Genomic DNA, 144179 nt, shown 5'->3' on the forward strand with positions numbered 1-144179 from the left:
TTTCCACTTAGTAAAATTCTCATGTGCCTGGAAATTAAAGGTAGATCTTGGCCTCTTAGAGAAACAACCCTACTAATAGAAGCTAGATACTAATTCCTAACAGCTTTTAGGACAAATACCTGCTGTGGGAGGGGCAGATGGGTGTCTTATAGGCGCTGTTGAGAGCTCATTGGCTGAATCATTGGCCCAACCCCCTGACTGGGCGGAGCCATGCAACCCCTTTAACTTATTTGGACATAGCAGGGAAGTCATCGATGGAGCAATGATTTCTGAAGCTTCGGATTTCAATAAGTAAAAGTTGCATGTGGGTTTCTGCCATTGTCAGATGTCGAGGAAGAAGGAAGAGCAGTTCAAAGGCTATACCTGACAAATGACAAGAAACTCAGAACAAATTATGGGCAGCACAGTGGCTTAGTGGTTAGCACTTCTGCCTTATAGCACTGGGGTCATGAGTTTGATTCCCAACCATGGCCTTATCTGTGTGGCGCTTGTATGTTCTCTTTTGTGCGTCCTCCCAGCCCAAATGAAATCACAAACTTATTTCTGCATGTCTGGGAGGGGTAGGAAGAGGAATAAGAATTTTAGTAGGGTGTTCATCTTGATCAAACTAATCCTTCCCAGAAGCCTTAAGAACGTCATGTCCTATATTAGGAGCGGAACTTGGGGATTAGTGGAATAAAATTCACCATAAACAAGTTTGAGCCTGCCCTGTTTTTTTTATCTTGAATTTTCTTCAATCCACTGAATTGACCCAGATTTCTGACAAACTGAAGTAAAATCATTACTGTCACCCACTGATTTCAAATCAGTGCCACTGAACCCGGGTGATTTTACTAGATTTCTCCTGATTTCAGTGAATTAAGGAAAATTACAGATAAAAACAGGACTGGCTTTAAAAAGTCCCGTTTTGATGGAATTACACAAATGTACCTCTGCACACCTTCCTTTCCTTATGTCTGATATCCATTGTTCACAAATAATTGGGTTTTTGCATTCAATCAAATAAGACTGGAAGTATGAGCCAAAACCCCGTCCTGGTATTTTTCTTCAAATTTCTTCAATTCCCTGAAATCAGGGAAAATCAGCTGAAATCACCCAGATTCAGTGAGATTGATTTCAAATCACTGCAATCACCCCTTGAGTTCAAATCAGTCCCACTGGATCTGGGTGATTTCACTGGATTTCAGTGAATTCTTGAAAATAGCCAGAAAAAAACAGAACTGGGGTTTTCTGTGTTGTTTTTCCAAGCCAGGCTTCATTCTGGTGGGAACCGAGAGCAATAAAATACCCACTGCTTCTTTGTGTCTCCTCTCTGATATTCATTGTCCACAAATAACAATAAAATACCCACTGCTTCTTTGTGTCTCTTCTCTGATATTCATTGTTCACAAATAATAAAGAATTTTAGCAATTCATCCAAACTCGGGCACTCGCTGTGGGCGGTCTTTAGACCCGAGGCAACGCTACAACACAGCGCACTGCGGAGACTTTGAGCCATAGCTACACGCTGCGACATCGGGCCATTGACCGGCGTAAGAGAAAAAGATGTGCCCAGTTAATTGTTAATGGGGGAGAAAAAGTTTCTTTAGTACAGTAACTGTCATTGGCTATTTATACATCAAACACAGGGAGAGCATACTAACTCCACACAGATAAGGCCATGGGTGGGAATTGAACTCACAACCACAGTGTTGTAAGGCAGGAGTGCTAACCACTAGGCCACCATGATGTCTTTAATGTAAGAACCATGTATGTATCATTTATTGATCTAAAATCAATTCCAGTGAATCAGGAGGATTTTATGTATTTTCCACTTAGTAAAATTCTCATGTGCCTGGAATTTAAAAGTAGATCTTGGCCTCTTAGAGAAACAACTAGTAGAAGCTTGATACTAATTCCTAACAGCTTTTAGGACAAATATCTGTTGTGGGAGGGGCAGCTGGGTGTCTTATAGGCGCTGTTGAGAGCTCATTGGCTGAATCATTGGCCCAACCCCCTGACTGGGCAGAGCCATGCAAACCCTTTAACTTATTTGGACATAGCAGGGAAGTCATCGATGGAGCAATGATTTCTGAAGCTTCGGATTTTAATAAGTAAAAGTTGCATGTGGGTTTCTGCCGTTGTCAGATGTCGAGGAAGAAGGAAGAGCAGTTCCAAGGCTATACCTGACAAATGACAAGAAAATCAGAACAAACTATGGGCAGCACGGTGGCTCAGTGGTTAGCACTTCTGCCTTACAGCACTGGGTCATGAGTTTGATTCCCAGCCATGTCCTTATCTGTGTGGAGTTTGTATGTTCTCTTTTGTCTGTCCTCCCAGCCCAAATGAAATCACAAACTTATTTCTGCAAGTCTGGGAGGGGTAGGAAGAGGAATAAGACTTTTAGTAGGGTGTTCATCTTGATCAAACTAATCATTCCCAGAAGCTTTAGGAACGTCATGTCCTATATTAAGAGCATAACTTGGGGATTAGTGGAATATAATTCACCATAAACAAGTTTGAGCCTGTCCTGTTTTTTTTTATCTTGAATCTTCTTCAATCCACTGAATTGACCCAGATTTCTGACAAACTGAAGTAAAATCATTACTGTCACCCACTGATTTCAAATCAGTGCCACTGAACCCGGGTGATTTTACTAGATTTCTCCTGATTTCAGTGAATTAAGGAAAATTACAGATAAAAACAGGACTGGCTTTAAAAAGTCCTCCTTTGATGGAATTACACAAATGTACCTCTGCACACCTTCCTTTCCTTATGTCTGATATCCATTGTTCACAAATAATTGAGTTTTTGCATTCAATCAAATGAGACTGAAACTATGAGCCAAAAACCCGTCCTGGTTTTTTTCTTCAAATTTCTTCAATTCACTGAAATCAGGGAAAATCAGCTGAAATCACCCAAATTCAGTGAGATTGATTTCAAATCACTGCAATCACCCCTTGATTTCAAATCAGTCCCACTGGATCTGGGTGATTTCACTGGATTTCAGTGAATTCTTGAAAATAGCCAGAAAAAAACAGGACTGGAGTTTTTCTGTGTTGTTTTTCCAAGCCAGGCTTCTTTCTGGTGGGAACCGAGAGCAATAAAATACCCACTGCTTCTTTGTGTCTCCTCTCTGATATTCATTGTCCACAAATAATCAAGAATTTTAGCAATTCATCTGAACGCGTGCACTCGCTGTGGACGGTCTTTAGACCCGAGGCTGTGATATCAGTCAATTGGCCGGCTTAAGACAAAAGATGTGACCGGGTAATTTTTAATGGGAAAAAAAAGTTTTTCTAAATTACAGAAACTGTCATTATTTATATAGCAAACACAGGGAGAACATACAAACTCCTCACAGATAAGGACATGGTCAGGAATTGAACTAACAACCCCAGTGCTGTGAGGCAGAAGTTCTAACCGCTAAGCTACCGTGCCATTCTTAATGCAAGAGCCCTGTATGTATCATTTATTGATCTAAAATAAATTCCACTGAATCCGGATGATTTTATGTATTTTCCACTTAGTAAAATTCTCATGTGCCTGGGCATTAAAGGTAGATCTTGACCTCTTAGAGAAACAATCCTACTAGTAGAAACTAGATACTAACGCCTACCAGCTTTTAGGACAAATACCTGCTGTCAGAGGGGCAGATGGGTATCTTATAGGCGCTGTTGAGAGCTCATTGACTGAGTCATTGGCCCAACTCCCTGACTGGGCGGAGCCATGCAACCCCTTTGCCTTATTTGGAAATAGTAGGGCAGTCTTTTTAGACTATAAACGCCAAAAGGCTGAATCCACAACACACGTCCCACCTAAATGTTAAACTTGTTAGAATAATAACAACCTTAAATAATAACACTTAAAATAACCACACGGACACATAATTAAATTTTTGCCGAACTAAGGTCACAGTTTATTTAATGCAGTAGAAATTGAAGATGGCGGCAACGAAAGAGAGAGTGCAGGCAGCTACCAGTTAACACCAAAACCTTCCGAACAACCTTACAGGGGTGGCCAGCCGGTCCATAAATCCCAGCGCAACTTTACGGCGTTAGAAAGACTGCACCCCCCTCTGACCTTACGGTGATGCTTCCTAAAACGATACCCAGGGCACCTGCAGAGGTGACACCTTAAAGAAACAAGATCGAAGAGGAAAGATTCCTGCGGCCAAGCAAAACTTAAACAACTGCGCCCTGTATTAACCGCTGCCTGGACCACTTTCCCGCCAACAAAACCCGAACTAACACAAGGGCTGCCCCAATACAGATTGAACTTGTTTAACAGAAACCTTTAGCCAAATTTCTAAATATTGAAATAGAGTCTTTTTGGTTTTCAATATTGTCTGTAGGACGGTGAAAAATTAGGCGCATTGTAGGACCCATAGGCAAACCGAGGGGGGGGGGGGTTCCTAGTGCCTGGAAACCCCCCTCCAAGCCTGGGGCACTGTATAATTGAGGTGGTTGGACCCTGCCCCCGCTTCACACAGCTCTGCTTGAAAAGGGAGAGCTGTGTGCACCTAACAGTAGTACACGCAGCATTGCCCATATATATTATGGGGATAGGAAGAGTTGGAGAGCAGCCAAGCACTGTCTAAAATTATATCCATGCCCCATGCATGCTGGTCACACCCACTGGTGGCGTGGTGTGGAAACCCCCCTCTACCAATCCTGCGTTTGCCCCTGGGACCTTCTGTTTTCTCACGAGCGATAGGTACCCCGAATACTCTAATCAATGCCTTAACGTATCTTGGGAAACTGTAGTACTGCTACGCGGAACAGTTGCGTTGACACCACCCGTAATGGGCGTTGTAAAGTGGTGACCTTGAAGCGAACCAACATGTGATCCTGCTTGATGCTGCCAAAGATTCCCCGGAATAAAAGCGGTGTATAAATTGGGATTTACCAGCCGAGTGCATAGGGGCTGGAAATATATTTGGATTCCAAGGTGAAAAAGATTGAACATTCGCATAAGATCCTTGCGGAAGGGGAACATTCTGTGAAAACGCAGCTTGAGGAGAGGAACATTGCATCGAAGAGGTCACAGGTAAAGGATTAGGAAACCGACCATGCTGACTTATTGTGCCCATTTCCGATGTGGGATTAAAACTTGGCGGCCGGAGCGCAGGGGGGCGGTGCTAGCTCTGGCGGGAATGACGTCTGGAGCCGTTGTGCTGAGGTGACGAGGAGCAGGGGTGGAAGGTCTGCGACTTACCCTGCCTTGCCTGAAACTTCTCCCTAGCAATTGGGGGGGGCAAAAGGGATCCTGGAACCCCCCTTTCCCCGGGATACGCGGCTGACAGCGCGACCGCGCTGTCTCGCAGTTATCACAACCAACGGGGGGTGTAAGGGGGGGATAGAAGGAGAAGAGCGCTGGCGTAAGCAGCTGAGTCTGTCTCTGTGGACGACGCATCGCTGTGCAGAACACAGGGGGACAGAACGGTCAAGGAAGGGGGACAAAGAAAAATTTAACAGAATTAGGTAAAAGGAAATAGGAGGTAATAAATAAACGGGTAAAATGAAATACAGGGTAGAAGGATATGAGGGAAAAGAAAAACGAGGGGGCAAAATAAGGAAATGTATAACAAACAGAAGAATAAAAGTAAATTCATTAACACAAATATAATGATCTGACAACAATGCTGTGCGGTGTCTCTCTGTCTCCACCAAGAAAGCAACAGACAGTTCGCTGTGTGACTACATCCATACCCCCTATTGGTCAATGTAAAGCTCTACAATTTAACCCCTCAGGTTCCTAACCGTGTAGCTCTTACAGCCGGTCGTTTAATTTCCCTCATCCCCATTCAGGTCTTTGCTCCAAAGAAGCTCCGAAGGGGCAGGGACTGAGTTCTGCAAAATTAGTGGCGCTATGGAAATAGCTGATGATTAGGCCGCACCCACCAACCCTTTTTGGATTAAGTTAAAACCTTTTCCCCCAATCAGAACCCTTTAGGGCACTATAAATAGGGACTGTCCTGAAGAAAAAGAGGGATATTCTTTTTTTGCGAGTGAGATCCGGGCTGTATTTTTAAGGTGCGTTCCTTGTCGTGCAGGGAGGGGGGGGGGCTGACCGTCATTTTCACTCTCCAAAGGGACTTGAATTTTGCATTATCTTGGAGCTGGTGGTCTTGGGGTCCTCTGCCTTTAATAGGAAGCCTTTTGCAGTTTCCCAGTTGATTGTCACATTACCACTGTACTCCGAGCCTTGTAGTGAAACATACAGACACACAACGGAGCCACGGGTAGTGGTCCCAATGGTTTAAACCTCAATATAGTCCAGGCTGGAATTTAAAGAGTTAACAGGGAATAGATTTAAGCCAGGAAAAAAAGCGGAATGTAAAACAGGTCAGGCTGGTTTCTGTAAATAGAAGACATAAGTTAGAACAATAGATAACAAATTCCTATTATCATCTATATGATGTGTGATTTAAGGATGATTTGGAATGTTGTGATTCCCAAAATGATGTCGCAAAGGTTTATATACAGGATAGGCTGGAACGTAAAGAGTTACCAGCAAATAATTAAACCGAGAAGAGATGAATCATGGGAAAACAAGTCCGGCCAGTTTTCTGGAAATAGAAAGTAGAATGTTTAACTTTCGGTTCCTGCTTTCCAGCAATGGCGTCTTCTGATATGAGAGAGGAGCTGACCTGCTCCATCTGTCTGAGTGTTTACTCTGATCCTGTAGCTCTGACCTGTGGACATAATTACTGCTGGGTCTGTATTGGAAAAGTGCTGAATTCACAGGGTCAATATGGACATTACTCCTGTCCAGATTGCAGAGTCGTGTTTCCGAAGCGGCCTCAGCTTAAGAAGAACATGAAGCTACATAATATAGTAAAACATTTCAACTCTACTTGGACACAGCAAGAGGACACCTTGGTCTTCTGCACTTACTGTATCCAGTCCTCTGTACCTGCTGTTAAAGCCTGCGGGCTGTGTGAGGCTTCTCTGTGTGATTATCACTTGAGATTACACAGCAAGTCGGTAGAACACGTCTTTTCAGATCCCACCACTTCCTTCAGGAACAGAAAGTGCCCCAAGCATAAGAAGGTCCTGACGTGTTACTGCCTTCAGGACAAAGCTTGCATCTGCGCTAACTGCACTTCTGAGGCAGAGCATTGGAGACACCAAACGTTGACGCTCAACGAGGCGTCTGGTAAAAAGAAGCAGAAACTGAAATTTATTTTGGAGAAGTTGACGACACAAAGGGAGAGAGTGTCCGATCAAATCCTCCAGCTGGAATCTGCGAAGACCGAGCTGGCCCGGAAGAGGAGTCACGTTGATTTGCTGTGTAAGACAGACGATCCGATAAGAGTCTTACAAGAAACGGAATCGGACAGAGGCGACTTTTGTAATTTTCCTGACATGTATTATATAAGGAGAAGGAAAGTCATTGCATGGATAATTATTGTAGTATGTACAGCTGCAGTCGTGTTCATATATGGTCTCGTAGTTGGTGTCTACCTAGTTAAGCATCAATAAATTCCATGTTTTGACTGCTTAATCTGTTATACAGTTATAAAAGTTTTTATAGTAATCAAATTTATAATCACCAGGTGTGGGCATATAATCAGGCAAACCAAGGCAGCTGTCTCAGGATCCAACTTTTTAGGGGCAGCAAATTATTAAGGACATTAATTGTTTGTGCAACTTTGGTGAGGGTCCATCTCATACAACCAAAAGGATTTCTGAGTAACAGTCTTACTCCAAGTTTAGGAGTACCATCACTTTTATAACCTATATTATTACATACGGGGTAATGCAACTCATTTGTGAAATATGAGTATGAACAAGATCAAGCACCAAGGAGCTTTGTGACTATATTAACCTATGAGGTTGCAGCCCAAGTGCTGCATGTCCTGTGTGACTTCTAATATTTGGTATTATATGAAAAGGTAAATATCATTTAAAGAAATATGTTTTAGACCATAGGGATTGTTTAAATCTATCTTGTAAATAGGTCAGGGGCGTATCTAGACTATTGATATACCCGGGGCGATTTTAGGGGGGGGGGGATTTTATTTCTAAGGCTGCCGGTGGCTGCACACTATGTGCAGGTCCGCTCGGCAGTGGCAGTGTGCTGTCCCGCTGCTCTGATTGTGTTTAAAACACAATCAGAGCAACCGGGCAGCACACTGTCACTGCTGAACGGACCGATCCCACCCCCCCCCCCCTGGATCCGCCACTGAAATAGGTGAGTCAAACTTTTTTAGGCCAATATCAATGGACATTATATTCGGAATCTACAACTATATATGTATATACTACAGTTGAGGAATCCGTTATTATATCTTATTATTATTATATAATATATATATTGTGACAAAGAGGCTGATTTATTTATCACATCTCTCCTGCAATGGGATAGGTAAAACCCCAAGGAGTCTGCAGGAACAAACTGCAGACAGGGTTAAATCCCCTCTGGGATTCTCTTGCAGCACACAAACACACAAGTGCATCTCAGGGGTGTAATTCGCGTGTTTTTTTTCTGTGATTAAAGTGTTAAAACCAATCTGGATGACTTTTACTTGAATCAAAGTCCACAGTGCTTTCTGGGATATGTGCAATCAAACAATAAAACAAATCCTACATGACTAAGCTCTAACAGCGTGTATCATAACTATCCATTGTCACAAAACACAATCACAGGTCAGGTCACCAATCCTTACTGACCAGTTCCACAGACCCACCCTTCTTATAAGAAACCGGCCACCAGGAGACCTCTACTATAATAAACCGATTTTAGAACACATAAAACAATGGCACTACTATGCAATAACTTCAGTATTACTTTTCCTGCTCTGTGTTCTACAGAAAAACAAACATTTTACATATTACAAAAGATTTGCTTCTGCCCTGAATCCCATGGGACTGTATAATTCTACCTTGCGCAGCCAAAAATCTGGGCAGACATAGTCCGAAGGCCGAAACCGAGCAACATGTGTCATCTATGGACCAATCTCACTTTTTAACATAGATCTCAAATTGTTGGCCAAGAGTCTAGTTTATCTCGGTCACTAGTCTAGTTGACCTTGGTCATTAGTTAGTTGATCTTGGTCATTAGTCTAGTTGACCTCAGGTATTAGTCTAGTTGACCTTGGTCATTAGTCTAGTTGACATCGGTCATTAGTCTAGTTGACCTCGGTCATTAGCTCTAGTTGACCTTGGTCATTAGTCTAGTTGACCTCAGGTATTAGTCTAGTTGACATCGGTCATTAGTCTAGTTGACCTCGGTCATTAGCTCTAGCTGACCTTGGTCATTAGTCTAGTTGACCTCGGTCATTAGCTCTAGTTAACCTCGGTCATAAGTCTAGGTGACCTCGGTCATTAGTCTAGGTGACCTCGGTCATTAGCTCTAGTTGACCTCCGTCATTAGTCTAGTTGACTTTGGTCATTAGTCTAGTTGACCTTGGACATTAGTCTAGTTGACTTTGGTCATTAGTCTAGATGACCTCGGTCATTAGTCTAGTTGACCTTGGTCATTAACGCTCTTGTACACCCAGATCAGGTTGTTTTTTTCCCAAGTTGCAGGCAGCAGACAAGGCGAATAGCCTGATCTACACAGTCAATAAATTGACAACCCCTGCTCTGGCTGTGGCCCCTGGACACAGAAAAAGCCTTCGATAGTGTTGCATGGACTTTCATGAGGCACACGCTCCAAGCCACTATATTCGAGAAGTGGCAGCACTGTATTATAATCCATCGGCCTCTGTCTTTAACGCAATGTGATCCTGCTCTTTCTCAACCAAGAATAGTACTGGAAAAGGATGTTCCCAAACGTACTCGCTCTTTGCTCTGACAATGGAACCGTTGGCACTCAGGATTCGAGAGATTCCACATATCGTTCTGGTCTCGCTCTAAGCTGACGATATCCTTTTGATGATCACAGGACCACATATTCCCTTGACTTCAGACAAAACAGAAACCCCACCCACCAAATTTTTGACTGAAAATGAAATTCAACTTAAGAAATTGAATTGCTGAAATTCTGCGGGTGCTTAAAACAGGGCAATTAACCATTCAGAAAAATAACAGGTCAAAGTCAATTTATTTACATAACTTAAATACAATTAACTTTTTTTTTTGCAATATCGTCCCCCTCTTGCCACCGATCTCACTTTTTACGAGAGATATCTTGAGCAATGAACAGATATAGGAGGGTTTAAGTTGTACCTGACACTCACTAACAATGGAGGCAGCCATTTTGTGGACTGAGAGGACAAGAACGCAGCCTATCAAATCCTTAGGAACCAGTCATATTACTAAGGCTTAAAGTATCTCCTGGCTCCGTGATGTCACCAGTTTCTGGGGAATAGGCCAGTTTCCCATGAGGCTTGGTTCGGCTCACAAAATGGCTGCCTCCGATGTGTGTAGGTGACGTGTTCATGTTAAGACAGCAATTTTCAGCGTTACCAGAGAAGTTCTTTTACTAAGGGGGACATGGAGAAAAGATGGGTGGAGAGGGCGGGACCACATACATTCCAGGACAAGAGCTAAGGTTTCCCGATATGATTTATAAGAGGATTGCACATTAATAAAGACATGATATACAAATGGTAGACAATGCACTTGAAGGAGCATTTCCTATGAACCGGGGCAAGTTGGGTCATAAGCGCCACCTAAGAGATCGCTGAGGCTGGATTTGAATCGAGTCTCGGGAGACACAAGATAGATTCCTTAAACTTTCTTCTTCTTGCGACCTGCCGGAAAAAAAGGAGACATATATAACTTGCTAAGAATTTAACCATCAAGAGGTCCCACTGTACATGGACCTTGACTGAGGAGAGAGGTTGTTATGTTGCCCCACCAAGTTCTAGAGTTGGGTCACGGAACATCTTAGACTTAAACAGCTATTGGGACAACATCGTTGGGAATATCTTAAACTAACCAATAGGGTTGTCAGGATTTATCTGTACAAATTTGAGAAATTCAAGGACAATAAGCTCTCAACCTGACCACATTCATCTACCATTCCTTAAAGAGAAGGACAATGCTGTAGTGACGTTATAGGGTCGTGAAACATAGATCTTCTGAAAACGTTGGACACTTACGAATCTCCAGATTTTTGGTGATGGCGGCTGATGCCCGGGCCCTTGGTCCCTGCTGCGTAAAGTGGTACCCAAAGCGTATTACAGAAGGACTGTTTTCCAGCATAGAGGCCATCTCCATCTCCACAGTGTCTCCGAGGTTTTGGTGCTGCAGGATATGAGAAATGACTTTGAGCTACTTAGGAACTTTACATTTATTTTACAATAATTGTTAACAATGATACCTTTCGTCTTTATCAAACTGTCTTTAGCATTAAGTACAGAAACCATCTCCCCTGAGACACGGAACGTAGAGTTGAATTAACCCTCATTGTCAGTAGATTCATTAAATCTGACATACAGTGAAATAAATTACTTTAAATTTATTGGATGGAGCAACAGCGCAGGGTGAATCGGACACATCCGGGGATGCTCTTGACATGGAGTAGTCTATGGGCTTCTCTTTGTCACAGCCGTCTGCCCTCCATCATTTCCAGGGGTCAACTCTAATAGAGAACTGGTGGCCCACGGGGGCAAATTAAGCCCCTTGTGCCTCAGAGCTCAAAGAACAGCCTGCGGTTTCTTTATTAATCCAGATGCTTTGGTATATTTCGGTGACAAGGGGGCGTGGGGTGATTTAAGTAGGCGTGCGAGAGAGTGTAAAGGCGCTGGTTTATCGCCACAGCTAACCGGACGCCGTGGAAACAATTGCCGAAATCATTTTAGATAGTCGTTGCTGAAACAATTGTTGCGTTACTGTGATACCATCTGTTTTAGCATCAGCTCTTTGGCGCAACCAGGCAGGATGGTTAGGTGGTTTACTAACAAGAATAAAAAGGGGACTAATGGTTAGCTAGCGAGCTGCCTTCCCAAACGGATGACCCAGGTTGGACCCTGGGCGCCATTAGCTCTTTATTTGTGCAAACATAAACAAATGGTCAGGCCTGGAATATAGTAACTTTTCCGCAAGCACAGCAGCAAGATACAGCAACGGTGGGAAGGTTTTGTTTGCAAGAGCTCCAAGAGAGATCGAATGCCCGAAAGGCAATTGAAACTGAGCTGCAAGTAGTAAGGGATCAGGTCAATCTCTTAAAAGAGTGTTTAAGAATTTCTTCCATAAATCATGTGAAATTGAAAGAGAAGAGCATGAATTATTCAGTGCCTGCCTTGGCAGAACGGGATAATTCAGCGATGGAGGTAGAGAGAGGTACAGAGAAATAGTCACCAGATTATATACCACCTCCTGACAAACCTGTGAATCTAAAGAAATGCTGCATCCCTGGAGCACGCAAAGAGATACCAGAGACGGTTCACTTGCATAGCCCCAACCTATGTTCTGGACTAGTGCAGAAGATTAGGATACATTTCCGGAATGTTGGATGATGGTGCGGAAAGACGGTGAAATTCCCAAGTATGTTGTGCTCTGGCCTGACAAAGGTTATACCACAACCTGTTATTAATATTATTATTAATTTATAAGGCGCCACAAAGGGTTCGCAGCTCCGTACATGACATACAAAAAACAGAACCAAGACACAACATGATACAGAAAAAAACAAAAAATGAACAAATATATATACACACATACACACACACACACACACACACACACACGCACACGTAACATGGTAATGCAAATCAAATTATTACTGGGACAATGAGTGAAAGTGATGGTAGAAATCAGCGAGAAGTAGCCCGAAGTATAAGAAAACAGGGCTAGGGAAGCAGGTCAAGAGGTACAGAAGGTGATGGAATAGTAAAAGGAGCACACAAGGTAAGAGGGTCCTGTTCATGAGAGCTTACATACTAAAGAGAAGGGGGAGACACAAATCGGGTGGTACTAACTGGGGGAGAGAGTCGGGACATGGGAGTTAGGAGGACTGATAGACTTGAATAAAGAAATGAGTCTTAAGGGCACGCTTGAAGCCTTTGAGAGTAGATGCTAACCTGTTGGAACGTAGAAGATCGTTCCACAGCTGGGGAGCAGCCCGGGCAAAGTCCTGGAGACGGGAGTGAGAAGAGGTGATCAGTGAAGTAGTGAGGCGGCGGTCACAGGCAGAGCGGAGGGGGCGGCTAGAAGTGTAGGTAGAGATGAGATTGGATATGTAGGGAGAGGAGGATTGATTAAGAGTTTTAAAGGTGAGGGTGAGGAGTTTAAATGTAATTCTGTAGGCCATGGGGAGCCAATGTAGTGACTGTTTTAGGGAGTCAGCAGAGATAGAGCGGCGGGAGAGAAAAATGAGGCGAGCAGCAGCATTGAGGATAGGTTTAAGAGGGTCAAGGTGAGAATCAGGTAGGCCAGAGAGAAGGAGGTAGTCAAGGCGGGAGATTACAAGCGAGTGATCAAGGGTTTTCGTGGCTTCCGTGGAGAGAAAGGGGCGTATCTTGGATATATTCCGAAGGTGGAAGTAACAGGATTTTGAGAGGTACAGAATGTGAGGCTTGAATGAGAGGTAGGAATCAAGGATGACCCCAAGGCATCGGACTTGAGGGACAGAAACAAGGGTAGTGTTAATAACAGAAATAGAAAGGGGGGGAGGTGGGATAGTTCTGATATTAGAGACTCTTTTGCAGAACTTACTGCCCTTATGGGGAACAGCAAATTTTGGTGTTGTCACCATACACATAGATTTTCCGATCACTGCTTGGGTAAGGCAAGACGGATTGGAAGCCAGAATCTCTGTAGCACAGAAGAATCTACAGCATTACCATTAAGAGAAGTGTTTGTTTGGACTAAGGAACAGGAGCATGCATTGCAAGTAGCAAAGACTGATGTGGTCCAACACCACATATTGGGGGTCCGATTCATCTTCCAATGTGAACACAACTTGCACGCCTGTCCCCCGTGTTCAAGTACAAGAGGATCTCAAGAAACGTTTCCATTTCAGTCTGGGAATTGAATTCACTGGCATAAGGTCCGAATGGACTGGAAGCCAGAACTCACGTGACGCAGAAGAAGACTCTCCAAAAATGGAAATGGTACCTACAAAAAGGAGCACAAGCCATAGAAGCAGGTCAGGTGACTCTCACCCTGGCAGGTTTGGTCAACTTCAACGGAAATTACACCGGTGACTGAGCAAGGAGCTGGGATCAGATATTGGAAGAAGAAAAAGGCATTGCCTGGATCTCCAACAGTTCTGCTGCCTTCGAATCGGAAGGAAGATTATCGGTGGGATATCTGGAACCTTCTAGGGTCCCGAGGCTGGATAGAGAGTTACCTGGAGCTTTAAAAGGTCAAGTACAATGGTCAAGTGAAGAAAATGGACATAAAAGGTTTTTTCAAAAGAAATAAAAGGCTTTTTGTTCTCAAGATTTTAAATTTGTCCTTCTTTTGTTGTTACCTTCTGAGTATGAAGCTTTAGCGACATTTTACTAGGTGTGACACACTTACCATGCCAATTATTCTATTTATTGTATATATCTTTCTTCAAATTGCTATGTGCATTGTTAAGAAATGTGTGCCACGGGCAACAAATGCACAGAACTCTGGCGGAGTTACCAAAGCACCTTACAAGAAACAACGAAACTTACATAATCAAAACAGGGGTATGGTGAAAGGGACTCATCTTCATCTTAAGTTTCGTTTTCCCGTAAATGTCTCTTTTTTTTCTGCAAAATAGTAACCGAGGCGTGCCGAGTTTTAAGGAAACATAGATAAAACTTTGATTCCTGTAAACAGAATTTCACTTTATAAGGGACCGCCAGTGTCTGTGCCGACGGGTTTATCAGGATATCTGTGACCTGTTAACCACTTGATCATCCGAAGCTAAGTAAATGTTTATTCAACCTTCCTACTTTTTAATGAATAACCTTTTTAAATTTGTCATTTGTTGTTGTCACGCTATTATTTAACTGAAACTTAGCGAACTAAATCTTTTTTTGTATTCCTCCACGGAACACACTGGACAAGCTTCATGGACAACTGGACAAGCCGCACGGAAAACGGTAAAAGCCGCATCGACAACTGGAAAAGCTGCGTCGACATCTGGGCAAGCCGCGCTGACAAACTTGCCTGTGAGCTCTGTGGCAAAGATGACGAAGTGAGATACTTCTGAACCATGGACATTGCTGGCATGGGGGTTAGGGGCATTACCAAAGTTTACTGTCTAACAAACCTAGGCCCTACGTCTCAGATTGGCTTGAGATACAAGATTTCTGTACGGATGGGCGGAGCCAGTGATAAGGTCGGAGGGCCTTTCAACTCGGTGGCTTATTGCTACAGGCTCCTATAGGCTGATGCCAAGCTTTAAATGTCTTTTTAAATAGAAGGCAGCGAGTGTAATGAATAATGACCTACCTGGTTATCCACCTTCAGATCTGCCAGAGTAGAGTTATTTTTCATGGCCTTGATAACAGCCATCATCCCCGCACTAGAGATAAAGTTTGACTCGATGTTCAGGCTCTCTAGAGTGCTATTTCCTTTCAACATTTCAGCCACGGCCTGCGGATAGATAGGAGAGGTTACCTGACAGCAGGGGGCAGCAAAGTGCTTAGCGATACTAATGTGTACCCATCGTCTACTCACGGCGGAGGCGGACATGTTGTGGACTGTACCAATATTCATAAGAATGTTGTATTAGATGTGCAAATCTAACTTCATTTATTTGTTTTTACTTTTATTTTTTTAGGTGGAGTATATTAAGGGACACCTCAAAATGTTTGGAGGGGGTGGGAGACAGTGGAAAATCTTTTCATCATTTTGTTGTTTAGTTATTGTGACCTGAAAAGTTTAACTTTATACAATTTTTGTAGCAGTTCTCTAATTAGTTTACATCATTTCCCAATAATATAGTTATTAATCCAGTTATTAATTAATTTCCTTATTAATTTAATTTAATGAAGTTGTGACAATATTGCTATAGACAATTGCACAGTTCGGCGTCCCAGTTTCACAATGAGGGATGTGATGAATCCAGGAATAGTTAGCGAGATTTGGTTTAGGATTGAGAGCCCCAGTTTCATGCTGTTTTTAGGCAGAGGAGCTAGCGATCCCTTTAGAAGCAATAAGCGCAGAGGAAACAGCGTTATTTAGAACACTCCTGTTTCATTGTATTATGCAAATTAGCATCAACATTCCGTTCCTTTTTTTTGTTGTTAAATTGGTAGTTTATGGAATTCTAAACTACGAGTTCTGTGCGTCCTCCATCAAAGCGGATATTACGCTGATCAGATATAGCCGTAAAAATTTACACATTTTCTTCCCATTTACACAAAACGTGACCTGTAAAATCTATGGTATTATGTGTTATTTTTAGGTAAGGTTTCCTAGAAATATAATTATAAAAGTACATTAAGGTATATTTTGCCAAATGGCGGTGCTATGCTGACCTACATTGCTGCCACTCATTTTAGAGAATACTATTAGCAAAATTAAGTTTTTTAAGTGAGCGTTATTCGCTAATTTACAGATGTAATGCAACTAATGGTTCTAAAGTCATCCTCTAGCAAATGGCCTCCAGTTCAATTATTCTTTTATATCTAGAGAGGCGCATTTACTTAATGAATCATCATTACAGCTAGGTGATTTAATATCTAATGGATATGATATATAATATACATAGTCATTAGATGTCTAGGTCTGCTCTGCAATTCTTGTTATTGAACTGTAAGTTTCAACTTTCTGCTGCCATCTTGTGGCCTTGGTCAAGTATAGCAGGTTTTGCAAAGATGTACACATAGGGGCCTGATCCATTTAGGAAAGGTAAGTAAAAAAATTGAGTAAGTAGTCTCCTGGACAAAACCATGTTACAACGCAAGGGGTGCAAATTTGTTTTCTATTTTGCACATAAGTTAAATATTGACTGTTTTTTAATGTAGAACATAAATATCAACTTTAAATTTCAGTGTGCAAATAAGCTATCAAGTAGTTTTCAAGGACTTTTTTCGGGCTGCACCCACTCTATGGAATTCCCTCCCTCGCACAATAAGACTTTCCTCTGTTCTACAAACCTTCTAGCGTTCTCTGAAAACCCACCTCTTCGGGCAAGCTTATAATATTCCGCAACTTCCCTAAGTTACCCTATGACCACCCTTTACACAGTTCACACAAGACAACAACCCTGTGACCCCCTGACCAACATTGCCGTGTGACTGGATCATATAGCATACGAATACACCTTTTACCGTTGCGATCTGTCTGGACCGAAATGTAATATGTAGATTTAACCATATGTATCCAACTCCCATTGTCCCATAGATTGTAAGCTTGCAAACAGGGCCCTCTTACCTCTCTGTCTGTATGTATTACCCATTATTGTTTATTACTATGTTTGTCCCTAAATATAAAGCGCTACGGAATATGCTGGCGCTATATAAATAAATGTTGATGATGATCTATCTTACATCGATCTCATAATAATTAATCTCATGCTGCAAAACTTAGTGTTGTATGTGGGTGCGAAAATAGGAGCCCTCATAGGTCTAATCCACACTCGTCCCCCAATTCACCGAAATCCACCCAGACAGTAACATTTATTGCACCCCTGCAGATGCCACCAGCCTCTGCAGGGGTGTCTATTTAAGCTGGACTCCAGTTAGACACCGATGTAGGATGTCACCTCCACCTATGAGTCCAGGGCTACAGGGGAACTTACAGGATCGTTACTGCGCGTAGCTACTAAACTCAGTTTCTTTACACGAGTGTTACTCTTCATGGCATCACAAATCTCCTTTAGCGTCGGTATGGGAATGTCCTGCAACGAGATAGCAATAAACATTAAGTGGTTTTATACATACACGATAGATGTGATGTGGTACTGCTGGACAGTAGCTGCTACGTGACTGGCGCTTGAAGCGTTGGCTTTGTGTATATCGCAATATTTTATGGCTAATTCTACTGACCTGGCCGGATTAAAAACATCCATGTTTTTAAAAAACGTCTTTCCCTAGTTTTTTCTCCCCTTTCCACCTTCGTGTTGCGGTCATCTACCGTCACCCAGGCTCCACCTCTCACTTTCTCTGCAATTTTGCCGCCTGGCTCCCCCATTTCCTTTCCTCCCCCCTACCCACCCTCATCCTTGGGGAGTTCAAAATTCCCCATGCCCCCAATGTTAATTCTACCTGCAAACGCCTCTCCATCAGCTCTGCCCATGGTCACACCCAGTGGACCTCTTCTCCGACACACCATGATGGGCATTCCTTTAACCTCGTATCCATATCTGCAACCCTAGATAAAGCCACCCCTGCCACCACACTTCACCTCCGATGTTCTAAGTCCTGTTCTGCTGACCACCTCTGAAGAAACTCCTGCTCTGAAGCAGACTTTACCCATTTTGAATTCATCCTATCGTTCTATTACGCTGCCCTCTCTCCTGCCAAACAGTTCTACTTAAAACCCCTTATCTCCTCCCAGTCCAACAACCCTTGTCGCCTCTTTTCCATCATCAACTCTCTTCACTGCCCCCCACCGCTACCCCATCAGCACACCATCGCCGCCCATGACTTTGCTTCTTACTTCAAGTGGAAAATCAACTCCATCCGCCATGAAATCTCCTCATTACAGCTCTCCCGTCCCTCACCCCAGTCCATTTTAAAGCCCCCTGCCGCTCTGCCCACCTTCCCTCCTGTCACGGACACTGAGGTCCTCTCACTCCTCATCCTCCTCAACCTATTCTCTGGACCCTGCTTTGCCCTGCCTCCTCCACTATCTCTCTTCTAACACTCACAGTCACCTTGCTCACCTTTTCAACCTATCTCTCTCTACAGGCATCTTTTCTTCTGCCTACGAACAAGCACTCATCACACCCATTGTCAAGAAACCATCTCTGAACCCTGCCTTACTCTCCAACTACCGCCCCATATCCCTACTTCTATTCCTTTCCCAAACTTCTTGAAGGACTAGCCTACAACCGTTAACACCTTCTCACCATTCAGTCCCTCCTTGATTCCTTACACGCTTCTGCCCTCTGTGCTGATGACACTCTAATTTGTCTCCCGCCTTGATTATAATCAATAATCAATTGCAATAATTACTGCAATCTTCTCCTCTCTGGCTTGACTGATAAATGGCTGTCACATGTTTTATATATCATTATGCTACAGACACTCTTTGCATCCTCTGGATGTCAAATACAATAAAACAGAAACTCCTACAATATATAATCACACAACGCAGTACACAAACCTGTGTACTGAAAGTCCAGCCCAACTGTCACGATCTTCAAACAAAACAAGCATGAAATCCAATACATTTGCATCAATAGTCTTAGAGACTCGCTCTGTACTTACTGTTGATTCCTTCCTTGTTAATGATGATCCCAGTAGTAATAGCATCATAATACTGCTTATTACTCATCAGCGTATACATCCCCAAGATGGCTGGAATATAAGAACACATGACGTCAATGATACTTCCAAAGCACACGGGACATCACATGACCGTACATTGTATTTCAGAGATCTGTCGCGCATGGAATTGGCGCCCTCTCGATTGCTCCATAATGAGTTTTAAAAGACGATAGCTTGGATTTGGTTGTAAGGATGAGGTCAAAATTCAGTAATATAAAACTTATTACTGTGTTTTGGTATTGGTGAAAATCTGCCAGCATCTGTATTGTATAAGGCCCTGATGCATTAAGGAGCGTAAATGGCAATTTGAGTATTTTGAGCGCAATTACTACGATTTCAGGGGCGGAACGAGGAGGGGGCTGGACGTATGCACGTAGTCAATGTACAGTAAGGGCGCGCCAAGCTCGAGCGCACACAGCAGCGTCCCATTCAAGCTTCAGACATCTCAATGGTACCTGGTTTTCAGCCGTATCACCTGCACCAGCTACAGGTCCGGTGTAAATGCCCATTACTAGTGATGACGGATGTGTGTACAGCTAGAACATGTGTTTGCACGCTAGAACATGTGTTTGCCATCAGAAGCAACTGTAAAAATGCATTTTATGTACAGTAGACATTTATAACATCCTAATAAATGTATTTTGTGGGTGGGGAAAAAAAACACTTTCATTTTACTATTTTGGTATTAATGACTATGGGCCTGACTCATTAAGGAAAGTTAAGCGAAAAATTGAGTACGTTTTCTTACTCTAGTATTCTGGACAAAACCATGTTGCAATGCAAGGGGTGCAAATGAGTTTATTATTTTGCACATATGGAAAATACTGGCTGTTGCTTTCATGTAGCACACAAATACTTGATAGCTTGTTTGTACACTGAAATATAAAGTTGATCTAGAACAGTGTTGGCTAACCTGTGACACTCCAGGTGTTGTGAAACTACAAGTCCCAGTATACCCTTCCAGCAATAAGCTGCAATATATTGGCAAAGCATGCTGGGACTTGTAGTTTCACAACACCTGGAGTTGTCACAGGTAAGCCAACGCTGATCTAGGACATGTCCTACCCTAACTATAAATCTGCCATCAAATTTTAAATTTACCTCCCCCTCCAATGCAACATGGTTTTGCCCCACTTACTTTTGCTTAACTTTCCTTAATGAATCAGGTCCTATATTATTAACAGGTCACATTACTTAAATACTTTTTTTTCTGTGCGTTCATTTGGGACTTTATATTCCACATATGTATTCTGCAGTGTATTGTTTGTTAGAAAAGAGTGTACCCAGACCCATATTCAACAAGAGACCTTTCTTCTGATCTGCTCCTTGTGGAATACGGACATGCTTTAAAAAAAACTCAGCAAAGACCCTGTATGTTCAAAATGGACATTTTATTTATCTTTTCAGTACTGCCATAGACCTTTTTTCCCCCTCACACAAGAATGCCTCATCTTACACACATATACCCAGGGGCACACGCAGGGGGGGGGTTTCTGGTTCTCCAGAAACCCCTCCGCGAAGAACAGCGTCCTTACATAGCGGCACTGTACTATACAGCAGCCTCAGCGCTGTCAAAGAAGTGTCCGCGGCGGTGCTGTGTTGTATTGTTTATTTGGGGGGGGAACCCCCCCTTAAAAATCCTGCGTGCGCCACTGATACCTATCATGGGCGTGCAGAAGTATTCTTTTTAAAAATTCAATTCACACCAACGGGAAGCTGTTTAGTAGCGTATTTGCATCACTGTCTGTTTTAAAAACAGTCCTTCTGGATGCAGGGCCGCTGCTAGCATGTCTGATGCTCCTCTGTAAAAAAAAAAATGGAGCCCTCTTTTATAAATTATTTGTTCATTCGATAACGCTTTTCTTCATTTAATACAAATCATATTATAAACTTTCATAAAGAGAGTAATACAAGTACATTGAACAGCGCACATTTATTGTTCTATGAATAATTTAAATGAAGAAAATGTATTCTTTGCAATGACATTTTTAGCAAATTGATTTGGTGAGAAGTATATATATCCTTCATCAACCCACTGTGCCCTCCTTCATCACCCCCCCCCACTGTGCCCTCCTCCATAATCCCACTGTGCCCTCCAGCTCCACCTCTCCTCACTGTTTCAACCCTGCAGCATCACCCTCCCCACACACTGTTTCACCCCTGCAGCATCACCCTCCCCACACACTGTTTCACCCCTGCAGCATCACCCTCCCCACACACTGTTTCACCCCTGCAGCATCACCCTCCCCACACACTGTTTCACCCCTGCAGCATCACCCTCCCCACACACTGTTTCACCCCTGCAGCATCACCCTCCCCACACACTGTTTCACCCCTGCAGCATCATCGCCCACACACTGTTTCACCCGTGCAGCATCACCCCCTCTCACTATTTTACCCCTGCAGCATCATCGCCCACACACTGTTTTAATCCTGCAGCATCAGCCCCCCACCACTTTTTCACCCCTTCAGCATCACCCCCCCCCCCCCCCCACACACTATTTCACCCCTGCATCATCGCCCCTGTAGCGCCTGCGGGGAACAAGACAGATGAACTTACCTTACAAACTATGGTCACCTCCTGTCCGCTTCCGATGCACCCCAGCTGCTGTCCTATCCCAGCAGACCAGCAACCAAAACCTCTGTCTCCTCCAACCACTTCCTTCTGAGGAAGAAACAAGAATTAAGGCCGTGCCTACCAGGAAAGGGCTGTCCGAGACCACTGCAATGAGCAAAGACACTCTAGTCAAGCTTGCTTGCCGCCACCTCGTTTTTCTCTTGCCAAGGCGCGGGACTACAGGCGCTTGAGACCAGGAACAGTCCCGCCTCAAGCACCTCGCTCACCTCTCGGGGAGGGCCCAACCGAAAGAGGGAATAGAGCTCTATACTCACCGGGTACTCCAACTTCCGGTCCCTGCTTTCCTGCTCCTCCCGGACACCTGTGGGCGACAGATAACACACATCCTCCCTCTACTCTTCCAGTGAGGCCAAGATGTACACCCACAAAACTACTTACTACAACAGGCGACCCGACCCTAACAACTACTAATGGCCGGCAACGCAACTTAACTATATAACAACAACTGTAACTGGGTGGTGTACTATCGGGACCAACTCACTGTAATCTACGGGGAACACCAGCCGGTGTTCACGGGCTATTCCGGAGGGCAGTTCCTAGCACCCTCACCCATGTCGTACCAAGTAGACTGTCTTCTTGCTATGGGGTCACCCACGGAATCCTAAGGACCGGCTCCACAAGGCCCGAAAGAGGCTCACTGGAACAGCACACCTACCAGAGTGTCGACTACCGCACGGAACCACTGATCGTCACCACCGGAAACCGCAACGACTACCTCCACTCAGGCGGAACACGTTTCCCACTCCGGAACCGCCAGAGAACCTGCACGGAACTGAGGACTGGGACAATCGACCGGAACCATGGGCTGCCCCTGGAACTCAATTGAACTGTGCCGCACTGTCAGTGAGATACTCAATCACCACCTCTGGAAACCAACGTAACCCCAGGGACCTATGGGACGGGAAAATTACGGTGTATTCTTCCCTGGCTATGTGTAAGCTGGTAACTACACTTGTCCCCACAGTACATGTTAATGCAGGAAAACAATCAGGAAACAAGAGCCTACCTTTAATGGGGGCCTGAAGTCTTGCACCTGAAAACAAATATACAGCACACCAAAATACAATATACAAGACAATATTCACCGCACAGATGGAATAAAACTCTGTTACAGTATCTGGCAAGCTAATCACACGAGTACACAGCTGCTAGCTAACCAGCCGGTTACTACAGCACTAACAGGAGCCTTCTGCTTTACTGTTACCTTCCTCCTCTTAGTGTACTCACCTCACACACACGGGACCGTGTCCTACTCTGCTCAGGGCTCTCACGCCGCTGACTACACTAGGGCCTTGTGCCCTGCACCATCAGCCTCTCTGCCCAGCTGACTTCAGAGCCTTGTGCTCTGCCTATGGGCCTTAGCCCCCTCTCTACCTTGGGCTCTGAGCCCACTAACTAGGGCCTTGTGCCCTTCTACTTCTGGCCTCTAGGCCTCTAACTAGGGCCTTGTGCCCTGTCACCTAGGGGCACTAGCCCCTACCTCACTAGGCCTTGTCTCCTTCTCTGGGCACTAGCCCACTGCCTAACTACAAGGGCCTTGTGCCCTATTTGCACTATGGGCTTATAGCCCCTCCCTAACTGACAAGGGCCTTGTGCCCTTTATGCACCTTTTGGACTTTAAGCCTGCTACCTATAGTTAAGGGCCTTGTGCCCAGTTCCCTGGGCCTTATGGCCCTAACGTGTGGCCACGAGCCTAGCGCCCGACTGTGCCCACGGGCCTTGTACCCGACCTAAAGCAGAGTATATTTACCTGCTCTGCGTAGGATACTCTGCATGGTCTCACCGTCTTCTTTTCCGGGTTTTCCAGACCCTCAAGCAAGCGGCGCCTCTTCTCTGCTTCGGCGCACTGTCTCCCGCAGCTCTCTGGGCGGGGGCGCTCTCAGGCCTTACAAGGGCTCCCCACCGGCGTCTCTGGCGCTGTTCTCTTCTCTTCTGGTTGGGGGCACTCCTAGCCCTGATAAGGGCTCCCCGCCGACGTCTCCGCTGGTGAGTGACAGTGGCAGGGTAGCTCCTTGCCCTGACAAAGGCACCCTGCCACTTCCGGCGTATTCTTTTGCTTGATCCGCGGCTCCGGACGTCCCACGACGTCCTCTTCTCACTGCGCCAACGAACTTCTGGCAAGATGACGCCGGCCGGTGGCTTATATACCCACCGGTGCGACGTCATCACTGGCCGCCTCCGCGAGTGCTCATTGGCTCGCCGCGGCGCCAATCTTTTGAACGGCCGGAGGTGAGCCGTGATTGGCTCACCTATCCAGCCACTGATTGGCCAGCGGGGGAAGGTGAGCCCTGATTGGCTCATCCTTCCTCCGCTGCCAAGACCTGCGGAAAGGAAGGAATACTCACCGCTGGAATGCTGGATCGGTGAGTAGCTCCTCTTCTGTTCTTTCTTCGCCCTCTTCATTGGCACAGCAGCCAGAGCCATCTTCGGTCCCTCCACGGTCACAGCGGCAGCCTCCGGATCCATGTTCGCCCTCTTCACGGGCACCGGATCCTGAGCTCTTGGACAGGTCTCTAGGCCCCCCCCCCACTGTTTCACCTCTGCTGCATCACCCCTCCCCCGACTTTCACCCCTGCAGCATCTCCCCTCTGCATTTTCACACTGTCCTCACTGTTTTTCTTACCTTTATGGTCTTTTCCTCTTCTCTTCCTCTTCTGTCTTCTTATTTTTGGCGCTCTCCTCGGTGAAGCTCCTCACTGACAGTGTTAAGGCGTTATGACGTCACTCCGGACATTGTCAGTGAGCAGGGAGCACATAGGAGGGTGCCGGGCGCCACAGCAAATGGTTTTTTTTTTTTTTGTAGCAGGGTCGTTGGACAGCGCGGAAGGCAGGCGGGGGAAGCGCCCCCCTACTTGCTTACCCTGCTTACCGCATTATGCCGGCCCTGTCTGGATGTACCCTAAACTGTCCACGTTCAGGGAACTAATGACTGTACCAATTTATGTTATTATTCAGCCAATCCTCTTGTGGGAGCCACACGCACACAAACGTCATATCACATTTATGAATTAGACTTTTGTTTCAAAATGATGGAGATTTAGAAGGACTTCCTTTATTTTAAAGTGACTAAATAAATCTTTAAAACAATAGCGGCAGGAATTATTTCCAGGATCATGTTTTGATATTTTTCTAAATACAATAGAACAGTCGACTGAAGTTACTTTTACTTAGAATAAGATAAACAATGACACATATGCAAGTGATGGGCACGAGGGCACAAAATAATATAAACAATGACACACTCTGGGCAATTGATGGGCACATGACGATGCTGAGAATAAAATGAAACTTCACCTCATTTCATGTTTCTCCTCATACATCCACATCTAGTGGGACTGACTCAGGAAATACCGAGAGGAATTTTTAATGTACTCTGAATTTTAGCATCTATTCCAGTTTTATGTAACAAGATTCTATCTCTACCTGCAATTTTACTGACCATAGCACACAGAAAATGATCTACAGTCATGGCCAAAAGTTTTGACAATGACACAAGTATTGGTTTTCACACAGTTTGCTGCTTCTGTGTTTTTAGACCTTTTTGTCAGATGTTGCTATGGTATACTGAAGTAACATTACAAGCATTTCACAAGAGTCAAAGGCTTTTAGGGACAATTACATTAAGTTTATGCAAAGAGTCAATATTTGCAGTGTTGAACCTTCTTTTTGAAGACCTCTGCACTTCTCCCTGGCATGCTGTCAATCATCTTCTGGGCCACATACTGACTGATGGCCGCCCATTCTTGCCTAATCAATGCTTGGAGTTAGTCAGAATTTGTGGGGTTTTGTTTGTCCACCCGCCTCTTGTGGATTGACCGCAAGTTCTCAATGGGAGTAAGGTCTGAGGAGTTTCCTGGCCATGGACCCAAAATTTTGATGTTTTGATCCCTGAGCCACTGAGTTATCACTTTAGCCTTATAGCCATCATGCTGGAAAAGGCATTGTTCATTGCCAAACTGTTCTTGGATGGTTGGGAGAAGTTGCTCTTGGAGGATGTTTTGGTACCAATCTATATTCATGGCTGTGTTCTTAGGCAAAATTGAATTGAATTCATAGACTGCATCCTCCAGAACAGCTATTATCCTGTTCAATCATTGGATAATCACTGCTCAGTACCCTTCTCTACTGAACTGTGATTGGCTGATGGAGTTCAGAGCAGAACGTGCTACCCATAGCAACCAACAAGATGGCTGCTTCCATTATTACCTTTATACTGTATCAAAGTGTATATGTTCAATCCTTTATTTTAAGGGGTTAGTGGTGCCTATATATATATATATATATATATATATATATATATATATATATATATATATATACATATATATATATATATACATATATATATATATATATATATACATACATATATGTACACATACATACATATATATACACACACACACATATATATATATATATATATATATATATATATACACACATATATATATATTTATATACACATATATATATATATATATATATATATATATATATATATTTATACACATATATATATATATATATATATATATATTTATTTGGTTAGTTAAATTTTTCTGGAGTAGAGTTCTTCAGTAGGACATGTGAGGTTAACTAGAGGGTTAATAGCCCAATCACTTTGCTGCAGCTGAAGGAGGAAAAGCAAAAATGATCTAGGGAGTATTTTGCAATAATACGTTGGCTTTGCATGCTGCTGTGTAAGTAAACTAAAATTACCCAGTTATACCTCTATATGGGCTGGCTTGTGGTGCGTTGCGATTGGCCCAGAAGATTTCAGGTTCCCGGAATGACTGGGGATACTGTCCTAGTTAAGGATTAACCCGAAGGGTGCGCTCAGGTTATAGACAAGGCGGAGTACACCGCCACCATACCAGTGCACGGATATTTCAATAAAGATGAGTTAATTGCCAACAAGTTGGTGTGGTGGCCTTTATTACATAACTGAGTATTTAGGTTAAGACTAAAGATCTATGGTTATGTTATCAACCGTTAAACATTTTAAAAACAATTAATTCATCTTTTTTAACCTCAGCCTGTCAGCGACCAGCGGACAGCTCCGGAATTTGTGATGTTCGGAGGGAAAACAACCAGGGAAGTAAGAAAATATGGACTTAGCTGAATCCCTCCCTCCTGCGTCCCATAGGCTGCAGGATATCACCAGACTTAACCCTTAAAGGTAAGTGCCTGACTCTTGACAAACAGATGCGTTTACGTGCGTTCAGCTTAAGGCCTCACTTGTCATTCTGTGCACTTGTCTGTGATCTGTGTACCTGTCTCTGATCTGTGTACCTATCTGTGATCTGTGTACCTGTCTGTGTTCTGTGTACCTGTCTGTGTTCTGTGTACCTGTCTGTGTTCTGTGTACCTGTCTGTGATCTGTGTACCTGTCTGTGATCTGTGTACCTGTCTCTGATCTGTGTACCTATCTGTGATCTGTGTACCTGTCTCTGATCTGTGTACCTATCTATGATCTGTGTATCTGTCTGTGTTCTATGTACCTGTCACTGTTCTGTGTTCTGTGTACCTGTCTGTGATCTCTGCACCTGTCTATGATCTGTGTACCTGTCTGTGATCTGTGTATCTGTCTGTGATCTGTGTACCTGTCTGTGATCTGTCTACCTGTCTGTGATCTGTGTACCTGTCTGTGATCTCTGCACCTGTCTATGATCTGTGTACCTGTCTGTGATCTGTGTACCTGTCTGTGATCTGTGTACCTGTCTGTGATCTGTGTACCTGTCTATGATCTGTGTACCTGTCTGTGATCTGTGTACCTGTCTGTGATCTGTGTACCTGTCTGTGATCTGTGTACCTGTCTGTGATCTGTGTACCTGTCACTGTTCTGTGTTCTGTGTACCTGTCTGTGATCTCTGCACCTGTCTATGATCTGTGTACCTGTCTGTGATCTCTGCACCTGTCTATGATCTGTGTACCTGTCACTGTTCTGTGTTCTGTGTACCTGTCTGTGATCTCTGCACCTGTCTATGATCTGTGTACCTGTCTGTGATCTGTGTATCTGTCTGTGTTCTGTGCAGGGCCGTCTTTCCCATTGGGCACAATTGGCAGGTGCCCGGGGGCCCTGCAGCCCAGGGGGGCCCGTCGGAGGCAGCACAAAAAAAATAAATCCTGAAAAAGAAGAAAATACTTACCTTGCGGTCAGCTGGCGATCCGGCTCCCTCCCTGGTCTCCTCCTCCGTGCGGCACTCGCAGTGCGTGTCGGGCGTGACATCATCGCGCCCGCCCGGCATCCATTGCGGAGCGCGACAGAGGAGGAGACCAGGGAGGGAGCCGGATCGCCAGCTGACCGCAAGGTAAGTATTTTCTTCTTTTTCAGGATTTATTTTTTTTGTGCTGCCTCCGACGGGCCCCCCATGGCTGCAGGGCTCATATATATAATCATTTATTTTTTTATATATATATATATGTATATATAGGGGCCCCGGTGCACTGCTTTGCCCGGGGGCCCAAAATGTTGCTAAGAGGGCCCTGGTTCTGTGTTCCTGTCACTGTTCTGTGTACCTGTCACTGTTCTGTGTACCTGTCACTGTTTTGTGCACCTGTCACTGTTTTGTGTTCTGTGTACCTGTCACTGTTCTGTGTACCTGTCACTGTTCTGTGTACATGTCACTGTTTTGTGTTCTGTGTACCTGTCACTGTTCTGTGTACCTGTCACTGTTCTGTGTACATGTCACTGTTTTGTGTTCTGTGTACCTGTCACTATTCTGTGTACTGTGTACCTGTCACTGTTTTGTGTTCTGTGTACCTGTCACTATTCTGTGTACTGTGTACCTGTAACTGTTCTGTGTACCTGTCACTGTTCTGTGTTCTGTGTACCTGTCACTGTTCTGTGTTCTGTGTACCTGTCACTGTTTTGTGTTCTGTGTATCTGTCACTATTCTGTGTTCTGTGTACATGTCACTGTTCTGTGTACCTGTCACTGTTCTGTGTACCTGCCACTGTTCTGTGTTCTGTGTACCTGTCACTGTTCTGTGTACCTGCCACTGTTCTGTGTACCTGTCACTGTTCTGTGTGCCTGCCACTGTTCTGTGTTCTGTGTACCTGTCACTGTTCTGTGTTCTGTGTACCTGTCACTGTTTTGTGTACCTGTCACTGTTCTGTGTTCTGTGTACCTGTCACTGTTCTGTGTACCTATCACTGTTCTGTGTACCTGTCTGTGTTCTGTGTACCTGTCACTGTTTTGTGTTCTGTGTACCTGTAACTGTTCTGTGTACCTGTAACTGTTCTGTGTTCTGTGTACCGGTCACTGTTCTGTGTACCTGTCACTGTTCTGTGTACCTGTCACTGTTCTGTGTACCTGTCAGTGTTCTGTGTACCTGTCACTGTTCTGTGTACCTGTAACTGTTCTGTGTACCTTTCACTGTTCTGTGTACCTTTCACTGTTCTGTGTTCTGTGAACCTGTCACTGTTCTGTGTTCTGTGTACCTGTCACTGTTCTGTGTTCTGTGTACCTGTCACTGTTCTGTGTACCTGTCAGTGTTCTGTGTACCTGTCAGTGTTCTGTGTTCCGTGTACCTGTAACTGTTCTGTGTACCTGTAACTGTTCTGTGTTCTGTGTACCGGTCACTGTTCTGTGTACCTGTCACTGTTCTGTGTACCTGTCACTGTTCTGTGTACCTGTCAGTGTTCTGTGTACCTGTCTGTGTTCTGTGTTCCGTGTACCTGTCACTGTTCTGTGTACCTGTAACTGTTCTGTGTACCTTTCACTGTTCTGTGTTCTGTGTACCTTTCACTGTTCTGTGTTCTGTGTACCTTTCACTGTTCTGTGTTCTGTGAACCTGTCACTGTTCTGTGTTCTGTGTACCTGACACTGTTCTGTGTTCTGTGTACCTGTCACTGTTCTGTGTACCTGTCACTGTTCTGTGTACCTGTCACTGTTCTGTGCTCTGTGTACTTGTCTGTGTTCTGTGTACCTGTCACTATTCGGTGTACCTGTCTGTGTTCTGTGTACCTGTCACTGTTCTGTGCTCTGTGTACCTGTCACTGTTCTGTGTACCTGTCACTATTCTGTGTACCTGTCTGTGTTCTGTGTACCTGTCAGTGTTCTGTGTACCTGTCTGTGTTCTGTGTACCTGTCACTGTTCTGTGTTCTGTGTACCTGTCTGTGTTCTGTGTATCTGTCTGTGTTCTGTGTACCTGTCTGTGTTCTGTGTACCTGTCACTGTTTTGTGTTCTGTGTACCTGTCACTGTTCTGTGTTCTGTGTACCTGTCACTGTTTTGTGTTCTGTGTAGCTGCCACTGTTCTGTGTACCTGTCACTGTTCTGTGTACCTGTCACTATTCTGTGTTCTGTGTACCTGACACTGTTCTGTGTACCTTTCACTGTTCTGTGTATCTGTCACTATTCTGTGTACCTGTCTGTGTTCTGTGTACCTGTCACTGTTCTGTGTACCTGTCACTATTCTGTGTACCTGTCTGTGTTCTGTGTACCTGTCACTGTTCTGTGCTCTGTGTACCTGTCTGTGTTATGTGTACCTGTCCCTATTCTGTGTACCTGTCAGTGTTCTGTGTACCTGTCACTGTTCTGTGTACCTGTCACTGTTCTGTGTACCTGTCTGTGTTCTGTGTTCCGTGTACCTGTCACTGTTCTGTGTTCTGTGTACCTGTCTGTGTTCTGTGTACCTGTAACTGTTCTGTGTACCTTTCACTGTTCTGTGTTCTGTGTACCTTTCACTGTTCTGTGTTCTGTGAACCTGTCACTGTTCTGTGTTCTGTGTACCTGTCACTGTTCTGTGTTCTGTGTACCTGTCACTGTTCTGTGTACCTGTCAGTGTTCTGTGTACCTGTCAGTGTTCTGTGTTCCGTGTACCTGTCACTGTTCTGTGTTCTGTGTACCTGTCTGTGTTCTGTGTACCTGTAACTGTTCTGTGTACCTTTCACTGTTCTGTGTTCTGTGTACCTTTCACTGTTCTGTGTTCTGTGAACCTGTCACTGTTCTGTGTTCTGTGTACCTGACACTGTTCTGTGTTCTGTGTACCTGTCACTGTTCTGTGTTCTGTGTACCTGTCACTGTTCTGTGTACCTGTCACTGTTCTGTGCTCTGTGTACTTGTCTGTGTTCTGTGTACCTGTCACTATTCGGTGTACCTGTCTGTGTTCTGTGTACCTGTCACTGTTCTGTGCTCTGTGTACCTGTCACTGTTCTGTGTACCTGTCACTATTCTGTGTACCTGTCTGTGTTCTGTGTATCTGTCTGTGTTCTGTGTACCTGTCTGTGTTCTGTGTACCTGTCACTGTTTTGTGTTCTGTGTACCTGTCACTGTTCTGTGTTCTGTGTACCTGTCACTGTTTTGTGTTCTGTGTAGCTGCCACTGTTCTGTGTACCTGTCACTGTTCTGTGTACCTGTCACTGTTCTGTGTACCTGTCACTATTCTGTGTTCTGTGTACCTGACACTGTTCTGTGTACCTTTCACTGTTCTGTGTATCTGTCACTATTCTGTGTACCTGTCTGTGTTCTGTGTACCTGTCACTGTTCTGTGTACCTGTCACTATTCTGTGTACCTGTCTGTGTTCTGTGTACCTGTCACTGTTCTGTGCTCTGTGTACCTGTCTGTGTTATGTGTACCTGTCCCTATTCTGTGTACCTGTCAGTGTTCTGTGTACCTGTCACTATTCTGTGTACCTGTCACTGTTCTGTGTACCTGTCTGTGTTCTGTGTTCTGTGTACCTGTCTGTGTTCTGTGTACCTGTCACTGTTCTGTGTTCTGTGTACCTGTCACTGTTCTGTGTACCTGTCACTGTTCTGTGTTCTGTGTACCTGTCTGTGTACCTGTCACTGTTTTGTGTTCTGTGTACCTGTCACTGTTCTGTGTACCTGTCATTGTTCTGTGTTCTGTGTACCTGTCACTATTCTGTGTACCTGTCTGTGTACCTGTCACTGTTTTGTGTTCTGTGTACCTGCCACTGTTCTGTGTACCTGTCACTGTTCTGTGTACCTGTCACTGTTCTGTGTTCTGTGTACCTACCACTGTTTTGTGTTCTGTGTACCTGTCACTGTTCTGTGTACCTGTCACTGTTCTGTGTTCTGTGTACCTGTGACTGTTCTGTGTTCTGTGCACCTGTCACTGTTCTGTGTACCTGTCACTGTTCTATGTACCTGTCACTATTCTGTGTTCTGTGTACCTGACACTGTTCTGTGTACCTGTCACTGTTCTGTGTACCTGTCACTATTCTGTGTACCTGTCTGTGTTCTGTGTACCTGTCACTGTTCTGTGTACCTGTCTGTGTTCTGTGTACCTGTCACTATTCTGTGTACCTGTCTATGTTCTGTGTACCTGTCACTGTTCTGTGCTCTGTGTACCTGTCTGTGTTATGTGTACATGTCCCTATTCTGTGTACCTGTCAGTGTTCTGTGTACCTGTCACTATTCTGTGTACCTGTCTGTGTTCTGTGTACCTGTCTGTGTTCTGTGTACCTGTCACTGTTCTGTGTTCTGTGTACCTGTCACTGTTCTGTGTTCTGTGTACCTGTCTGTGTACCTGTCACTGTTTCGTGTTCTGTGTACCTGTCACTGTTCTGTGTACCTGTCATTGTTCTGTGTTCTGTGTACCTGTCACTATTCTGTGTACCTGTCACTGTTTTGTGTGTGTGTACCTGCCACTGTTCTGTGTACCTGTCACTGTTCTGTGTACCTGTCACTGTTCTGTGTTCTGTGTACCTGCCACTGTTTTGTGTTCTGTGTACCTGTCACTGTTCTGTGTACCTGTCACTGTTCTGTGTACCTGTCACTGTTCTGTGTTCTGTGTACCTGTGACTGTTCTGTGTTCTGTGCACCTGTCACTGTTCTGTGTACCTGTCACTGTTCTGTGTACCTGTCACTGTTTTGTGTACCTGTCACTGTTCTGTGTTCTGTGTACCTGTCACTGTTCCATGTTCTGTGTACCTGTCACTGTTCTGTGTTCTGTGTACCTGTCACTGTTTTGTGTTCTGTGCACCTATCATTGTTCTGTGTACCTGTCACTGTTCTGTGTTCTGTGTACCTGTCACTGTTCCATGTTCTGTGTACCTGTCACTGTTCTGTGTTCTGTGTACCTGTCACTGTTCTGTGTTCTGTGCACCTATCATTGTTCTGTGTACCTATCATTGTTCTGTGTAGAGACAGCTCACAAAACGACGTCCTCTCATGGATAGGGGATGGGTCCACTTTAAGATCAGGGCATGGACTCAACATGGAGAGATAAACAATATTAAGTAATAGTTCACCCTGCAGAATGTTATAACTGACCGTTAGCAGCTGGAGTTGTCAGTTGGAGAAGAGACGTTAGTGAGAGGAGGAACTGGACAATACCAGGAGACATAACTATTACACAGAGGGACAACAGTACATTAACCCCATCCTGGCTAAGTATCCAAATAATCATTTCACAATGTTAATGGTTAGAAAAACAGGAAATAAATACAGATTAAATAATTAACCGATCCATAAAATGAATAGAAGCAGAAAGGAATTTTATTATGAATTTATTTATTTATTATGAAACAGAACGACATCCCAATAACTGTTTAACTCTAATCCTGTCGTATTTAATACTCTATTGTTAAGTGGATCTTTAAAAATGTGATACATTTTAATGTGCCAGAATCCACGCAGAACATTTATGTTGTATTTCAAGAATTGAGCTGGAAGTTTGTTAATTAAAAAGTGCTTTCCAACCTATAAGTCTACTAAGAATAATCTGCATTTTGCCTTTTAAAAACATTAAAAAAATAACGAACTCCATTGTTCATTGAAGAGTCTCAAAGTGGCGTTTTCAGTAGAGATAATTATATTCTCTGTTTGTGCTGACTACACTTTCACTTCTTTATAGACACAATAAGAAGATAACTTTTATCTATCTTTATCAGTGAAAGTTTTTTTGTTGATTAACTCGCTGAAGTTTTTGAGGTCATATTACACCAGCATTGTATGTTCAGAAAAGATTCTATGTCGCAACAAGTGTGATTTTGTGAACATTCTGTTGCTTAATCTGAATTCCGAATCAAACCTATGGGGCAACAGTTGAAGCAGCCCATTTCATTAAGAGTATTATTATTAATTGTGACAGTGAGGAGGTAGCACCAGGTACAGGTATTAGATGGTCAGGGGAGTGTCATAGGTGCACCAGCTAATAAGTGGCTCTAATAATTCTAAATTACACTAATGTCTAGAGGGATTACTCAGTTGTAAGGCTAAAACTAAATCTAGTTGGCCCTTTAAAAGTCTGTGTCACTGGTGAGTAGACATCACTTTGTACACTACATGCTGCTAGTTATGTAATAATGGAGGCTTAGTCCCAAGGGCTTAAAGCTCTGATGCAACAGTTAGCAGTTGACCTGAACCTTGGAGTGATGGAGCTGGAAGGGTTGGCTATTCTGCCTATTTTTTGGGTCTTTTGGACTTTGGGAGGTCTATTTTTGGCATACTTCTTGACTATAAACCAAGGACATGCTTCAACGCTTCTCGTGTACATCAGGTAAGAGCAACATGTTCCAATATTATATAATATATCTATGCAATAAGTGATATATCACACTAATCCTTTATACTACTCGGTAGTTAACACTGTGTTATTCGTATAATGTTTATCATTACCTTCGTTTCACAATTATTGAAATCCTAATCACGTAAGAAGAAGATGTTGATTACTATTGATTACAACACTATTAGTTAAAAGGAACTATAACAATATATGTTTTTTTCTTTGTATACTATAAATATTGAAATATGAATGTATAGAATATTAAGTAAGACTTTTCCTAGTTTCTGTTTTGGTGTTTGCAAGGATGCTCGCAGAGCTCCCCATTCAGTAGAGATTCCATTGTTTATCTTCTTTTCCCCAGAATTCTTTCAGTTCTACTGTCAATCAATACAATAGCTTGCAGGAGTGACCTTATGGCTAAATATATGTTGACATCATCTGGGGGTGGGGTATGACATCATAGGGGGGGGGGGGGGGGTGACCAGGGGCAAAAAGTACTGAGAATGTGATGAAGCAGGCAATGAGGTATTAGGCATGGCAACACCAGTATGTGCTATTTATCATTAGGCAAAATACCTGGTTTTGGTGTCGGTCCACAAAGCTTTCTATAGTTTATAATATACTGGAGAGCGATTTCATTTGAGGTATAGAGACACGATGCAAATATTACCGTACTGCGTGTGGATATTTATTTCAACAGCAAACTTTTAAACCAAATTTTACTTAAACAACCTAGATAACAATTTTCTGTTTAATAATAAAGTTACTGTTTTTTTATAGCTGAGTATTTCTGGACTTAGTTTAGAAAACACAGGATGTTTTGCAAAACAGGTTATCAAGATGAAATATTTTTATTAACAGTGACTTAACAAGCTCCTACAAATTACTAAGCACTTTACAAAGTATATTTAATCATTATTTAAGCCCCGCACCATACATAATCATACACCCCCGATCTTAGCCAAAAGGCGAGAAGCCAAAGACGAGGAGCTTACAATCTATATTACCTTAGCGCACAGATGGGTTCATTTTTTGACAAGCCATATGTCCCCAGCTCCACCTTCATGCCTACCGCTGAGCTTCAAAAACACAGGAAGGAGAGAGAGGAACAAGATGGTTCTTTATTGAAAATTATTACAAATCTTGACTCCTTTTTCTACCATTCTGTAATGTTGGTGGTGGGGACCCGGATTTTAAATTAAGGACAAGTTTGTTTTTGCCTACTGTGTATTAGCCTGTCGAGGGGGAGATACGAGCTTATTACTAGAGATGGTCACTGACCCCCGTGTTTTGGTTTTGGATTCGGTTTTGGATCTGGATTACCGTCGTGTTTTGGTTTTGGTTTTGCAAAACCGCCATTGCGTGTTTTGGTTTTGGTTTTGGTTTTGTTTGGTTTTGTTTTGCTATTTTTTGGGAAAATCCATGTTTTTGGGCCTAAATTAACCCAATTTAGTGCTCCAACTGTTTTAGAGACAAGTAATCTAATTGTTGAGGTAATAAATCATCCAAAAAAACAGTTTAATTCTTCGTTGGTAGGCCTATTCTACACACAAAACAGATTGTCTTCCTCTCCATCTATGCATATTGGCAATGCAGCCATCGTCTTTGAATGTATATTACACCCTACACTTATAGTTAAATATGTAAAGAAATGGAAAAAGCCAGTTTGGTTTCTGTCTCTCAAGGCCCCCCTCCACTTGTATAAAATACTAATAAATTCAGCCATTATAGACTGTACAATATTAATTGACATGGAGAAAGACAGTTTGGTTTCTGTCTCTCTAGGCCCCCCTCCACTTGTATAAAATACTAATAAATTCAGCCGTTATATACTGTACAATATAAATTGAAATGGACAAAGGCAGTTTGGTATCTGTCTGCATCAGATCCTCTCTCCACTAGGAGTAAAATAGAAAACTATTCAGCCGTTATATAATCTAGAATATAAATAGAAATTGAGAAAGGCAATTTGGTATCTGTCTGCATCATAATCATCAACATCATCATTAGCGCCCTCGTCGCCTACACAAATCTCCCCCTCATCCTCTTCTAATTCCAAAGTGGCATCCTCAATTTGGGTATCACCGGCTACACTCGGGCTATTAAGGCACACATCAGCAGAATGCTCACGATTAGACATCCCACTGTTGGATGGACTCTCCACAGGGATTGTTGTCATTTGTGAATCAGAGCAAATATTCTCCTGTAATGCCTCACTGTTATCTTGCAGCTCGGCTTTGACGCGTAACAGTAGTTGTGCACCAATTGTAGGCTGGGTAACTTTTTGGGATCTGCCACTAATAGCCAAAGGTGAAGGCCTCATTCTCTCTTTGCCACTGCGTGTGTAGAATGGCATGCTTGCAAAAAAATTTTTATCGTCACTTAACTTTTGCTCAGTTACACTTCTTTTTCGCTTCAATACAGTAAATTTTTTTTTGGTTTTTGTTTTTTGCACTAATTTGAAAACACTCTGTTGTTTGACATCGCCTTGGCCAGATGACGTACTGGGAACACTAACATCAGGACTGGTGACAGAACCTGGTTGCTCATTCAGATCATATGTGGACTGCTTTGAATCCATTCTGAGCGCAAACCACTGGGGAGTGCTAAAAATTATTTAGTAGATTCTGCTGACAGTTATGACTTTTGACAGCCAGAAATATTAATGCACAATTAGGGAGGACACCCCAAAAGCACTGAGGAGTGCTAAAAATTATTTAGTAGATTCTGCTGACAGTTATGACTTTTGACAGCCAGAAATATTAATGCACAATTAGGGAGGACACCCCAAAAGCACTGAGGAGTGCTAAAAATTATTTAGTAGATACTGCTGACAGATATGACTTTTGACAGCCAGAAATATTAATGCACAATTAGGGAGGACACCCCAAAAGCACTGAGGTGTGCTACAAATTATTTAGTAGATACTGCTGACAGATATGACTTTTGACAGCCAGAAATATTAATGCACAATTATGGGGGACACCCCAAAAGCGCTGGGGAGTGCCAAATATGAAGAAAAAATAATAAACCTCTATCCTCCTCTCTGCACTAGCGATTTTGGTTAGAGCAATTGCAAGAACAATATTGTATTCTCTGTCCCTGCTCTAATTAGCCTATGACTACACCCTGCTCTCTCCCTCTGTCAAATGGCGATGGATTGCTGTGGAGGCGTGTATTTATAAAGTTGAAGTATCGCGAGAACCGAGTCCCGAGATCCGACAACGTCACAATGACGTTCGGCCTCGATTTGGATTCGGAATGGGCGGGAGAGTACCGAGCTGCTCAGCTCGGTACTCGGATACCCAAAGTTCGGGTGGGTTCGGTTCTCGGAGAACCGGACCCGCCCATCTCTACTTATTACTCTAGGGCGGTCTGAACCCTTAATAATGCCGTGAATACGTTGATGTGAGTCTAAGCCTGTTGGATACTTGAGTCTTCTTAATTTTTCCAGACTGGTCAGAGGTGCTGGAAATCCAACTCCATCCCTACTTTAATAAAGGGACATATTTTGCACTATCCAGTATCATTTTATGGAACCGTCCAGTTCATGTTCATGATTATAAGCAGTATTGTAGTCGATCAATGCTAACGTTTAACTTAACGAAAGAAGAGGTTCTAAAGAGGGATTGGGTTGGTCTCTGATATGACATTTTTACTGTTCCCACCATGTGGGTTCCCCAGAGGACGTGGGCAGATGAGAGATGGCAGACAGAGACCGACTGGCACACTGTAGGAGACACAAGTCACAATCATAAAATGTGTGGAGCTAAAGGGAATAGTTATTAATGTTTTTGCTGGGCTGGACAATTGGGGATGGGAATTTGAAACATGTTACTGTGAACTGTCTGAAAATTTAAGGAAATACACTCAGGAAATGGTTTTACATGAAGAAATGTTGCCAACGACATCATATTAAATCCCAATGATTTGTTTTGTCTTACAGCGAAATGGGAAACTTTTATCCGGAGGCGATTGTGTTTGCAGCGGTCCTCACCGTGTCTGCTATTCTTGGTAAGTGGATTGCCGATGTATAACAGCGAAAAATCAGTGTTCCCCCTTACTAAATGTAGCCCCCTGTTGACCTGATGTATGGTGCAGATGTGCTCTCTCAACGATGGCTAACTTTGGAACACTCTTTGGCCGCCCAACACTCTACCCTATTAGCCCCATCAACTGGAATGTCATGAACGAATCACGAGGTCATGTGCATTATACAACATGAATATTTAAATTGATTTAATTAGCGCCAACACATTCTGCAGTGCTTTACGATTGAGAATATATTAAAACATTTATGCAAACACATACATTAAACATGAACATGGTGAGAACATTCTCAGAAACCTTTTACTCCAGCAAGGAAAACGTTTAGAGCAGGTCTCCAATTCGTGAGTCCTACGATGCTGCTTAGTCCAGAAATATTCCCCGTCTGTTGTGAGGAAGTGCACGGCTTTAAACGCTAAGACCCCAGCCACCAAGGTCTTGGTAAAGTTCCATTCACAGCAAGGTTCTAGAGCCTGGGCTCCAGAGTTCTCAACGATGAATTGGGTAAACTGCTAGCCTATTCCCGGGACAAGGAAACTGGTGGGTGATGGTGGGCTTCATAACTTAACATCTAAGAGAGGCAGATCTCCCGCAATGCTGGTAAATCAACAAGCAACTATTTGAATAAATGCCCCAATCTTATCATTAGGAAACAAACTCTCCAAAAGAACCGTGAAATTCTCTCAATAAACAACTTGAGTCTTTCATCATCATCATCATCATCATCATCATCATCATCTCACTCAATCTCTCTCCACTCTCTAAGGTTAATTTCTAACCAAACAAAAGTTCAAATCCAGAGTATAAATGTCCGCTAGTGACATCACACAACTAATTTCGCACAAATACATCCCGTTTAATGGGTAGACACATGGATTTGTTGACCAAGATGATGACACATGCAGGGACGCAAAATTTAACATCAACTGATGGGAGGAAAGGGGTGGATTGGTTGCGTTCCTTGTTGAATACCGATTAGGGGCACGATTGAGAGCACTTAAAGGCCGCATTTAAGTGGATTTCCCTGTTTGCTTGAGGGCGCACGTACTTTCATTAAGCTACATTTCGTGTCTTCTAGTACCATGTCTTCGGAAAACAGCATTTCCAGGGGAACATCATCCAACATAATAAAAATATTGAACCACACAAGAGTGCCATGTGTAATAAAACAGCCACGGTGTCCCCTGATTCTCATGATTAATTTAAGTAAAACCGGGCGCTAGTTTTGGGAAAAAAATGGAAATGTTTAAATTCGCAAAGTGGGGTGGTCTTAAGGCGTTAGTAAGTTGGACGTTGTAGTGACATTACATTGTATGTAATCATACCATGGGGAACCAGGAACAGGCATGATAAATGTATTTATTGGTTACTAGTTTATATCATTAAGCACTATGAATATAAACGACACATATGAAAGCTAAGGGCTAATAATTGTTTCTATTTCAGGAGCTGTTACAACGTACATTCTGTACAGATTCATGACCATTCAGGCTGCTAACAAGGAAATACACCATCCCCTATTGCAGAAAATACTGCTCGCCATTGGATGGATATCGAGTATTGGAACATTAGTAGTCGCTGCATTTCCGGTTGGTTGATCGTGTAAAATATTCAATATGAAATATATTTGTGTATCAAAAATTACAGGCCAGTCCCTTAACCCGATTTTGCTTTGGGGCGTTGCCATGAAACTCTAAATGTTAAGCAAGTGAAGTTTAATAATGTGGTTGTTGAATAATGGAAACAATGGAAAAGACAGTGGCAGTAGTCAGGCTCTAGTTAGGATTAAATGACTGAGTGGCTTATCAGGTAACGCATATACTGAGAGGAGCACTGTAATGACACAAAGTGAAGGGTGATAATCGTTTGTAATTATTACCCTTGATTTATGATACACCAGCATGTTTGAGGAACACACAAGAAATAAGGAAAAATTAAGTATGGGAGCCACAAGAGGGAATAATCATTGCGTAGGAGTATCGGTAGATTGGTCTCCTAAAGATCAGGGTTCGGGGTGTCTCTGAAGAGGGTGGACAGTGGGCCTTTATAGATTATGAATGTCTGATTGGATAAGATATCTGGAATGATGATATGATATCTTTGGCTAGATACAAAACTGGCCTAATTCTCTGAGCTTGCAGTCATCTCTGGCTTGACTTCCTGGTTAATTTAAACGGTGTATTCATGTGACCTCTCACATCATTTCCTGGTTTCAGTCATGTGATTCCTGTCACATGACAAACACACTTTAAGCTATTTAAACCCCACTTTGGGCAGTAATCACTGCCAGGTCTTACCTGTTCTAGCTTTCCCTGCTGTTTGCTGCAGTTTAATCATGTCTGTGAAATGACCTAGCTTGCCTCTCGATTGGAACCTGTGTCTGTGACCCCGACTTCGGCTTGTCTATCCCAAGCATGTTTAAATTGCTGTACTGTATTCGCCTCTAACACCTCTAATGGTGGTAGAGGCTAATATTCCACTTATCCACTACCGTTTCTGTGAAGTAGTTTTTCCTCACATTTAATCTGAAACTACTTCCCCCCAGTGTCGGTGCATGTCCTCGTGTTCTAATACTTCTCTTCCCCCCAGTGTCAGTGCATGTCCTCGTGTTCTAATACTTCTCTTCCTTTGTAGAATGTTTCCCTCCTGTACCTTGTTATAACCCTTGATATATTTGAAAGTTTCTATCATACCCCCCCATTCCCTTCTCTGCTTCAAACTATACATATCTTTTAGTTGGGTAAGTTTTGTGCTTCTAGACCATGCACCATTTTAGTTGCCATTCTTTGTACAGTCTCTTATGTATTTATATCCTTCTATTTCTTTAGTCAGCCAGTCAAAAAAGTCAATAAGATTTGTTTGACATGATCTCCCCCCAGTAGATCCATGCTGTTTGGGATCCTGTCAGTTACTGGATTTGAGATATTCTACAACTCTTTCTTTTAAGAGTGTTTCCATAAATTTCGCTACTACCGATGTAAGGATCACTGGTCTGTAGTTGCCTCTTCCTTGTTTCCACTTTTGTGCAGTGGGGCTACATTCACTCTTTTCTAGTCCTGTAGCTAGTGACTGATTGAATAATTCTGTTAACGGTGTTACCAGCACCCCTTTAAACTCTTTCAGAATCCTTGAATGTAGCCCATCTGGCCCCATTGATTTATCCACTTTCAGTTTTGAGAGATCTGTTAGGACCTTCTCCTCTGTAAATGTACTTCTATCAACCTCATTTTTATGAGTATACTTGAAAATTAACTGTGGCCCCCATCGTGTACATGGGTTTAATTTTGTTGATTGGTAATCGAATAGCCTACAAAACACTGCTAAGAGTATCATGTGGTTATTCATCATACTCCTGAGGAAGGGGGGGGGGGGAGGAATACCCCCGAAATGTTGTGTTATACTCACTTGTGTGAAAATTAGATGTATTGAAGAATAATGGGCAAGAGGAAGCTGACGATTTAGGAGCATCCCTGCGTTACACGTAAGGATTGAGAACGTAAATCAGTATTTTCAATTAAAGATGGTGTTATATATATATATATATATATATCATTACATTTTATATTGAAAATGTGCCTTTAGCATTTATTAACTGTCAGCACATTATTCTTGTGTATATAACATTTCATTACATAATTATTTAATAGTAAGTAGACACATTTGTACGCCTGATAAAAGTACTACATTTTTGAGCTGGGCACATTGTGAGAAATGTCTGACTCAGCAGACATTATTATTATTATTGTTGTAGATTTGTAAGGCGCCACAGTGCTCCACAGCGCCGTACAGTAGGGAAGACAAGGACATACATAAAACAGGACATACGTAAAACAACAACAGATAAGGCAGACAAAATGAATGGAGACATGAATACAAAGGGTATGAAGGACCCTGCTCATTAGAGAGCTTACATTCTAAAGGGAAGAGGGCACAGCTGAAAGAAGATTAGCGAGTGTGGCTCAGAGTGGAGATTGGGAAAGTTATGAGGGTCCATTAGTGTGAACAGTGTTATAGAGGATGAGGTCACCTCTTCTAAGCATTCTGATTGAGCGTGGTAGGGAATTCCATAAGTGGGAAACAGCACAGGAGAAGTCTTGTAGGCAGGAGAGAGAGGTGGTTACCAGAGACGTAACAAGGGGCAGGTCAGAGATAGATCTAAGAGGACAGGAGGGAGAGTATTTTGATATGAGATTTGAGATGTATGGAGGGGTAGTGTTGTTGAGGGCTTTGTAGGTAATGGTGAGTAATTTGAATTTGATTCTGGAGGACACAGGGAGCCAGTGTAGGGATTCGCAAAGTGATGCAGCAGATGTGGAGCATTGAGAGAGGAAGATCAGTCTTGCAGCAGCATTTAGGATGGATTGAAGTGTGGATATATGGGTGTTAGGAATGCCAGATAGCAGGAGGTTGCAATAGTCAAGACGGGAGAAGATGAGAGAATGGATAAGAGTTTTGGTAGCATATTGAGTAAGAAAAGGGCGTATTCTGGCAATGTTCTAAAGGTGGAGTCGACAGGACTGGGAGAGAGTCTGGATGTGAGGAATAAAGCAGAGGGTTGAGACAGGTGTGATACCAAGGCAGCGGGCTTGGGAGATTGCGGATATTGTGGTGTTATTGACAGTGAGGGAGATTTGAGGGCAGGTGGTGACTCTGGCAGAAGGGAAGATAATAATCTCTGTTTTGGAAATGTTAAGCTTTAGGTAGCGTTGGGACATCCATGTGGAGATAGCAGAAAGACAGTTGGTTACACAAAATAGTATAGGAGAGAGGTCAGGAGAAGAGAGATAGATTTGGGTGTCATCCACATAGAGGTGGTATTGGAGGCTGAATGAGTGAATTAGTGCCCCAAGAGAACAGGTGTACAATTAAAAAAGTAAAGGGCCAAGAGCACAGACTTGTGGGACCCCAACAGATAGGGGGACCGGAGGAGAGGATGTGCCAGAGGTAGAAACACTAAAGAAACGGACTGTGTCATGAAGGCCGACGGAGTGAAGGGTGTGTAGGAGAAGAGCGTGATCAACAGTATCAAAAGCAGCAGAGAGATCCAGGAGAATGAATATAAAGAAATTACCATTAGATTATGTAGAAAGTAGATCACTTTAGATCATTACCCACAGAAGTAAGCTTTTCTGGTGCACAACTTTTTCGTCATATGTTTGGAGCGCTGGGGGTGCTTCAAACTCAAAGTTTTGTTCCTTGCAAAAGCTGCTACAGGAAACGTCATTACCCCATGCAGACCCAGAGGCACCAAAGGTCATACACTGTATAATACCAGTCAGCAGCCAAGTGTTTCTATATGGTCAAGGAATTCCTGAGCTTGCAGTAGGGGGCGCCATGCTAACATCAAAACATGGCTAAGATAATAACACTATTAATGACAGTTGCTTATTTTAGAATTGGAAGCCCTTGTGTGTTATAATTATAATGAGCTATCTGATATTATGCAGCATAATTCTACACAGAAAGTCGTATTATATCCTAACAGAATTATGTTTATGTTGCAGTGGGAACCCCATCCATATATCCACAGGTCTGGAGCAGCAGTGGCGTTTGGATTTGGTGTATTATATAACATCTTCCAGTCCATCTACTTATATAAAATATCATTCAGCAGCCGGTATACATGCCACATACGGATGGTGTTATCTGCACTGATGGCCATGACTCTTCTTATCTGTATCCTTTACAAGTGATCAGCAAAGTAGCAAACTGAGATTCAGCTGTTTAATATAAGATTTTATTAACCCTCTCCTCCTGAGAGGTCTAATGTCAAATTATAACATCCTGCTCCTCTCCCCTCCTGAGAGGTGTAATATCAGATAGTAACAGCCCTCTCCTCTCCTGAGAGGTGTAATATCAGATAGTAACAGCCCTCTCCTCTCCTGAGAGGTGTAATATCAGATAGTAACAGCCCTCTCCTCTCCTGAGAGGTGTAATATCAGATAGTTACAGCCCTCTCCTCTCCTGAGAGGTGTAATATCAGATAGTAACAGCCCTCTCCTCTCCTGAGAGGTGTAATATCAGATAGTTACAGCCCTCTCCTCACTCCTCCTGAGAGGTGTAATATCAGATAGCAACAGCCCTCTCCTCGCTCCTCCTGAGAGGTGTAATATCAGATAGTAACAGCCCTCTCCTCTACTGAGAGGTGTAATATCAGATAGTAACAGCCCTCTCCTCTCCTGAGAGGTGTAATATCAGATAGTAACAGCCCTCTCCTCACTCCTCCTGAGAGGTGTAATATCAGATAGTAACAGCCCTCTCCTCTCCTGAGAGGTGTAATATCAAATAGTAACAGCCCTCTCCTCTCCTGAGAGGTGTAATATCAGATAGTTACAGCCCTCTCCTCTCCTGAGAGGTGTAATATCAGATAGTAACAGCCCTCTCCTCTCCTGAGAGGTGTAATATCAGATAGTTACAGCCCTCTCCTCACTCCTCCTGAGAGGTGTAATATCAGATAGCAACAGCCCCCTCCTCACTCCTCCTGAGAGGTGTAATATCAGATAGTAACAGCCCTCTCCTCTCCTGAGAGGTGTAATATCAGATAGTAACAGCCCTCTCCTCGCTCCTACTGAGAGGTGTAATATCAGATAGTAACATCCCCCTCCTCACTCCTCCTGAGAGGTGTAATATCAGATAGTAACAGCCCTCTCCTCGCTCCTCCTGAGAGGTGTAATATCAGATAGTAACAGCCCTCTCCTCGCTCCTCCTGAGAGGTGTAATATCAGATAGCAACATCCCCCTCCTCACTCCTCCTGAGAGGTGTAATATCAGATAGTAACAGCCCTCTCCTCGCTCCTCCTGAGAGGTGTAATATCAGATAGTTACAGCCCCCTCCTCACTCCTCCTGAGAGGTGTAATATCAGATAGTAACAGCCCTCTCCTCGCTCCTCCTGAGAGGTGTAATATCAGATAGTTACAGCCCCCTCCTCACTCCTCCTGAGAGGTGTAATATCAGATAGTAACAGCCCCCTCCTCGCTCTTCCTGAAAGGCGTAATATCAAATAGTTACAGCCCCTTCCTCGCTCCTCCTGAGAGGTGTAATATCAGATAGTAACAGCCCTCTCCTCGCTCCTCCTGAGAGGTGTAATATCAGATAGTTACAGCCCCCTCCTCACTCCTCCTGAGAGGTGTAATATCAGATAGTAACAGCCCCCTCCTCACTCCTCCTGAGAGGTGTAATATCAGATAGTAACAGCCCTCTCCTCACTCCTCCTGAGAGGTGTAATATCAGATAGTAACAGCCCTCTCCTCGCTCCTCCTGAGAGGTGTAATATCAGATAGTTACAGCCCCCTCCTCCTGAGAGGTGTAATATCAGATAGTAACAGCCCTCTCCTCACTCCTCCTGAGAGGTGTAATATCAGATAGTAACAGCCCTCTCCTCACTCCTCCTGAGAGGTGTAATATCAGATAGTAACAGCCCTCTCCTCGCTCCTCCTGAGAGGTGTAATATCAGATAGTTACAGCCCCCTCCTCACTCCTCCTGAGAGGTGTAATATCAGATAGTAACAGCCCTCTCCTCGCTCCTCCTGAGAGGTGTAATATCAGATAGTTACAGCCCCCTCCTCACTCCTCCTGAGAGGTGTAATATCAGATAGTAACAGCCCCCTCCTCACTCCTCCTGAGAGGTGTAATATCAGATAGTAACAGCCCTCTCCTCACTCCTCCTGAGAGGTGTAATATCAGATAGTAACAGCCCTCTCCTCGCTCCTCCTGAGAGGTGTAATATCAGATAGTTACAGCCCCCTCCTCCTGAGAGGTGTAATATCAGATAGTAACAGCCCTCTCCTCACTCCTCCTGAGAGGTGTAATATCAGATAGTAACAGCCCTCTCCTCACTCCTCCTGAGAGGTGTAATATCAGATAGTTACAGCACCCTCCTCGCTCCTCCTGAGAGGTGTAATATCAGATAGTTACAGCACCCTCCTCGCTCCTCCTGAGAGGTGTAATATCAGATAGTAACAGCCCTCTCCTCACTCCTCCTGAGAGGTGTAATATCAGATAGTAACAGCCCTCTCCTCACTCCTCCTGAGAGGTGTAATATCAGATAGTTACAGCACCCTCCTCGCTCCTCCTGAGAGGTGTAATATCAGATAGTTACAGCACCCTCCTCGCTCCTCCTGAGAGGTGTAATATCAGATAGTTACAGCACCCTCCTCACTCCTCCTGAGAGGTGTAATATTAGATAGTAACAGCCCTCTCCTCGCTCCTCCTGAGAGGTGTAATATCAGATAGTTACAGCCCTCTCCTCGCTCCTCCTGAGAGGTGTAATATCAGATAGTTACAGCCCCTTCCTCACTCCTCCTGAGAGGTGTAATATCAGATAGTTACAGCACCCTCCTCACTCCTCCTGAGAGGTGTAATATCATATAGTAACAGCCCTCTCCTCGCTCCTCCTGAGAGGTGTAATATCATATATTAACAGCCCCCTTCTTGCTTCTCCTGAGAGGTGTAATATCAGATAGTTACAGCCCCTTCCTCGCTCTTCCTAAGAAGTATATAATTTGATAGTAACATATTTTCTCCCTCTCCTTTTTATGCCAAATTATTTGTATCTTTCACATGTATTCAGTCAGTGTAATGGTGGAATTGGTTTTATTCTAAGGGGAGAATTCAGTTCTACTCAATGTGCAGCTAAACGTCATCCCAATGTTTGACTGATCACATATCCGGGTACTACGGTACCCAATCATTGCACATTTTCCTGCTCACCTCTACAGGGTTCGTAAAAAGAGAATTGAAGACTGTCTGGTCACAAAGGATAACATTTTCCTGTGTCTATCTAGCTGTAGTAGTAATCAGCATAGACCTGTTTACTTAATGTCCAGTCAGGAAATGATGGTATATACCGTATAACAATGTTATTTTCCTTTACCTATCTACCTATCAGTTTTAGTGTGTAAGATTCCACTTTTAATGGATCTGTGTCAAGGAAGCAAATTTGCTGAGGTAAGTTTATTTAACTATGCGTTCCAAGGAAGATATTGCATGACATATATGTTATCCAAATGCATCTTTACATCAGGCCATTCGCAGGAGATAGGAGGCGTTGCCTATAGCAACCAATCAGATTCCAGCTCTCATGTTCTAGAATGTACTAAATAAATAACAGCTAGAATCTGGTTGCTATGGGCAACATCTCCACTTTTCCTTTTTAAAAGCTTTAGTAAAAGGTTCAGATCTCAAGGTGGCTTTATCAAACCTTCTAAGAGGCGTATCTGGATATGCTGCTTAGCCTAACTAAGCTGCTAAGTTTCCATAAAAGAAAAAGTAGGAGTGTTGCCCATAGCAACCAATCAGATTCCAGCTCTCATGTTCTAGAATGTACTAAATAAATAACAGCTAAAATCTGGCTGCTATGGGCAACATCTCCACTTTTTTAGAAGGTTTGATAAAGCCACTGAGAGACCTGAACCTTTTACTAAAGCTTTGTAAAAGGAAAAGTGGAGGTGTTGCCCATAGCAACACCTCCACTATTTTCTGGTTCTGTTAATATATTCCACCAGGGAGAGGGCCTATTGGTCACCCACCTCATATATGCAGCAAGCGGGCACAAAGGGATTATTAATGCTTTCAGAGTACGTGCTGTAAAACCACTGCCACTGACCAGGGCACATGCGTGATGTCTTCTCTCATTTTCTGTTGTTAGATCTGTGATGTGTCAGCTGTAGTCGCGGAATGGATTACCATGGTTGGCTTCATGATGCACTATCTGACCTGTTATACAGATTTCCAGGTTAGTATACGGCCATCTGTGTACTCTCCATGTTACATTTAATTGTTAATTATTTATATCAATACACATCTATCAAACTATATCAACTATATAATGTACAGAAGAACAGAACATATATGGAGAATTCAATATTTTCCAGCATTTGAATACAATTCTCTATAGAGTATTTTAATGAAAAAACAAATACATTTAGTTTTAGGTAAAGAGATATTATACTTACCGCACAGGCACCATACACCTATGGCTATAATCAGCATATTACCACTCAGACAGCGCAAGTGGGTGTCAATGCCCCTCCATCATAAGCTTCCCATTTGCATGAAAAGGAAATTCATGGGGAGCGGCGTAGACACCCTCTGTCTAGTCATACGGTAAATGGTGACAAGATTTGGTAAGATTTGGCCATACAGTATGTGGTGATGCCACTAAGCAGCATTGTCTGAATGAGGGTTGAATTATCTCACTGTTTATCAAGCCAGAAAGCACCTGCCTTGCTAAGGAGTAACTTCCTGTCAGGTAGCTGCTCGTTCCCTGTGATTGACACCGAGACACACGCATGCACATGTAAAAACACAGACTCACACAGATCCATCCGGCTGCACCATACTTCTCCATTCCCCATCTCCTGTCTCCTCTTATGTTGTGCAGTCCGTGTCTGTTTGCATGTTGTTTTTAATGCTTTGCATCCAAAGACATATGAGTTGCACATGCTATATGACTGCACTGAAATTAGTTAATATACATGTCTGCACTCTTTGTTATGTAGGCATGCAGCATGCGGGAGAACTAATTGCAGTGCAGCATGGATCATTCATATGTTTCCATATTTACATGGCTGATCTGTAAACCAGAATCATGTCTCGTTCCTTCCAGCTTTAAAATATTTTGAATTGGGACACTGTGTCTGCACCCCCGCAGACACAGTTCCCACAGGGGAGGTGAATTCGCAGTGTGGATGAGGACGGGAAGCTGTGAAACGCGTCATTTGGCCCCCCGATGAAAAGATACAATTATGTCATTCTATTTGCGGCAAGTCACGTCACCGATGCCCCCATCCTGCGCTATAAAGAGGGCAGGATGCTGGAGTCTGCACTTCCGGGAGTCCAGGAGACCTACCCAGAGTTTGGCAGTCTCCCGGACATTCCAGGAGGGTGGGCAAATGTGACACAAAAGCAGTGTACAAGTACACAAATACACGCATGCCTACACACAAAAACAACAACATTTTTGTAAGCTCACAATCTACATATTGTAAAACATACAAAGCACATAACACGTAGGGCTAAGCCTCAATTTCTATTTTGCCCCCCCTAAATGTCCAGTTTTTGTTAGTTATGTTATATATTTTATTATATGACTAGCGGAAGTTACCCAGGTCTAAATCTTCAAGTTGTTATCAATGAGTTGAATGGAATCGTCAACCTTTTAAAACTAATTAGCAGCTTAGCAGCTCTTCCAACACTGTTGATTTTATATTAAGTATCATCCAAATCCGTCCAGTATAAGGTCCAGATCAGGCTCCCCGGGTCAAAGTTCTGCCCAGCATACACCAACGGGAGGTCCGACCGGGACCCTAACTCCCCTAAAAACCTGGCCACGATCCAAATGGACCACCTCGCATTGGTTTCATCCCAATCGGCGCCGGGGTGTCCGAATGCATAACCAGACAGACAAACAAATAGACCAATGATGTGTATATATAAGCTATTTATTTACATTTATTTGTGTGTACAGTTACTGTGCATGGACTTGGCTTAATAATGCGCTTTCATTTCTTCCTTTTCTTCAAACAGCATTTATGTATACAGGAATGTCGTAAAGGTCACATGATCTCCATGAGGGAGAAGATTTCTGAAGAGCAGACATACATGTAAGTTAGTCAGTGTATAAGAATGGGTAGCACGTTGTTTCATAAATCTATCATCATGACATACACCGAATGCATGTTCTGAGCTGCACTAACCATGGCAGGCTGAGATTGGGTTTGAATGTATCTCCAAACTGGGACATAATTAGAGATGGGCGGGTCCGGTTCTCCGAGAACCGAACCCACCCGAACTTTGGATATCCGAGTACCGAGCTGAGCAGCTCGGTACTCTCCCGCCCATTCCGAATCCAAATCGAGGCCGAACGTCATTGTGACGTCGTCGGATCTCGGGACTCGGTTCTCGCGATACTTCAACTTTATAAATACACGCCTCCACAGCAATCCATCGCCATTTGACAGAGGGAGAGAGCAGGGTGTAGTCATAGGCTAATTAGAGCAGGGACAGAGAATACCATATTGTTCTTGCAATTGCTCTAACCAAAATCGCTAGTGCAGAGAGGAGGATAGAGGTTTATTATTTTTTCTTCATATTTGGCACTCCCCAGCGCTTTTGGGGTGTCCCCCATAATTGTGCATTAATATTTCTGGCTGTCAAAAGTCATATCTGTCAGCAGTATCTACTCAATAATTTGTAGCACACCTCAGTGTTTTTGGGGTGTCCCCCATAATTGTGCATTAATATTTCTGGCTGTCAAAAGTCATATCTGTCAGCAGTATCTACTCAATAATTTTTAGCACTCCTCAGTGTTTTTGGGGTGTCCTCCCTAATTGTGCATTAATATTTCTGGCTGTCAAAAGTCATATCTGTCAGCAGTATCTACTCAATAATTTTTAGCACTCCTCAGTGTTTTTGGGGTGTCCTCCCTAATTGTGCATTAATATTTCTGGCTGTCAAAAGTCATATCTGTCAGCAGTATCTACTCAATAATTTTTAGCACTCCTCAGTGTTTTTGGGGTGTCCTCCCTAATTGTGCATTAATATTTCTGGCTGTCAAAAGTCATATCTGTCAGCAGTATCTACTCAATAATTTTTAGCACTCCTCAGTGTTTTTGGGGTGTCCTCCCTAATTGTGCATTAATATTTCTGGCTGTCAAAAGTCATATCTGTCAGCAGTATCTACTCAATAATTTTTAGCACTCCTCAGTGTTTTTGGGGTGTCCTCCCTAATTGTGCATTAATATTTCTGGCTGTCAAAAGTCATATCTGTCAGCAGTATCTACTCAATAATTTTTAGCACTCCTCAGTGTTTTTGGGGTGTCCTCCCTAATTGTGCATTAATATTTCTGGCTGTCAAAAGTCATATCTGTCAGCAGTATCTACTCAATAATTTTTAGCACTCCTCAGTGTTTTTGGGGTGTCCTCCCTAATTGTGCATTAATATTTCTGGCTGTCAAAAGTCATATCTGTCAGCAGTATCTACTCAATAATTTTTAGCACTCCTCAGTGTTTTTGGGGTGTCCTCCCTAATTGTGCATTAATATTTCCGGCTGTCAAAAGTCATATCTGTCAGCAGTATCTACTCAATAATTTTTAGCACTCCTCAGTGTTTTTGGGGTGTCCTCCCTAATTGTGCATTAATATTTCTGGCTGTCAAAAGTCATATCTGTCAGCAGTATCTACTCAATAATTTTTTAGCACTCCTCAGTGGTTTGCGCTCAGAATGGATTCAAAGCAGTCCACATATGATCTAAATGAGCAACCAGGTTCTGTCACCAGTCCTGATGTTAGTGTTCCCAGTACGTCATCTGGCCAAGGCGATGTCAAACAACAGAGTGTTTTCAAATTAGTGCAAAAAACAAAAACCAAAAAAAAATTTACTGTATTGAAGCGAAAAAGAAGTGTAACTGAGCAAAAGTTAAGTGACGATAAAAAAAAAATTGCAAGCATGCCATTCTACACACGCAGTGGCAAAGAGAGAATGAGGCCTTCACCTTTGGCTATTAGTGGCAGATCCCAAAAAGTTACCCAGGCTACAATTGGTGCACAACTACTGTTACGCGTCAAAGCTGAGCTGCAAGATACCAGTGAGGCATTACAGGAGAATATTTGCTCTGATTCACAAATGACAACAATCCCTGTGGAGAGTCCATCCAACAGTGGGATGTCTAATCGTGAGCATTCTGCTGATGTGTGCCTTAATAGCCCGAGTGTAGCCGGTGATACCCAAATTGAGGATGCCACTTTGGAATTAGAAGAGGATGAGGGGGAGATTTGTGTAGGCGACGAGGGCGCTAATGAGGATGTTGATGAGGATGAGGTTGTTTGTGTAAGTCCTGCACCAGTGGCAGCAGTTCTGGCACGTGACAAGAAAAAGGCCATTGTCATGCCTGGGCATAAAACAAAAAAATCCACTTCTTATGTGTGGAATTATTTCTACCCAAATCCAGACAACAATTGTATAGCCATTTGTAGTGTATGTGAAGCCACAGTCAGTCGAGGGAGGGACCTTAACCATCTTGGAACCTCGTCTATGTTACGCCATTTAACGAGAGTTCATGGCAAAGTGTTGGGAAAAGCTGAAAGTTCTTCCCAAAAGAATACAAGCACTCCCTCATCAGCTAAGACCCTCCGCTCACCGACATACCGACGGCTACAAAATACACCCACCACACCATCCTCATCAATATCCTCAGTAGCGTTCGGAGTTAGCCCGGCATCCCACTTAAGGCTGGATGACTCCGGCACTATTATTGATTCCTCTGAAGAAAGCGTTAGTCCTGCTGCTGCTGTTGCTGCTGCTGGGGGTGAATCGTCATCCCAGAGGCAGGTGAATAAAATGAGCAGTCCTACATTTCAGCAATTAACTGTGAAACAATCATTTGCGAGGGGAAGCAAATATGACAGCAGTCACCCAGTCGCCAAGCGAATCACAGACGCCATGGCTGCAATGTTAGTGTTAGATCTGCGTCCAATCTCCACAATAAACGCAGCTGGTTTTTCACAGTTAATTGAGGTTTTGTGTCCGCGTTACAGAATTCCATCGCGACACCATTTCTCCCGTAAAGCTATTCCACAACTATACCAAAAAGTGTGTAAAAATGTAGAGATTGCGCTGAAAAATGCCATTCTGCCCACTGTTCACTTAACCACAGATATGTGGACAAGTGGAAGTGGCCAAACCAAAGACTATATGACTGTGACAGCCCACTGGGTTGGTCATTCACCTTCACCAGCAGGAACAGCAGCAGCATGTACACCACTACGTAACATTTGTCACAGGCAGGCCACTCTTTGTATCACCGGCTTCACTAACAGGCATACGGCTGACAATTTGTTACGCAAACTGAGAGATGTGATTGATGCATGGCTGATACCACTCGTACTCTCCCCAGGGTATGTCATTTCTGATAACGCCAACAATATAGTGCGAGCATTACAGCTGGGTGATTTCCAACATATTCCCTGTTTTGCTCACACCATCAACTTGGTGGTGCAGAGCTTCCTACGAAATAACCGTGAGGTGCAGGAGATGCTTTCGGTGGCCCGTAAAATTTCAGGCCATTTCAGGCATTCAGCCACAGCATGTAGGAGATTACAGCAGCTCCAAGAGCAGTTTAACTTGCCCTGCCACCAACTTAAGCAAGAGGTGGTAACTCGGTGGAATTCCACCCTGTACATGCTTCAGAGGATGGAGGAACAGCGCAAAGCCATCCAAGCATATTGCACAAGTCATGACATTGGGAAAGGAGGGGGGATGTATTTCACTCTTGCACAGTGGGGAATCCTTTCAGTGCTGTGCAAGGTGCTGAAACCATTTGAAGTTGTGACATGTGAGGTCAGTGCAGACTCTGCTAGTTTGAGCCAAGTCATTCCTTTAATTAGACTATTGGAAAAGCAGCTTGAGAAAATGAAGGAGGAGCTGAAAGCAAGCAATTCAGCAAAGTATGTTGGCCTTGTCGATCAAGTACTTAATTCGCTTCACAATGATCCTCGAGTTATTAAGATCTTGAACTCGGATCAGTACGTTTTGGCCACTGTGCTTGATCCAAGGTTTAAAACCTACATTGAGTCTTTACTTGTAGCGAGATGTGAACTTTTGCAAGGAGCTATTGCTCAGCAAGTTGGCCGCTGAACTGGGCCTCGGCTTGACGACGTGTCCTCCTTCACTTTCTCAAGCTGTTGCTCGTAAAAAATTAAATTTCCAAAAAAGAAGCAGGGAAGACACAGGGGGCAGACGAGAACAATTTAACATCTGGGCTGGTTTGAAGGATTTTTCAAAAAAAAGTGTCACTTTGCCCATAAGTCCATCCAATATGAGTATAAACATGCAAAGGATGGTGGAGGATTACTTTCAAGAGGTAGTTGATATGGAAATGTCAGACAGTCCCTTTCCTTACTGGGAAGAAAAGCAGGCCATTTGGAAACCCATGTACAAACTTGCTTTGCAATACCTAAGCTGCCCACCCTCCAGTGTGTACTCTGAACGAGTGTTCAGCACAGCAGGGAACTTAGTCAGTGATCGCCGTAGAAGGTTACTTCCCAAAAATGTGGAGAAAATGATGTTTATCAAAATGAACTACATCTTCCACGAGGAAGGCCTTCACCATCCAAGACATCCAAGCACTGACTGTTCTCTAATGGCGGATTCAAGCGGCGATGAATTGATAGTCTGTGATGATGACGTACACACTGATGAGGGTGAGGATGAAGCTGAAGATGATGCCGATAACATCTTTTTAAAACTTTCTATGTAAGTGTAGGGTGCAATCTACCCCCAAAGAGGAAAGGGACTTGTGGCATTTCCATATCACATACCATCTTGAAAGGCTGCTGTTAGGGCAATTTATCCTTAAGGGTAGGGTGTCATAGACAGAGTGACCCTAAACTGGCTTTGTCCATTTTTCATAATATTGTACAGTCTATAATGGCTGAATTTTTTAGTATTTTATACAAGTGGAGGGGGGCCTAGAGAGACAGAAACCAAACTGGCTTTCTCCATGTCAATTAATATTGTACAGTCTATAATGGCTGAATTTTTTGGTATTTTATACAAGTGGAGGGGGGCCTAGAGAGACAGAGTGACCCCAAACTGTCTTTCTCCATGTCAATTAATATTGTACAGTCTATAATGGCTGAATTTTTTAGTATTTTATACAAGTGGAGGGGGGCCTAGAGAGACAGAAACCAAACTGGCTTTCTCCATGTCAATTAATATTGTACAGTCTATAATGGCTGAATTTTTTGGTATTTTATACAAGTGGAGGGGGGCCTAGAGAGACAGAGTGACCCCAAACTGTCTTTCTCCATGTCAATTAATATTGTACAGTCTATAATGGCTGAATTTTTTAGTATTTTATACAAGTGGAGGGGGGCCTAGAGAGACAGAAACCAAACTGGCTTTCTCCATGTCAATTAATATTGTACAGTCTATAATGGCTGAATTTTTTGGTATTTTATACAAGTGGAGGGGGGCCTAGAGAGACAGAGTGACCCCAAACTGTCTTTCTCCATGTCAATTAATATTGTACAGTCTATAATGGCTGAATTTTTTAGTATTTTATACAAGTGGAGGGGGGCCTAGAGAGACAGAAACCAAACTGGCTTTCTCCATGTCAATTAATATTGTACAGTCTATAATGGCTGAATTTTTTGGTATTTTATACAAGTGGAGGGGGGCCTTGAGAGACAGAAACCAAACTGGCTTTTTCCATTTCTTTACATATTTAACTATAAGTGTAGGGTGTAATATACATTCAAAGACGATGGCTGCATTGCCAATATGCATAGATGGAGAGGAAGACAATCTGTTTTGTGTGTAGAATAGGCCTACCAACGAAGAATTAAACTGTTTTTTTGGATGATTTATTACCTCAACAATTAGATTACTTGTCTCTAAAACAGTTGGAGCACTAAATTGGGTTAATTTAGGCCCAAAAACATGGATTTTCCCAAAAAATAGCAAAACAAAACCAAACAAAACCAAAACCAAAACCAAAACACGCAATGGCGGTTTTGCAAAACCAAAACCAAAACCAAAACACGACGGTAATCCAGATCCAAAACCGAATCCAAAACCAAAACACGGGGGTCAGTGACCATCTCTAGACATAATACTGTACGACACAACTGAACCACTCCTCTTTTACAGATGCTGTTGCTGCTAATCATCCAGACTGCAAGACCAGAACTAAAGTACGAGCAGCTCTTCTTAGCCAGCTGTCAAAAACGCGATTGTGACGGCCATATTTAAAATGGCAATTTATTAAAGACAAAACTCGACGGGTTTTGCCTTTAATAAAATTGCCGTTTTAAATATGGCCGTCACTATCGGGGAATATCGGCGATTTGACGGATCCGTGGCTTAATACGTTCACCCCCTTATGGACAGGCCCCACTTTCGACATGATGACTGTAAATATCCTGGAAAAAAAATTAGTAAACTAAGGTTTTTTCACAAGAGGATGTGTGAAGTTTGTTGGACCCTACATATGTGTACTTTTGTAAGGAGTTGATGAGATTATAAGAATATTGTTTTTTGTTTTTTTTAATGGTTTTACAGTTTATTTTTAAGTTTGGACTACCAGCCTCCTTTACTATAAAAGATATACAGTGTTACTTATGTAGAGTCGTATGCTATTTAAGCTAAAAACTACAGACGTAATTGGCATCAGAAAGAAGACGCACTTTGCGTTGTTGCCGTGCTGCGTCCAGCCCAGCATACCGAGATAAAAATACCCTTTTTTTTGAGAACGCAACTTATGTTTGCGTTTTAGATGCAATTGCGCCCAACTCTACATATGCGTCTGGTGCAGATTGCGGTTGTGTGTGGAAATGCTTTGCAAGGTGTAGATGGCATATTTCTCAAAGGCAACAGCACAGACAAGTTTACACTTCATACCAGTGATGGAAGTGGGGAGATAGAGATATATATATATATATATATATATATATATATATATATATACACACAAGTTAACCCGTGCATGATACTCATGCATACTAGTCAAATCAAGCTACTTAAGGTCATGCATTTGGACCTAGCCCAGGCCTCCTCAGGGGAAGAGCGTTAGTTCCCGACGCAAGCGGCCTTTTTAATGTGTGTTCATGAGGTACCTCACGAAAATGAGTTTGACCCCTCAACTCGTAAATTTAGCCTTTACTACCCCTCCCACAGGGAGAAGGGGGGATGATGGAAGTTAACTGACTTGACTATTCTAATTTTTTGTTTAAATAATGTCAGTATACCAAATTTCAGGTCAATTGGATGAGCCCTTTCTGAGAAAATAGTTTTCTCCACACACACACACACTAACGCACGCCTCTACACGTGTGTTCATGAGGTAAAATAACCTCACGAAAATGAGTTTGAGCCCTACCAAATTTCAGCCCTTTTTGAATTTTTTTTCCCACACACACTAAAAATTTAGTAGGTCAGTGTATAACTCTGCCCAGCATGTGGCGCTGCAACTTGGTTTTTTTTTTCCACACACACACAGACAGACAGACGCCACTAAGCATTTATATATTAGATTATATTTATATATATATATATATATATATATATATATATATATATATATACATACATATACATACACGTACACAGTGGGGGATATATACGGTGGCATGTTATACCGCCAGGACTGATTATGAGGCACGAGATTCCTACAATAACACCATCTTGATCATGGAACAGCTAGCACAGGATACTAACTGGGAGGTGGGGAACTGCAGAGAACTGATGCACTGAGATCCATGGAAAGCAAATAGCTTGGGGACGGGACCGATGATGAGGCATGAGGTTCTTGCAATATTACCACAGGTCTTGGTCGTGGAACAGGTAACACAGGATAATGATGTGCACACGGGAGCCAGAGAGAACAGGGAGCGTCCTAACAGGTAAGGAGAGCTGAAGATCCGGCAACTTGCTAGAGAAGCAGGTGCTTTAAATAGACAGAGCTAACAGGCAATTAGCCAATCAAGAGCATGCAGGAAGTTTTGAAAATACCAGGTGTGCGCATGCTCAGTTCAGACCAGCAAGTGAATTCAGGGAGTGAGCACCAAGGGAAACAGGTGACAACAGGGACCAAAATGCAGGTTAGCTAGTGTAATGTGTGACACCTATAAACCTTGGAACAATTGCGCCAAGTGTGCATATATATGCCAAGATATGCATTGAGTGAGATCATCAAGCCTGCTACCACTCATATCATTATAACTAACTTAACTTCTAGCCTGTAGGCCTATAGCCTACAGCAGTGTTTCCCAACCCTAGTCCTCAGGGATTCCTAACAGTGCAGGTTTTCCAGGTGACCAGTGATATAATTATACCATCTGTGGATCTTTCAAAATGTGTCGGTCAGTAATGATTACAAATGTGCTCCAGCAAAGAGATATGGAAAACATGCACTGTTAGAGGTACTTGAGGACTAGGGTTGGGAAACATTGGCCTACAGTGAACTCGAAAGCACTAACCTTTGCTAGCCCTTTACAAGATTAAGGGCTAGATTTACTAAGCTGCGGGTTTGAAAAAATGGGGATGTTGCCTATAGCAACCAATCAGATTCTAGCTTTCATTTATTTAGTACCTTCTACTAAATGACAGCTAGAATCTGATTGGTTGCTATAGGCAACATCTCCACTTTTTCAAACCCGCAGCTTAGTAAATCTAGCCCTAAATCTCTTCCTGGATTCAGCTCCTTACTGGATCTAACTCCACACTTTAAACAAAACGCACTTGAAATCAGAATGCAGTAGAAATCACAAACTCAATGAAATCACTTACCGCTTGACAATGTAGTAAAGTATTATGTTAGCTCATTATAAAAAATACATAAAATATATTAAAAATAATACATTCAGATTTTGTCAGCTCTTTCTGAAAAATGTATGTAATGTGTTCAAATGAATACAATACGATTTTCAACAATATAATTTTTTTTAATCATATATATTTTTTTGTAAATGTCATACTAACGTAACAATCTCTCGGGTGTCCTGTTCTTGTACTACAGCCCCTCCACTGCATCACTAGAGATACATGCACAGCAACATATTCTTGCAAAGAATTTCTTTATCTTAGATTTGCTGCTGGTTTGGGGGCCTCCAATGACTGATGATGACAAATGTGGGAGTTCTGGAGCAACTGCACCTGGGAGTGGGAATTGAAGCACCGAGATCTCCATGATGATGACATCTGTGGATTCAGATGAAGGATCGTTGGTGGTGGGATCTATTTTATTTTCTGGTTTGGCTTCTTTCACCAGAATGATATTTGGATGCGTCTTCATATCCTTTTCTGGCATCACAGTGATTTCAGGCACCAAGTGCTCCATGATGATGACATCTGTGGATGCAGATGGAGGATCGTTGGTGGTGTAATCTATTTTATTTTCTGGTTTGGCTTCTTTCACCAGAATGATATTTGGATGCGTCTTCATATCCTTTTCTGGCATCACAGTGATTTCAGGCACCAAGTGCTCCATGATGATGACTTCTGTGGATGCAGATGGAGGATCGTTGGTGGTGTAATCTATTTTATTTTCTGGTTTGGCTTCTTTCACCAGAATGATATTTGGATGCGTCTTCATATCCTTTTCTGGCATCACAGTGATTTCAGGCACCAAGTGCTCCATGATGATGACATCTGTGGATGCAGATGAAGGATCGTTGGTGGTGGGATCTATTTTATTTTCTGGTTTGACTTCATTCATTAGAATGGTCTCTGTATGCGTCTTCATATCCTTATCTGGCATCACAGTGATTTCAGGCACCAAGTGCTCCATGATGATGACATCTGTGGATGCAGATAAAGGATCATTTCTGGTGTACCCTATTTTGTTTTCTGGTTTGGTTTCTTTCACTAGAATGTTCTTTGGATGCATCTTTATCTCCTTTTCTGGCATCACAGTGACTTGAGGCACCAAGTCCTTCATGTTGTTATATCTGGATGCAGATAAAGGATCATTTCTGGTGTGACCTATTTTGTTTTCTGGTTTGCCTTCATTCATTAGAATGGTCTCTGTATGCGTCTTCATATCCTTATCTGGCATCACAGTGATTTCAGGCACCAAGTGCTCCATGATGATGACATCTGTGGATGCAGATGAAGGATCATTTCTGGTGTAGCCTATTTTGTTTTCTGGTCTGGCTTCTTTCACCAGAATGATCTTTGGATGCGTCTTCATCTCCTTCTCTGGCATCACAGTGACTTGAGGCACCAAGTCCTTCATGTTGTTATATCTGGATGCAGATAAAGGATCATTTCTGGTGTGACCCATTTTGTTTTCTGGTTTGGTTTCTTTCACCAGAATGTTCTTTGGATGCGTCTTCATCCCCTTCTCTGGCATCACAGTGACTTGAGGCACCAAGTCCTTCATGTTGTTATATATGGATGCAGATAAAGGATCATTTCTGGTGTGACCTATTTTGTTTTCTGGTCTGGCTTCTTTCACCAGAATGTTCTTTGGATGCGTCTTCATCTCCTTTACTGGCATCACAGTGGCTTGAGGCACCAAGTCCTTCATGTTGTTATATCTGGATGCAGATAAAGGATCATTTCTGGTGTGACCTATTTTGTTTTCTGGTTTGGCTTCTTTCACCAGAATGATATTTGGATGCGTTTTCATCTCCTTCTCTGGCATCACAGTGACTTCAGGCACCAAGTCCTTCATATTGATATATCTGAATGCAGATGAAGGATCATTTCTGGTGTACCCTATTTTGTTTTCTGGTCTGGTTTCTTTTATCAGAATGATCTTTGGATGCGTCTTCATCTCCTTCTCTGGCATCACAGTGACTTCAGGCACCAAGTCCTTCATATTGATATATCTGAATGCAGATGAAGGATCATTTCTGGTGTACCCTATTTTGTTTTCTGGTCTGGTTTCTTTTATCAGAATGATCTTTGGATGCGTCTTCATCTCCTTCTCTGGCATCACAGTGACTTCAGGCACCAAGTCCTTCATATTGATATATCTGAATGCAGATGAAGGATCATTTCTGGTGTACCCTATTTTGTTTTCTGGTCTGGTTCCTTTTATCAGAATGATCTTTGGATGCGTCTTCATCTCCTTCTCTGGCATCACAGTGACTTCAGGCACCAAGTCCTTCATATTGATATATCTGGATGCAGATGAAGGATCATTTCTGGTGTGACCTATTTTGTTTTCTGGTCTGGTTCCTTTTATCAGAATGATCTTTGGATGCGTCTTCATCTCCTCCTCTGGCATCACAGTGACTTGAGGCTCCAACCCCTCCATGATGATATCTCTCGATGCAGATAATGAATATTTTGTGGTGCTGTTCCCTTTTCTAGGTCTGGCTTAGTCAACTCGCAGTAGAGAAGTGACGATTCCAAGGCAACAGCCCAGTGCATCACGTGATTAGAATGTGTGATGTCATAATGCCCAGAGTGTAACATCTCTGTGTATTATCACCATCAATCATCATCATCATCATCTGCTACAGAGGCTCATGTGTTTATCGCAACTAATGCTTATTATCAGTCAGAGGAGGGGGGAGCAAATGTTGCGGGGGGGCGGGGGCAAAACATTAAGGGTGATATTTACTAAAAGTCACTTTGTAGAAATAGTTATATAAATCACTAATTTTCAGTGATTTGCAGGTTATTTTCCTAATTGTTGAATCTATTAAATGGAAATTGCTGAATTCACCCATTTTTCAGGTGAATCTATGAGAGATCAATTGAGTTAATGCATCTTGGAAATGATCAAAAATATTTTTACTGGTTTTTACTAGGGATGTGCACCGGCCACTTTTTGTGTCTCGTGTTTTGTGTTTTGGATTCGGATTTGCTTGAGGTTTTGGGTCGGATTTGTTTCGCAAAACACCTGACGAAAAGTTTTGGTTCGGATTTAAGGTTTTGGATTCGGATTTATTTTGAAAAAAACATAAAAAGTGTTAAAATCAAGTTTTTGGGGTTTATTTTCACTCCTACGCTATTATTAACCTCAATAACATTCATTAGCAATCATTTCCACTAATTCCCAGTCTATTCTGAACACCTCACACCTCACAATATTGTTTTTAGTCCAAAACGTTTCACCGAGGTAGCTTTCTGGACTGCATAGTGCAGTGGTCCCGGTACACAATTTGGTACCGGGGCCACAATATATCACCCTCAACTGGTCTCAATTCCACCAAAAAAGTATCTGGACTGCGTAGTGGAGTGGTCCCCACAATATAATAAAAAAAACCCTCAACTGGTCTGAATTCCACCAAACAAGTATCTGGACTACGTAGTGCAGTGGTCCCCACAATATAATAAAAAAAAACCTGAACTGCTCTGAATTCCACCAAACAAGTATCTGGACTGCGTAGTGGAGTGGCCCCGGTACCCAATTTGATACCGGGGCCACAATATAATAAAAAAAAACTTTAACTGGTCTGAATTCCACCCAAAAAGTATCTGGACTGCGTAGTGGAGTGGTCCCCACAATATAATAAAAAAACCCTCAACTGGTCTGAATTCCACCAAACAAGTATCTGGACTGCGTAGTGGAGTGGCCCCGGTACCCAATTTGAGACCGGGGCCACAATATAATAAAAAAAACCTCAACTAGTCTGAATTCCAGGAAAAAGATGGCGGACATTGGATGGACGTCTAAAACCAACATAGCAGTTAAGGGCGCAGTTCCTCTTTTTTGTGACTGCACAAACAATTAACGTAGTAATAGAAATGACAGGGTTTTTTTTGTTTTAAATATAGAAAGAAAGAAGGTAGTACTAGAAATGGCAGTTCCTCTTTTTTGGAGTTGCACAAACAGTGATGAAAATGAAGGTGGAGCTGGTGGCATGTCACGGTCCTCTTCAGAGGACAATCTCCTGACCAGCAGGTCTTTGCACTGCTGTAGACTTGTGTCCGCCGGAAACAGAGACACAACATACGCTTTAAACCGAGGATCAAGAAAGGTGGGCAGAATGTATTCCTCTGACTTTAAAAGACTGACCACCCTAGGATCCTGGCAAAGCATACGAAGGGCTTCATCCACAAGAGCTACATGCTTGGTGGAATCGCAATGGTGTACCAGCTCCTCCCTCACTTTCTCCAGCTGCTTCTGCAAAAGCCTGATCAGGGGAATCACCTGACTCAAGCTGGCAGTGTCGGAACTGACTTCTCGTGTGGCAAGTTCAAATGGCTGCAGAACCTTGCACAACACGGAAATCATTCTCCAGTGTGCTTGACTCAGGCGCATCCCCACTCCTTTTCCTATGTCTTAGGTGGCTGTGTAGGCTTGAATGGCCTTTTGATGCTCCTTCATCCTCTGCAGCATATAGAGGGTGGAGTTCTAGCACGTCACTACCTCTAGTTAATTTAGATTGCAAGGCTTGTAAATACTTTGAAGATAAAAAAAGCAGGCTGCACAGACTGTGGAGCTAGAAAGTGAAATTAAATTGTCCACGTTACTTTGGTGGCTATCTATGCCCCCCCCCCCCCCGCCCTACACTTGTAGTTGAATATAAAAAAAGCAGCCTGCATAGACTGTAGAGCTAGAAATTCAAATATACAAAGAAATGGACAAAGGCAGTTTGGTATCTGTCTGCATCAGATCCCCTCTCCACTAGGAGTAAAATAGAAAACTATTCAGCCGTTATATAATCTAGAATATAAATAGAAATTGAGAAAGGCAATTTGGTATCTGTCTGCATCATAATCATCAACATCCTCCTCAGCGCCAGCTACATCAATATCCTCCTCCCGGTGTACAACATTCACACCTTCATTAGCCAAATCTGTAACTGGACTGTGGGTGATCCTTCCAGCATATGCAAAGGGCGTGCTACAAATGCTGGATGGAGTCACCTCTTCCCGTACAGTGATGGGAAGGTCAGGGTTCACAACCAACAACACCCTTGGACTCGCCTTGGGGATTTGTGATGTCATCTGTTTAGAAGGCAGAGTTCTTTGCTGTTTTGTTGTTGTTGCTGACAGCATAACTCTCTTAGATTTTTTGTAGGGGGGGGAGGAGGAGGGCTTAGATCCTTGGGTGAAGCTGGACCACTAGTCATGAACACGGGCCAGGGCCTAAGCCAATCCTTGCCACTACGTGTCGTAAATGGCATATTGCCAACTTTACGTTTCTCCTCAGATGATTTTAAGTTTCTCTTTTTGCTACTTTTTGAGAACTTGGGCTTTTTGGATTTTACATGCCCTGTACTAGGAGATTGGGCATCGGGCTTGCCAGACGACGTTGATGGCATTTCATCGTCTATGTCATGACTAGTGGCAGCAGCTTCAGCATTAGGAGGAAGTGGGTCTTGATCTTTCCCTACTTTATCCTCCAAATTTTTGTTTTCCATTATATGTAGCACAAGAGAGTCTACCCCTAAGCCACACACACTCGGCAAAGCCTTTAAAAATTATATGCGGCACAGGAGAGTACAACTGGACTTATACTGCTGAATCAGTGAACTTTGTAATAGCAGTACCACTGGACTTATACTGCAGAATGAGTGAACTTTGTAATATAGCAGTACCACTTGACTTATACTGCTGAATCAGTGAACTTTGTAATATAGCAGTCCCACTGGACTTATACTGCAGAATCAGTGAACTTTGTAATAGCAGTACCACTGGACTTATACTGCAGAATCAGTGAACTTTGTAATATATCAGTACCACTGGACTTATACTGCAGAATCAGTGAACTTTGTAATAGCAGTACCACTGGACTTATACTTTAGAATCAGTGAACTTTGTAATATAGCAGTCCCACTGGACTTATACTGCAGAATCAGTGAACTTTGTAATATATCAGTACCACTTGACTTATACTGCAGAATCAGTGAACTTTGTAATAGCAGTGCCACTGGACTTATACTTTAGAATCAGTGAACTTTGTAATATAGCAGTCCCACTGGACTTATACTGCAGAATCAGTGAACTTTGTAATATATCAGTACCACTTGACTTATACTGCAGAATCAGTGAACTTTGTAATAGCAATACCACTGGACTTATACTTTAGAATCAGTGAACTTTGTAATATAGCAGTCCCACTGGACTTATACTGCAGAATCAGTGAACTTTGTTATATATCAGTACCACTTGACTTATACTGCTGAATCAGTGAACTTTGTAATAGCAGTACCACTGGACTTATACTGCAGAATCAGTGAACTTTGTAATATAGCAGTACCACTGGACTTATACTGCTGAATCAGTGAACTTTGTAATATAGCAGTCCCACTGGACTTATACTGCAGAATCAGTGAACTTTGTAATAGCAGTACCACTGGACTTATACTGCAAAATCAGTGAACTTTGTAATATATCAGTACCACTTGACTTATACTGCAGAATCAGTGAACTTTGTAATAGCAGTACCACTGGACTTATACTTTAGAATCAGTGAACTTTGTAATATAGCAGTCCCACTGGACTTATACTGCAGAATCCGTGAACTTTGTAATATATCAGTACCACTTGACTTATACTGCAGAATCAGTGAACTTTGTAATAGCAGTACCACTGGACTTATACTGCAGAATCAGTGAACTTTGTAATATAGCAGTACCACTGGACTTATACTGCAGAATCATTGAACTTTGTAATAGCAGTACCACTGGACTTATACTGTAGAATCAGTGAACTTTGTAATATAGCAGTCCCACTAAACTTATACTGCAGAATCAGTGAACATTGTAATATAGCAGTCCTACTGGACTTATACTGCAGAATCAGTGAACTTTGTAATATAGCAGTACCACTTGACTTATACTGCTGAATCAGTGAACTTTGTAATATAGCAGTCCCACTGGACTTATACTGCTGAATCAGTGAACTTTGTAATATAGCAGTCCCACTTGACTTATACTGCAGAATCAGTGAACTTTGTAATATCAGTACCACTGGACTTATACTGCAGAATCAGTGAACTTTGTAATATAGCAGTACCACTTGACTTATACTGCTGAATCAGTAAACTTTGTAATATAGCAGTCCCACTGGACTTATACTGCAGAATCAGTGAACTTTGTAATATATCAGTACCACTCGACTTATACTGCAGAATCAGTGAACTTTGTAATAGCAGTACCACTGGACTTATACTTTAGAATCAGTGAACTTTGTAATATAGCAGTCCCACTGGACTTATACTGCAGAATCAATGAACTTTGTAATATAGCAGTCCCACTGGACTTATACTGCAGAATCAGTGAACTTTGTAATATAGCAGTACCACTGGACTTATACTGCTGAATCAGTGAACTTTGTAATATAGCAGTCCCAATGGACTTATACTGCAGGATTGTTTTGGGATATTTTTTAATTTTTTTTTATAATTACTTTTTTTGTAATTTTTTTTACAACTTTTTTTGAAATTTTTTATAATTTGGGAATAATGGGGAAATAACAATGCCCTTAGAAGGACAGAGCACAGGACACAGCACCACTGAACTGAACAGGACACAGCACAGGACCCAGCAGCACCACTGAACTCAGAAGGACAGAGCACAGGACACAGCACCACTGGACTGAACAGGACACAGCACAGCACAGCACAGCACAGCACAGAACTGAACAGCACAGCACAGCACGAGATATAGCAGGACAGAGGACCACCTAACACAACCTCCCTCTACCCTGATCAATGCCCGAGTGAAGATGGCGGCGACTAGCGGGGAATTTATAGGATCCGAGTATTGCGAGATCCGACTGCGGGATTATGAGTCAGAGCCTCGGTTTCAGTTTTGCAATTGGCGGGAATACCCGGATCTGTCTCAGATCCGGCTCGGATCGACAACGTTCGGGTGGGCTCGGATTTCAGATATCCGAGCCCGCTCCTCTCTAGTTTTTACTAGACGCTCAACATTAGTTCAAAACCAGTGAACTAAACTTTTATGCACGTTCAAGCATTGGTATGAATGGGCCCATTCATTTCAATGTTGTTTCCACAGACAATCTTTTAACCCTGTTAAAATATTGAGGATATTGAAACGAATGGGAAAAGCTGCATCTATAAAGTTTCCCACTAGTAGCCAAACGGGCCAGCAACAGAACAATCTGACACCTGGGGGTAAATGTATCAATGTCCGGATTCTTCAACTCCGGCGAGATCGGCGTCTTCAGCGCTTAAATTTAAAGCGCCGCTGCCTTGTAAAGGGAAACCTTTACAAGGCAGCTCAGCTTTAAATTTAAGCGCTGAAGACGCCGATCTCCCCAGAGTTGAAGAATCCGGACATTGATACATTTACCCCCTGGACGTCATTCTGGAGTTCTTATATGAATCGTAAATAGCAGTTATTGTGTCCATACATGTTGCCAGAGCTCAGCCCCATTTATTGATCCCCCCCGGGGCAGATACATAAAGATTCAGAAGGTTTTATTTACGTGGTTAAGTCACTGCTTTCAGTGTGATGCCTCTTAAACACTTCACAGGCTGATCAGAAGTGCCCTATCCTACAGTGATGAGCTCGGCAGGAGTAAAGCAGTGTGTGGATGGGATACTCTCTCTGCAATGTCATTCTTTCAATATGAAGTGGGAAAATCTTTGACTAAGGGCCTACAATGGAAAGGACATACAAATAAACCAATGTTCCAGCATAGAGTGGCTATTTGGATTTCCATTTAAAAATGACCTTTGCCTAGAATATTACTATACTATATACTGTATATTGGCCATTTGATATATAAATACATTTTTAGCTAATTTTGTTGGCAGCCACTACCTAAGCACAAAGGTTGTGTATTACTGAGCTCAGTAATATACAGTACATGCTATAACTAAAATATTTAACAAACTACACCCACCTTGCTCTCTTCTGCTGCTGCCGTTTAATATGCTGTATTCATCCCTCCCACCCTCCTTTATCACACTCATTAATCTGTACTGTCCCCTCTGCACTCCTTCACTTCTCTATAACTAACATTAATGTTCCTTCCTGTCCTCAGTCTATAACTGTGAGATCCTTAAGCTGTCGTCACAGAATAACACCTTATAAATCTTACACTAATCTTCTCTCATTCCCTCAAATCACTATGATTACGTCCACCCCCCCCCCCCCCCCCTCATTACCACATGGACTTCATGCTGATTCTGTAGACTATATACACCCAGAAAACCTCAGTCATACCATTTGTCTCCCTTCACTTTCAAGACATTTTAAATCTGCCCTTTGTATTGCACAACCTCAACAGTTCAACAGAAACGCGGTGTGATGAGCCCCCCTACCCACCCGCCTGCACAGACGGCGTTTTAATCAATAACTATAATTGAATTTCAAAAAGGTATTTAAAAAGGTTTAAGATAAAGAAAACAAACTCTTCCTGGGGTATAGCGGCAGTGGATAGACCAGCGGTGGCTGGCCGCCACACTTCATCAAACGACGCAACCAGAGGGGCTTCTAATGGTGGCTCCTGGATACCAAGGAATCCATATGTGTTGTCTCCTGGGAAAACCAAGAGGCAAAGTGTAAACATGTATGTAATTAACCCTTTCACCTACCAGTGGTCCAACCACTACCAGAGTACCAGCGCTTACCCGTCATTTTGATATTCAAATGCATTTATTGTCAGTTCCAATCATACGTTTGGGTCCTAGCGCCATTTCTTATGCATGTTAAACTAGAATGAGTACAGCGATCTTAACTGACTCTCAGCGGTTATAATTTCCATATCTCCTCTATATTGACTATCTTCCAGAGGGCAATGGAGCACAGGCAACAGAAAGCTGTACAAATTCAACCAACACAATTCTTAAAGAAAAGAAGATTCTTAGGAATTTGTTCCTCTGGCAGATTGTCAGTGTTTGAGCAGTCCAGACCTAACCTCTGAAGAAGACATTCTTCCAAATACGGAACTTATGATCATCATCAGCTATTTATATAGCGCCAGTAAATCCGTAGCGCTGTACAGAGAACTCACTCACATCAGTCCCTGCCCCATTCGAGTTTACAGTCCAAAATTCTTAACATACACTCCGAGAGAGACTATGGTCAATTTAATAGCAACTAATTAACCTACTAGTATGTTTTTGGAGTGTGGGAGGAAACTGGAGCACCCGGAGGAAATCCACGCAAACACGGGGAGAACATACAAACTCCACACAGATAAGGCCATGGTTGGGAATCAAACTCATGACCTCAGTGCTGTGAGGCAGACGTGCTAACCACTAAGCCACCGTGCTGCTCTAATGATGACTATCCTAGTCCAGGAAATTAAATCTATATCTCAAGCAGAAATACCATCACTTGGTAGAGGTACCGATTGCCCTGGAGGTCAAGTTACATTGACGCCTGCCATTTCTAGGATGTGGCGGACCCAGAAAGGACAGCTCTCAGACCAGACATGGACTGTGTGAAGGACAAGCTTGGGGTTTTTAAAAATAGAACCCACCATAATAATATTCAAACTAGCAAATGTTGGAAATGATAGACCCAGTAGCTCTAACTACATAGTCAGGATCCTTGTGTAAGCACATCCTAAGGCAAAGCTCAACGGGTTTTGACTTTAATAAAATTGCCGTTTTAAATATGGCCGCCACAATCGCTGAATATCGGCGATTTGACGGATCCACTGCTTAGTACATTCACCCCATGGACTATTATCGAGAGGCTACACTTTCTAGATGATCAATGTAAAAATCCTGAGAAAAAAAGTTTTAGTTTTAAAATCAAGGGGTTTTCACAAGAGGATGTATAAAGTTTGTTGTTGTTTCTAAACTTTTTAAAAGAACAAAGAAGCAATAATTTAATGATGTGAAACAACAAATAGTGCAATTTCTGCTTTGCGTTTCTAGAGAACTCTGTTTAAACCACTATTAATAATATAATAGTTTACGGACTGACTAATTAGGTCTCGTGATCTGGGATGCTTTGTCCTTTCTACTATCATGCAGTTCTAGTCCCCATTTGTGTGATATTTCATTGAGGTTGTTACTGTATATATATTGTTGAACTTTAGTTACAAATAATACTCTTTAGTGTTTTATTCACTAAATAAACCTTTTATACTGTTTAAAAGCTCCTTCTGTTTTGCTTAATCTGCCATATTCTTTTCAATCTACTTTAGATTAATTGGATCGGCACTTCTCAATCTCAATACGTTTGGTATGTCATCCCGCCACTTCTCCTTCTGCCTTCATTGTAACACTATCACATCCCAGTGATATATATATATATAAGTTCAGCGGTGGAAGTGGGTGGTATACAATGAAATATCATACCGCCACTTCTAACTAATATTATAATATTACTTAATATTATAATAATAATATAATAATAATAATATAATATTATAATATAATAATAATAATAATAATAATATTACTAATATTAAATTCTAATAACTGTATTTATGTATGTACAGTACACTTGTGCACCTTTGAGGATGCCATTGTCATTTTGTGTTATGCAGTTGTGTCATTTTTTGATGCAATTACCTATCCACACTACAACTAAGAGATCCGAAACTGGCACCAAATCACGACAGACTATGTCAATCATGAACGTCGATTCATTTATAAAACAATAAAGATTTTGTTAGAAAAAACAGCGCTCGTAAAACAAAACAACAAAAATCAATTTTCAATGAAGCCGGCAGGTGTGTCCAAAATATTGCCCCAGAACACAGAAGTGCCCTAGGAGGTCTGGCTTTTGGCTGCGGAGCCTGCTCCACTGGTAGCATGTAGATGAGGGGTCGGCAAACTTTTTCTATCAGAGTGCCGGCTAAAATCTAGTGAAGCCCAGGGAGGCCAGTTGGGTGTGATATATATATATATATATATATATATATATATATATATATACACACACACACACATACATACATACATACATACATACACACATACATACATACAGGGCTGCCTAGAGAAATTCATGGCCCCAGTACAGCAGCTCCATGTGTGTCCCCCCCCCCCCCCCCTAATAGTCAAGCACGGTAAGAGCGGCGGCGCAACATTTTTTTTTACCATGCAAGTGGTCGTACCATTGGGGGCGTTGCAGTATATCATTGGGGGCGTGTCTAGCAGGTGAAGAGCGCCAGGCCTCCCTCTTTCAGAAAAATGCATTACTCACACATGCCCCTTTGCTCAGCAGCTTTGCTCACATATGTCCCCTCTGCCCACATGCTTTAATCACACTCGCCCCCCCCCCCCCTCTGCCCAGCACCTTTAGTGACACATGCCCCTCTCCAGCACCTTTAGTGACACATGCCCCTCTCCATCACACCTTCTTCTTACCTTATTCTCCACTGCACCGCATGGGAAGATATCCAGCAGCCCGCCGAGTACCATGTGACCACTGCAGTCACATGACCTGGCGTCTGAAGATACCTCAGCTGAAGGGGATTTAGCCACTACCGATCCCCCTGCACTCAATAAAAAAAGTACTTTTAAAATAAAAAAAATATTTTCAAAGATAGGTCTCTAGTGGGGACTCGGGCCCCCAAGCAGGCCCGGGCAATGTGTAGCCGCCCCCTCCCCCCTCGGCTATATATATATATATATTTAGGTCTCATTTTATGAGGCTAATATCATATTAACAGTAAGGGACCAGCAAAAAAACGTTTTGCCGCACAGTAGTGCCCCAGTTCACTTCATACCTCATAATTGTGTCCCCAATTCATACTTTGCCACAGTTGCCCCCAGAAATACATAGTATGCCACAGTTGCCCCCAGAAATATATAGTATGCCACAGTTGCCCCCAGAAATATATAGCATGCCACAGTTGCCCCCAGAAATATATAGCATGCCACAGTTGCCCCCAGAAATACATAGCATGCCACAGTTGCCCCCAGAAATATATAGTATGCCAAAGTTGCCCCCAGAAATACATAGTATGCCACAGTTGCCCCCAGAAATATATAGTATGCCACAGTTGCCCCAGAAATATATAGTATGCCACAGTTGCCCCCAGAAATACATAATATGCCACAGTTGCCCCCAGAAGTACATAGAATGCCACAGTTGCCCCCAGAAATACATAGCATGCCACAGTTGCCCCCAGAAATACATAGCATGCCACAGTTGCCCCAGAAATATATAGTATGCCAAAGTTACCCCCAGAAATATATAGTATGCCACAGTTGCCCCCAGAAATACATAGAATGCCACAGTTGCCCCCAGAAATACACAGCATGCCACAGTTGCCCCCAGAAATACATTGTATGCCACAGTTGCCCCCAGAAATACATAGTATGCCACAGTTGCCCACAGACATACATAGTATGCCACAGTTGCCCCCAGAAATACATAGTATGACACAGTTGCCCCAGAAATATATAGTATGCCACAGTTGCCCCAGAAATATATAATATGCCACAGTTGCCCCCAGAAATACATAGTATGCCAAAGTTGCCCCCAGAAATACATAGTATGCCACAGTTGCCCCCGGAAATATATAGTATGCCAAAGTTACCCCCAGAAATATATAGTATGCCACAGTTGCCCCCAGAAATATATAGTATGCCACAGTTGCCCCCAGAAATACATAATATGCCACAGTTGCCCCCAGAAATACATAATATGCCACAGTTGCCCCCAGAAATACATAGAATGCCACAGTTGCCCCCAGAAATACATAGCATGCCACAGTTGCCCCCAGAAATACATAGCATGCCACAGTTGCCCCCAGAAATACATAGTATGCCAAAGTTGCCCCCAGAAATACATAGTATGCCACAGTTGCCCCCAGAAATATATAGTATGCCACAGTTGCCCCAGAAATATATAGTATGCCACAGTTGCCCCCAGAAATACATAATATGCCACAGTTGCCCCCAGAAATACATAGAATGCCACAGTTGCCCCCAGAAATACATAGCATGCCACAGTTGCCCCCAGAAATACATAGTATGCCACAGTTGCCCCCAGAAATATATAGTATGCCAAAGTTACCCCCAGAAATATATAGTATGCCACAGTTGCCCCCAGAAATATATAGTATGCCACAGTTGCCCCCAGAAATACATAATATGCCACAGTTGCCCCCAGAAATACATAATATGCCACAGTTGCCCCCAGAAATACATAGAATGCCACAGTTGCCCCCAGAAATACATAGCATGCCACAGTTGCCCCCAGAAATACATAGCATGCCACAGTTGCCCCCAGAAATATATAGTATGCCAAAGTTGCCCCCAGAAATACATAGTATGCCACAGTTGCCCCCAGAAATATATAGTATGCCACAGTTGCCCCAGAAATATATAGTATGCCACAGTTGCCCCCAGAAATACATAATATGCCACAGTTGCCCCCAGAAATACATAATATGCCACAGTTGCCCCCAGAAATACATAGAATGCCACAGTTGCCCCCAGAAATACATAGCATGCCACAGTTGCCCCCAGAAATACATAGCATGCCACAGTTGCCCCCAGAAATATATAGTATGCCAAAGTTGCCTCCAGAAATACATAGTATGCCACAGTTGCCCCCAGAAATACATAATATGCCACAGTTGCCCCCAGAAATACATAGAATGCCACAGTTGCCCCCAGAAATACATAGCATGCCACAGTTGCCCCCAGAAATACATTGTATGCCACAGTTGCCCCCAGAAATACATAGTATGCCACAGTTGCCCACAGACATACATAGTATGCCACAGTTGCCCCCAGAAATATATAGTATGCCACAGTTGCCCCCAGAAATATATAGTATGCCACAGTTGCCCCAGAAATATATAGTATGCCACAGTTGCCCACAGACATACATAGTATGCCACAGTTGCCCCAGAAATATATAGTATGCCACAGTTGCCCCCAGAAATACATAGTATGCCAAAGTTGCCCCCAGAAATACATAGCATGCCACAGTTGCCCCCAGAAATACATAGCATGCCACAGTTGCCCCCAGAAATACATAGTATGCCACAGTTGCCCCTACAAATACATAGTATGCCACAGTTGCCCCCAGAAATATATAGTATGCCAAAGTTGCCCCCAGAAATACATAGTATGCCACAGTTGCCCCCAGAAATATATAGTATGCCACAGTTGCCCCCAGAAATATATAGTATGCCACAGTTGCCCCAGAAATACATAATATGCCACAGTTGCCCCCAGAAATACATAGAATGCCACAGTTGCCCCCAGAAATACATAGCATGCCACAGTTGCCCCCAGAAATACATAGCATGCCACAGTTGCCCCCAGAAATATATAGTATGCCAAAGTTACCCCCAGAAATATATAGTATGCCACAGTTGCCCCCAGAAATATATAGTATGCCACAGTTGCCCCCAGAAATACATAATATGCCACAGTTGCCCCCAGAAATACATAATATGCCACAGTTGCCCCCAGAAATACATAGAATGCCACAGTTGCCCCCAGAAATACATAGCATGCCACAGTTGCCCCCAGAAATACATAGCATGCCACAGTTGCCCCCAGAAATATATAGTATGCCAAAGTTGCCCCCAGAAATATATAGTATGCCACAGTTGCCCCAGAAATATATAGTATGCCACAGTTGCCCCCAGAAATACATAATATGCCACAGTTGCCCCCAGAAATACATAATATGCCACAGTTGCCCCCAGAAATACATAGAATGCCACAGTTGCCCCCAGAAATACATAGCATGCCACAGTTGCCCCCAGAAATACATAGCATGCCACAGTTGCCCCCAGAAATATATAGTATGCCAAAGTTGCCTCCAGAAATACATAGTATGCCACAGTTGCCCCCAGAAATATATAGTATGCCACAGTTGCCCCCAGAAATACATAATATGCCACAGTTGCCCCCAGAAATACATAATATGCCACAGTTGCCCCCAGAAATACATAGAATGCCACAGTTGCCCCCAGAAATACATAGCATGCCACAGTTGCCCCCAGAAATACATAGCATGCCACAGTTGCCCCCAGAAATATATAGTATGCCAAAGTTGCCTCCAGAAATACATAGTATGCCACAGTTGCCCCCAGAAATATATAGTATGCCACAGTTGCCCCAGAAATATATAGTATGCCACAGTTGCCCCCAGAAATACATAGTATGCCACAGTTGCCCCCAGAAATACATAGCATGCCACAGTTGCCCCCAGAAATACATAGTATGCCAAAGTTGCCCCATAAATACATAGTATGCCACAGTTGCCCCCAGAAATATATAGTATGCCACAGTTGCCCCACAAATACATAGTATGCCACAGTTGCCCCATAAATACATATTATGCCACAGTTGCCCCCAGAAATATATTGTATGCCACAGTTGCCCCCAGAAATACATAGCATGCCACAGTTGCCCCCAGAAATACATAGCATGCCTCAGTTGCCCCCAGAAATACATAGCATGCCACAGTTGCCCCCAGAAATATATAGTATGCCACAGTTGCCCCAGAAATATATAGTATGCCACAGTTGCCCCCAGAAATATATAGTATGCCAAAGTTGCCCCCAGAAATATATAGTATGCCACAGTTGCCACCAGAAATACATAGTATGCCACAGTTGCCCCCAGAAATACATAGTATGCCACAGTTGCCCCAGAAATATATAGTATGCCACAGTTGCCCCCAGAAATACATAGCATGCCACAGTTGCCCCCAGAAATACATAGTATGCCACAGTTGCCCCCAGAAATATATAGTATGCCACAGTTGCCCCACAAATACATAGTATGCCACAGTTACCCCATAAATACATAGCTTGCCACAGTTGCCCCCAGAAATATATAGCATGCCACAGTTGCCCCCAGAAATATATAGTATGCCACAGTTGCCACCAGAAATATATAGTATGCCACAGTTGCCCCCAGAAATATATAGTATGCCACAGTTGCCCCCAGAAATATATAGTATGCCACAGTTGCCCCCAGAATTACATAGCATGCCACAGTTGCCCCCAGAAATACATAGTATGCCACAGTTGCCCCCAGAAATATATAGTATGCCACAGTTTCCCCCAGAATTACATAGCATGCCACAGTTGCCCCCAGAAATACATAGCATGCCACAGTTGCCCCCAGAATTACATAGCATGCCACAGTTGCCCCCAGAAATACATAGCATGCCACAGTTGCCCCCAGAAATACATAGTATGCCACAGTTGCCCCCAGAAATACATAGTATGCCACAGTTGCCCCCATAAATACATAGTATGCCACAGTTTCCCCCAGAAATACATAGCATGCCACAGTTGCCCCCAGAAATACATAGTATGCCAAAGTTGCCCCCAGAAATACATAGTATGCCACAGTTGCCCCCAGAAATATATAGTATGCCACAGTTGCCCCCAGAAATACATAGCATGCCACAGTTACCCCCAGAAATACATAGCATGCCACAGTTGCCCCCAGAAATACATAGCATGCCACAGTTGCCCCCAGAAATATATAATATGCCAAAGTTGCCCCCAGAAATATATAGTATGCCACAGTTGCCCCCAGAAATACATAGTATGCCACAGTTGCCCCACAAATACATAGTATGCCACAGTTGCCCCACAAATACATAGTATGCCACAGTTGCCCCACAAATACATAGTATGCCACAGTTGCCCCATAAATACATAGTATGCAACAGTTACCCCCAGAAATATATAGCATGCCACAGTTGCCCCCAGAAACACATAGTATGCCACAGTTGCCCCCAGAAATATATAGTATGCCAAAGTTGCCGCCAGAAATATATAGTATGCCACAGTTGCCGCCAGAAATACATAGTATGCCACAGTTGCCCCACAAATACATAGTATGCCACAGTTGCCCCCAGAAATACAAAGTACGCCAAGTATATGTGCCCCTCAATTTGCTGCTCTTACTTACCTTTGTAGACTCGTCTTTCTCCAGAAACCAGGGAACTGCTTCAATAAAACAGCCGGTGATGGCGCATGCGCAGAAGCTCCGTTTCGGCCATCACCGGCTGCTTCACTGAAGCTGCCTCAGTGTCGGCGTGCCAGACAAAAGTGTTCAGCGTGCCACGTCTGGCACGCGTGCCGGGGGTTGCCGACACCCTGCTGTAGATGATAGCATAATTATTGTCACAATCTTAGACCTGGGATTTGTCCTTTTTTTAACTTACTTACGCGAACCTGTTCATGGCTTATTGGGAGAACAACACCATATGGCAAAATAACCCATATACCCCATTTATTCTGGGCTGGTTCCGGTACATAGATGATGTGCGTTGTCTATGGATCGGGACCAGGGAGACATTACTTGATATTTTGACCTACCTCAACGCCAACAACCTTAATCTGAAATTTACGGCCCAGTTCAGTGAAGAGGGGGTCGAATTTCTAGACCTAGATATCTCCATCATAGGAAATCAGATCCAGATAAAAACATTCCTCAAACCAGTGGATTGCAACTGCTTTATTCCAGCTTCAAACAATTACCTGAATAGGGGGCTTAGTAACACCCCAAAGGGACAATTCAGTCGGATCAGACGGAATTGTACAAACCTTGCTCTATATGATGAACAATATTGCACTTATTTCCAAGGAGGAGGCCAGATAGATATATAATCTCAAAACCCTGACTCCAAGGGGACTTAATGTGGATTTCGATTTAGGGTATTTTTTGAATACTTAAAATATTCCATCCTTATAATGGTGTGTAAATTACTGGAACAATTAGTAATGGGGTGTAAATTAGTTTATTATCTTGCACATAAGTTAAATACTGGCTGTTTTTTTTATGTAGCACACAAATACTTGATAGCTTATTTGTACACTGAAATTTGATATTTGTGTGCTACATGACAAAACAGTCAGTATTTAACTTATGTGCAAGATAATAAACTAATTTGCACCCCTTGCATTGTCACATGGTTTTGTCCAGAAAACTTAAGTAAGAAAACTTACTCAAATTCTTTCCTAAATTTCTCAATGAATCAGACCCTTCATATCTTCAACAAGTGCGTTCCAATATTTAGATCTATAGACCCATATCTATGGAAGGGTCTGATTGTTGATAGTGCGCATATATCATTTTTGTCTTCATTCACGACTTTTTTCTATCAGTTTTAATATTTTGCCTATATGATCGGTGGAATAAAGGATTTTTTCCAATGAATGAGATAGCAAAAGTTGATTTTTAATCGGATCAGATAATAAATGAATGGACTGGAAGGACTTTCATTCTTGTGTGTTTACAACTCTAGGGCTTGATTCATTAGTGATCTAATCTGCTGGTTTTTTGTTTTTTTTAAATCCAGTATTTTTATTGAAATTTTTTAAGATATAAACATACTAAACAACAAAAAGAAAAGAAAAACAATCGCATACATATCGGAATTAAATGACGGAATTTACAAGATTACATTAAAGCATAATAATAATAAATGTGCTATATTCATTCAGGATCATACATCGTAAATGCTTATACATAAGTATGTTACACATGCAGGGTTTATTACATGGACTCAGATACTTATTATAAGAACTGCGGTAGCCATACATTTAAGTAGATAGAGCATCTGTACTAGATGACATAGGATAGAATGGAGACTCTAACCATCTGTACCATATATTCTCAAATACCTTCAGAGCCTGTCTGCTAGTATAAACAAATCTCTCGTGCCTTATGGTGGTATTGACCAGTGCCTTCCAATTTTTAACCGTGGGACTCGTCGGGGCCAACCACAGCCTCGCTATACAGACCTTAGCCAACATCAATAACTGTGAAATGTACATTTTTGTCAGTTTATTAACTTTCCCCTTCAATCGGAGCCCAAAGAGACAAGTAGCCGGTGAACTAAGAGACACTTCAATTCCAGTAACCTGAATACATCTCCTGATCCTTCGCCAGAAGATTTGTATACATGAACACTCCCATAGAAGGTGCCAAAAGTTAGCATTGATCGAATTGCATTTCAGACAGTTAGGGGTAGCATCCGGGCGAAATTTTGCCAATCTAATAGGGGTAAAGTAGGCCCTGTGTAAGATAAACACCTGCATTTGTTGAAATTTTAATGATGAAGTATAACCTTTAGTACTGTCTGTAACCATTTCCCACTCCTTGTCTGATAAAGGGCCAATATCTATTTCCCACTGATTCCTCAAACCATCCAAATCATTTGCAGTAGATTCATACAGAAGACATGAATACATTCGAGAGATCAGACCTCTATAACCCAAGGCCTGTAATTGTTTCCTCAGTGGATCCACCCCAAACACCAAAGTCTTCCCTTTAAATTGTGTGCTTAGGGCGTGTCGTAACTGAAGGTAAGAATAAAACATTGTTCTGGGTACAGAGAATTCCCCAACCAACTGTTCGAAGGATTTAAGTACATTTGTATCATAAAGCTGACCTACCGACACCACACCCAACCGAGACCACTCCCTGGCCCTCTTCACTGTATTCAACTTCTCAAATTTCTTTGCCCCCCAGATAGGAGTATATGGATCAATGTCAGTTTGTTTCATTATTTTATTACAGATTGTCCAAATCTTAACTGCCTGAATCAGGAGCGGAGGAGCCCGCATACCAAGCCGCCCTGCCTGCAGTGACTGTAAGGGAGTGTGATTAGAATTGAATTGGTGTACCAACACCCAATGTAGCTCATGGTAATCGGGGTCCGAAACCCATGCCTTCAGGTGGACCAATTGAGAGGCAAAATAATATAATTTCAAGTTAGGAATTGCAAATCCACCAGAAGATCTGGATCTATACAGCGAGCTTAGCTTGACCTTAGCCCTTCCCCCTCCCCAAACCAATGAAATCAAATAGCTATCAATGCATCGGAAAATGGAGGGTGGAATATATACAGGTGACTGCTGGAGTATATATAAAAACTTTGGCTGCACCATCATCTTAATTAAATTTATCCTACCGGAGACAGAAAGTGGGAGCTTCTTCCATACATGAGTTTTTTCTTTAATGTATTTGATCTGGGGCCGCAAATTAAGTTCTACATATTCAGCGGGGGTATTAGAGATCCATATTCCCAAGTATTTGAATTTTGATGCCCATTTTAACTGTAAGCCTTCTGGCATTGTCACGGGACACTCCCATCCCCGAGGGAACACGCTAGATTTATCCCAATTAATTTTTAGGCCGTAAAAAAACTCTAATCCATCAACCACCGGCAGCAAATGTTTTAGGGAAGTGTCGTGATCTGAAAGGAACAACAGCATATCATCTGCATATAATGCCACCTTATCCTCTCTGTGCTCTGATCTAAGTCCCACAATTTCTCTATCATGCCGGATCTTACAGGCCAGAAATTGTTGAGAAAGATGCCCATTCACACAGACCCGCGCCACTGGATGTGAATACAAGAGTTTAACCCATTTTATAAATTCCGGGCCCACTCCAAATCGGGATAATACCTCCCACAGGTATGGCCACTCCACCGAGTCAAACGCCTTGGCTGCGTCCAAGGACACCACAACTTCGCTCTCAGAAGAGGGTGACCGCACCTGCAGGAGAGTATACAGCCTTCTAAGATTGATAGACGTGGACTTGCCCGGCATAAATCCCGTCTGATCCGGATGAATTAATTCCAGCACCACTCTACTTAACCTCAAAGCCAGTAATTTTGCTAGAATCTTAACATCATTTGACAAAAGTGAAATCGGGCGGTAGGACTCAGGGTACAACAAATCTTTAACTGACTTAGGCAGCACCACCACTATTGCCTCTGCCATTGAAGGGGAAAGAGCGCCAATCTCACCCAGCTCGCTGAATGTATCCAACAACCTAGACACAAAAAAGGGCCGGTGTTTTTTATATAATTCAATTGGGATTCCATCTACTCCAGGGGCTTTACCATTAGGGAATGACATAATAGCTATATCAATCTCTTCAAGAGTAAAGGGTGAGTCCAAAAACTCCCTACTATCATCGGAGAGGACAGGAAGGGAGATACCATTCAAATACTGCTGTAACATATCCATGTCATATCTGACCTGTGACTTATATGTATTAGTGTAATATTTATGAAATACCTTAACAATATCAGGCATAAGATACTTCTTAACCCCATTGTCATCACAGATAACCGGTACTGCTGCATCTGCCCTCTCCGCCCTTGTCAGATAAGCCAGGAAGCTACCATTTCTATCGTCCTGTGCATATCGTACATGCTTAGAAAACAGAAATTTACGTTTGGATTTCTCAAATACATACTCTACCCACTCTCTCTGGGCCAACTGCCATGTTCCCCTTGCAACCTCAGTTTTGTCCGCAATGTATTGTGCTTCTAAGGATTTACACTTTTTCTCTAATATCTGTTCTTTTTGTCTGGACGACTTTTTAATTTCAGCTATGCCAGCAATTAATGTCCCCCTTAGGAAAGCCTTAAAAGCGTCCCAAACTATAGGCGGCCTTGCTGTTACCAGATTATCTACAAAGAAGCCTTCCCACCATGTCACCAATGTCACTCCTGTACCCATCAAGGAGAGCCAGAAGGGATTTAATTTCCAAAAGGACTGGCCTCTATCAATTGCAAAATCAATAGATAGGCAGAGGGGCGAGTGGTCAGAATTTCCCCTAGCCCTATATTCCACGCTCCTTACCAGCGGTACCAGAGAGTGTGACAGCAGAGCCAGATCAATTCTTGAAAATGCATTATGTGATATAGAAAAGCAGGAGCATTGGACATCTTCTGAGTGCCTCAAACGCCATACATCTACTAACCCCATTTTCTCAACCAGAGCAGAAAAGCGGACTTAGAGTTGCCAACTACAGCATTTTTCTCTCACCATCTGTCCACCTCTCCATTTATCACATTATTAAAATCCCCTATACAAATGGCTGGAACATCTGGGAACAATGCCATGAATTCTCCACATTTCCTTAACACCTCACCATTATACGGTGGGGGTATATATACAGCTAACAGAATCACCGGAACCCAATTAATGACAGCCTTCATCAGTACAAACCTTCCCCCCTGCATCCACTTGAATTTTTTCCAAGGAGAAGCAGAGACGTTTATGTACCAATATAGAGACCCCTCGAGAATTAGTCGTGTACGTAGAGTGGTATGCCCTACCTACCCATGCTTTTTTAAGGGCGAGTATTCTATCACCGTGTAAGTGAGTCTCCAATAGACAAACAATATCAGGATCATTTTTTCTAATTTGTCTTAGTACAAGAGAACGTTTCATAGCATTATTTAGGCCCCGCACATTCCAGGAGAGAATTTTTAGCTCCTTATCAGATGTACCAGAATACATATAATAGTAGTCCCTCTTATCTCACTACCCCGCATCCCACACCCCTGCAGAGCATACATTGACATACTTATAAGCACATATAATCCTTGTCTATATATTTGCGATAACATTAAAACTACCCACAACTTAAATAACTTTAATACTAAACCCATACCCCCACCCTGTATACTCCACCCAACTTAAGTATACCTTAAACCCTAACTAATATTACCTTAAGATGTTCAGCAGGCCAGCACACTACCAAAAAAGGTCACCCGACAACCCGCAAAATACCAGAAGATAGAGGAAGGAAAAGGAAGGAAGGAAAAGGGGCAAATTGAGACAAGAGAGGAAAAGAACGGCCTTAAAGCCATGGGCTCTCCAGCCCATTACATTTTTTTCTTTTTTTTACAGTGGACCTTTCAATATTAGTTTGAAAATCACAGACCGCACCTGAGCGAAATACATTTTTTTTTTTTTTTGTATCACAGAAGAGAAATTACATTATGTATAGCAAATACCATGCATAATATCAATGACAAATCAGCAATGTCCAAAGGACTATCAGGAGAGACATAAAAAAGTACTCATCCAGCATCAGCGTCCAGCAGCAGCTAGGTGGTCCAACCAAATTGCAGCCTCTCGGGGAGTATCAAAAAAGGATGTACGGCCCTCCGAAACCACTCGCAACCGGGCAGGGAAAATCATGGCATATGGGATCTGTAAATCTGTCAATTTTCTCTTCACCGGAATGAATTGAGCCCTGTTCTTTTGTACATCCAGAGCGAAGTCAGGATACATTGCTACTCGCTGACCATTGTATTCCACTGAACCTTTCTGCCTAGCCAAGCGTAGAATGGTATCTCGGTCATGATAGTGCAACAATTTGGCTATGAAGGTGCGTGGGGGGGCTCCAGGAGGGGGTGCTTGAGTTGGAATACGGTGGGCCCGCTCCACTGCGAATTGGGCTGTAAATGAATCTGTACCAAACAGTTGGATTAACCACTTTTCCAAGAAGGATTCTGGGGAGACACCTTCTGCCTTCTCGGGCAATCCAACCAACCGAATGTTGCTGCGACGCAAATGCCCCTCCATATCCGTAAGCTTTTGTTTAAACAGAGAGGCTTGCGACTCCAGACTCTCCAACCGGCCCGCAACTGGTGCAGAAGTGTCCCCCAATGTAGACACACGTGTCTCCACTTCACCCACTCTCTCCCTGATTTTTTGCACGTCTTGCCGGAGAAGAGAGAGGTCCACCTGCACCTCTCCTATTTTCTGCGTAACACGCTTTTCAGATGCCCCAATGGCCTGCAGGACCTGCTGTAATGTAACTTCAGGGTCAGCCAGTGGAGCCGACAAAGGGGGGGGTAACGGGATGTGATGCATCTCCTGAACCAGAGGCTGTTGTGGAGGAGCGAGCAAAGCGGTCCAATTTTCCCGCTGCGGTGGACTGGTTATGTTTGCCCATAATTTCACAGGAAAGATGGGATGATATTTATCCTATAAGCTTATATGCAACCCTGTAACCTGTATAGCTTTAATTACATATAGGTGTACAGCTCAGATTGTATTGCTAGCAGTGCATTGCAGCCAGTTATCTTCACAGAGAAAGGTAAATCTCCTCCAACAACACTGATAATGATAATCAAATAAGTCCAGAGCCCAATTCAGTTACTCCTCACTTGTACAAGGATATAAATGTACCTGTATCAGATGGATATCACAGGCTGTGTTCCCCTAGGCCAGTATGTGGTATTACAGAGGCGCTATGTCCCAGCAGTCATCAACTGCCACAAACTGCCTGCAGTATTCCTCTACCCAGATGCTCAACTCTTTCTCTCCCAGTCTCGGGTAAAATGGCAAGAGCACTATCAAAACAGGTACACTATGTACAGCGACTATTCGGATGCACAGTTTTGGGCCCAAAAGTTTCTTTATTCCACTATAACGGAGATCAACAGGATATCTGGGATGGAGAGCTCGTAACTGTGCTTGCTACTCCATGCTTGTCCAGCCCACGCCCCCCAATCTGATGTTTTTTGCTTATCTTAAGCAAATCCACTCTGTTCATGCCCAGAAAAGGGAGATAAGAAGCAAAATCCACTACGCAAGTGAAAAATTTCTTAAGTTAAGATGAAAATCCATCTTAAATTCACTCTTATCTCCCCGTTTCTTCTTAAAATAAGCATCTTAACTTTTGCCCAAGATAAGAACACTAATGAATCAGGCCCATAGTCTTGATATTAATAAAGAACGCTATTCATCCAGACATGGTGATTCAGCAACAATTGACCTTGTTGATTTCAACATCAGCAGCTGACCCATAGACTGAGAACCTTATTCTGTCTTTCAGTTCCATCTTTTGTTTACTGTATGTGTGTTGGGGATTTTGACTGAAATACTTCCTTCTTTATACCCCAACAAAACAAATAAACAGAGAACATCTGCATTGTTTTTGTTTCTTTTGTTCAGAATTGAGGCACTCCTTCAATAACTACATTTTAGATTAAAAAGAAAATTTTTATTAATATGCATTAAAATACGGCTAAATACACGTTGTTTTAATAGTTCTTGGATTGATCTATTATGTCTATTGCACGGTGGTTGCAAAGGGTAAACCAACAAATTTAAGTAGTATAGCAGAGAGAATAATATCTGTATACCAAAGTCGTCGGTGGTTGTTCATTGCTGTGCCGTTTACACACATCGAGGTGGACTTCAAGTTTGCAGAGGTGTCCACTGAGAATGGAGAGCAGTTGTGCACCTTCGAGTGTGCCAGACAAACCATTCAGATCAACCGGTGCCAATCCAAAGCGTTATTTTTGTGGAGGCATTCGAGTGAGCTTCGTGTCAAAGTGTTATCATACAGTAGACCTTATCCAAATCCGTTTTTTTATGGGTTGGTTTCTGCAAGACAAAAAAACAAAACATGGCGATAGTTTTAGAGTCTAGAGAGTAAATCACAGAGGATGAGGCATAGAAAGTTGCCTAAAGTCAAGATCAACTCAGATTCGCGAAAAACCCAGCTCAGGTTTCAAAGTAATCTCTGTATAATGAGAAGCGCAATAGACAGAGAGACGTTCATGGTGAACCTTATATGCTGGGAACAAACCGCACAGCTTACAAGATACAAGAAAAATAATATAGGACAGATGGTAAAGTCTATAAATATGGACATTATATGGAACACTCCCAGGAGAACATTGGGTCGGCTCGGAGTCCACAGTTGATCCTTAAGACTGCGCTAGCGGATAACCATTTCCAATAGATAGCAAATAATTTTAATGTTATGATCAATGTCAGAAGAGGTGTAGAGCACACCTGCCATTACAAATCGATTTTCGGCAACATTGGTATAGTTTGGGCGGAGCTACATATAATGTGTCAGAACGAGGATGGTTTGGAACAGAAGGGGCGTGCAGTAAAATCATACATAGTAGTATATCGAAGCCTTGTTGGTTCATACCGTAGGTTTGTTGGATAGTGTTATATATGTGGTGTTTATATTCTGATTTTTTGTCTTTGTTACATTCTCCATTTTCTCCTGGACTTCCTGTGAGAAATAAGTTATAATCCGTTAATAATTGCACAAAAATGTACTCTTCCACCTCCGTATCCCCCACCTCTGCTCTCAATTTCACCCTCTCTCTGTGTCTACCCGCTTCCTCTCGATTGTAAGCTCTCTCCAGCAGTGTTTTCCTTAATTATGTCATTTTGCTGGCTGTAATTATTTAATTATGTCAGTTTGTTGTTTGTGTTTATATAATTTTGTTACTTTTGTACTTTTATTATTTTGTTCTATGTTCAGACCCCCTATGTACGATTCTGCAGTATCCTTGTGGTGCCTTATAAAAAAATAAATTCATAGTAATGATAATAACAGAAAGGTTTCTACTACAACTGAAGCACAAACACACACATACAGTTGTACATACTGCTGAGCTAGATTCATTTCCTCTTGGTCCAATTTCACAATAGAAGTTCTTGTCATGTAGTTGTTCCCTAGAGTTTCCTTTAGTTTTCCATATTGTTTTTCTCAGCCTGTAAGAAAAGAAACATGCCCCTTCAGTAAACCCCAGGGATTTATGTTGCTTACATTTTTGCATTCTTTAACTGATATCTTAAAATGTAGATATTCCCAGTCTCCAGCTCACAAGTAAATAGGTTAGACACAACTTTATTTTTTTCTACCATAAAGCAGCAGAAACATTAAAAATAATAATGCAAACACAAGAAAAGAAAATTTAAATGGCAATGTTGAAGTTTTGCTCTTGGACCGTGGGAGGTATCAACTCACCTATTAAAAGGAAAAAATTATTAACCTATTGAAATAAGTCTAAAGCAGATGTAGCTTTACTCCAAGAGACACATCTGAATGACGCAGAGCATGAAAAGCTGTCAATGTTAGGTTTTAAGATTTTGATATATGCCTCATACAACAGAAAATAAAGAGGGGTGGCAATTTTAATTAAAAAAAACCTTAAGATAGATATTCATCACAAAACAGTTGATAAAGACGGGAGATATGTCATATTGATTGCCAGCATTGAAGACACTACATATACAATTTGCAATGTTTATGCCCCAAATACTCAATCCAAACCATTCTTTCTAAAACTGATTAACAAGCTTTATAAATACTCAGACTCATCCCTTATAGTTGGTGGAGACTTTAATATGGTGGCCTCCAGATACCTGGATAGGTCAGCTCCTTCGAAGCAAAAGAGATCTGAAAGCCAAGTTGGCATAAAATATATCTTAGATCAATTAGGTTTGGTTGATATTTGGAGAGTCAGACATCCAACTGACTCAGAATTTACATGTTTGTCGGCAGCCCATAATACCCTCTCCCGTATAGATTATTTTCTGGTATCACATTCATTGGCTAATAAAACATTAGCAACTGGTATTGAACCAGTAGGCCTCTCTGATCATGCCATGATCTGGATACAATTAGACAGACAGATCTCATTAGGAAACCACAAGCAGTTGGAGATTCCCAGCTAAATTTTCTAATTCTACAAAATTTTAAGATATGTTAAAACTTGCATGGGATGAATATATACATAACAACCAGCAGCATACTGATGATCCAATGCTATTCTGGCAAACTGCAAAGGTAGTCCTGAGAGGGGAAATTATCTTGTATGTAGCAAAATATAACAAAGACCAACAAAAAACATATTATGACGCTCAACGTGATTTGACAGAAGCTTTCGAAGCATTTAAAGGAAAACCTACACTAGAAAATTAAAATAAATATAAACAAAAACAAATACACTTTGATCAAGTAATACAACAACAATGCACCCGCCAACAAGTGGCCAGTAAATTCAACTTTTATAAATTTGGCAATAAATCTAGTAGAATCCTCTCAAATTTACTAAACGGAGCCAGGCCCAATAGCAATATTCAATCTTTGCAGTCACAAGATGGAACCATTAAATACCAAGGGTCAGAAATTATACAAATCTTGAGTTCCTTTTACTCTAAACTTTACTCCTAAGACCCTATTGATACCAAGGCGCAAGAGGAGTTTTGGGGAAAAATTTCTCTACCTCATTTGACCGAGACACAAGCTAAATCTCTGGTTCAGCCCATTTCATCTGAAGAAGTTTTAAAGGCAATTAAACAGCTGAAATCTTTTAACTCTCCAGGCCCAGATGGGTTTAGCCGGGAATTCTTCAACATTTTACAAGATAGGATTATGATCTTATTGACAGACTGCTTCAATTTAATACTCTCGGAGCACAAAATCCCAATGTACTTTAATAGCGCCATCGTTAAAGTACTCCCCAAGCCGGGACGCGACCCAAAGTCACCAGGTTCATATAGACCCATATCATTATTAGACGTAGATTAGAAATTATTCACGAAAATACTAGCAGAACGGCTCAAAATCCTACTACCAAGTTTAATCCACAATGACCAAACAGGTTTCATATGGGGACGGCACTCAGTAAGTAATGTCAGAAAGATTCTGCTGAGTCTTCATGCCTTGGAAGGATCGGAGAGAGAAGACCCAGTTTTACTGCTCTCTCTAGATGCCGAAAAGACATTTGACCTTGTGACATGGGACCACCTGTTTCAAACCCTTCACAAATTTAGATTTCCCGCTCAATATATTAACACTTTAAAATCCTTATATTGTAACCCTTCCACTCAAGTGTTGGCTAATGGCTTTCTTTCTGACTCATTTAAAGTGGAGAGAGGAACTAGACAGGGATGCCCTTTATCCCCATTGCTATTTGCTCTGGCTCTGGAACCTCTTGCTATTGCTCTAAGTAAAAACAAGGAATACGCGGGTAAAAAATTAGGCAACCAGGAAGCTAAGTTAGCTCTTTTTGCAGATGATATGCTGCTAATGGTGTCCAACCCAGAAAAATCTGTCCCTGCCATTTTGAGCGCAATCCAGGAATTTAGTTCCTTCGCAGGATATAAAATACATTGTGATAAGTCCGAAATTCTTCCAATATCGGGTGTGCAATCAATAATAAATAATTCGGTTCTCACCTCTCAGTTCAAGCTGAATCATACTAAAATTAAATACTTAGGATCTATATTCCCACTAGGCTTCATAAATTATATGAGGTCAACTACCCACCTATAATTAAAAAAATTATAGCGTTTCTAACAAAGTGGCATGATCTCCCACTCTCCCTTTTGGGACGTAACGCAGTTATCAAGAGTGTGGTCTTCCCAAAATTATCATACCCAATACAAATGCTTCCAATAGGTTTAAATAAGTCAGACACGCATACGTGTACTAAGTTATTTTCCAAATTTATCTGGCACTCAAAGAAACCGCATATAGCAAGAAGTAAGTTAATTCTAGGAAAAGCGCAGGGAGGAATTAACCTACCAGATATAAATGCATTTACTCGTGCAGCCTTATTTCGATATATTGTTGATTGGCTTTTTCAGCGTAGCTGTTACACCAATAAAAAACCTGGAAAATGCTATATTTCACCCACATTCCCCGGCTGCATTACTACATCTGCCCAAATCTGGGATACCACCACAACTTGCCGAGAGCATTCTATTCAAAGATACATATAAGGCATGGATCCATATCAATAAAAAATACAATAGAGATTTTAGGACTACCGAATTTCTCCCGATCTGGGGCAACCCAGCATTCAAACCTAGCTTGGAAAATACCATTTTTATGACATGGCGTGATGGTGGGATAATGGTGATTAAAGACATATTTGATCCAGGCGGCAATATCTATACGTTCAGTCAACTAAGGGAAAAGTTAAGAATTCCAAACTCCCAATTCTTTATGTGTCTGCAGCTCAGACATTACGCAAATTCAATGCTAATTCAGAGAAAACCTACACGAAGTTCAGATGGTTTGGAAAATCTACTTTCCTTCTTAAAAAGGGTTAAATTCAAAACTAGGTATTGTATATGCAGATTTAATATCTATGCAGCTCTCAATCCCCTGGAAACGAACGGTGGATGCATGGCGAAGGGATATCCCCAGCATAAGTGATCCAGTCACTTTAACTTGCCACTTTGAACGTATCTGGAAGTCGCTGTCCACTACTCGCCTCCAGGAAATACATTTAAAGGTAGTTCACGGAGCATATATCCCACAAACAAGGCGTAGGTTTATGGTTGAGGGGGAATCTGGTTTTTGCCCGAAGTGCAAATCTCAAAGGGCAGATTGGCTGCATAACTTTTGGAGCTGCAGGAAGGTCAGGAGATTTTGGTATAAGTTGGCAAATTATATTAATCACGTTTTTAAGACACAGGTCAAACTGGCCGCAGAGCCCCTTTTGCTGGCCGATTTTACGATTTGGAAGGACCTCTTACCATCCTCCGACTCTCTGGCGGCCCTGATTGTAATTGTAACAGTATCAAAAAAGCTGATCTTACGACATTGGGTATCACCAGTATCCCCGACTCTGGGAATGCTCAAGTTGGAGATTTTAGATATTATATACTTGCATAGGAGAGCCACTCTCCCGGATATTGAAAAAGGTGGTCTGAGGTTCCAGAAAAAATGGGGCACATATATTGAATCACTAGATCTACCGGTTCAGCAGAACATCTTTAAATTGTTTGAATACACTACCTGGTATTTACTTAGGCAATTAAGTTAGGGACAGGATGAATGAATAAACACTTAGAAAGATAACTGGAACCTCCTAAAAATTCTGAAGACGCAAATTTTCCTTAATTGAAGAAAGGTCTGACTAATACCCTTTGTCATAGTGCTTACTAAAGGAACAACTACCCCCCTCCCCCCCTCCTTCCCCGCCCCCCCTCATTGTATTTCAGTTTACTTTACTTTTTTCATTTCAAATCTACTTTAATTGTTTTTATTTTCTGATAGTAGTTCATACTGTTCAGTTACATCCATATTTGTAGGTATACATGATTATCTAAAATGTATTCATAAAGTTTAAAATAACACAATTGTTGTTTCTGTTTGATGTTGATATTTAATGCCAAAATGTCATGAATATCTTAATTATTTCCGAAAACATTGGAAGATGTAACATAAATGCCATTATTGATTAGTCGTATTTGTATCTGAGAAAAATATTCAATAAAAAGATTTAAAAAAATAACAAATAAAAAAATAATAATAACGATATTATAAATGGTGGGATATTAATTAAAAAATGTGTGGACTTTTTTTTTTTAATAACCATATATATTTACTAGTCCAGCTTATTGCCAGTGCGCATTGGTTCTATGCTAAGTCTTGCTTTTAAGATAGTGGCTTGGTTTCCTTTTTTACAATTTATTTTTATATGTGTTCTATATATTTAGATATTTCCTTTTGCTTTGACGACAGTTATTAAGGTTATTAAGCGTTTCCAGCAGCTACTCCCTCGCATGCAGTTTTCAAACCAACAAATAGCCAAAAATATAAGACTGATAGGATAATCTAGATTTAAAGATAAATCTGTGTTAATCACCACTTCCTGCACACAGACTAACAGCCTCAGCAGACTCTATGGCTGGTTACACACTACCAGTTTTTCACCCAATTATCGGGCCAATCACATGATAAACGTCAGTTCGGCCCGATATCGCATTAGTGTGTCAACGATTATCTTTCCAAAGCTCATCGTATCATTTTATTTTATTTTTAAGCCGAGCTAAAAATCTCATTCAACAATGGAATGATGTTGTTCCAATCCTGCAGTGTGTGTGTACTCAGGACCGGTAGTTATCATCATCATCATCATCACCATTTATTTATATAGCGCCACTGATTCCGCAGCGCTGTACAGAGAACTCACTCACATCAGTCCCTGCCCCATTGGGGCTTACAGTCTAAATTCCCTAATATAGACACACACTCACACAGACAGACAGAGAGGGAGACAGACAGACAGGTAGAGACTAGGGTCAATATTGATAGCAGCCAATTAACCTACTAGTATGTTTTTGGAGTGTGGGAGGAAACCGGAGCACCCGAAGGAAACCCACGCAAACACAGGGAGAACATACAAACTCCACACAGATAAGGCCATGGTCGGGAATTGAACTCATGACCCCAATGCTGTGAGGCAGAAGTGCTAACCACTACGCCACCATGAAGTGTCCATAGATCTTTACGGAGTGTGCAGAGTCACCATCTTTTCAGCCGATGGTTATGACAGATGAAGAGCACAGATCTGAAGGTGAATCGTGTAAAACGTGTATAGTGTGTACACAGGAATCGGCTGCTGATCGGGACTTTCAGCCGTTGGTAAAATCGTTAAAGATATCGCATTGGGAGAAATTTTCTGTAGTGTGCACCTAACCTAAGCTGCAGCAGAACTCTAATTTGTTACCGCTTCATCTCTTCCCCGGGATGCCTTGACCTCACTATGTTCAAAGAATATTCTCCCTTACTTTAAGTGTTGTTTATTCTTTATGCACCGCACCATTTACCTCTCTGTACCACTGGTAGTTGCCGACATTCACAAATGTAACTCAACATGCTCTTGTGCTAACTTGAAGCCCTATCCCTAGCTTCCATTAACGATCCTTTGACCTCTTGGTGCCCCTCATGCATACTCCAAGACCCGGTGACAAATCACGTGGTGGACTGGGTCTCCTGCGTTCACTCAACTGCACTTACTATGTCCTCACACCTCCTTCTTCTTTTTCATTTTCCTTTTTCGAAGTCCACATAGTTTGTCTATTCCAGCCCCTCACACTCATGATTGCAGTCATTTATCTACCCCTTGGCCCTACCTCCCAATTGCTTGAGAATTTAGCTTCCTGGCTTCTACATTTCAACTTCATTATCTTTGTGACTTTGATGATCCCAGTCACTTCTTCTAAACCTTTCTCTTTTAGGTGTTTGCCTTTATAAAGTGCAAGGTGCAGATACAAAATTTTTTCACGCTCCTGAACACAGCGACTTAAAAAAACAAGTTAAATGTATAGGTTTGATTGGAGATTCATAACACTAATCTCAGTCTGTGGCTTCCTGTCTGTCTCCATCCCTAATACTGCCTCTGCCACATGCAACCATGTGAGAGAGATGTGGTGAGCAGGGGGGGGGGGGGGGGGGGAGGCATGTGATGGAAAATCTGGTGGAGAGGGAGTGGCATGTGAAAAAGAAGATGGTGGACAGGGAGTGGCATGTGAAAAAGAAGATGGTGGGCAGGGAGTGGCATATGATAAAGAAACTGGTGTGAAGTGGAGCTTGTGAGAGAGAAACTGGAGGACAGTGCGGGGGCTTTTGAGTCAGAGGTTGGTGGGTAAGGGGGCTTGTGAGGGAGGTAGCTGATGAAACCACCACCACATGTGTCACAGTCTCTGAACTTTCACTGTCCAGGCCCGATCGTACTCTTGCAGACCTACCTCCCAGGTCAGCAGAGAGCTGAGTCACTTGTATAAATTCAAATAATTTCCCATGTTATCTGATACCCACCAGTTAGACGAAGCAAAGTTAAAAGAAAAAGTTGGTTTGCCATGGTGCCAAGGCCGGCGGTGGGAATGGCTGAGAGAGATAAGGGGAGGGAAGTTTGAGAATGGGGTGTTGATTGATAATGAGGGGTTAATGATCAGGGTTAGTAGTTACTGAGGAGGAAATGGTTAATAATGAGGAGATTCAAATATGATGGTGAAAGGCTTAAAGATTAGAATAGGAGAGTCATGGGAGTGTTACTAATGATGAAGGGATAATGATAATTATGGCAATGTGGTAATGATGATTATTATTTACAGAGAAAGTTTATTAGAAAAGTTAAGTGATGCTTACCAGATGCAGCTTACCGGTAATACAATCAGTAAAATGACCGCCACAACGACAGCTGCACAGATAACAGTCAATGTTTTGCCCCCTTCGCTCTCTGAAATAAAAAAAATAAAATTTTTTAATTCTGATGAAATATCAATGACATGAGCAGGAACGATTCATTAACCTCCAATCTGCAAGACAAAATAATTCACATTGTTAACCCTAAAGCTGTCAAGGCTTTATTTACCAAGAAAGCCAACTGGCCAGACACTTAGGAGGTTTGAAATATTACTGAATGATTGTTCCGCAGGTGTAAAAGGCCAACTAGCCGAATGTCTAGAGCGGATCTGTTCAGAGGGCAGAGTAGAAATGCTTTTATGTTAGTTGTACTTATTATTATTTTTGTTGTTGCTATTTTGCCTTTACCATGCTCTTGTTTTCACAGTAAGACAATGGAGGAAGTGGTGACATAATTTAGAAACACCTGCCAACATTTTAATAACAACCCCTAAAGCACACTGCCCAAAAGTCGTGGCGGCTGGGACAAAAGTCTTCACTGTTGGGGTGGTAAAGCCAGTGGAGGAACAGCATGGGGTGGACTAGCCGAGGGTCCTAGATATGACTGGGCCCTGGCAGTGCCAAAAGTCAGTTCTCTTCCATGGCAGGGGACCGGAATCGCCATATCCTCCCCAAACATTTGCCATGTTCCGCCTCTGGGTGACGCAGTTCTCTTAAATAAAACTGGTAAATAATTTCTAGCAGCAAAAAAAGTATAAAACCATCAAGAGAAATTTAATAAAAAATAATAATAAAAAATAAATAATCATGTAAATGAATATCTGTGAATCATTAAAATTACATTTTTTTTTTATTAAGAACACATTGCTTATTAACTGTAACAAGATATGAATCACTGCGGATTCACACTAACGAACATAATTTACCTACATATTGACTCAGGATTCAGGATGTGGCAAAACAATATTGAATAGCAATAAAATCACCATAAATGGAATCTGTACAAAAAGAAAAAGAAAAAAGGTTGATAGGAGACAAAATAATTAGGAATAATTGCTGGAATTATTTAGTTTCCTATTGGTCTTTTTTGTAACTTATACAACTCATGGTGATTTTGTTTCTTCTTTTCAAAATTGTTATTAAATGTCTTTATAATAAACTATATGTATTTTACCAATTAATTCATTTAATAGATTATTCATTTTTATTAGTATTACTTTTATAATTTTAGGTATGTTTTATATTATTTTTGTACTTTTCTGCTGCTAGAATTAATTTATCTGGTTTGATTCATTTGATTTTTCTTTCACTGCTCCCCCTTTTTTTTACAGTTATATATTAATAGAATAAGATGATCTTATTTCTATTATGCAGAAAACTCTATTCCTCTTTTTTTACTTTTAATTTCTCTAGTATATAAGGAAGTTTAGTATACTTTGCTTTCATTTTATTTGAATATTATCTTTTTTTATCATGTTCTATGTGCTATATGTATGTACCAGGTTTAGAGAAGAATATATATACTGCATAGGTGTGTACTTACCCTGGAGTTAGCCAAATATGGCTAAAAAAGTTATAAGGGCAAAATAAACCTAACCGCGTCCTCCCAAACCCCAACCAGATTCACATATACCCTGCCCCTTACAAATGACTCATACCAATGCCTTTTGAGTGGAACACCCCATTTCGCTTTTACATTAACTACTTTTTGAGTTGTTTATCTTAGTTGCCCTTGGGGAAGGCATATCATATCAATTTTATGTGACCAGGTAGGAGGCTTTGGTTTTATTTTTGTGGGAGAATTTAGCTGACTTTTCTATGGTCCACAAACCCCTCAGTAGAGACGTGCTCCACCTCAAAGGTGAGAGTGCAACTGTGCTATGGATACAGATGGTTAGACGACTGGAGGAAATTTTAAACTAGTAACTATCTACCCCTATTCTTTAATACAATCCTTAGGGGAAGATACAGAAGAGATATGTGAAAATGTTATAACTGTTTCACAAAATATTCCTTTTCTACCACATTTTGGGTAGACAATTGTACAGGTTTCTCAGGCGGTCTCTGGCCGTAAATGTTCTGCGTGGATTTCCCACTATTATTTTTGTCAAGTCCGAACTTCTCCCTTCTTTATCTTACTCCAACCACACCACAGAGAAGAATGAATTGACACTATCATCGCTCCAGCTTTATTTACAGACCATAAATCCTGTAAAATGCATAATTAGAAACTTCCAAATATAGTGTAAAATGCCATCCCATGGAATTTTGGAGAAGGAGGGGAACTCAAAGATTGTATCACTGCAACTTTACACCTCTGCGAATATGTCTGCTCCATAGCGAAATTCGATCTTATAGTCTCTAGTATACAGTAATATGCCCACGGGTAGGGGCTCAGGTTTTAATTTGCAGAAAGAAGACAGAGAAGAGTAAGTTAGTTACTTAGTATAAATTTACCTTTCTGGCAGATTGTCCAGGGTATGATGGATCTGGAGACACTTTTGCCTCGATTTGCGGCTGTGCATGTCCAGGTGAGGTTTGTGTTTGTATAATTAAGATGAACAGTGGGGGTGAGTCTTATGTCATTGGTCTTTGAATTGTTCCACGTAACCATCACACCTGGCTTATCTACAGTACATGTTAATGTTATCACACAAGTCTCACTCAAAATGGTTTTGTGATGAATCTTTATGTCTTTGGCTGAAAATGTACCTGCAAAACAAAATAAACTATTTTTCTTACCATCACTATGGCTTTGCAAGGTGTAACACATTATTTATTCATCCTTCTTTCACAAACAGAAAGCGTCACATCACACAGCTTTAGAGAGTGAATAAAGGGTTATACGATTGCACAATAAAGTGCAAAGACAAAGTAAGAATGGAAATCTCTACCTTACTATTTAGGCTTTTTAACCCTCATTTTCACATTTTACAAATGCAAAAAGGAAATCTATAGAAGGGGAGTGGGAGCCCGAGTTAGATGTTTGAGGAACATTGAGAAGATACAGAAGAGCCAAAACCCAGTACAAGAGACAAACCGTTCTTGCTCAAGAGAAACTCAGTAAAAGTATAGAAGTTTATGGTCAGTCCAAGTGATAGCCATATCATTAAAAATAGAGACATGGATGTTGCTGATCCCCATTATTTTTGTTACTATGTATGGAGGCTCTTGCAAGAGCAATTAGGCCTAATCCTGATATATTTGGGCTTCCAGTTGGGGAATGATGAAAATAAACTTGCCTTATTTGAGGATTACCTCCCAGCGATCTTAACAAAGCCGGTGGTTTCAGTCCTCAATCTGATGTTTGAATTCCATAAGTGCTACCGAACTTTAAAATCAATGAGTCGGTGGCAGTCAACATCAAAATGCCACCTGCATTGATTATATAGTTACAACATTCATTACTGATCTTATGTATGCTATGTAAGAAGCTGTAAGCTTACTTTACATAGTAACATAGTTGATGAGGTTGAAAAAACACACCAGTCCATCAAGTTCAACCTATTTTGGATCTCCAGCGATCCTGCACTTATATTTGAAATTAATCCAGAGTAAGCAACCGCCAATCTGTTTCAATTGTGAAAATCCCCCCAGACTCAATATTGAAGTCCTATTTTTACCCTATATCCACTACTATCCTTCATTTTAAATTAACGGTCGTATCCCTGGATACACCTTTCCGCTAAAAATTTGTCGAACGCTTTCTTAAACATATCTATTGAATCTGCCATCACAACCTTCCCTGGCAATGAATTCCATATCTTGACTGCCCTTACTGTAAAGAACCCCTTCCTTTGCTGGTTGTGAAATTTCCTCTCCTCTAACCTTAGAGGATGACCACGTGTCCTGTGTATGGTCCTTGGGGTAAAAAGTTCCCATGAAAGCTCTCTGTATTGACCCCTAATGTATTTGTACATATTAATCATATCTCCCCTTAGACGCCTCTTTTCTAAAGTAAACATGCCTAAACTGGCTAACCTTTCCTCATAACTTAATGACTCCATACCCTTTATCAATTTTGTTGCCCTTCTCTGAACCCTTTCTAGTTCCAAATTATCTTTTTTATAGAGTGGTGCCCAGAACTGTACTGCATATTCAAGATGAGGTCTTACCAACGATTTATACAGTGGCATAATTACACTGTCTTCCCTTGCATCTATGCCCCTTTTTATGCATGCCAATACTTTGTTTGCCCTTGCAGCTGCTGCTTGACATTGAGCACTATTGCTAAGTCTACTGTCTACGAGCACTCCCAAATCCTTTTCCATTATAGGTTCTCCTAAATTAATTCCATTTAATTTATAGATTGCTTTCTTGTTTTTGATCCCTGAATGCATAACCTTACATTTATCTGTGTTAAACCTCATATTCCATTTGGCCGCCCAATCCTGAAGTTTATTTAAGTCCCTCTGTAGAGAAGCTACATCTTGCTCTGATTTTATTACCTTACAGAGTTTAGTGTCATCTGCAAAAATAAAAACTTTACTCTCTAAACCATCACCAAGGTCATTAATAAATATATTAAAAAGGAGTGGTCCCAGCACGGACCCTTGAGGTACTCCACTTAAGACCTTTGACCAATTAGAAAATGTTCCATTTATCACAACTCTCTGTTCCCTATTCTCTAACCAGTTTTCGATCCAAGTACAAATTTTGATTCCTAGACCCAGTTCCCTTATTTTGTAAACCAACCTCTTGTGTGGCACTGTATCAAAGGCCTTTGCAAAATCTAAGTAGACCACATCTACTGTCCTGCCCTGGTCTAAGTTCCCACTAACTTCCTCGTAGAAACTAATTAGATTAGTTTGACATGACCTATCCCTCACAAATCCATGTTGATTCCCACTAATAATTTTATTGCGTACCAAGTAATCCTGAATACTGTCCCTTAAAATACCTTCCAGTAGTTTCCCCACTATTGATGTCAGGCTTACGGGTCTATAATTCTCTGGTTGTGATCGCGTCCCCTTTTTAAAAAACGGCACCACATCTGCTATTCACCAATCCCTTGGTACTGAGCCTGATGAGATTGAATCTCTGAAAATTAAGAATAGCGGTCTAGCTATTTCCTAGTTTAACTCCATAAGGACCCTTGGGTGTATGCCATCTGGACCTGGAGCTTTATTTATCTTAATATTCTTCAGTCGCCTTTGGACTTCTTCCTCTGACAACCAAGTATTAATTAATGGCATGGTTTTATTTCCATTTTTATGTATTACTCCTGCCATTTGTTCCTCTCTGGTAAATACTGAAGAAAAGAGCGTGTTTAATACCTCTGCTTTTTCCTTAGTATCATTTATCAATTCACCCATCTTACTTCTTAGGGGTCCTATATTATCTTTTTTAATCCTTTTGCCATTTATATACTTAAAAAACTTTTTGGGGTTTGTCTTACTTTCTTTTGCAACGTGCCTTTAATTTTCTAATTTAGCCAATCTAATTTCCTTTTTGCATGTTTTATTACATTCCTTGTACCTACGGAAAGACTCCTCTGACCCTTCAGACTTAAACAATTTAAATGCCCGCTTCTTCTTTTGCATTTCTTCCCTTACCTTTTTATTTAGCCACATTGGTTTAGACTTAATTATTTTACATTTATTTCCCGTAGGAATGAACTTATACGTGTATGTTTCCAACAACATTTTAAAGACAGCCCACATTTCTTCCGTATTTTTTCCTTCAAAGGCTTTGTCCCAGTCTATGCTCTTTATAGACTCCTTTAGCATATTAAAATTTGCCTTTCTAAAGTTTAAAGTTCTAGTTGATCCCTTATACTTTGTTTTATCAGTGGCACATATACTGTATGCATATAAGCTTCCTCCACTGGTCATACAATAAGAGCATACTTCTGCTTGTAGTAGTTTGTTTCCCCTCGAAATGCGTGGCAGGGATGCTTCCTTACCCGGTTGACCTGGTTAATCTTTAATAGTGATAGGCGACAGTGTTCTAATGCTTGTGTGTGTGCAACAAATTTAGAACTGCAATATATTTTATATATTTTCCCATAAAATCGAGAGCGTAGCCCACACCTGGATGATTACTAACAGACAATAATTTTACCGACAATTCATTTGTGTCGTAATGAAAGGTATATCTCTCCCACTCTACTGCCCCTTATATCTCTAACCTCCTCTCCATTCACACTCCCACCCGCTCCCTGCGCTCGGCCAATGACCGCGCCTCTCCTCCACTCTGATCACCTCTTCCCATTCCAGAATCCAGGACTTTTCCCGTGCAGCCCCCCTTCACTGGAATGACCTCCCTCGCTCCATCCGCCTCTCTCCTACTCTGTGCTCCTTCAAACGTGCACTCAAAACTCACCTCTTTCTCAAAGCCTACCACCCATCAACTTTACCCCCATCTCCTCAGCTCATTCTCCCCTCTCTCCCATTCCCTCAACTGGCTCCTCTTGTGCCTGGTCTGTTTTACCCTCCCTTAGGATGTAAGCTCGTATGAGCAGGGCCCTCTTCCCTCCTGTCTCCATACCTGTTCTTCTGCTCCGTGTCTATTGCATCAGCCTGCCTGGAGTTTCTGAAGTATTGGTACTTTTGTTTATTGTTCTGTACTGTTATACCCTGTATAGTGTACTGTTTGTACTATGTGCGGCGCTGCGGAAACCTTGTGGCGCCTAACAAATAAATGATAATAATAATAATAATATATGTAAGAGTTACAATAACTTACTGTATACCATGAGTCGATACTGCTGTCTACAATCCTTCTCATCCTTGTGAAATACACTCGCCACATAAGTTCCGTTGTCAGCCATATTTAATTTTGCAATTCTTAATGAACCATTTGTCTCATTGAACAGCCTGGTTTTAAGATGCCGGTGCTTTACAACGATGGCTCCCTCCGGTTTGGTTGTAGCAATATGGATGTCATCAAAAACCCAAGAGATTTCTGTTACCCCTTCCTGATTCACTTGTAGAATCGCATCTTGTCCCTCTACGCCAGTTATATTTTGTATCTCTCCGCAAGAGTCGTAACAGAAGACGCCTGAGAATACAGAAACGTTTGAATTAATTCATAGCTGATGAAAATTGCATGTTATGTGCACCAAATGTATAAATGTTTATATCAGTTATTCACCATCAAAATACAAATTACTAACCCCCCTTCCTCTGACAATAATAGCACTTTGCCGAGGGTCCTTTCGGGGGTGGGCTGGCTGAAAAAGTATAGCCTGGGGACACCGCTCAACCGAGTGACCCAATCTAAGGAGCACTAGATGCCCTTTGACCTACTCCTTCTCCATTTACGCACCAGAAAAAATGCCCTGCGCCAGCCCGTAAACCAGGCAACGCACCAGAAATTCGCCATGTCCACCGGGTAAATATAATATAAGGCGTACCAGTGTGCTCAGCCCACATTTATTTTTCGGCAACCCAATACAGCCCAACTCCTCCAATCAGAGCAAGCTAAATGCTGCACCCCTGCAGACTCATTTTGAAGTGCATCAACTGCATTTGTTTAAAATCCCCCATGTCTTTGTAATCCCCCATTGCCATTTACCCTCTCTATAAGGTACAATGCCTTGGAACTTGCTTGTAATTAGAGATTTGCAAATGATCCGCAGAATCTTATTGAGACTCAGGTAGTGGCTGGTCTATAGATTACAATTTGCCAAGGGTGCTTTAGCAAACATAAAAGAATATTTTTATTTGCATGTAAGTGTCTGCTGTCAAGTGGTCGCTTGTTCTACTCATTCAGACCCGGGAGCAGCTCTAAATACGGCGTAAATACGCATAGACTTGCACGCAACGTTTCAAAATGCAAATTGCGTTTACGCTTGTGTTCACTCAGGCTGTTGGAGCATGTCTCTATGATCAGGGACATTTATTATGTTATTGACAAAGATCAGACTTTCTTTTCACCCAGCCTTGTAAACATATTTTTTTCAGTCTAATAGATGCGCTAATAGGTGGTTCTACTTGTTGTTCCTTAAAGTGCACAAAAATACTTTTTAATTGTAAAACTGTCATGTACATTTTGCTTACGGTGTCAGCGCTATAAAAGAAACAGTTTAAGAAATGATGAACAACTAAAATTAAAATAGCCTTACATCAAGTTTCATGTCTCTGTTTCTGATGAGAATGCAACATCTGATTTGTAATCATCACCTTAATCAAATAGTGATAATGACGTCTATGGCCACAGTGGCCTAGTGGTTAGCACTTCTGCCTCACCGCACTGAGGTCATGAGTTCGATTCCCGACCATGGCCTTATCTGTGTGGAGTTTGTATGTTCTCCCCGTGTTTGCGTGGATTTCCTCCGGGTGCTTCGGTTTCCTCCCACACTCCAAAAACATACTGATAGGTTAATTGGCTTCTATCAAAATTGACCCTAGTCTCTCCCTCTCTGTCTGTCTCCCTCTATGTCTGTCTGTCTATGTGTATGTCAGGGAATTTAGACTGTAATCTCCAGTGGGGAAGGGACTGATGTGAATGGGTTCTCTGTACAGCGCCGCAGAATTAGCGGCGCTATATAAATAAATGATGATGATGATGATGATGATGAAATATGGTAATGATTTGAAAAATTCATGTGTCCTCACATCAAATCTTACATCATCTGTAGGTAACAATTTACATAATGGACCTGATTCATCAAGGCACGTGTCTGCCGATTTTGTGCATGTCCTACGCAAAATCCCTCTGCCATGCCCAGAACCGGGAGATACACAACTAAACGCAGCCACGTTCACTGCATCTAAGGACGCTTGCTACAATTTGCGATTTATGGGAATGAATGAGACAGAGAAGGAGTGTTTGCCATAGTCAATGTACAGTAGGGGTGTGCCATACTCAAGCGCACGCAGCCACGTCAGAATTAACCTCTAGTCATCTCAAAGTTACTTGTTTTTCTGCCAATCTCTTGCTCCAGCTACAAGTCTAGTCTAATTTCCGAGTCCTAGTGATTACGAGTCGCGTATGCATGCTGTAACATACGTTTGCAATTAGGAGCACCTGTAAAAATGTATTTATGTTCAGTTGTCATTAAGATCATCCTATGAAATCTATTTCATGGAAAAAAAAATATTAAAAAAGTTTTTTTTGTTTTTAACTGTTTTGTCATCAATGCTTATATTATTAACAGGTAACATTAATTCAATAGGTTTTTTTTTTTTTCCTGTTTGTGCGTTCTTTTGCGAATGTGCTGTATATTCCTCAAAGGTATTGGACCTACACCTGAATTCATCAGCTCATGTCTCTTCAAATCCGCTCCTTGTTGAATTCAGGAGTGCGCAAAGCAGATTAACATGCATTTATAAAGAAATGCACATGTCTGTTCACGACAGTATACCTGTGTATCAAAAACACAGTAATCCGTTTAAGCAATTGCTTACAATTTATCATCATCATTAGCTAATTATATAGCGCCACTAATTCCGCAGCGCTGTACAGTGAAGTCACTCACATCAGTCCCTGCCCCATTGGAGCTTACAGTCAGGGCCGTCTTTCCCATTGGGCACAATGGGCAGGTGCCCGGGGGCCCTGCAACCCAGGGGGGCCCGTCGGAGGCAGCAAAAAAAAAAAAAAACCTGAAAAAAAAGAAGAAGAAAATACTTATCTTGCTGTGAGCTGGCGATCCGGCTCCCTCCCTGGTCTCCTCCTCCGTCGCGCTCCGCAATGGATGTCGGGTTGATAATAGTTAATAGGGACTTGAGGACTAGGGTTGGGAAACATTGGCCTACAGTGAACTCGAAAGCACTAACCTTTGCTAGCCCTTTACAAGATTAAATCTCTTCCTGGATTCAGCTCCTTACTGGATCTAACTCCACACTTTAAACAAAACGCACTTGAAATCAGAATGCAGTAGAAATCACAAACTCAATGAAATCACTTACCGCTTGACAATGTAGTAAAGTATTATGTTAGCTCATTATAAAAAAAATACATAAAATATATTAAAAATAATACATTCAGATTTTGTCAGCTCTTTCTGAAAAATGTATGTAATGTGTTCAAATGAATACAATACGATTTTCAACAATATCATTTTTTTTAATCATATATATTTTTTTGTAAATGTCATACTAACGTAACAATCTCTCGGGTGTCCTGTTCTTGTACTACAGACCCTCCACTGCATCACTAGAGATACATGCACAGCAACATATTCTTGCAAAGAATTTCTTTATCTTAGATTTGCTGCTGGTTTGGGGGCCTCCAATGACTGATGATGACAAATGTTGGAGTTCTGGAGCAACTGCACCTGGGAGTGGGAATTGAAGCACCGAGATCTCCATGATGATGACATCTGTGGATTCAGATGAAGGATCGTTGGTGGTGGGATCTATTTTATTTTCTGGTTTGACTTCATTCATTAGAATGGTCTCTGTATGCGTCGTCATATCCTTCTCTGGCATCACAGTGATTTCAGGCACCAAGTGCTCCATGATGATGACATCTGTGGATGCAGATGGAGGATCGTTGGTGGTGTAATCTATTTTATTTTCTGGTTTGGCTTCTTTCACCAGAATGATATTTGGATGCGTCTTCATATCCTTATCTGGCATCACAGTGATTTCAGGCACCAAGTGCTCCATGATGATGACATCTGTGGATGCAGATGAAGGATCGTTGGTGGTGGGATCTATTTTATTTTCTGGTTTGACTTCATTCATTAGAATGGTCTCTGTATGCGTCTTCATATCCTTATCTGGCATCACAGTGATTTCAGGCACCAAGTGCTCCATGATGATGACATCTGTGGATGCAGATGAAGGATCATTTCTGGTGTACCCTATTTTGTTTTCTGGTCTGGCTTCTTTTACCAGAATGATCTTTGGATGCGTCTTCATCTCCTTCTCTGGCATTACAGTGACTTGAGGCACCAAGTCCTTCATGTTGTTATATCTGGATGCAGATAAAGGATCATTTCTGGTGTGACCTATTTTGTTTTCTGGTTTGACTTCATTCATTAGAATGGTCTCTGTATGCGTCTTTATATCCTTATCTGGCATCACAGTGATTTCAGGCACCAAGTGCTCCATGATGATGACATCTGTGGATGCAGATGAAGGATCATTTCTGGTGTACCCTATTTTGTTTTCTGGTCTGGCTTCTTTCACCAGAATGATCTTTGGATGCGTCTTCATCTCCTTCTCTGCCATCACAGTGACTTGAGGCACCAAGTCCTTCATGTTGTTATATCTGGATGCAGATAAAGGATCATTTCTGGTGTGACCTATTTTGTTTTCTGGTCTGGCTTCTTTCACCAGAATGTTCTTTGGATGCGTCTTCATCTCCTTTTCTGGCATCACAGTGGCTTGAGGCACCAAGTCCTTCATGTTGTTATATCTGGATGCAGATAAAGGATCATTTCTGGTGTGACCTATTTTGTTTTCTGGTTTGGCTTCTTTCACCAGAATGATCTTTAGATGCGTCTTCATCTCCTTCTCTGGCATCACAGTGACTTCAGGCACCAAGTCCTTCATATTGATATATCTGAATGCAGATGAAGGATCATTTCTGGTGTACCCTATTTTGTTTTCTGGTCTGGTTTCTTTTATCAGAATGATCTTTGGATGCGTCTTCATCTCCTTCTCTGGCATCACAGTGACTTCAGGCACCAAGTCCTTTATATTGATATATCTGAATGCAGATGAAGGATCATTTCTGGTGTACCCTATTTTGTTTTCTGGTCTGGTTCCTTTTATCAGAATGATCTTTGGATGCGTCTTCATCTCCTTCTCTGGCATCACAGTGACTTCAGGCACCAAGTCCTTCATATTGATATATCTGGATGCAGATGAAGGATCATTTCTGGTGTGACCTATTTTGTTTTCTGGTCTGGTTCCTTTTATCAGAATGATCTTTGGATGCGTCTTCATCTCCTCCTCTGGCATCACAGTGACTTGAGGCTCCAACCCCTCCATGATGATATCTCTCGATGCAGATAATGAATATTTTGTGGTGCTGTTCCCTTTTCTAGGTCTAGCTTAGTCAACTCGCAGTAGAGAAGTGAAGATTCCAAGGCAACAGCCCAGTGCATCACGTGATTAGAATTTGTGATGTCATAATGCCCAGAGTGTAACATCTCTGTGTATTATCACCATCAATCATCATCATCATTATCTGCTACAGAGGCTCATGAGTTTATCGCAACTAATGCTTATTATCAGTCAGAGGAGGGGGGAGCAAATGTTGCGGGGGGTGGGGGCAAAACATTATGGGTGATATTTACTAAAAGTCACTTTGTAGAAATAGTTATATAAATCACTAATTTTCAGTGATTTGCAGGTTATTTTCCTAATTGTTGAATCTATTAAATGGAAATTGCTGAATTCACCCATTTTTCAGGTGAATCTATGAGAGATCAATTTAGTTAATGCATCTTGGAAATGATCAAAAATATTTTTACTGGTTTTTACTAGGGATGTGCACCGGCCACTTTTGGTGTCTCGTGTTTTGTGTTTTGGATTCGGATTTGCTTGAGGTTTTGGGTCGGATTTGTTTCGCAAAACACCTGACGAAAGGTTTTGGTTCGTATTTAAGGTTTTGGATTCGGATTTATTTTGAAAAAAACATAAAAAGTGTTAAAATCAAGTTTTTTGGGTTTATTTTCACTCCTACGCTATTATTAACCTCAATAACATTCATTAGCAATCATTTCCACTAATTCCCAGTCTATTCTGAACACCTCACACCTCACAATATTGTTTTTAGTTCAAAACGTTTCACCGAGGTAGCTTTCTTGACTGCATAGTGCAGTGGTCCCGGTACACAATTTGGTACCGGGGCCACAATATATCACCCTCAACTGGTCTCAATTCCACCAAAAAAGTATCTGGACTGCGTAGTGGAGTGGTCCCCACAATATAATAAAAAAAAACTTCAACTGGTCTGAATTCCACCCAAAAAGTATCTGGACTGCGTAGTGGAGTGGTTCCCACAATATAATAAAAAAACCCTCAACTGGTCTGAATTCCACCAAACAAGTATCTGGACTGCGTAGTGGAGTGGCCCCGGTACCCAATTTGATACCGGGGCCACAATATGATAAAAAAAACCCTCAACTGGTCTCAATTCCACCAAACAAGTATCTGGACTGCGTAGTGGAGTGGCCCCAGTACCCAATTTGAGACCGGGGCCAATAAAAAAAAACCTCAACTGGTCTGAATTCCAGGAAAAAGATGGCGGACATTGGATGGACGTCTAAAACCAACATAGCAGTTAAGGGCGCAGTTCCTCTTTTTTGTGACTGCACAAACAATTAACGTAGTAATTGAAATGACAGGTTTTTTTTTGTTTTAAATATAGAAAGAAAGAAGGTAGTACTAGAAATGGCAGTTATTTAGTTTCTTTTAAATAGAGAAAGAAAGAAGGTAGTACTAGAAATGGCAGTTATTCGAATCCCCAGGAGAGTCTAAGTGGGGTGAGCCACAGAGAGATTATTTCCCTCAGTTTCTCTAACAGGTTGTCAGTGTTGTGCCTCTTCTTAAAACCTGTGATACATAACTACACACACTCGGCAAAGCTTTTACAAATTATCTGCGGCACAGGAGAGTACCACTGGACTGTACTTTAATAGCAGTACCTATTATTTTTGGGTACAGCAACAGTGAATGATCGTAGTTAGACTTTTAAATAGCAGTACAAGCTAGATTTTTTAAAATTGTGTAATATTTTTTTCCAATTAATTTTGGAAATAATTTTAGTTTTTTTTTTTAATTAATTTTTTATAATTTTTTTTATAAAAATAAATTTTATTTTTTTAAACTTTTGGATAACTTGGAAATAACAATGCCCTTAGCAGAACAGACCACAGGACACAGGAAATACAGAAAGAAAGAAGGTAGCAATAGAAATGGCAGTTCCTCTTTTTTGGAACTGCACAAACAGTGATGAAAATGAAGGTGGAGCTGGTGGCATGTCACGGTCCTCTTCAGAGGACAATCTCCTGACCAGCAGGTCTTTGCACCGCTGTAGACTTGTGTCCGCCGGAAACAGAGACACAACATACGCTTTAAACCGAGGATCAAGAAAGGTGGGCAGAATGTATTCCTCTGACTTTAAAAGACTGACCACCCTAGGATCCTGGCAAAGCGTACGAAGGGCTTCATCCACAAGAGCTACATGCTTGGTGGAATCGCAATGGTCTACCAGCTCCTCCCTCACTTTCTCCAGCTGCTTCTGCAAAAGCCTGATCAGGGGAATCACCTGACTCAAGCTGGCAGTGTCGGAACTGACTTCTCGTGTGGCAAGTTCAAATGGCTGCAGAACCTTGCACAACACGGAAATCATTCTCCAGTGTGCTTGACTCAGGCGCATCCCCACTCCTTTTCCTATGTCGTAGGTGGCTGTGTAGGCTTTAATGGCCTTTTGATGCTCCTTCATCCTCTGCAGCATATAGAGGGTGGAGTTCTAGCACGTCACTACCTCTAGTTAATTTAGATTGCAAGGCTTGTAAATACTTTGAAGATAAAAAAAGCAGGCTGCACAGACTGTGGAGCTAGAAAGTGAAATTAAATGGACCACGTTACTTTGGTGGCTATCTATGCCCCCCTCCCCCCCCCCCCCCGCCCTACACTTGTAGTTGAATATAAAAAAAGCAGCCTGCATAGACTGTAGAGCTAGAAATTCAAATATACAAAGAAATGGACAAAGGCAGTTTGGTATCTGTCTGCATCAGATCCCCTCTCCACTAGGAGTAAAATAGAAAACTATTCAGCCGTTATATAATCTAGAATATAAATAGAAATTGAGAAAGGCAATTTGGTATCTGTCTGCATCATAATCATCAACATCCTCCTCAGCGCCAGCTACATCAATATCCTCCTCCCGGTGTACAACATTCACACCTTCATTAGCCAAATCTGTAACTGGACTGTGGGTGATCCTTCCAGCATATGCAAAGGGCGTGCTGCAAATGCTGGATGGAGTCACCTCTTCCCGTACAGTGATGGGAAGGTCAGGGTTCACAACCAACAACACCCTTGGACTCGCCTTGGGGATTTGTGATGTCATCTGTTTAGAAGGCAGAGTTCTTTGCTGTTTTGTTGTTGTTGCTGACAGCATAACTCTCTTAAATTTTTTGTAGGGGGGGAGGAGGAGGGCTTAGATCCTTGGGTGAAGCTGGACCACTAGTCATGAACACGGGCCAGGGCCTAAGCCGTTCCTTGCCACTACGTGTCGTAAATGGCATATTGCCAACTTTACGTTTCTCCTCAGATGATTTTAAGTTTCTCTTTTTGCTACTTTTTGAGAACTTGGGCTTTTTGGATTTTACATGCCCTGTACTAGGAGATTGGGCATCGGGCTTGCCAGACGACGTTGATGGCATTTCATCGTCTATGTCATGACTTGTGCCAGCAGCTTCAGCATTAGGAGGAAGTGGGTCTTGATCTTTCCCTACTTTATCCTCCAAATTTTTGTTTTCCATTATATGTAGCACAAGAGAGTCTACCCCTAAGCCACACACACTCGGCAAAGCCTTTAAAAATTATATGCGGCACAGGAGAGTACCACTGGACTTATACTGCTGAATCAGTGAACTTTGTAATAGCAGTACCACTGGACTTATACTGCAGAATCAGTGAACTTTGTAATATAGCAGTACCACTTGACTTTTACTGCTGAATCAGTGAACTTTGTAATATAGCAGTCCCACTGGACTTATACTGCAGAATCAGTGAACTTTGTAATAGCAGTACCACTTGACTTATACTGCAGAATCAGTGAACTTTGTAATATATCAGTACCACTTGACTTATACTGCAGAATCAGTGAACTTTGTAATAGCAGTACCACTGGACTTATACTTTACAATCAGTGAACTTTGTAATATAGCAGTCCCACTGGACTTATACTGCAGAATCAGTGAACTTTGTAATATAGCAGTCCCACTGGACTTATACTGCAGAATCAGTGAACTTTGTAATAGCAGTACCACTTGACTTATACTGCAGAATCAGTGAACTTTGTAATAGCAGTACCACTGGACTTATACTTTACAATCAGTGAACTTTGTAATATAGCAGTCCCACTGGACTTATACTGCAGAATCAGTGAACTTTGTAATATATCAGTACCACTGGACTTATACTGCAGAATCAGTGAACTTTGTAATATAGCAGTACCACTGGACTAATACTTTAGAGTCAGTGAACTTTGTAATAGCAGTACCACTGGACTTATACTGCTGAATCAGTGAACTTTGTAATATAGCAGTACCACTGGACTTATACTGCAGAATCAGTGAACTTTGTAATATATCAGTACCACTTGACTTATACTGCAGAATCAGTGAACTTTGTAATAGCAGTACCACTGGACTTATACTGCAGAATCAGTGAACTTTATAATTTTTCAGTACCACTGGACTTATACTTTAGAATCAGTGAACTTTGTAATATAGCAGTCCCACTGGACTTATACTGCAGAATCAGTGAACTTTTTAATATATCAGTACCACTTGACTTATACTGCAGAATCAGTGAACTTTGTAATAGCAGTACCACTGGACTTATACTGCAGAATCAGTGAACTTTGTAATATAGCAGTACCACTGGACTTATACTTTAGAGTCAGTGAACTTTGTAATAGCAGTACCACTGGACTTATATTGCTGAATCAGTGAACTTTGTAATATAGCAGTACCACTGGACTTATACTGCAGAATCAGTGAACTTTGTAATAGCAGTAACACTGGACTTATACTGTAGAATCAGTGAACTTTGTAATATAGCAGTCCCACTGAACTTATACTGCAGAATCAGTGAACATTGTAATATAGCAGTCCTACTGGACTTATACTGCAGAATCAGTGAACTTTGTAATATAGCAGTACCACTTGACTTATACTGCTGAATCAGTGAACTTTGTAATATAGCAGTCCCACTGGACTTATACTGCAGAATCAGTGAACTTTGTAATATATCAGTACCACTGGACTTATACTGCTGAATCAGTGAACTATGTAATATAGCAGTCCCACTTGACTTATACTGCTGAATCAGTGAACTTTGTAATATCAGTACCACTGGACTTATACTGCAGAATCAGTGAACTTTGTAATATAGCAGTACCACTTGACTTATACTGCAGAATCAGTGAACTTTGTAATATATCAGTACCACTGGACTTATACTGCTGAATCAGTGAACTTTGTAATATAGCAGTCCCACTGGACTTATACTGCAGAATCAGTGAACTTTGTAATATATCAGTACCACTCGACTTATACTGCAGAATCAGTGAACTTTGTAATAGCAGTACCACTGGACTTATACTTTAGAATCAGTGAACTTTGTAATATAGCAGTACCACTGGACTTATACTGCTGAATCAGTGAACTTTGTAATATAGCAGTCCCAATGGACTTATACTGCAGGATTGTTTTGGGATATTTTTTAATTTTTTTTTATAATTACTTTTTTTGTAATTTTTTTTACAACTTTTTTTGAAATTTTTTATAATTTGGGAATAATGGGGAAATAACAATGCCCTTAGAAGACCTCCTCCATCTCCATTTACGCACCAGACAAAAATGCCCTGCGTCAGCCCGTAAACCAGGCAACGCACCAGAAATTCGCCATGTCCACCGGGTAAATATAATATAAGGCGTACCAGTGTGCTCAGCCCACATTTATTTTTCGGCAACCCAATACAGCCCAACTCCTCCAATCAGAGCAAGCTAAATGCTGCACCCCTGCAGACTCATTTTGAAGTGCGCCAACTGCATTTGTTTAAAATCCCCCATGTCTTTGTAATCCCCTATTGCCATTTACCCTCTATATAAGGTACAATGCCCTGGAACTTGCTTGTAATTAGAGATTTTGCAAATGATCCGCAGAATCTTATTGAGACTCAGGTAGTGGCTGGTCTATAGATTAGAATTTGCCAAGGGTGCTTTAGCAAACGTAAAAGAATATTTTTATTTGCACGTAAGTGTCTGCTGTCAAGTGGTCGCTTGTTCTACTCATTTAGACCTGGGAGCAGCTCAAAATACGGCGTAAATACGCATAGTCTTGCACGCAACATTTCAAAATGCAAATTGCGTTTACGCTTGTGTTCACTCAGGCTGTTGGAACATGTCTCTATGATCAGGGACATTTATTATGTTATTGACAAAGATCAGACTTTCTTTTCACCCAGCCTTGTAAACATATTTTTTTCAGTCTAATAGATGCGCTAATAGGTGGTTCTACTTGTTGTTCCTTAAAGTGCACAAAAATACTTTTTAATTGTAAAACTGTCATGTACATTTTATTTACGGTTTCAAAGCTATAAAAGAAACAGTTTAAGAAATGATGAACAACTAAAATTAAAATAGCTTTACATCAAGTTTCATGCCTCTGTTTCTGATGAGAATGCAACATCTGATTTGTAATCATCACCTTGATCAAATGGTGATAATGACGTCTATGGCCACAGTGGCCTAGTGGTTAGCACTTCTGCCTCACAGCACTGAGGTCATGAGTTCGATTCCCGACCATGGCCTTATCTGTGTGGAGTTTGTATGTTCTCCCCGTGTTTGCGTGGGTTTCCTCCGGGTGCTCAGGTTTCCTCCCACACTCCAAAAACATACTGATAGGTTAATTGGCTTCTATCAAAATTGACCCTAGTCTCTCCCTCTCTGTCTGTCTCCCTCTATGTCTGTCTGTCTGTGTGTATGTCAGGGAATTTAGACTGTAATCTCCAGTGGGGCAGGGACTGATGTGAATGGGTTCTCTGTACAGCGCTGCAGAATTAGCGGCGCTATATAAATAAATGATGATGATGATGATGAAATATGGTAATGATTTGAAAAATTCATGTGTCCTCACATCAAATCTTACATCATCTGTAGGTAACAATTTACATAATGGACCTGATTCATCAAGGCACGTGTCTGCCGATTTTGTGCATGTCGTACGCAAAATCCCTCTGCCATGCCTAGAACCGGGAGATACACAACTAAACGCAGCCACGTTCACTGCATCTAAGGACGCTTGCTACAATTTGCGATTTATGGGAATGAATGAGACAGAGAAGGAGCGTTTGCCATAGGGGGCCCAAAAGGTTGTTAAGAGGGCCCTGCTTACAGTCTAAATTCCCTAAAATACACACAGAGAGAGACTAAAGACAATTTGATAGCAGCCAATTAACCTAGTGGTATGTTTTTTGAAGTGTGGGAGGAAACCATAGCACACAGAGGAAACCACGCAAACACAGAGGGGGTGAACTCATGATCCCAGTGCTGTGAGTCAGAAGTGTTAACCACTAAGTCACCGCGCCGCCTAATTTAAAATCATATTTTTTTCAATTTGGTCTTTATATGGTATAGCTAGTTTGATGGAGGCAGAGTGCCTGAACAGAGAGGCACTAATTTATTAAGTGTTCTTAGAGATTACATTATTTAAAATATGTTATTGAACATGGACATATAATTCAGAGAACAGTGTCCTACAGGTAGATTTACTAAACTGCAGGTTTGAAAAAGTGGAAATGTTGCCTATAGCAACCAGAGTCTAGTTATCATTTATTTAGTACATTCTACAAAATTACAGCTAGAATCTGATTGGTTGCTATGGGCTATATAGCCCCTGGTGTTCCCGAAGTGTTTGGAGGAATTTCCTTCTATAGGCAATGGAAGAAACTATACAAGTGCATGTTCCATATATTGACTAGAGATGTTCACTGACCCCCGTGTTCTGGTTTTGGATCTGGATTAACTTCGAGTTTTGGTTTTGGCAAAACTGCCCTTGCGTGTTTTTGTTTTTGATCCCGATTTTTTTTCTAAAATCCTTATTTTTTTGCGCTAAAATCACATATTTTTGCTTTTCTTTCCTCCTACATTATTATTAACCTCAACAACACTAATTTCAAGCCATTTGCAGTCAATTATGACCACCTCACGGGTCACAATATTAATTTTCATACACTTTCGGACAAATACTGCAGCGACCTGGCTGGATGGTAAGCGACAGAGCAATGACACAAACACACAGCAGTTCCTAGCACATCTAGGAAACATTGGCACACAGCAGTGGCAGAAAAGAAAAGTGGTGCAAGATGGAATTGTCCATGGATGATGAAATCAGTTATGGCTCATTTGATCTCTCTACCCATTCCTTGGATAACTGTGGTAATTCTACAGCTAATACATGGTGAAGAGCGCTGAAGGGATGTGTGCTTTTATCAGACCCAGACCAATCCAGGGTGCCAGACAATGCACTAACAAAGCAAATTCATCACTGAGCTTCGAATCAGCCCCAATTCCCCAAAAATTATAATTTGGCACCTTTGACGTAAAGTGCAGATTACAAACACTTTGTGCAATACTGATAAAACAGCAGCAAAGTGGAAGGTAATACATATAAACGTCTATTTAGACATCCTAGCTTACATTGCTTTTGCAAGCAACATTGTTCTTTGTTAATAAAACTGTTGTCTTTATACCGTTCAAAAAAATTAAAAATAATCCTCCACCATTCTTTGGATGTTGGATGTTGATAGTTAATAGGAGGATCAGGTGGAGTTGCAGCAGAGGTGTCACTAAATCTGGTCTATTCTTTTACAGTAGACAAGGCCAGATGTCAAAATGTTGTGCTGAGTCATCTGCATCATCAATGGGTGTCTAAGATTTTAGAAAAGCACACAACAGTATATAGCACATGTAGGTAACATTGGTACACAGCGGTAGCTAAAAGGAAAAGTGGTGCAAGATGGAATTGTCCTTGGGACCTCCCACCCACCCTTATGTTGGATCTTAAAAAGAACATGCACACTTTAACAAACCAAGCACTTCAGCGACAAGCATTGCCACTTTTGAGGCTGATGTGCTTGGTTTGTTTGGGCCCCCACAAAACAAGCTAACAATGGCCTTAAGGCACCTAAGGTAACAGTGCTGTTAATGAACTCTACTGTGGCAAGATGTTGTTGTCATCATCCTCAGCCTCATCCTCACCCTCATCAGTTAGTACATCATCCTCACACATTATTAATTCATCACCGCTGGAATCCACCATTACAGAAGTCTCAGTATTTTCATATAATTGGCGGGAAAGGCCTCCCTTATGGAATTTAAAGTTCATTTATATGAACATTATCTTTTAAACATTTTGAGGAAGTAGCCTCCTACGCCGATCGCTGACAAGGTTCCAGGCTGTGGTGAAAACTCTTTTTGAGTACAAACTGGAGAGTGGGCAGCTTAGGCAGTGCAAAGCGAGTACATGGGTCTCCAAATTCCCTTGTTTTTCCTCCCAGTATGTAAAGGGACTGTCTGATGTGTCTATTTCTATGCTGTTGTGAAAATAATCCTCCACCATCCTTTGGATGTTGATAGTAGGATCAGGTGGGGTTACAGCAGAGGTGTCATGTTTTTTGGTCAATTCTTTTAGACCAGACCAGATGTCAAAATGTTGTGCTGAGTCATCTGCATCATCCCTGGGTCTCTTGGGAAAGCTAAGTTTTTCCCTAGCAGCAGTTGACTGAGAAACTGAAGGAGGAGACGCCGTCCTGTCACGTAACACTTGAGCTGTCATCTTGCTCACCAGGAGCTCCTTGCATCTCTTCAGATCTGGGTCAGTTGGAAACAAAGAGAAGACATAGCTCTCAAACCTGGGATCAAGCACAGTTGCCAAAATGTAGTGATCCGATTTCAAGATTTTAATAACTCTTGGATGCTGGCAAAGCGAATAAAGTACTTGATCTACAAGTCCGACATATTTAGCGTAATTGCTTTGTTTAATCTCCTCCTTCAGTTTCTCAAGCTGCTTTTCCAAAAGTCTTATTAAGGGAATCACTTGACTCAAGCTAGCAGTGACTGAACTCACTTCACAAGTGACTACTTCGAATGGTTTCAGCACCTTGCACAACACGAAAAGTATTTTCCACTGTGCTTGAGTAAAATACATCCCCCCTCCTTTCCCAATGTCATGGCTTGTGGAGTAAGCGTGGATGGCATTTCGCTGTTCCTCCATTCGCAGAAGCATATACAAGGTGGAACTCCACCTTGTCACCACCTCTTGCTTCAGTTATTGTCAGGGCAAATTCAATTGTTCTTGTAGCTGCTGCAATCTCCTACATGCTGTTGTCGAATGCCGGAAATGTCCAGATATTTTACAGGCCACAGACAGCATCTCCTGCACGTCCCTGTCATTTTTTAAAAAAAGCTCTGCACCACCAAGTTTACTGTGTGAGAAAAACAGGGAATGTGATGGAATTCACCCAGCTGTAATGCTCTCACAATATTGGTGGCGTTATCAGAAATGAGATATCCTGAGGAGAGTCCAAGCAGGATAAGTCATGTTGCAATGACATCCCTTAGTTTTTGTAACAGATTGTCAGCTGTATGCTTCTTAGTGAAGCCGGTGATACACAGAGTCGCTTACTTCTGACAAATGTGACTTACTTGGGTACATGCTGCTGCTGGTGAAGGCGAATCACCAACCCAGTGGGCTGTCACAGTCATGTAATCTTTAGTTTGCCCAGTTCCGTTTGTCCACATATCTGTGGTTAAGTGTACAGTGGAAAGAATGGCGTTTTGTAGCCCAATGATTAAATATTTACGAACCTTCTGGTAGAGGTGAGGAATAGCTTTTCTAGTAAAATGGTGTCGAGATGGAATTTGGTAGCGGGGACAGAAGACCTCAAGTAATTGTCTAAAACCAGCTGCAATAATAGTGGACATAGGACACAGATCTAATACTAGCGTAGCCGCCATGGCGTCTGTGATCCACTTTGCGACTGGGTGACAGCTTTCATACTTGCTTCCTCTTGCAAAGGATTGTTTAACAGTCAATTGTTGTAAACTACTAGTAATCTTCTTCTTGGTCTGCTTCTGAGATGAAGATTCACCCCCAACAACAGCAGCAGCAGTGGGACTAATGCACATGAATTCTTCTGAGGAATCCAGGATAGTGGAGTAATCATCTAGCCTTGGCAACTTGGATGCAGGACTAACTCCGATCGCTTCTGAGGATATTGATGAGGACGGTGTTGTAGGTGTAGATTGCAGGTGTTCGGATCTAGCTGAGAGAAGGGACCTAGCTGATGCTGGACTGTTTGTTGTTATTTTTTTAGCATAAGTTTCAGATTTTCCCAACAGCTTGCCATGAACTTGCTTCAAATGGTGTAACATGGATGAGGTTCCTAGATGGTTAAGGTCCCTCCCTCGACTGACTGTGGCTTTACAAACACTACAAATGGCTAGACAACTCTTGTCAGGATTTGGGTAAAAATAATTCCACACATAAGAGGTGGATTTTTTGTTCTTATGCCCAGGCATGACAATGGCCTACTTCTTATCACATGCAAGAACTGCTTCCACTGGTGCAGGGCTTACACAAACAACATCATCTTCATCAACATACTCGTTAGCACCCTCGTCAGCTACACAAAGGTCCCTCTCATCCAATTAGAATCCTCAATTTGTGTATCTCCAGCTACACTTGGGCTGTTCAGGCACACATCTGCAGAAATGCTGAAAGGGGCTTTCTTTATTGTTACACTATCAGACAGGTCAGGATTACACATAGCACTCGTGGATAGACTCTCCTCAGAGATTTGTGTCATTTCTGAATCTGAACATACATTTTCCTCTAATGCCTTACTGTTTTCTTCCAGCTCGGCTTTTACACATAAAAGTATTTGGACATCACTTTTGGAGTCTGAATGACATGGTCTTGCTTGGCCACGACTGACCTTACAAGAAGATGCCTCAGTGACAGTTGCAGAACTTGCACTCATAGAGAAAGGCGAAGGCCTCTTTCTTTCCTTGTCACTGCGTGTGTAGAATGGCATGTTGGCAATTAAAAAAATTTCTGCAAATAACATTGCCTGGATTACAGGTCTTTTTTTCTTGACCAAGGTAAAAGGTGTTTTTTTTTCATTTTTGTTTCCCTGACTTAAGAACACAATGCACTTTAGCATAGGCTTTAGCAGATGACGTAGAGGGATTACTATCATCATGACTGGTGCCAGCAGCTGCTTGGTGCTCCTGGTCTTCTGTGTTCTGCTGTGAATCCATTTTGATAACACAGTACAATGTGACTAGATTAATGTGACTGTGACAGATTAAGAACAACACTGCCAGCCCTATTATTTCTATTTCAGCAATGTCAAGGAGCAATGGAGCTCTCCTGAATATCACTGGAGGCTTTGAAGAACACTGCTACCCCTCCTCTTTCTTTTCTACCTATGACGCTGCCCAACTGCACTAGAGACTGCCAAGAACTGTGCTACCCCTTCTGTGTCACTCTGTGAAATGGCGCTGGATCGCCGTGGAGGGCGGTACTTATAGAATCCAAAACGCGCAAGATCCGAGATCTGATGTTTTGCCTCGTTTTCAATTCTGAGGGAGCGCAAAAGTACCGAGCTGGCTTGGCTCGGTACTCGGATCTGCTAAGTTAGGGTATGTTCCGTTCTCGGGGAAACGGGCCTGGGCATAATTGTCCACCCAGGAAGTGCCTACATACTAACAGACCATATAAAAATATGTAAATATACATATATATAAAGATGTAAATATTCATACACATATATATATATATATATATATATATATATATATATATATATATATAATTATTTTCCATTAACATTAGTTAAATCTAATTAGCCTTTTGGTTTCTGTATAAAGTTAGTACCACCTGATTAACATATTACTATATTATCTATTGATGTTGCAAAATGCAATTACATTATAAAGTACAATGCATATAAATTATAAATTGTTAATAGCGGGTTAGGTATTATGATAAATACTAATTTAATACTATGAATATTTTAAAAATGTACATTATACAATTAAAGAGACATTGAAGCCCAGGGGAATTGGAATATTAAGTTAATACATCCAGGTAGCCTCTCGCTTGCGTAATGAAGGTTAGGGGGCACCTGGATTGGGTTAACCTGTGCTTAACCTAGCATCCTGTTAGCGCATTATAATCTCAATCAGCGCTCTCTGACCATTCGTCAAACTAACCATACGACTATCTGATGAAGCAGTAATCAAGGGTTAATAAAAAAAAAATTCTGAACATTCTACACTCACACTCTGTGAACTTTCAGTTTCAATATCTCAAATGAAAAAATAAAAAGACGCTAATTAGATTTTTGGAAACTCACAGCGCATCTGTCTATTGGGTTCTCAATAGACAGTTGCAGGTGTCAAATCTTATAAAATCAGATGGTAGCATTGTAGATCCAGGTCTGCTATGTGCATAGGTTATCATTTTCTGTCTCGGTGTTATATAATGACATTGAAGCTGAAGGCAAACAATTCTAGATTGTATCAAACTCAACGAAAAACTTACTTTTTTGAAGAGAAAGGAACAGGATTATCCTGAAGAAGAGAGACATCATTTTATAGGAGATTGTGAGACAAAACTGAACTGAGCATTTATAGTTTTCTTACTTTCAGTTCTGGAATAAACTACATGTGTGTGGGATGGGCTCAGCGTCCCTCACTGCATTACTCCTTTTTGGAGATATTACTGATGCCACTTATTCAAGTCAGCCACTGACAGACTGTGGGCCTATTTATAATGCCATAAACCATGTTTTAGGCATCTTTTAAGTATCACTTCTATATAACGAAGGCCTAATGCTGGAGATTTCTTAGATATCTCCTGCATTGGGCTACGTTTTCCATTAAACCGCTGTCCCCGTAATTTTCAATGAAGACTGCTCTTTGGGCCAATTTAACAAGCACCAAGAAGTCTAGCTTTAAGGAGCTTGACCCCGACATCAGAAGATGGCATCAACCGTTCTGTCCTATGGGGAGAGGACGGAGGTAGATGGGTCTTCTGATCCCTCACCAAAGCCTTCCTGCTCTCCCCTCCGGTAACTATCGCAAAATGGCTTTGCGCATATGCGACCTAAGGTCTCAAATGCACAGTACAGGCTCCCGGGGTTGAGAGGTACAGAAAGTCAGGAAGTTAAAGAATTGCCCCCGACCCCCCCCCCCCCAGATCCGCCACTGGGTCTGTTGACCTTCGATCTAATGCCCAAACTTATTTTCATGGCTTTTTCACCAGAGTCTAGGGCCAACTCTGAGTTGATTTTGGTACCGGAAGGCTGAGAGTCAAATCCCGGAATTCCCAGGATCCAGCCCAGCAGTGGGGGGTCAGGGAGGTAATAATCCTTTTAGGTTCATTACGACCCATTTGGAGCTACTATGAGTGGCTCCAACACTGCTGGCTGGAGGTGCACCAGTTTAAAACCACCAGACTCCGCTAGTCCGCGGAACTGCAAGGGATAAATGATTTTCCACATTGTGAGGTGTAGAGCAAGTCGCACATCGCGTCATTTTGCCACCCACATCGGTGGCAGAATGATTGCGTCGTATCTTTGTGGGGGGGGGGGTCGGAACAAAAGTTATGTGACTCACAGGAAATTGCGCCATCGTAGCGTCAGTCCTACCCACTTCGCTATGAAGGGCCTGCACTCCCGGGAATCTGGGAGACCTACCCAGATTTTGGAAGTCCTACGGACATTCCCGTAGAGTGGGCAACTATGGAGGAGACTGTGTCACACTCTCACACTTTAATAATATATGCACCACTCCAATGAATATATTTAATAAAGTCATATAAATGTACAACTTATATATTCGATTGATCGTCTATGGAAGAGACTACACACCCGAAGAGTCGTGCTGCGTCACCTTTTCTGAATAAAAATACTTTTAATGAAGACAGATCTTGAGTCCGTTCCTTTCTCCCATACCGTGCAAGCTGTTGTTTTCTGTTATCAGCCATTCTGCAAAGAAATGTGGATGACTGTGTAGGAACACGTCTGATAATCATAGCTCCCAACTGTCCTGATTTCGGTGGGGCCGTCTCAATTCTGGGTAGGGGCTGTCCTGCTATCTATACAGCGAGGACGTCTGTCCCAACTTTTGGGAATGTTAGGTACCTTTAAATCAGGTCTTCACCTAAAGAGCTATTTACACCCTGTATAATGAGGGTAGAAATGGATTACATGGGACATATTCTATCAAATGCATTTCAGACTTCAGTTGTTCTGCATGATCCTGCATGGTAACCAAAGTCTGGAGTGCATGAGCATCCATGGCAGACCTACCTCCACTACAGGAGGAGGGTCCGTCATGATGCCCATGGATTAAGGGAGCCAAGCAATGCCGAACCAGTCTCCCAAAGACCACAGTTTGCTCTTCTAAGTACTAAACAAATACTGCACAGTGAGTACATTCAATTCAATGCCAACACAGGAAATCCGCCCCCCAACGCCCCAATACAGACTCAGAGCCTATTAACCTGTGCACCGGGGTCCTAGGACTGGAACAAACACAGGCAGTAGATCCCTTCCCATCTGTGCAGAATTTATTCTGGGCTTCAAATGTCTTGAGGTGCTGGAAAGGTGATTTACCAGGTATTACATCACACTGCTACTTTTGCACACCTGCACCTAGCTTTATGGGGAATCACGAGTTGGCGGGCCAAGAGGATATCGTTTTTTGGGGGTGATAAGGTGTAAACATGTGCAGCAGCCAATGGGAGAAGGTGGGTAGATCAAGGCCGTTCCTTGCTAAGTGCAGATTAAACTCACAAGTGCACTGTGTTTTGCACTGATGTGCAGAAACAAGAGTTAGCTATGGGGCTATTCAAATGGGTTAAAGGTGCCAGCGATGGCCCATTTAGGACAACTCTAGGTACCAGGGTTTGGGGGGCATCTGAAGCTTTGAATAATATCTCCAATTCAGTGGTTTAATTTGCCCCTTTGCCCCAATACTGAGCGTCAGCCACTGGTACAGCAGCCAGCAGCTTATTGCTTGTGAAGCTGTTGGGTTTGGGCAAACCCAACAATGCTGGGCTGCATTAGGCAAGCAACAGTATTGCTGGATCCTACACAAATTTTTATTTTTTATGGCGCCCAGCAATACACTGCTCCGCCTCTGCCAACGTCTACTCTCTCTCCTGAAAAACCTAAGCCAATAATTAGGCTATATTGAGCAGTATATTATGAGCAAACTGAAAATATTTATATTAATAAAGGGCTTGTACTAAAGTGGAGGCCGGTTAGACTTTTATTTGACATTCTTTTTACTATTTCCACCATGCGCAACTTTCTGGAGTATCTATCAATCTGCAAATATAGTCACAGATTTATTGTACAGGAAAGTTTCAAAGACTAAAGTTGTCGAACACAGTGACAAAACATTCCCCCATGTTATGGGGACATCTTGTGGCCAATACTAACTCTTGAACACTTGAAGAAAGAATAGTTATATATAACAAATCTTATACATTCCTCTTTGGCCATTTCAGGTGTTAGAAGGTATAAAAATTACCAACAGCTCATAATCACTTTCTCACACATTAACTGCAGAGTTTGTTTGGATCAATAAAAAATCATATTTTGCTCTTTGTATTGGGTGTAGGGCTCATGGCTGCCCTATGTATTGTATGACGGCGACAAGGTTGTCCTCTGTATTGTGTGCTGGTCATGAAATTGCCCTCTGTATTGTGTGGCTATGTTTTGCATGGTGGTCACAAAGGTGCTATGTATTGTGTGGTGGTCACAAGGGTGCAATGTATTGTGTGGTGGTCACAAGGGTATGCGTATTGTGTGGTGGTCACAAGGGTGCTGGATGGTCTTCTGCTGCGGTAGATCAGCAGTTTCTGAGGTCATTAAATAACCCATATGGTACCAGCAATTATTCCACAGTAAAAGTCACTTAGATCATGTTTCATCTCCATTCTGGTGTCTGAACTACTATTGTAATTTTTGACCATATCTGCCAGGGGAGAGCTGGCAACTTTTAGCCCAGAAGGAAAGGCTCAACTTAGCAGCCTATCAGGAACATCTTACAGTAAAAATTGCAGGTGGCCCAGTGAACCAGCCCAAGATAACCCACTATGGGACCGGCCCGGGGAGCAGATGCCCTCCATGGTGTTGGCCACACCCACACATCACTGACCACGCCTCCGGTGGGAAGGCATTTCTCACAATAGCCCTTTATCACTTTCATCCCCAGGCCCATGTGGACCTTAATCTGGCTCTCTATCTGCTGATGAATACGGGTCTAGGGCCGCTCTGCTCTAACAGACAATACACTGCAGGATACGTCCAATACATATGGGGCATATAAAGTAGCGCACACAAAAATAAATAAATCAATTAATGTCACCTGTTATAGTTATTACTGACAAAACATTAAAAAATATATATATATATATTTTTCTCTCTCTTTAAAATACATTTATTGGGATTTTATTGATGTCTACTGTACATAAAATGCATTTTTACAGTTGCTCCTGATTGCAAACACATGTTCTAGCATGCAAACACATGTTCTAGCATGTATACTCAGCCATCATCACTAGAAATCAGCACTTACACCAGATCTGTAGCTGTGCAAGTCATACGACAAAAAAAATCACGTACCTGAGAGATACCCAGAGATTGAATCGGACGCTGCTGACTGCGCTCGAGCTTGGCACGCCCGTACTGTACATTGACTACGTGCATACGCCCATTTCCCTCCCCGATCCAGCTCTGAAATTGTAGTCTGTAGTAAGGGTCCTTTGTGCTTCATGATGAGTTGGACGTTGCTGCAGTCTCTGGCGTATGGTTTGTTTCTGGATCTGTGCAGAACAAATTTTATGCAAAAAATGGCATGTACGTTCCTTAATGAATCAGGCCCTTTGTGTCTATCTTATAGAGTACTTTAACCACTACCACAAACTGCCCCCTGCTGCGATTTGTCTGTTGGAGAGATGAGCCCCACCAAAATCATCATCACTCCATCTATCACTTGTTACCTTCCCCTTCCTATAGTCCTTGACATGTACAAACCCCGCCACAGAGCAGAATGATTAGACACCATTGTTTCAAAGCTCTAAAGGTACCTATTTAGAAATATAAGATAATCAGATACTAAAGGCTTTTGCGGTCAGAGAAATAGAGGACTCCAGTTGTGGCTGGACTCTCTCCACTGATGGTCAAACAGAGGTTTATTGAGTTTGCTGGGACTTGCAGTTCAGACACTTGGCCCATTCCTGATACAAAGTTACTTATACCGCTTTCATACTGCCGCCCCGGCAATATCCTGGGTTTTTCAAGCCGGGTTTTTGCCGGGACTCGGAGCGTCCCAGCTCAGAAACACCATTCATACTGCACCTCGGACCCGGGAATTTCCCGGGTTGACCCCATTCATACTGCACAAGTCTGTGCCCTGGCAATTTGTGTGAGTCATCACCAGAGCAGTTTTCATTGGCTGAAAAATGGTGATGTCATTGAAAGGTGACTGGTTTTTTGATGCATAAAGATGATGCAAAAGTGGGTGGTGCTTGTTTTCTGTGCAACCCGGGTTGAAAAACCCGGGTTGCACCATTCATAGTGCAGGCAACCCGGTTCGACCCGGGAATTACCCCTCGATAAATCCTGGGTTGAAGACCCGGGTTTTTAGACCTGGGATTTTTGACTTGTACCATTCATACTGCACCAAGACCCGGGTCGTTTGAGCTCGCCCCGGCAAAAACCCGGGATTTTGGTGCAGTATGAATAGGGTATAATTGAAGACAGTGGGAAAAGTCAATTTCCTTGCTTAACGAAAGATGTGGCTCAGCTGGCTAATAGCCAGGTTCTTGCAGTAATATAGGAGGCTCTGGTTTGAGTCCTCTGTCTGACTTAATTTTAGGAAATTGAATGAATTTAAGACATTGAGAAAAGTATACGTTAGGACAGTTGACGAGTAGTGAGGTGCCCATAGACAGTCATAGTAGAGTCCCTGCTTTGAAATTCCGAATTACATCCTTTTTATCACATTTCGAGTTGCAACAGACTTGACGAAGCTGGTTATGGGGACATCTTGTGGCCAATAGTAAGCATTGCATGCCAATATTAATACTGTATTTTCAATTGATATGGGATTTATTGGAGTAATGTAAGTCGGGTTGATGCCCATTCAAATTTTAGAATGTACATTTGCTTTGTGCATGCATTATAAGGTCTCAGTGACAACTGACAACAGGAGATATGTGACAACAGAGGATATGTGACAACAGGGGATACGTGAAAATATAAAATGTATGTGTGAATGGCCCATAAGTATTAGCATAGGGAATCTGTTCATTTTCTTACAACAAAATCTTATACATTCCCCTTTGTCCATTTGAGGTGTTTAAAGGTATAAAAATGACCAACAGCCGATAATCACATTTTCACACATTAACTGCACAGTTTGTTTCTATCAATAAAAGTCATATTTTGCTCTCTGCATTTGGTGGAAGTATCATGGCTGCCTTCTGTATTGTGTGACGGTGACATGGTTGCCGTCTGTATTGTGTGGTGCTGGTCATGAAGTTGCCCTCTGTATTGTGTGTCAGTGACAAGGGTGCTGTGTATTGCGTGGTGGTCACAAGGGTGTGATGTATTGTATAGTGGTCACAAGGGTGCTCTTTGTTGTATGGTGGCTACAAGGGTGCTGTGTATTGCGTGGTGGTCACAAGGGTGCGATGTATTGTATAGCGGTCACAAGGGTGCTCTTTGTTGTATGGTGGCTACAAGGGTACTGTGTATTGCGTGGTGGTCACAAGGGTGCGATGTATTGTATAGTGGTCACAAGGGTGCTATTTGTTGTATGGTGGCTACAAGGGTGCTGTGTATTGCGTGGTGGTCACAAGGGTGCGATGTATTGTATAGCGGTCCCAAGGGTGCTATTTGTTGTATGGTGGCTACAAGGGTGCTGTGTATTGCATGGTGGTCACAAGGGTGCAATGTATTGTATAGTGGTCACAAGGGTGCTCTTTGTTGTATGGTGGCTACAAGGGTGCTGTGTATTGCATGGTGGTCACAAGGGTGCGATGTATTGTATAGTGGTCACAAGGGTGCTCTTTGTTGTATGGTGGCTACAAGGGTGCTGTGTATTGCATGGTGGTCACAAGGGTGCGATGTATTGTATAGTGGTCACAAGGGTGCTTTTTGTTGTATGGTGGTTACAAGGGTGCTGTGTAGTCTTCTGCTGCGGTAGGTCAGCAGTTTCTGAGGTACTGAAAAAACCCGTATGATGCCAACAATCATTCCACAGTAAAAGCCACTTAGATCACATTTTTTCTCCATTCTGGTGTCTGAACTACAATTGGGATTTTTGACCATGTCTGCCAGGGGAGGGCTGCAAAATTTTAGCTGGGAGGCAAGACTCGGCTCAGCAGCCTGTTAGGAACAATTTAAAGGAAAAAAATGCAGGTGGCCCAGTGACCAAGCCCAGGATAACCCATTATAGAACTGGTCAGGGGAGCAGATGCCCCCTACCCCCCCCCCCCCCCCCCCCAGCCAGCCCCTGATGTCTGCATGCTTTTATGCATTGGTTTTCTCCCACATGATTGGTTGATTAGATATTTGCATTACCTAGCAGGTGTTCAGGTATATCTAATAAAGTGGACAGTGATTGTTTATATATTAAGATCAACATAGATACATACAATATACAGTGTATTTATATATATTTACATATATTCAAGTTTTATTTTATTATTTATTTTTCTTAAGTTTTCAGCACCCTGTACTTTGTTCAATGTTAAAACCCAAAAATTAGCATTTTTTTTATGTATGTTTCAAAGCTCTAAAAGTACCTATGTAGAAATCTAAGATAATCAGATACCAAAGGATTTTGCAGTCAGAGAAATAGAGGACTCCAGTTGTGGCTGGACTCTCTCCACTTATGGTCAAACAGAGGTTTATTGAGTTTGCTGGGACTTGCAGTTCAGACACATGGCCCATTCCTGATACAAATTTACTAACTGAAGACAGTGGGAAAAGTCACAGTCCTTGCTAAAAGAATTTGTCCCTTCTCCAGCTCCCACATATGACAGGCCGGCACTTTTTCTCCCCACTTCATTTAAGCTGCACACATGCTCTGTCTTCCTTGCAGAGTGTGTGAGCAGAATTCTTGCTGTTAAAAGATTGTGTCCTTTGATTGGTGGTGTGAGATGGGGCAACTTGATACATTTACCCCCTGGGGTGAATTCATGGGCAGTTTTTGTTTTTGCCACAGATTGTAAAAATAAAGGTGGTGTTTCTTGTTAGCCGGTATGAAATACGAGGTAGCCTATACCCTCTTGTGGTAGAAACAACAAGATACTGTGATAGAAAAGCGATATATTTTCATGGCTAATTTACAAACAAGAAAAAAATAAATTTCAATGTATATAAATAAATCATAATCTGTCTCACTCCCAGATACAGCATGAGTAGAGATGAGTGGAATTTACAAAACTGTTCTGCGGAATATTGGCGTCACCCTTCACCTGGGTACTGAATTTCGCACATTTGTCCGGTACAATTTGGCATTAACGGTGCTGAGGGGAATTCTCCCTATCATATTTATACTACCTGGATTCCTAATACTACTTCAACCAGACCACAGAGCAGAATTCTTCCCAATAATTAATTAAAGGGAAAATGTTCTGCTCTCAGCATGTCAGTACAGTGGCAGATGATTGTAATATAATAAAAATATTAATATGATGAGAAGAATTGTGTGTGTGTGTGTATATATATATATATATATATATATATATATATATATATATATATATATCTACTAAATAAATGCCTAGTGGCGTGTGTGAAAAAAAAACCAACAAGCTGCAGCGCCACCTGCTGGGCAGAGTTATACACTGACCTATATATTTCTTGAAGGAGAAGTGACAGTTGGGAGTGGTTGGTGGTTGCCGGGGGTGACAGTGGGGAGTTTTTAACACCTTAAGTAGCTTGATGAAGGATGTGGCGATGAAGATGAAGGATGAGGTGATGGAGAAAAATGATGAGGTGGTGACATGTGGACAAAACCAAAAGGGCGCTTGCGTCGGGAAGTAACGCTCTTCCCCTGAGGAGGCCTGGGCTAGGCCCAAATGCATGATAAGAACATTTTTAACACCTTAAGTAGCTTGATTTGACTAGAATGCATGAGTATCATGCACGGGTTAACTTGTGTATATATATATATATATATATATATATATATATATATATATATATATATATATATATATATATATATATAGGATAATTATTAGAGAATATCCCCCGCACAAGAAAATTGTTTTCTCTTTTTCTCTTATAGTGTTTTACGCACAAGGGCAGCGCAAAAATTGAGGTCGTTCTATTAGATGCTACTTCTAGTAGTAATATATCACAGTAGAATAAAAAAGAAAAGCAGTACTACTTCCAACGAAGGCGCACTAAAGTCGTAAATATCTTGTCCAATACTGGGAAATTATTCCATATCATTGAGGGGATTGTTGAAGATGGATAATACATGAACATAACTCATAAAACCAAAATGTTATTGATATGCATTAAAAATGAATTTAATAATTAAAAAGCGAAATATTAAGATGTCGGAGTCTGGGACAGGTAGATGAGATGGGAGTACACATGAGAGTGTAGTGGTGGTAGAATCACCTATATTTATGTATCTCCCTATCCACGATAATCACAGTGAGAATCCCTAATTAACCATCAAACATGATCAAAACCTGCACAGGTCATCTGAATGAATAAATATTTATATATATTACACATTATGTGTTAGTAACACAGATATCTAATGATGTATATAATTAATACAGATGAAGTTCCTGAATGTAAGTTCTGTTTCTATGTCCTTAAATGATGGTAAATATCTGTTCAATATTGTGACGATCAACGGAGTATTCGTGATACCAGTTTACTTCTGAAATCAGCTTATTTGTTATTATTATTATTTTTTATTGGTAGAAATTACACAAGTTAGCTTATAATGATGTTTCTCATAGTGAGCAGAGAGAAATGTATGCGTGACCGCGCATACACATGTTCGGGGACACGATCGCGATCCAGGTAAGTATATCAGTTTCACAGATCCTCAATGAACAGTAGAAAATAGTATATATCTATATCTGTATATTTTCAGGTGTGATCTGGGTTTAGTAATTATCAGCCCCACATATACTAAATATTCCTTCTATTCTCACTTAAAAAGTGGCCGCATATAATTTTCCGGCTAGCTGGTCACCCTTTGTAAACTGTGTTATATAGGGTTATTATTCACTGACCAGCTATGGCAAAACGGATGCTTAGGAGAAATATATATATCTCAAATTACTTTGTGTGTATTCACATTATTTCATTGAGGGGCTATGATTAAAGAGTATTGAGCATATACATTTAGCATTCACCCCAGAGAACCGCTTGGTTCTGTAAATAGCAGCTTTAGTATTATTATTGAGAACGTGTTCTAATATTTCAGATAACTACATTTATAACAATCTAGTATTCTGCTCACATGAGAGGGCTGTGTTAATGTGCATAGCTCAAGTCTGATTACTAAGAGCATTAACATACAAAGAGAAGGTATTTTTCAACTTCTGTTGTTATATTGTATCAATTAATTGTATCTGTGGTAAGATAGGGTTAATGCCATGTAAATTGCTAATGTTCTTTTCACATCGGTTCATTGAGAGACTTTCATAGTTAAAGTATATTAAGCATATGCATGTGACATTTAAACGACAGCCGCTTAGTTATATAAATAGCAGTTTCAATATTATTATTGAAAACGGAATGATGTTTGTATCTAGTAACAAATAGCTGCATTTGTGATAATCTAATCTGAGGTTTAGCTCCTGTAAAAGGGCTGTGCTGGTGAACTGCAGCTCTGGTCTAATTACTGGAAACATTCACAAATACAAAGACTGAGTTTATCAGCTCCTTTTGTTATATTATGTCAATTACTTATATCTGTGATAATCTAGGATTAGTACCCTGTAGAAAAAGCTAATCCTTTTAGGCAGAATTCATATTATTAATCAGAAAGGGCTGTTATAGCCAGCTACACGTTGAACTCCCTGACACACAGGCTCCTTCTAAAAACTACACATACACCTGACATACATTTCACTATTAGCTTCTACTAGGAGGCAACCCAATTCGGGTTGGGTATTTAAACTAATATCCACCAATGAGCTCGATATAATTTGATTGACACAATTTTCAACCTATCAATTAAGATTTTTAAAAGTGTTTGCTATAAGGTCACAGGAACAAATATATAAAAGACTGTTTCTTGATAATTGATTACTCAAATATTTTTGGAGAGAGTCCAAACTTATAAACATCTAGATAAAGAGAATATATAAAGTAACATAATATGTAAGGTGCATTTAGAATATGTATGTTGTTTATTATCTATAGATATCTACATAATGCTGTCACCTGTACCTAGAAGTTATTGTTTAAATCACTATAAAATACATCTAATGACATACCAGGATAAATTCACCATATTCATTTCGATATATATATCATCCCCCACAGTCCATTGTTATTTGTAATCAGACTATTTTTTTGCAGCCACAAATCCTTGCTACTTTTACACGAAAATATAAAAATAATTTTAACATAATAATAACTCATAAATATAAATAAATATATGTATAATATATATATATTTATATTGTTATTTGTAATCAGACTATTTTTTTGCAGCCACAAATCCTTGCTACTTTTACACGAAAATATAAAAATAATTTTAACATAATAATAACTCATAAATATAAATAAATATATGTATAATATATATATATATTTATATTGTTATTTGTAATCAGACTATTTTTTTGCAGCCACAAATCCTTGCTACTTTTACACAAAAGTATTTTTATATTTTTGTGTAAACGTAGCAAGGATTTGCGGCTGCAAAAAATAGTCTGATATCAAATAACAAAAGAGGGGGATGAGTGTCATTAGGTTGAAGATAGCAGCTTCATGTTTGTCTTCATCTAAAAGATTTATCTCTATAGTTTAGGGTTGTATACCTTGCCTTGTCACCTTAGCCTTGCCGCTAAGTAAATATATATATATTTTATTAAGATAATGCAATCTTAACAGATGGGGATGGGGGGTTTTGTATTGTAGACACAAACACTGCAATATTTATCTTTATCCAACTGCTCATGTATCAGGTATGAAGCAATAATATTGGTAAACATTTTTTTTTAAAATAAATGTGTTCATTCATTTATACATTTTGTACTGTATATAACTGTTTAATAAATATATTTATCATCATTCTGTTTCTGCAATGTCAAGTAAAAGCAAAGGTCTATACTGCAAAATGAAATTGTTAGTAAATCCTTTTATCGTTATTATAGAAAATGAAAGAAAAATGCTTACAACGAAAAATTCTACTATTAATTATATTACTTCCATTTTATTAATATGTACATATTTGTTATTATTACACATTACACTCAATCCATGGTCTCTGCACATGGTATAGTTCTACATAATATTTTATATAATATTTTTTGCACATCATACCTTTGTACTTTTCAGTCATTTTAGTCAGTCATGAGCATCCCTTCTCCTATTTTTTTTATTTTGTTTTCCCATTCTATCTATGCATAGCCTCTTTGCTAGATGCTCAACTTGGTTCCCAATTTGAGGGTTCCACTGGGGGAGGGGTGGGGATGTCCGAGCGCCCAAAAGCCGCAGGGGAGGAAGGCCCTAGTTGTGCTGTAAAGGAAACAGGTGAAAGAATGGGAGGGACAGCTCCAAAAGGTGAGAGGACCAAGAGAATGGTGACTACCTCTATCCCTTCCGCACACCTTGTTTTACGACCAGCACCTGTAAAACAAGAGAGACAGCCCAAAGACAATTCCTTCCCAACACCCCAGATACTTACTCCAACCCGAGGGACCGCTATGGACCGCATCTTGCTTCTCTTCACATGAATCACTCCCATGTCCTGAGACGCTATACCCCACAGGCCTTCGCCCGCGGCCTGAGCCCTGGCTGTTAAGCCCGCCTTGTGCTGGGGCTCAGGACTTAGGTGCCCTTCTGGACGGATGGAGGGGTTCTGTAAATCAGTCCAGACTCTACTACTTAACTACCAAGGGACCGAGTTTCCCATACATTACTTCGGGACCTAGCGTCCTGCTAGACCTGGGCCGAATGCCCACTATCAACTATCAGGGCCTATTGCCCTACTAACCATCAGGGATCTTCTATCCCTCTAACTGCAAGGACCCAATGTCCTGCTTCACTACAGAGCAGCCGCCCTGCTACACTCGCAGAAGCCTATAGCTCCCCTCGCCAGAGGCCTCTGCCTCTCTACAATTCAAAGGGCCTCGTGCCCTGCTACGCTCCAAGGGCCTTGCGCCCTGCTACTCTCCAAGGGCCTTGCACCCTGCTACGCTCCAAGGGCCTTGCGCCCTGCTACGCTCCAAGGGCCTTGCGCCTTGCTAGCTCTCTAGGGCCTCGCGCCCGCCTAAGTAACCAGAGCCTTGCTCCCTCCTAAGTAACCAGGGCCTTGCTCCCTCCTAAGTAACCAGGGCCTTGCTCCCTCCTAAGTAACCAGGGCCTTGCTCCCTCCTAAGTAACCAGGGCCTTGCGCCCTCCTAAGTAACCAGGGCCTTGCGCCCTCCTAACTGACTAGGGCCTTGCGCCCTCCTAACTATGGTGACTTGTGCCCCGCTAAGACTCTACCTATGTGGGGTGTTATACCCCTCCTAACTATGGGGCCTTGTGCCCCCCTCGCTTAACTATGGGGCCTTGTGCCCAATGAACACCTACAGTGGCCACCCCTAGCTGTGCCACCGGCCTAGTGCCTGAATGGTGCCCCCGGGCCTTGTGCTCGACCTAATGGAGTATTTTATACTCACCTGCTCGGCGCAGGAAACTCAACTTGACTAGACGTCTTTGGGTCTTCCAGACCCTCCAGCCGCCGGTGACTCTTCTCCTGTTCGGCGTTCCTGGAGTCTTCTTGGCGGGAGCGCTCTTAGCCCTTACAAGGGCTCCCCGCCGACGTTCTCCTCACTGGCGTCCTCTTCTTCTTCTTCGGGCGGCAGGGTAGCTCACAGCCCTTACAAGGGCTCCCTGCTGCTCCCACCGGCGTCTCCAGCGATGGACGTCAATAGATGTCCTCTCTCTTTCTCTGCCGCCACCGGATTGCCGCAATGGCGGCGCCCGGTGGCTTATAAAGCCGTGGGCGCACCAACGTCATCAGCCATCGCCGCAATCCCTTATTTGCTCACGGCGAGGTGATTGGCTCGCCGGTCCGGCCACTGATTGGCCAGCAGCGGGAAGCGAGCGAATCAAGGCTCGCTTGCCTGCTGCCCCTAGGACCTGCAAAGGAAGAAAAGGGCTCTGCCTTCTGTCTTCGCCCTCTTCAGGGGCAGTTGGACCACGGGGCAATCCTCCACATTTCCCACCTTTTCCGTTGTGGTCCCCACAACTAACTTCTCCTCCTCGGCGTCCAGCTCCAAGAGTCGCTTATCGGCCCGCCTTTTCCAGATCCTCCTGGACAGAGCCCCCTCGCTCCCCAAACGGACGGATGTCGACTGATTTGCCCGATTATTGGACGAAAATGCTCCAGTGTGTACCTAGCCTTAAACTAATCCATTCCTAACTGCATTTCCAACTTCATTTAGCACTGCACTCCATTCCAGCCCCTCCGCTCTGCCATCCACCGCTGCCACAGTACCACGTTTATTTCCTCATTTGTTACCAGTCTACAGCATTTAAGACGTGCTGCTCCAAACAAGTTAGATACACTCCCAAGCCCTATAATAATAGCCAATAATCTACATGTTTCTGACTTTCTCTCTAAAATCATCTGTACATCCAATCCTAATAGCCTTCCTCCAAATAACTCTCTGCCACTGCTAATACCTCATCTACCCTCTATATTCCAGGTTTCTTGTGTCTGCCTTTTCCCTGAAGAATGTAAGTTCTCACAATAATGTCTCTCTTAGGCTAGGTACACATGGGAGATTTTTCCTTCAATAATTGGGCCAATCAGGCGACATACGACCATTCAGTGGGAAGTTGGGTTAGTGCGTATAGTGACACGATGGTCGAAGGTCGTCCTAAAGTCTCGATTGTCGGCTCATTTGGTTTGTCGTACTATTTAATATTTTCCTCCCAATCACCTAACGATCATGGTGTGTGTATAAATTTCAAATCGATCCACGAGCAACTGCTGATACTTCCACGAGCTGCGACTCGTTTTGGGGCATGTGTATGTAAATTTGTGATGCCTGTTCCTGTCCCACATTTGCGGTTGCGAACGAACACACACTGTACACAAGTATTTTGCTAACGAATGTATGAAGATAAACGTGTTCCCTTCTCTTTGTATGAGGTTTTGGGTGGCTACTATTGAATATGTAGAATTATTAATCTCCAGTAATTCATTGTTGCAAAAACAAACCTCGTTTCAATGCTGTTAATTAATTTTTTTACGCAAGGCATCCTATAGCTAGGTACACACTACAGGGTATTCAGCTGATTATTGGACCAATCACCCTGTAAGCCCTAGGCTCCAGCGGTGCCGCGGCGCTGTCACAGGGGTGCCATGGCCAGGAGGACAAAAAGAAAAACCAATCCAACAGCGCCCGGGACCCAGCATCCTCCTCCCTCCTCGCTTCTCACTGAATGTCGGGCGTGACGTCATCACGCCCGACATTCAGTGACAAGCGGCAGGGGTCCTAGGCACCGCTGGATCGGTAAGCAGAAGAAAAGACAGAAGAAATAAGGTCAAGTATGGTAAGTAAAGAAACAGAGGGGAATGATGAAAGGAAACAGCAATGGCGGGGAAAAAGAATGAAGGAGAGGGCAGAGCGTGGATGCAGAGGGGGCAGAGGGAGGATGCAGAGGGGCCAGAGCAGGGGGGCAGAGCGAGGATGCAGAGGGGGCAGAGGGAGGATGCAGAGGGGGCAGAGCGAGAATGCAGAGGAGGCAGAGTGAGGAGGCAGAGCGAGGATGCAGAGGGGGCAGAGCGAGGGGGCAGAAGGGGCAGAGCGAGGATGCAGAGGGGGCAGAGGGAGGATGCAGAGGGGGCAATGCGAGGATGCAGTGGGGGCAGAGCGAGGATGCAGAGGGGGCAGAGTGAGTGGATGCAGAGGGAGCACAGAGTGTGTGGATATGAAGGAGGGCACAGAGTGTGTGGAGATGAATGAGGGCACAGAGTGTGTGGAGGTGTAGGAGGGCACATAGTGTGTGGAGATGAAGGAGGGCACATAGTGTTTGGAGATGAAGGAGGGCACATAGTGTGAGTTAGCTGTAAATTATTGTTTGACAAAAATATAATTGAAAAAAATATATAAAAATATTCTTTTCCCTTGAATTTATGTGTACTATTTTTACATACAACTAAATAAGTATTTCTGTCCTGACCTAAATACTTATTACTTTTTTTTGCCCCAACTACTTATAAAACGGGACTGCTCTGTAATTATTTTGGAGGGGTGCTTCGAAAAAATTATGGAGACTCTAAGGTTAGAGCGAACTGCAAAAGTTTGGGAACCACTGTTATAAGTGACTGTTCAGCCCGATATTGCATTAGTGTGTACACTGCAACACTGAACGATTATCATTACAAAGCACATTGTATTGTTTCATTTGATTTTTAAACCAAGCTAAAAAATCTCGTTCAAGGACGGAACAATCTTCCTACAGTTTACAGAGTTGATGGTTATGACAGATGAAGAGCACAGATCTGAAGGAAAATCTTGTAAAAGGTGTATAGTGTGTACACACGAATCAGCTGCTGATTGGGAGTTTTTTCTTTGTTTCAGTTGTTGATAAAAGTGTTGTAGATAACACATTGGGAAAAAATTTCTGTAGTGTGTACCCAGCGGCTGAGTTCAAAAGGGTAAAAGTGTGTAGTCTTCAGATGTATTTCAAACAACCTTAAAGACCTTTTGACAGTGCTTTTCGTTCCAGATAAGCAAAAGTTGGCTGTTTGCTTTTGTGCATAAAAATGATTTACACTTTCAAGGACACATCCTACAAGGTCTGTCTTAATGTTTGTTTTTAAGGTAATATAAGTGAAAGCAGATGCATGCTATTGTAATGTCAACTCACATTCATCATTAAAATTAATGAATATAGTTCATTTGCTATAAAAAAAAAATATTTTTATAAAATAACATAGCAGTCTACTTATTTATTTTTCAAAAAATTAAATGTGAATTTTTTAAATCTTCGAGAACTTAAGAAGAAATTTAATTATAAAATTGTAAGAAGCCATGGAGACCTATTAAACCATACTACTATCCCAATCTGTGTTATATATTTATGTGAAGCAGGATTTTATAATATAAAACTTGTACGTGGTTGGATGTATGGAGCAATGTAAATTTGTATTAGTTTTTTGTAATATATCATTTAAATCTAATATCTTGTAACCAAGGAAGAATTGTTTTTATATACCCATTCAGATATGGAATAAAGTCTGAGTAATAAGTATTATTGTGACCACAAACCATGGATCGGAGAAAGCGATATATAATAATATTATTTATACGTATAAATAAAGATTTTTATATTAATTATATGCATATTAAAAATTAAAGATTAGAAATTAAAAGAATACAAAATTATATAGTTGATACACATATCGCTGGAATAATTTATTTTATTTTGCGTGTTTACAAAGCTAAACAAACCCAAAACAATTTGGGCTATGATATATATTAGTTACCCCGATATATTAGATCATACTTGCCAACATTTTTTTTTTTTTTCCCGGGAGCTGCTAGTAGGAGGTAGGCGTGTAGGGGGCGGGGCCCCGAAAATTGCTTCATTTTAGCCATGCCCCCATTACGTAATGATGCAAATTGCATCAGTTTACAGTGGGGGCGAGGCCAAACACAGCGATTCCCGGTCAATCGCGGCGTTTGAACCGTATTCTGACCACTTCTGGGCAGATCAGGGAGATTGCCACACTCTCTCGGGAGTCCGGGAGACTCACGCAAAATGCGGGAGTCTCCAGGACGTTCCGGGACAGTTGGCAAGTATGTATTAGATTACATCTTAATAATTTGCATTTGATGTGTTTACTCAGCAGCACATAAAGACTTACATGGCCCCTCAATATTAAACCCATACTTGCAAACTCTCCCACAATGTCCAGGAGACTCCCGAAGTAGGTCTCCCAAACTCCTGTGAGAGCAGCGATTCGCATTATTTTGGCCCCCGACCCACAACCCCTGTTTGGGGTTTCCCGGGGCTCCATAACTCAATGACGGCAAGTATGATTAAACCTGTGTTCACTACTATTATGCCTTGGACTGCCAGATTTACACTGAAAAATCTATTACTATATAAAAAATTTTTGGTCTATAAAATATATAAATTCAGACTGCATTTGCTAGTCATTATATTCTATCTAACATATATTTTTTATATATTTCATATATAACTGTAGAAATCTATGAAAACTTTATGTATCATTATTTGATTTTCATTTATGTGTTTATACACTGTCTTTTACAAAACTATTTCAGCATAGAAACAAATAAATAAAATCTCCATGGTGGTAACATGAATTGTATTTTTTTTCTGCAGTTGGAATACGTCAAAATGATAGAAAGATAAAAGAAACAAGCAAACTTCGCAATCAAAATTTGTCTCTCTAGCCAGGCCACATTTGTATATTTCTTTTTTTTTCATTTAATTTTGCTTAATTTTGCTTATTTTTTGTTTTGCTTAAACAGTGCAGAATTGGCAGGACATTGTTTCATTGTTTATAGAGATTTTTAGTCCAGATATAAAATCACGATCGTGAAAAAGTGGAGATGTTGCTTATAGCAACCAATCAGATTCTAGCTATCAGTCACTTAGTACATTCTACAAAATGACAGCTAGAATCTGATTGGTTGCTATAGAACTCACTCACACCAGTCTCTGCCCCATTAGGGCTTATAGTCTAATTTCCCTAACACATACACACACAGACAGAGACAGAGACTAGGGTCAATTTGTTAGCAGCCAATTAACCTACTAGTATGTTTTTGGAGTGTGGGAGGAAACCAGAGCACCCGGAGGAAACCCACGCAAACACAGGGAGAACATACAAACCCCTCACATTGAACTCATGACCCCAGGGGTGTGAGGCAGAAGTGCTAACCACTACGCCACCGTGCTGCACTACTAAACTCAGCAAGCCCTGACAGCCCCAAACTGCTGGGGTATGCTGGTGCTTACAGAACTAAACATGCCACCATACCCATCGCTGCCAGAGCATACTGGAGCTTGTAGAACTACATGCATCAGCATGCCTTTGCTGGGACCTGTAGTACCACACAGAAAAGTACAAGAAAAAAAAATACACCCACTCCACAATGGAAGCCCTTTAATTTAAATGAACACTTCCCAATCCCGTGTTCTCCAATTTATTATATTCTAAACCCTAAGGGATGTTATTCTTTCTTCTTATTTTCCATCTTCTATTTTCTCTGGGCATCAAAAGGTTAATTTAAAAAAAACCAAAACAAAAAACGTTTAGAGGACGGGAACTTGCTCTTTAAAGAGCCACGATGCAAAAGACATACCGGGCGCCTGTGCGCAAGTAACCACAAGAACAGCTTCATTTAGAACGGTTAGAGCGTGAGACAACACGGGATCTCAATGAACTTCATAGCTTCATTCATAAAATAATTCCCAGAATTTTAAATTGTAATTACTTTTTTTTAGACTAATACATTTTTTAAAAAAAATATTAATATAATTGTACAGTATACTGTATATTATTCTAAAATATTGGTACACATTTTATGTAACCTGGGTACAATCATTTTATTATTAATGAGAAGAAATAAATAATTGCATACAGGGATAACAAATCCTATATTATGCTAATGTTAACTATAAGATAAGGTTTGGGGATCAGACCTGTCCTAGGTATACTATTATACTGATTAACTGGTGGTCTCCACCCATTAATGTGTTGCTATTTAAGGCTGGTGCTTCTATCAGAGTGTAGCTGTTCAGGGTTGTGAAGCTACTCAGTAAGATATTTATGTTGTATTTGTTCAATTGTTCTCTGGTTCTCTGATTCTCTCTCTCTCTTATTGTTTATGTCTCATTCTCCTTCTTATTCTCTCCCTCTCTCATTCTCCCTCCCTCTCCCTCTCTCTCTCTCTTTCTCTCCCTCTCGTTCTCTCTCTCAAGCACTCTTTTATTCTCTCTCTCTCATTCTCTCTCTCATTCTCCCTCTTTCTCTCATTCTCTCTCTCTCATTCTCCCTCTCTCTCATTCTACCTCTCTCTCATTCTCCCTCTCTTTCTCGCTCTCTCTCTCTCTCCCTCATTCTCTCTCTCTAATTCTCCCTCTCTTTATCTTTCTCTCTCTCTCATTCTCCCTCTCTTTATCGCAATCTCTTTATCTCTCTCTCATTCTCTATCTCTCTCTCTCTCTAATTCTCCCTCTCTTTATCTTTCTCTCTCTCATTCTCCCTCTCTTTATCTCTCTCTCATTCTCTCTCTCTCTCATTCTCCCTATCTTTATCTCTCTCTCTCTCTCTCATTCTCCCTCTTTATCTCTCTCTCTCTCATTCTCGCTCTCTCCCTCTCTCTCTCTTTAATTCTCCCTCTCTTTATCTCTCTCTCATTCTCCCTTTCTTTATCGCTCTCTCTTTATCTCTCTCTCATTCTCTCTCTCTCTCTCATTCTCCCTCTTTATCGCTCTCTCTTTATCTCTCTCTCTCTCATTCTCTCTCTCTCTCTAATTCTCCCTCTCTTTATCTCTCTCTCATTCTCCCTTTCTTTATCGCTCTCTCTTTATCTCTCTTTTACTCTCTCTCTCTATCTCTCTTTCTCTCTCTCTCTCTCTCTCTATCAAATGTTTGTTAATGTTTTGCAAGATATTTTATTATAGGTAAAATAAAGTATCAAAGTATAAATTTGGCCTAATTTATTTGTAAAAATATTTACTTATACATGACTGTGCATAAAATATCATTATAATAAATAAAATGAAAACATAAACTTATGCAATTAATATAATTTTTTTTAGGCACCTAAAAATGAAAAACATCAACCTGTGCAGATGTCTATTATTGCTATGTTTATTTTACCTGCAAATTACATCTACGGTAAGTGCAATCTTTTATAGAGTTTCTTTTATATGTGATGAACATTCAGGACATGGTTATATCTTACATTATCTGTATGCAGTAGATTCTCCTTTATTTCACATTTTACATTTTCACCACAACTATTTGTATCTTCTGATCAGAGAAATCCAGATGTACCAATCCCAAATAGAGCCTATATTGTTTCATTATGTCTTTATTATTTAAAAAAATATACCAATTTTGTCAAAATAAAATCAGTATAAATAACATTTTTAACAATATTATGTTCAGTTTTTATTTAAATAAAAAGAAACAACATATTTATGTAACGGTTAAATTTCTGCTATTTTATGATAGATAGACTGGTGTATATAGAGATAGATAGATAGATATGAGATAGATAATATGAGATAGATAATATGAGATAGATAGATAGATAGATATGAGATAGATAGATAGATAGGTTTATGTAACTAAAAAAATCTATACTGTTTTTCTACCAACAGGATGCAGGAACACAGGCAGTCCAAGGTAAGCTATATTTATATATATATACAAGTTAACCCATGCATGATACTCATGCATTCTAGTCAAATCAAGCTACTTAAGGTGTTAAAAATGTTCTTGTCATGCATTTGGGCCTAGCCCAGGCCTCCTCAGGGGAAGAGCGTTACTTCCTGATGCAAGCGCCCTTTTTTAATGTGGTTTTGTCCACATGTCACCACCTCATCATTTTTCTCCATCACCTCATCCTTCATCTTCATCGCCACATCCTTCATCAAGCTACTTAAGGTGTTAAAAACTCCCCACTGTCACCCCCGGCAACCACCAACCACTCCCAACTGTCACTTCTCCTTCAAGAAACATATAGGTCAGTGTATAACTCTGCCCAGCAGGTGGCGCTGCAGCTTTTTTTTTTTTTTTTTCACACACGCCACTAGGCATTTATATAGTAGACTATGGATAATGATCTCTATTTGGAAATATCTTGTAAACATTTACAGTGAATAAAAACATTTCATTTTGTTTAATGGACTGTTCTGGAGATTGTTTCAATCTCAATCTATACTTGTACAATCACAAACATAGGAACGAGAATTTTGCACTAAGTTGAGGACAAATGTTTCTTATATATTCTATGTATTAAAGTGACTACGTAATTTGAGCAGCATGTAACTGTGTTGTAGATGTCTCTGGGGCAGTCTTTGTATTGGCATATAATGATGTTGCTGGTTTGAGCAGTAGTGTAGTTCACCTGCATATTGTACGTGCATCTTTCAAGCATTTTAGCAGAAGTGCAACATTTTATTTGCATTTGTTGTACTTTGCTCTAGCTATCTAACATTTACGTGCATGAAAGCGCTAAACATAGTATTACACATTCAACAGGCATAGACATAGACGTCTGGAACCCCAGATGGTATAAATACTATTACCTTGTTCTGTAGGACTTGACTGCTCAGACATCTGGGCCAGAAACAAAGCTTCAACCAGCGGAATCTACACAATAAAACCAGAGGGCGCCAGCACCTCTTTTCAGGTGAGACAATCGACAAACCCTGGATTAGAATCCTGAACGTGATTGTTGCACTGATTGGTTAAAAAGAATCAATACACTCTCTGCAGAATGTCTGACATATATTTATGGCATTTGTATAATATATACATATGTATTTAAAATAGCTAATAACTGTTAAAATATAAAGAGCTGCTTAAAATCATTACAAAGAATAAGGATTGAATGAAGAAAAATCTCTGCTGCTGCCCCCTGCAGGTGTTCTGTGAAATGACAGCGGCTGGCGGTTGGACTCTTATACAGAAACACACTGGAGAGGACGGACTGTCCTTCCAGAAACTGTGGGCTGACTATGAAAACGGCTTCGGGGGTCTTGGAGGTAAGCAGCGTAGAACGTCGCCTCTAGATGACATTATTTCTTTGCCTGTAACAATTTATCTAGGTATAGATAAAAGGTGTTACACTATTCTCAAATTAATATATATATATATTATATATATATATATATATATATATGTATATACATATATATATATATATATATATATATATATATATATATATATACACAAGTTAATCCATGCATGATACTCATGCATTCTAGTCAAATCAAGCTACTTAAGGTCTTAAAAAGGTTCTTGTCATGCATTTGGGCCTAGCCCAGGCCTCCTCAGGGGAAGAGCGTTACTTCCCGACGCATGCGTCCTTTTTAATGTGTGTTCATGAGGTAAAATTACCTCACGAAAATAAGTTTGACCCCTCAACTCGTAAATTTAGCCTTTACTACCCCTCCCACGGGGGGAAGGGGGGATGATGGAAGTTAACTGACTTCACTATTCTAATTTTTTTGTCAAATAATGTCAGTATACCAAATTTCAGGTCAATTGGATGAGCCCTTTCTGAGAAAATAGTTTTTTCCACACACACACACACACACACACTAACACACGCCGCTAGGCTTTTACTTTTATATATTAGATAATGCTAAGAATTTAGTAGGTCAGTGTATAACTCCACCCAGCAGGTGGCGCTGCAGCTTGTTTTTTTTTTCCCCACACAGACTAACACACGCGCTAGGCTTTTATATTATAGATATCCAACTGTATCCAATAGTGTCAGATTAAATGAATGGTTTATTTGTTGCTGTTGCAGGTGAACACTGGTTGGGACTCAAATATATTTATCTTCTGACGCATCAGGGACACAGGTCCTGTAAGCTGCGCATAAGCACTGGAGACTTTGCGGGTAACCAAGCCTACGCGGAGTACAATCCCTTCAGTGTTGGCGATGCCAATAACTTCTACCGGCTCTCAGCAGGAACCTATTCCGGCACAGCGGGTAAGCGGCCAGAGTTTATCTATTCTTCCTGGGTGATACAATGTAACAATATGTGGGAAGGGTAAAGCTACAGGACCAGGAGGACACTGTTTTAAATTGGGCTTTGTTAAAAAAATAATAATAATGATACATTCCTCATTGCAGGAGATGCCTTCCGTGGAGATACCGCAATTCCAGGGTCCAATCAGCACGGTAACTTTTTCACCACCCAGGACAGCCCTCATGACAAATGTCATCCAATCTGTCTTGTTGGTGACATTCGGTTTGAGAGCTGCAGTCAACTTCGGGGTTCCGGTTGGTGGTTTAACGCCTGCGGAGAGGCAAATCTGAATGGTAATTGGCGCAGTCCACCAAATGTTATGTACTGGGCGTCTTCGGTGTCCTGGCCAACATGGAGGCCCGACGAGTCCCTGAAATTCAGCAAAATGTATTTAATTCACAGCTAAAGGAACTAATTATGTTACATATTAGAGCATTAAAGACAGAGCTGTTCAATTGTCTTCAATGTCATCAAGGGCGATGTTTCCGTATGTTAGTACAACATGCGTACACACAGGAAATACAAAGTTATGTACAGAATCTAACCGCCCTCGAGAACGATGTCCTTGTCCATTGAAAGGGGAAATTGATAGTGAAATAAAGTCCCACATTTTAAAACAAGTGGCTCGGGAAGAGAGGGTTGTAGAGAGGTAGCAAAATCTCTAATTTAAATTAGATTTATAGTTATTAGATTCTTTGGATTCTAGCTAATGAAGCTAAGTGTTTTTAAACTCTGACTAGCGATCTTCTAGAGGATAGGGTCTTCCATGTTCGTATAGAAGTCAAGCCTAATAATCCATAATGGAGTTTGTAAATGATCTGCAATGGATAGATTTGACCTCCCTTTGCTTAAGGGGAGATTTCTTGTATTTGAAAAATTGGGGCATATACCAAATTTAGAAGCCCTGGGTCGCCCCTCCACCTCCAATTTCCACCGTCTTGCTTTAATAATGCTCTGCCAATATGTGGAGTTCTTGGTACAGTCCCACCATAATTGATAAAGAGTCCCTATGCCACAGCCTCATCTCCAACATGTACCGGACATTCCTTGGACATATTGCTTAATTGGTTTTGAAGAAGGAGAAGACTGTAGTTTCAACCCACTTGACACCCATAGTGACTGCTTAGACTTAGCCCCTCTAAGTTTTTGGGATCCCCAACAGCAGGGCTTTGGTACGGAGGATGGATAGTGTATATTGGTGAGGGATAGAAGAGATGAAGGGGGGGATTAATAAAAACAGTGAATATAAAATGCAAAACAAAACATAAACTGGTTGACTACATAGCAAAAGAAGTGCAATTGAACCACACCAGAGACACGTGGGTATGAATAATACTCTGGAACAAATGTTAGTGGTTTAGGACACAGAAGAGGATTCTGGGTAGCATTCTCATACAGGAGTAAATACTTAATATAGCTATATATATGCTATATTATGGAACTTTAGGTGTTGTGGAAGCAGCTATTGTCTTACACCAACAAGGAGAGAGGAAATTCCATCTTATTCTGCTGCTCAATAAAGCCAGGGAGGCATTAATACAATAAACCTACTAACAACACATCCCGAAAAGTGTCAGACAGAATAGCCAGTGAGAAGGGAATTGCCAATCGGTGAAAAACATTGTTACTATGGTAATCTCAAACATTAACCTGAACTTATTGCAAATGACAAAATCAATAAGGAAATTGCTATTCTGATTCGTATGATTTAGTTCAGTGGTTGGGTGATCTTAGACACTGTCACTGTCCGCAGTACAAACAAACCAATATTCTAAACAATTCCTTGATATACCAAAAATAATACAACATGATTACCAGCAACAATACAAAAAGATACCTAATAAAATATCTGGCAAATCTGATAGGGAAATCTCAATTCTGTATTTACTTGAGTTGTGGAGCATATAAAGAACATACATATTAACATTTTTATCCGAATATCATTTAAAGTAAGATTAATCATTGATAATGTCCAATTAGAAAGTAGTAATACATTTTAAAATTTATAATATATATATATATATATATATATATATATATATATATATATATATATATATATATATATATAATATAAATGTCTAGTGGCATGTGTTAGTCTGTCTGTGTGTGGAAAAAATAAAACCAAGCTGCAGCGCCACCTGCTGGGCGGAGTTATACACTGACCTACTAAATTCTTAGTGTGTGTGGGAAAAAAAATTCAGAAAGG

The 144179-nt window shown here is 41.6% G+C and overlaps 4 protein-coding genes across 9 annotated transcripts; 2 read left to right on the plus strand and 2 right to left on the minus strand.

Moving 5' to 3' along the window:
* Positions 1 to 10558: 10558 nt before the first annotated feature.
* Positions 10559 to 17996, minus strand: LOC142108377 (tropomodulin-4-like). Its single transcript, XM_075192001.1, has 5 exons — positions 17919 to 17996; positions 17605 to 17703; positions 15309 to 15476; positions 11036 to 11180; positions 10559 to 10684 (listed from the first exon to the last, which is right to left on the minus strand). The coding sequence occupies exons 1-5, from the start codon at positions 17994 to 17996 to the stop codon at positions 10662 to 10664; spliced, it is 513 nt and encodes a 170-aa protein (XP_075048102.1). The 3' UTR covers positions 10559 to 10661.
* Positions 17997 to 32949: 14953 nt separating this feature from the next.
* On the plus strand, positions 32950 to 50195 carry LOC142108378 (DNA damage-regulated autophagy modulator protein 1-like). Its single transcript, XM_075192002.1, has 7 exons — positions 32950 to 34408; positions 38361 to 38428; positions 39908 to 40050; positions 43966 to 44137; positions 47350 to 47408; positions 48109 to 48195; positions 49989 to 50195. The coding sequence occupies exons 1-7, from the start codon at positions 34248 to 34250 to the stop codon at positions 50067 to 50069; spliced, it is 771 nt and encodes a 256-aa protein (XP_075048103.1). The 5' UTR covers positions 32950 to 34247; the 3' UTR covers positions 50070 to 50195.
* Positions 47666 to 118620, minus strand: LOC142109299 (SLAM family member 5-like). Of its 6 annotated transcripts, none has more exons than XR_012680327.1 (8): positions 118519 to 118620; positions 99953 to 100267; positions 95723 to 95977; positions 93269 to 93359; positions 85971 to 86088; positions 85514 to 85600; positions 84711 to 84954; positions 47666 to 48176 (listed from the first exon to the last, which is right to left on the minus strand). XR_012680327.1 is itself a non-coding variant. In XM_075193429.1 (7 exons), exons 1-7 carry the CDS (start codon positions 118565 to 118567, stop codon positions 84898 to 84900), a joined length of 933 nt encoding a protein of 310 aa, XP_075049530.1. In that variant the 5' UTR covers positions 118568 to 118620; the 3' UTR covers positions 84623 to 84897. The 6 variants fall into 6 exon arrangements, 4 of the variants coding, with proteins under 4 accessions (XP_075049530.1, XP_075049526.1, XP_075049529.1 ...); XR_012680328.1 differs by lacking the exon at positions 47666 to 48176 and adding an exon at positions 83961 to 84541; XM_075193429.1 differs by lacking the exon at positions 47666 to 48176 and having other exon boundaries at positions 84623 to 84954; positions 93269 to 93320.
* Positions 118621 to 127569: 8949 nt separating this feature from the next.
* Positions 127570 to 142376, plus strand: LOC142108379 (angiopoietin-related protein 5-like). Its single transcript, XM_075192003.1, has 6 exons — positions 127570 to 127588; positions 130622 to 130774; positions 140525 to 140616; positions 140851 to 140971; positions 141745 to 141930; positions 142075 to 142376. The coding sequence occupies exons 1-6, from the start codon at positions 127570 to 127572 to the stop codon at positions 142374 to 142376; spliced, it is 873 nt and encodes a 290-aa protein (XP_075048104.1).
* The last annotated feature ends 1803 nt before the right edge of the window (positions 142377 to 144179 follow it).

Source organism: Mixophyes fleayi, chromosome 12 (genome assembly GCF_038048845.1).
Source record: "Mixophyes fleayi isolate aMixFle1 chromosome 12, aMixFle1.hap1, whole genome shotgun sequence".
NCBI lineage: Eukaryota > Metazoa > Chordata > Amphibia > Anura > Limnodynastidae > Mixophyes > Mixophyes fleayi.

What these genes read in the sequence shown, in the direction of transcription:
- LOC142108377 (XM_075192001.1), bottom strand. Translation starts at nt 17,996, where the DNA reads ATGGGGGAGCCAGGCGGCAAAATTGCAGAGAAAGTGAGAGGTGGAGCC. An exon ending in TAGATGACCGCAACACGAAG is followed by an intron (nt 17,704 to 17,918) that starts GTGGAAAGGGGA and finishes ATCTCGTTGCAG; the next exon opens with GACATTCCCATACCGACGCT. An exon ending in ATCTGAAGGTGGATAACCAG is followed by an intron (nt 11,181 to 15,308) that starts GTAGGTCATTAT and finishes CATATCCTGCAG; the next exon opens with CACCAAAACCTCGGAGACAC.
- LOC142108379 (XM_075192003.1), top strand. An exon ending in GGGAGGGACAGCTCCAAAAG is followed by an intron (nt 130,775 to 140,524) that starts GTGAGAGGACCA and finishes CTTGTTCTGTAG; the next exon opens with GACTTGACTGCTCAGACATC. An exon ending in GCGCCAGCACCTCTTTTCAG is followed by an intron (nt 140,617 to 140,850) that starts GTGAGACAATCG and finishes TGCCCCCTGCAG; the next exon opens with GTGTTCTGTGAAATGACAGC.
- LOC142108378 (XM_075192002.1), top strand. Translation starts at nt 34,248, where the DNA reads ATGCAACAGTTAGCAGTTGACCTGAACCTTGGAGTGATGGAGCTGGAA. An exon ending in ACGCTTCTCGTGTACATCAG is followed by an intron (nt 34,409 to 38,360) that starts GTAAGAGCAACA and finishes TTTGTCTTACAG; the next exon opens with CGAAATGGGAAACTTTTATC. An exon ending in GGCCATGACTCTTCTTATCT is followed by an intron (nt 44,138 to 47,349) that starts GTATCCTTTACA and finishes TCTACCTATCAG; the next exon opens with TTTTAGTGTGTAAGATTCCA.
- LOC142109299 (XM_075193425.1), bottom strand. Translation starts at nt 118,567, where the DNA reads ATGATGTCTCTCTTCTTCAGGATAATCCTGTTCCTTTCTCTTCAAAAA. An exon ending in CTGGACAATCTGCCAGAAAG is followed by an intron (nt 93,360 to 95,722) that starts GTAAATTTATAC and finishes TTTTTATTTCAG; the next exon opens with AGAGCGAAGGGGGCAAAACA. An exon ending in GCTCAGCAGTATGTACAACT is followed by an intron (nt 85,601 to 85,970) that starts GTATGTGTGTGT and finishes TATTTCTCACAG; the next exon opens with GAAGTCCAGGAGAAAATGGA.